The sequence below is a fragment of the Amblyomma mixtum genome, chromosome 3 (genome assembly GCF_055824585.1).
Source record: "Amblyomma mixtum isolate Tamu chromosome 3, ASM5582458v1, whole genome shotgun sequence".
Lineage (NCBI taxonomy): Eukaryota > Metazoa > Arthropoda > Arachnida > Ixodida > Ixodidae > Amblyomma > Amblyomma mixtum.
Window position 1 is genome coordinate 207,588,910 of NC_143014.1, and position 142,778 is coordinate 207,731,687.

Sequence of the window (142,778 nt, forward strand, 5' to 3'; positions counted from 1 at the left end):
AAAATATGGTTACACCCACACTCGATTTACCAATAATAACTCAGGGAGGGGTGTACTTTTCGACTTAAACTAAAAAAAAGAAAGGGATGAAAAGTACGCTGAATTCAATTTTTAAAATTCAGTTTTAACTGAAAAACGTAATTATTCTTGACATGCACTCGCCAGCCAACTGGCAGTTCGAGTAGGATTTGCACTCAGACAAAAGAGAGAAATGATGTGCAGAAGCCAGGGGTGTGGTGAGACTGTGCACTGTTTGATTAAGTAGAAAAGTTGTGCATTCAAGGAATCTCTCCGCTGCATAACAAGCATCTGCAGACTAGAGGGCTTCACACCACCGCAAAGTGTTTGAGAGCATTGAGCTGTTAACCATCATCCTCGCTTAGGACAGTTACTTGGATGCACATATGTGTCTCCATTGCATGTAGGGACGCTCGAAACCTTGCTCAGATGCCAAGAAAAAGTGTTTTGGCTACCATGACGGCTCAGCGGTAGTTTCATTGCTGCTGCCACCCCACAGATCACGTGATCGCTCAACAGCCCAACCAACCAACTATCCGACCGGTCGACAGACCTTCAAATTGTGTGTTTTTTCAATAGTTCTATCCTTTAACTTCTGTTAATTGTTTACCCGACGACAACATTTCCTTCTGAAATTAACCACTGCTGTGTTGACCAGTAATTAATGACAAGTATTGCATTAATTACTAGAAAACTGAATACCCTGGCTGACAAAAAAGTCAATAAACTCGACACTTTTGACTGCACAAGAATACCACAATATATCACTAAAAAAAAATATCGGCAATTCATGCACAAAAAATATTTGCCGGAGAAAAAAAATTAAACCTGTTCTGAAATAGGCACTGAAAAATGTCCATCAAATTTTCAAAAAAATAAAAATGGAACAGTTCAACCTGACCTAACCAACTACATATGGGCTTGCTTTAAAGGGAGACTGAAGCACTTTTTCTGAAAATCAGGCTGGCAGCGGCGTCCTGTAGTTTTTCATGCTGCATACTGGAATATCGCATCCAAATAAGGCAAAAACAAGCGCGAATTGCCTTTTTTAGCACAAATATGCGGCCTGTGCCGCGGGGCACAACGTGCGGCACGCCGCCGCCCGTGATTGGTCAAGAGAGGTCGTGACAACACTGAGGACTGGAGAAGCTGCCGATGTGGATCCGGCACTGCGTTGAGTGCAGATCGCAGTTTTCCGTGATGTTGTAAAAGCGAATATGGCGACTATTTTTTTATTGACCTCCGAAGAAAAGTATACTACAGTTCGTTCATTCCACGTATCAACTGAAACCAAAAAAGGCACAAGCGAAAAATTCGACTCCTAGCACAAGCATGCGCCAGCATGAAAGACACATATGCAGACCATGTGTAAAAGGTGCCTGTACAACCTCGGAAAGGAAGTGGTGCGAACAATACTCAAGTCAGTAGACCTTATGCAAAATTGCTGCCATCTATCGGAGAAAAGAAGAACCAGTGGAAAGCCGCCATGTTGGAGGATGACTGAAGCTCGATCCGCTTCTGCTCTCTGGATTTAAGCGTGCTCCTGCATTAGCTTCCTTAGTGCTGTGCTGGCTCGAAAATCTTATTTCCTGTCACTTGAGCCTGTAAACATGACTGAATGGTCACTCGACCTTTTTCTGCTGCCCAAGTTTCCAAGTGACTTCGCAGACACTTACTACGCGTCCAAAACAGACTTTCCGAACGCCACCGGGTACGGAGCTACAAGTTTTTCACGGAGTCCTACGTCAGTCTGCCGACGCTGAACACCAAGAAATGTACAAAGCAAGTGTAATTTTTGTTTACGGCTAAAAATGTGCGCATTTCAGTCTCGTTGGAGTCAGTTTTTATTTGGTCCGATACTTTTTGCAAACGGGCGTCCCGCTCGATTTGTTGTTGTTGGGGTAGCGTTTTCTGTGTGTTGCGACGGCGCCGAAAGCAAGTGATAGTAAATCTCACGCTCATGTTGGTAGTGTCGAAAAAAGTGGCCTGTCAACATGCGACGCTCTTCATTTTCCTTGAAAAGTTCATACAGCATTTGTTTGTTTGCCCTAGAGCTCTAGTGCCCTAAAGCCCCTACTTTGCCCTAGTGCCCTAGACAGAGAGAGAAAACACTTTATTATTATTACCGGGCACATAGACCCCTAGGTCCCCGCACGACCCCACAACACAAGTGTTTACCATTCTTGGACTATCGCCGTTAAAAACAGGTAGCCCGTGAATGCAGCAGTGTCTATGGTTTTACCACGACGAGCAAGCAGTTGTGCACTGAGATTTTTGGAGGATTCTACACGCATTATGCATTCCCGCTACTAGTTGGAACTATGGTACCGCTTGAGCGGCTTCTCTTACGCTCCTTTTTTTATTTGTTTACACTACACATGGCTTCGTGGAAACCGGCCGGTTAAGTGAAATCGCTACATTCATACAAGCCGTCACTCCACAAAATAGGCACAAGCTTTCCCTGGTCTAACAGACATGATTCACTGACTTGCAGAGCGCAAACGTTCTGTGCCACGGGCACTTGACCCTTGCTAGTGTTTCCGTCGAAACAAATATTCACACTAAAAACTAATGCGTATAACCGCTGCGGCAGATAACGCCGGGAGTGACGGTTCTCACAAAGCGCGACCCGCACCACTGAACAGCTGATCACGATTACTCTCTTGCGAGGCCGATAATCGCAACACTTCACGGCCAATCGCAGGAGAAAAACAGCTTTTGTGTGATATTTTCTTCGTACTTTCAAAGCTTATTTCTGATTTCATTAGCTACATGGCGATAACGAAATGTGTTGCGCGATGTCTCGACGTAGCGACGGCTCTGCAACATTTGTGCCGCGGATGTCGGGGATCGCAGTCCAAAAATAGAAATGCGCTCAAATCAAGTGCTCTTGCCTTTTTTCCCTGGGCATCTTTGTAACCCTGCTGCGTACAGCAAGGCACTAACCAATATGTGGGCATATTGAGGACGGTGAAACTCGAGCACACGCGACGAGCGTGCACCAGTACGTGCTGTGAATCCGGCGGCTATCCTCCAACATGGCGGATCGCACGCGGCGGCCGCTAGATGGCAGTGCATTTCGCAAAAGGCCTTTACCACCACCGGACGCCTCCTGGCTCGCCCGAAAGAGCGTCATCCTAAAAAAAAGGCCCAAAGCGCTGCGCAGAAAAAATCCTGTTCTCAGTACCCGGCGTTGTAGGCTGGGGCAAGAAAGTATAGGGAAGCGCACCTGAAGTTTGCTTCCACTGCACCAGCGCCACTTCTCCCCTGCCGGTCATTTTGGCGTTGCTGTCCGGGCACGTCGCCGGCGGAGCGCATTGAGCCAGCAGCCTGTCGGCTGGTACCCACGTGCTGCTCGCGCAGCTGGCACTCTCTCTTTCATTGTGAGCACGTGCCGTCCTGCTCGCGGGCGCACAAAAGTGGTGTTGCCGCTCGCTGTGAATTCCGCGACGTTCTAAGAGTGGAGAAACTGGTTGTGTGTGCGGCTGTCACAATAGTTCTCTGAACATCAACGGCCAAGGAATGCCCGTGTAAATCTACAGATTTCCTGGTGATGTCCTACATTCTTGGGAAAAAAATTTAATATTGGAAAATTGTAACGTACAGTAACGGAAATATTGAAGGTAATGGTCCACCCTTTCTATATGCAGCAAAATCTTAAATATTTTTCATCGCTCGTATCGAGCAGTTGACGATAGGAAAAACGTTAATACGAAAAAAAAATGCAAGCCTATCGATGGGAGATTGCGATAGTCAAATCTTCCAGTATATGAAAAAAAAATGCGGTCATACATTTTTTACTATTCAAAAATGTTTTTGTCCGGAATTGTTGCGTATGAAATGGATCAGAACGAGAAACGGCAGGCCTCATATAACTGCTATGGGCAGGGTGAAGTAAGCTTTTTCCTGTTACTAAACACGTTTGGTATGTCGCACGCGTAATATTATTTCTGCGCAGTTTTTGCTGTAATTCACTAAGCATGCAGTGTTTAGTAAAGCTCGCGCTAACGAAACTCATTTTTTTTACCGTTTTTTATTTTGGAGAGTGACTGCAGCTAGCGGCATTATGCAGACGCGTGTGAGGCAAGGTCAGTGATCGCCTGAATGTTCCGACTTGTGACGCCGGGCTCAATTTTCGAAGTTGCTTTACATGTAAAAAATTTCAAAAAATAAAAATAATCAAAATGTTTGCTTGCACATGAATGAGCGTTTGCATATGAGCGATGGCTCTGTAAATAATTGTTTTGGGAATGCGCGTGCGCTGTAATCGGAATTAAAATAAATATACGAACCGCTTATCTCCGTTGTAGCGATTGACAAACTAGAGCATTTTTTCTCTTTGCCGTATATAGCAAGCAGCTGGTAGGCGCATTTCGTGCGTGTTTTCGTTTTTCTCCTCAGCCTCGCGTGTCGCCTTAAGGCCACTTTATTTTAAGTTAAAATAAAAATTATTTCCATCATTATTCATCGAAACACGTAACAAAATCATTATTATTTGGCCAACAAACCTGCATGCACCGAAGTGTCAGTCACCCAACGAAATTAAGCATCTTGCGAAGATGGCCGTGCCAAAAAAAAAATGGTATTTACCTCGAATTCCACGTCTTAAATGATCTCGTCATTTACTTGCGATACACATTTCGCCGTTACGGTACCGGCTTTTTCGTCAACAATCTGCTTCACGTAGTGGGCCTGATCCACTAGCAGTTCTTTTTTCAAGTTCGCAGCGAAAAAAAAAAAATTCACTGTCCACTATTTCTTTTAACCTACATCTCAGAGCGTACTGCTGCGACCGAAAGAAGTGCGAACAGCGGAGTGCCTAGGCTCTCCGCTGTTGGAATTTATTTTCGTCACGCTTATACTTGGCTCGCAACACAAATACGCTAGAGACATCCGTGATACAATAATGTACCACTCTAGCGTCTTTTTGTTACTACCGAGATAAAAACGCATTGAAGATAAATTCCGACTGCGCAGCGCGTGGGCGCCGTGCTGTTCGCATTTCTTTTCTAGCGCCCCTGTACATTTTGCTAATCCTCTGAAGCTCGCCAGCGTTCAAGCACGAGGGAAAAAGCTCGGGACTGCACATGCACGCTGGCCAACACGTGCAAAGTACGTGCAGAACTGGCTTTTTTTCAGGGGAAAGCGCGCTGCTCGCGCAGCTACTCAATGGGAGGGGTGACCGGTTTGCCCGGACAAAAATACGGAGTCGGTCGGAGAGGGCGCTTTTCACTGGCGTCCGCAGCGCCCCCCTGCGAAGCTACGGTCCCCTATTTCAAGGAAACGATGAAGCAGCACAAAGTTGATGTCAAAATGAGCGAAGCGCAGTGGCCAAGCACTGTGAGGCATGTGACCACAGGATAGTGACGCAATCATTGTGCGCTCAACCAAGCCAAATACTCGCACAAGGCTGCGGCTTCACTCATAGCGCGTTCAACAGATGCCAGAAAATACTAATCGCTCCTTGGAAACGTTCACCCTTCCTAGATTTGCAGTTTAGATTCAATGAAGTGGTGGCCAAGTATGTGTGTGTTTAAAAGCCAAGCTAGCTGCAACTCGCCCGCTGCCACAATTTGACGAAGATACCGAATAAGGTTGCGAAACATGGTTTTTTTTTTTGCAGAAACTTGGTTGACATTCATTTCTCTCTTAAATTTGCATCTGAAATCAGAACGTCAAATGCTTTCATTTTAATCGCTTAGCTACGATTAAACGAGATGCAGCATATGAAGAGCTTCGATGCTTGCTTTGCTTTATTGTGCTTTGCTTGCTTGCTTGGACACGTCGAATCGAGTATAAAATCACTAACCGAGCCTTGCTGAGCACGCCTCAGGTGGTCTAGTATGGCTATATATAGTGAAATTTTACCAGCTGCTGCTGCTTGCTGGTTGTTAGACTTGAGTCAAACTGCTTAAGTTCATACAGGGACTCAAAAGGCTGCAGAATGAGGTCAGGCTTCTGCTGGTCATCTTCAAGAAGCCTTCAGTTCATGAGAACATTCATTTGATCCACTATATGATCTACACAAATCTGCAAAATGTGGAGAATGCGAAGCACATCTTTTCGAAAGACTGAAAGAAATATAGCAAACGTAAATTACATGAACAAGTTTACAGAGCTAAAGTCTAGTACTGTTAACAATGAAATGAGCCCATAATGCCGAATGTTAAAAGAGGGGTGCCCCAGTGATCCATGCTTTCCTTTTATGTGCACGATTGCATACGCCAGTACTTGCATGATGACTGGGACTAGAAAATGGGATTCAAGCTGCAGTGCGTTATTCAAGGAAGACGAGAAAATTTGCTGCCTCATATAAAAAAAATTTCCTTCAAGTCGAGAAATGCAGCATGCATAACACAACGTAACAACTTTTCCACATGTGCCATGTGTGCTCCATAACATTGCCCTTACATGCAGAAAGGTTTACATTGGCCAAACGGGCCAGCACATCAATGAAAGGTGGCGAGAATACTGCTTCTTTAGTTTTCCACTGCAAGAGCAGATCTACCTCACCACCGCTGACAGTGTGGACGCCATGACCACTGTTCAGCAATGTTGGCATTCTAGGAAGAGGTAAGGGCATCGAGAATGCAAACATCTAGAGTCCTATTGCATCAGAATGCAGTGCAGTAACTGTAGCAGTATGTTGCCACTCTGCCTGTTAAAAAAGGAGTTTCCTTTCTTCCAGACGGTTGGCGACAGACTTGCTGTATGCTTTTTCCTACCCCCGTTTCAACGTTAATTTGGCTGTTATTGGTTGCTCTGCACGTGGCACCTGTTCGCGTTGCTCGGGAATGCATTCTGCAATAAAGCACAGTTCTTAACCAATCTCACTGTGTGTGCCTCCCTTTTCTGATCCATATTTTTTTTAGTGGAATTCCCTACAAGAAATGGGTGCACACAGATATAGGTTTGAACTAATGCAAAACATTGTTACGTGACGGCAAGCTGATGATTGAGATGAGATGACAGATGGCTACTGAATGTTTTGTAATGATGAACGGCCCAGCGCGAGCCCTCCTGTCTGCGCCACTGCACAGTTCGTCTTCTTCAACTCCGGCAGACTACCCGAGAAGGAGGTGAAGGGCTTGCCGCCATGGTGGATGAGACAATCGGCGAATGAGTCCCGGTCCACAAAGCATCCGGGTAGTAGGGTGGTCGTGGTAGTAGTTGATGTCGTGGTCGACGTTGTAGCCTCGACCAAGTGTAAGCGCCGAACCACGCGCTTCGGGGCTTACATGTTGGTGATGTGGGTGTCGTTGTACGTGGTCGATGTCGTGATCGTTGTTGGAGTCGTTGTTCGCAGTGTGCACGTCTTCGTTGTCGTCGTACTCATTGTCCACGGCTTGCAAGTTGTAGTGGTACTCATAGTCGTTTTTGGTTTGCATGTTGTCGATCGCTTACACGTTGTTGTGGTTGGCTTACGCGTAGTTGGATTGGGGGTGGTTGTTTTGGGCACCTCACACGTACACGTACCCTCTGGCAGGGGCGACGCTCGGCTCCGCCTGCGCAGTTGGAGGTAGAGGTGTGCAAAACGGCTCACTTCAGTGAGCGGCTCCGAACGGCTCAGCTCATTAACCGGCTCATTTGAGCGGCTCACCGGCTAACTTAAATCTGCAACAGTGAGCTGCGATTCTTTTGGAGAGAGGAAGCCGGCTCTCTCTCTTTCACACTGAGTTGTGCCCGTGGACGGTGGACGTCCCAAACCGTTGCATCGGAGCGAGAAAGCAACTGCTCTCCCGCCCTTCCTGGCAAGAGTTGCAACCACCCCCTCACTTTCGGCTGTCTTTTGAACCGGTCTTTTTAGAGAACAAGTGAGACGTGGCGGCGTGGTTCAGTAAAAGTGAGCGGCGGTTCTTCTGAAGAGCCGGCTCTCTCTCGTTCAGTGAGCCGTACCGAACGTTCCTTTCAGTCTTCTCGCAAAGCATTCGCAAAGAATGGCACTGTTCGTTGACCCCTGCTGTTTGAATGCTGTCTCACAACTCTCACCGATCTTGCATCGTGTGTTGATGCAACACTTTGAAGTCATTCTTCTTCGAAGAAATTAGTGAAAATACCTATCGTTATAATTGGCTATAATTAATTAACTAAACACTCTACAGTCATCAAACTTGGTGTCGGGGTTACATTTTGTCCCCTCTAGGCTCTATCTGATGCTACCATGCGTTTCCTTCTACCCTGAATAGTTGCCGCATTATTCGTGGAAGACAGCGTTGCACCGGACGTTACCTTGGCCGCGAGTATCAGCCATAAAAGGCTTTCACCTTAAAAACGCGGGCGCAAGCAGCGGTGCACCCGCGGAGACATCCGAAGGCAAGGGGGTGGTTGCGAAGGGTGGGCACGGCCGGTCTCGACGCGCTCGCTTGAGAGAGCGCGCGCGTCGAGACCGGCTGTGGGGTGGAAATGCAGTTGCTTTCTCGCACTGCTAAATAGATGGCGCGCAAATCGCACCGTGCATTAATCGTGCAGAAGCCCCGGCTCTGTACGGTTTGGCACGGTCAGCACGGCTCACTGAATGAGAGAGAACCGGCTCTCCAAAAATCCGCCTCTCACTTTATTGCGCCACGGCTCACTCGCTCTCTCTCTAAAAAAGAGCGGCTTAAAAGATCCGGCTCGCTCCTGAGCGACCCATCTCTAGTTGGAGGCGCCAGCTGTCCTTCGGCGGCTCTCGCGTTGGGCGCGGGCCCGCAGGCGATCCAAGAACCAATCCTCGTAGTAGCGGTGCTTTCGGAAGGGTACTTCTCGCCTTCCAGAGCTGGTTCCTCGGCCAAGTGCTCCCATACGACAGCACGCTTGCCGCGGCGCCGCGGCTCTAGCGGGTGAGCCTCGACGGTGGCAGCCAGCAGAAGGCCAACGACGATGAAGAAGACGATGATGAGAATGTGAATTCACAACTTTTCCTTCTCCGTATTTTTTGTTTTGTAAAATTCTAGCTCTGCGTTCCAAAATTTTAAAAATACTCCATTCCCTGTATATGAGTGCGTTTGTGTCCGCTATGCACCCTGGCCGATCCCCCGCCGTGGGTATGTTCCATTAAGCCCGAGGACATCACCATCCTCATCATCAGCGGAGGAAAAATAACCCGGTTCCAAAGCCAGACTTCAGACCGTGGTAGGAAACAGCCTGACAGTGGTGCCATCGGTGGAAGCAATTTAGGCAGCAATTTAGCAATTGCTGGTGGAAGCAATTTAGGTGCAGAGTAGCGCGGGGTGAACTCGGCGCTTGTTCGGGAGTTCCAGAAAAGGACGAAGGCCGTGAACAGCACAAGGCGGAACGCATGTCACCAATCGCAAAGAATAACAGAAAGGGACCACGAAGAACGTCTGTGGAGCCATCACCGGGACAACCTCCCTTCAATGCAAGCCAGATTCAGTTTTTGCAGGACCTCGAAAGGTATCTGCTTCAAAACGAGGCAATGCCACGCGAGAAACAGCACCATGCTGCACTTGGCATACCCTTTGGTCCCTTGCCAACGAATCGGTTCGATGGCTGCGATGCGTCCAATCATCAGCTGGAATTGTTCAAGCAGCACAGGATTCTGCCTTTGAAAAAGAGATCCAAGCGTTTTCCAAGATCCCACTTCTACTGTCACCTCTGTCATCAGCATTTCGATGATGTGTGGTACGTTGAAGAGCACTTGGACCAAGATCAACACACCAGCAAGAAGCTTGTCAGTGACATGCGGGTGGCCATCAAGAACCTTCCCCATTCAGTCGACCTTGTGTGTGACGCGATTGGCGCTGTCATCGAGAAGATTGTCGAGGAGCACCGCCTGAGTGCGGAGGAGGTTGAGCTGCGGAAGAGAACGGCTGCTGATCTGGAGATGTACATCAGAGAAACACTGCCGGATGTCAGGTTCCACCTCCTTGGCTCCTCTGTCAAAGGGTTTGGCTTGAAGACAAGCAATGTCAGTGTGGAGTTGTCTTCAGCTGGAAAAGCGGACTGTGCCGAGCTGTTTGTTGGCACGGGCATCCTCCTTCAAGGATGCCCCAAGTATGAACAAGTCACAAAGAACTACTTGTCCAAAGTGCCATGCATATGTTTCAAAGAGGTCAGCAGCAAGCTCTCTTGTGAAATCAGCCTCAACAGCTGCAACTCGCAAAAGACTTCGAGACTGCTTGACAACTATGCCTCGCTGGACCCACGAGTTAAAACTCTGGCCGTTGCTTTCCGACTGTTTGCCAAGCGCTGTGGCTTGGACCAGCAAGACCGAGGCACTCTACCCGGACATGCATTTATTATCATGACTGTGTTTTTCCTACAACAGTGCAAGCCTGCTGTACTTCCTGTTCTGCATGAGATGAAAGGTGCTAAGGAGTCAGAGTCATACCTGAAACCTAAAGACCTGGAGGGTCAGTGGAGCTGTAAGAATGACCACAGCGTGGGTCAGCTGTGGGTGGATCTTCTGCTCTTCTATTCTGCCGAGTTCAAACTCAACAAGCGGGTGATCTGCATCAGACGATCCTGGCCCCTTTTCATTACCGAAAAGAAGTGGAGCAGGCTCCACATTGCCATTGAAGACCCTTACTCACAGAAGCGCAACCTGGCACGCTCCATCCCCAGCGAATGGATGCACCTGTTTATGAAGTGCTGCCTCTGCACCTCAGCCATCTACATCCTGCAGCCGCAGCTGCACACCGCCGAAGTAACAAAAGACGAGCTGGGTGAGGCCAAATAAAATTCTCGGCAACACCATGCCCAAATCTTGTAGAAATCTAGTTGTAGATGTCATCTAGCTGTGGAAAGCCTGAAGCCTTTCTGTAGCTGTGCTAACATGATGCTAAAAGTTGGCTAAAAAACATCTTGCAAGAACATTTCAAGCCTTCCCTTAGAATTAGTTTTTTTGCTAAATCTACCACTGATCACTGCAGTAAGCTATGCATACACCATTTGGTGCACTCCTGCAGCCAAGCAAGGTTTGATCCTGGCCATATTGGCCATTCAGGCATATGACTAAAATTTAGTCACGCGTACAGCCACCCAAATTTTTAACTAACGTGCACAATGGCCATTTTCCTTGCCCTAGCAGCAACTTTGCGTGGATCAAACTTGTGGATAGGTCAAGATTAGGCAAGGGCTTGGTGAGCCTCTGCTTAGTCTTGATCTCTTCACAGGTTAACTGTTTTGTAATGCGCAGGAGCGCAGAAAAGTGGCCGTCACACTAGCTAGTTAAATATTCGGGTGGCTGTACAATATCGGCACTTGTTAAAAATCCCAATTAAAATCATTTTGCATAAGAGCCTTTCAATATGCTACCCTGAAAAATACCTAATGTTGTCACAAGGGCTTCTGCCAAAGGCAGCAGAATGACTTTAGTTGCAACTGATGTGGACATGCAAAGTAACTGTCAACTTTAACCAATACATGGCAACATGATGACTTGACCTGTACAACCAGTGGAGCCATTGCTCTATGTGTGACTGAGTGTAAGAAAACTAACACATCGCATTTACATTTGTGAACAAAGATTTTATTGCCTAAAAGACTATAGGCAAGAAGGAGAAGTTCACACTTTTAATTAAAAGCACTGATGTAGAAATAGCAAGCCTGAACAAAAATAGATGCAGACTTCCACTTCATGTGAGATGCTCGTATCCTGGGCACCCCAGCAGCCCACGATGCAACAGACTTGCACTGGAGGCTTGCACTGCATGGTCCTAAGCAGGCAGTGCCTTAGAAGAATCGGAATACATGCATTAAAAAAATGGCCATGATAGTCATAGACAGCAGTCACACAGTAACGAGGTCAGTAACGAGGTGCAACCAAAACAGATGCAACAAAAAGCTAAAACAGGAATTCACTGATGGAATCTACCCGTCCTCCTCCAGCTCCACTGATTGAAAATCAACCACCAGCTCCTATCGCACATGCACAGTTTATGTTAGACAGGCGTATCCAACAAATGACAACTGTCAAGCACACTCATGCCACTCAGGTGCAGTAGGCACCTCGTGGAACCAAATCGCGGCTTCTTCCCCCACGTGCGTTTGTTCTCAACCCCTACCAGACGAATTTTCGCCACATTCCAGAGGGTGCCACATCTTGTGAAAAAGGCAGATTGATCTATGCCTACTCCCTTGGCCTTTGTCTGTCTTCTTGAAGAACATGAAGCTTGCTTCTGTTTTATCTCTACCATCCATCTATTTTCTACAATCCCTTCTGAATACATAGTATCTAAGCCTAATACCGGTTAAAAGGCCCAATTCTTTTTCTTCAACTCTTTCCAAAACAACCTCAAATTGAACTTTAAGAATAATGAGAGTAATTGGCATGGTCCTCAAGCCGATGGCATTAAAGTTCAAACTGCCAGTCCCTTTCAGTAACATGTAAAACGAGGTACCATAAATTACAGGAATGTTTTTTACTTTCACTTCAGTACGAAGACCGCGGACTATGCAACCAAGTTTTATGACAACGAAAAAGCACCATTACAAAATAAACGAAACCGACAAGCACCATTCCAAAAAACCTTAAAACACCACATGGAAAACCATCTGTTGTTGAGAGAGCAGAAAAATCACTTTTAGCAAGTATATGCATACTGTATGCTTAAAAAGCACTCCGGAACAGCCACTATGCTACTCAAACAAATATTTATACACAGCAAATATCAAAGTGGCAAAAGAGAACCGTTTTGATTATCGTTTTGTGCATTCACTGCTGGATCGTTATAAAATGCTCATTAGAATTAGCAGACAGCACTCATTACAGCTGTACGATGGTGGAGGCCACTATTAGCCACACGGAAATGAAGGCACAGAGCCGAATACACAACCCGATGCCTGCCTAGATGCGGAAGAGTGTGAATAAATAAAAATGAAATGCATTTAAACCAGCTTATTGGGAAAACAATGAACGTGATTGCGATTCTGTGCTCCGGCCTTGAGCAGGAGACAACTGTCACCAAGATGGCTGCACAAATATAAAGAGAATATGAGGTAATAACAGAGCTAATTAATGCGCAAGTTGCTTTGCCAGACGTAAACAAAAGTGAAGCCCACCTGCTGCCCAGCTGCAATTATCCAGTATATGTTAGAGTATGATAAATTGCAATCACACTACTTGTGCAAACGATGACGCTGCTTTCTTGCAGCACATCTTTGTCGGGCACCTATTCATCCCCTTGGGAACTGGAAGTGCAAACGATGACGCCGCTTCCTTGCAGCACATCTTTGTCGGGCACCTATTCATCCCCTTGGGAACTGGAAGTGCAAACAATGACGCTGCTTCCTTGCAGCACAACTTTGTCGGGCACCTATTCATCCCCTGGGGAACTGGAAGTGCAAATGATGACGCTGCTTCCTTGCAGCACATCTTTGTCGGGCACCTATTCATCCCCTTGGGAACTGGAAGTGCAAACGATGACGCTGCTTCCTTGCAGCACATCTTTGTCGGGCACCTATCCCCTTGGGAACTGGAAGTGCAAACGATGACGCTGCTTCCTTGCAGCACATCTTTGTCGGGCACCTATTTATCCCCTTGGGAACTGGAAGTGCAAACAATGACGCTGCTTCCTTGCAGCACATCTTTGTCGGGCACCTATTCATCCCCTTGGGAACTGGAAGTGCAAACAATGACGCTGCTTCCTTGCAGCACAACCTTGTCGGGCACCTATTCATCCCCTGGGGAACTGGAAGTGCAAACGATGACGCTGCTTCCTTGCAGCACATCTTTGTAGGCAACCTATTCATCCCCTTGGGAACTGGAAGTGCAAACGATGACGCTGCTTCCTTGCAGCACATCTTGGTCGGGCACCTATTCATCCCCTTGGGAACTGGAAGTGCAAACGATGACACTGCTTCCTGGCAGCACACCTTTGTCGGCCACCTATTCATCTCCTTGGGAACTGGAAGTGCAAACGATGACGCTGCTTCCTTGCAGCACATCTTTGTCGGCAACCTATTCATCCCCTTGGGAACTGGAAGTGCAAACGATGACGCTGCTTCCTTGCAGCGCATCTTTGTCGGTAACCTATTCATCCCCTTGGGAACTGGAAGTGCAAACGATGACGCTGCTTCCTTGCAGCGCATCTTTGTCGGCAACCTATTCATCCCCTTGGGAACTGGAAGTGCAAACGATGACGCTGCTTCCTTGCAGCACATCTTTGTCGGCAACCTATTCATCCCCTTGGGAACTGGAAGTGCAAACGATGACGCTGCTGCCTTGCAGCACATCCTTTTTGAGCACCTATTCATCCCCTTGGAAACTGGAAGTCCTAAAGCAAATAAAAATAAACTGTGAAAAATCCCAAAGAACACCACATTTGCTAAATACCAAACTAGACCGACATGTTTTTTTTTGTGTGGAACGTGAAAAACTTTCCTTGTTTTTATGTCCCTAGGAAGGCAACTTGCACGCATTTCAATCAAGCGATGCTTCGTATGCACAGTCTACAAACAGATGCTACAAAGCAGCAGGCATCACAGGTAGCCAGGTCTTGACTATTGCTAATTATAAGTGCACAAACTGCCCTCTGCTGTTAATTGAAACTCGAGACAAGCATCTTGCTTTGCTGACACCCTGTTTAAATGGCTGACATGACTCCACTGAATGTAATATATTTTTTATTTTATTTTCATTTTACACTGAGCAATTCTTTTAGATATTTCTTTTCTTCAAGTCAGCAATACCTAAAATGAACAAAGCCAGGGCACTTTTTTAATTCTCTTCAATAAACTCTCACTATACCAAAATAAAAAAGAAACATCTTTGAAGAAGCAAACCTGCCTTTTGTTCTACTTCATCGGAATGTAGTGCAGCACACAACTGGAGTGACGCAGAGCTATCGGAAGTCAACAGTTTATCTGAAAAGTTTTTTGAAAAAATCTTAAATTGCCGAAAACAGTATTAACCCAGTTCTTATGCAGTAACAGATGGTAGTTTAACTGTACTCTGTGGTATTATACCTTCTCATTATTTTTTTTCTCCATTTAGAACAAAGAAAATAAATGCCTGTTTTGCTTATGACTATGCACATGAGCTATGTTTGATTAATTACCCCTTTTTAGCCATGTAATATTTGCTTTAAATATTTTTTCCAAGCACAGTAAAAGAGTAGAATTGGCTCACTAATGACAAAATTTTACAGCTATCTCTGGCGTCACTGACTAGAAGTCCAAGTTTTGCTAACTACTTCGTTGCTGTATTACGTTATATTTTTTTCATTTGGTTTGAAATGCATTTGTTACTGACTGGTTGAAGTAGCTATAGTATGTTTCCTTATATTGTGCTCGGCTGCTGACCCGAAAGACGCGGTTTCGATCCCGGCTGCGGCGGTCGAATTTCTATGGAAGAGAAATTCTAGAGGCCCGTGTACTGTGCAATGTCAGTGCACGTTAAAGAACCCCAGGTGGTCGAAATTTCCGGAGCCCTTCCCTACAGCGTCCCTCATAGCCTGAGTTGCTTTGGGACGCTAAACCCCATAAACCAACCAACCTATTCTCTTTGTTTACTGCCACTGAGTGGTTGTTTATTATTGTTACTTGTGATTATTGCCTGAACTTTTGAAACCTGTACATTTATTTTTTTTTGCCCTGTATTCCTGTGCCCAGCCTACAAAAATTGCTTGTGGGATTGCAGCAATTACAAAGAATAAATTATCTAGATATCCCAGACTTTGAGAAGTGCGCAATATTGTGAACAGGTTGTGGGGTTGAAATGGGGGAGATAAACATGTTCTCCCCGCTTAAGCGCGGCTGACACAGTTCAAAACCGCGCTGACCCCCACCCCGTGGTCGCGTACGCTACCGAGCGCACGCCGACCACGGCGGGCCTTGCTCTGCGGGAACAAAGGAACGACACACTGGCTGACACAAACAAGGCATTTATTGCTGTAACAACAATAACGCCAGCTAGCAACAAAATACACTGAGGAATCTAGGATGTCCGACTCACCAGCACGGCTACGAGCGAACGTCCGCCCACGGTAGGGCAAAGGGATAAACTCCGAGGTCGAGCGGAACGGGCTCGGCGGGAGTAAGTTCCGACCAAGAGGCGCCCGTCGACGAAGAGCGAAGCTTTGCGCGTGAACGTCCACACGCTATCCTGTCCCAGGGAGAAGAGACCTAGCCTTCCCCCGCGCGCGAGCGGCCAAACACGCCATCCGTGGCGCTGCTGTCGCTGCGACGCGAGCGCCCTCCCCTGTTAGCTAGAGTAACCAAACTAAAGGGAGTGCTTTTCGGGGGCAGCTAACAACAGTGGGGTGCAGAGCGGGAAAGTGAACGCAGGGGACGAAGGCGTCCCCACATCCCCCCAACCTTAAATAGACCCACGCGCCTGCAAGTTACATGCTATGGAGGAGTCTCCTGGTCTTCATGCACTTGAGGCAGGTCGTGCAGCGGAGGTCACGCCGACAGAGTGCACGCAGTCTTCCGCGGTATTCCGAAGGCGGCGTGAAGGTCTCCGCTGGGACGACTCGCATGGCCCGCGGACTACGTGTCCGCAGGCCCGCAAAGAGTAGGGCCGGTTGACCACTGCAGGGCAGGATTCCGCAGTAGTCGCCAGGGCAACAGCAGCCAGACGTGGCTGCTGTCTGGTCTCGCCACGGCTGCCCCGGATGGATGCGGCGAACAGGATACAGGCCGCTCCGTCGCAGCAGGCGGCAGCGAGACGATGTGCACAGGACAGCAAGCCGCAGTGGCTCCGCTGGATCTGAAAGATTGCCAAAACACACTCCGCATGCCTTTAACGTAGGTCACGGGAGGGGAAACGGCGTACACAAAGGCCTGGTGGCTCAATGCTCAACTCGCTAGCAAAACGTGTCGGGCGGCTGTGCAACGCAAAGTTCGAGTGAACAAAGCCCTTTCTTGAGTTGAACGAGAATGCTCGGTTCATGCGAGGTTAAAAAAAAACAGGCGGCCAGCAAAGTGCGCCCCCTCTCAACACCACGGTCCGGTGGTCGTGTCACTTTTGACATGGCGCAGGCAGCTATAATAGCCTTAGGCCTCACTACCATAGTGGCGGTCGATGACCCCCAACAAAAGAAAGACCCGAAACGGGTTTCGTGCGCGCAGCCGCGAGGAGACATCAGCGTTGTGGGGTGGTCCTCCCCGCTCACTGCACAAAGCAGCTTTTGAGCGATCGGCGCCCACCGTATCGGACGGTGTCGGAACGCCCGGTGCCGAGCTGCAATACCAGCGAGCTCGTAATGGCACCCGTGGCCCCAGGCCACCCGGCTCCCAGAGCCGCGACTCCCAGAGTCGAAAAAGAGACAGCGAGAAAATATATACAGAAAACTCGGACCACCCACGCGGCTTCCGTACTCACTCGCTTCGGGCTCGGCAACTCCGCGGGCGCTAGGCCTCGCGCTCCCTCGATGCGGACCAAGTGGTTCTTGAAGAAACTCCAGGAAGAAAACTTCACAAAAAAACATGCTGAGCATGTCGAAAAGTTCAAACATGCTGCAGCGCAATACACCTCGCACTCAAGAAAGCATGCCGCAGGTCCTAGCGATCAAAATTCACTCTAGGCCTAGCACTTGTCAAGTCCGGACAAAGAGCGTTCCTCGAACCGAACAGACTGTCGTCCAATGTTCCAAGAGCAGGCCCCACGTTGGGCGCCAGATGTGGGGTTGAAATGGGGGAGATAAACACGTTCTCCCCGCTTAAGCGCGGCTGACACAGTTCAAAACCGCGCTGACCCCCACCCCGTGGTCGCGTACGCTACCGAGCGCACGCCGACCACGGCGGGCCTTGCTCTGCGGGAACAAAGGAACGACACACTGGCTGACACAAACAAGGCATTTATTGCTATAACAACAATAACGCCAGCTAGCAACAAAATACACTGAGGAATCTAGGATGTCCGACTCACCAGCACGGCTACGAGCGAACGTCCGCCCACGGTAGGGCAAAGGGATAAACTCCGAGGTCGAGCGGAACGGGCTCGGCGGGAGTAAGTTCCGACCAAGAGGCGCCCGTCGACGAAGAGCGAAGCTTTGCGCGTGAACGTCCACACGCTATCCTGTCCCAGGGAGAAGAGACCTAGCCTTCCCCCGCGCGCGAGCGGCCAAACACGCCATCCGTGGCGCTGCTGTCGCTGCGACGCGAGCGCCCTCCCCTGTTAGCTAGAGTAACCAAACTAAAGGGAGTGCTTTTCGGGGGCAGCTAACAACAGTGGGGTGCAGTGCGGGAAAGTGAACGCAGGGGACGAAGGCGTCCCCACAAGGTTTACCCTGCACACTTGTAAATGCAGGCTGGGCTAGACAAATCCCCATAAAATGGACAGATGACCACCACATTATCATACACAGAAATAGTTACCTCTTTGCTATGGTGTTAATACGTGCCTGGCAGTTTTTGAGCCAAGCCATAACTGCAGAACGTCCTTCCATGCCTGACACTGAATGCGGGTTGGGATTTTTCCAGAAAGACTCTACAACAGGTACGTCACATTATTAGCTGAAACATATCTTCATATTGCCTTAAGAAAGGCAAAACAAACATGAAAAACCAATCATATAGGCAGATTACTCTCATAACATACTAATCCCACAGTAAGAATGAATGCTTATACAAAATGCCTGTTGTCATCTCTGGCCCCTACGTTTGACAAATAGCTTTCATCAGGCAAAATATAGATTGCATGCAGCTGTCATGAATTGTATCTCAGCTCTGCTGTGCTTTTCCATATCTATGTCTAAGCCCACTGTTCACCTTCACTACACAAGTGACAGACAAAAGGAATACTAGCTTGGCCTGCTACACTCTTCTTGCATCTGTAGTGATGAAACCTCGCAGTCAAAAAAAACCATTGGAACCAATTGGATTTCCAATGGGTTCCAACTGGACGAATTCAGTTCCCAATTGGTTCCTATTGGAATGGTGTTCCAATTGGATGGTCCAAATGGACTATACAATTGGACCATTTGGGTTTCCAATTGGTTCCAATTGGATGGTCCAAATGGACTATCCAATTGGACCATTTGGGTTTACAATTGGTGAGCCCAATTGGTCTTACCCATTGCATCCAATTGGTCTGCCGAACTGCACCCAATTTATACAATGAATGTTTGCATGTTTGACGAAAAAGGTAGAACTAATATGGTACTTACAATAAGAGCTATCAGCAGCTTAGCCTAATAAATTGTACTCATCACCTACACCACCACCGGAGCTGAAATTAAATTAAATATCTGCGCTAAGTGGGCAAGCGCCACCGGCCCCAGCATGAGAGCCTAATAAATTGGGTATATAAGTTGGAGGAGAAGTGTGTTCTCTGGATGTACGTATTGAGCTAATGTATGCTACTAGTGCCTGAATGTGCAGTGTTGCTTGTGTGTGATGCATGTGTGTCTGTTGGCTTTGATTTCCATAAAAGCATGCTAATTTCAATTCCGTAGAAAAATGTTGATTGGCACGGCAGAGTGTTTCCCCGCAGTCCTCATAAATCAGTTTTCCTTTTGCACATTACAATGTGTTAAGTTGTACAAATATTCATCCAAGATCCTAGAGCATATTATTCCAACAATTAGCTACCTTTCTCAATGAACGTAACATATTTTGTGAATATTTTCTGGGTCAAATAACTGCCTGGCCTAATGGGTCCAATTGGCTAGTCCAGTTGGATCCAATTGGTCAGGGGCTAAAAACACAACTGGAACCAATTGGTTCCAATTGGAAAATCCAATTGGAAGCAATGGGAATGTCCATTTAGTTCCAACTGGATTGTCCAATTGGTTCCAATGGTTTTTTTGACTGGGCTGTCTGTGAAAAGAAGAATCCGTAGAAATGATTAACAAGCGCTCCTCACCTATTCATTCTCACTCTGCAGTAGTCAGATATTGCAGAGGTAATTGGCATACTTCAGCCTAGATTAGTTACCCTGCTGATTTTTTTTTTACTAAATCAGGTTACAAGAAAGTAGGGCTCCCATCCTTAAAATGCATTATACCACCCAAAGTGAACATGTTATTATGGATATTAAGCAATATCCATAAAATAACATGTTGCTTTCTATGAGCAGCTGTCGAGGTAAATAACTCAATTTCACAGATACACATATCCTACAAGAAGCCTCTCAAAAATATTTGTGCACAAAGCTAAAATGTAATGTGCACTTGTCAGAAAGTTTTTTAGGCACTTGTGTTCTGTTTGTTCCCTGCAGCATACTGCCTTATTACTATCCGCTACACGAGATGTGACCAGGGATGTCTTAACAAATCATGGTAGTGCGTGCCAATTTCTATGTTTAGTATAATGACTCTTGTTTCAGATAGACACTCTCTTTAAACTGAGCATGTGTGAAACTGACTTTCTGTTCTTGATTCACACTAAGTGCACTTGCAGCTATTGACCTTTGACCCGTTCCTCTCAGGAAGCGTTGTGCTATTTTTATACCAGCTCGACAGTTATCACCAACTATGCGACACAATAACAGGGACTACAAGCAGCTCTGCATGGCTCTGAAGCACCGACTAAAACAATATCCACTGGTTGATGTATAGTTAAAGGTCAACAAAAAGGAGTAAAATCACTACCACTATCTAAAGCTGCACTGAAGACAAATGCTCCTAATTGCTCTCAACTCTAAAAGTGCAGATTTAATGAACACTCACTAACAATAACCTTGAAGAGCTCTATGTTCACTAAAGCCTTCTTCCCCTTCTGTCCGTACTAAGTGTAGTTAACACCTACGTAGTCATGGAGAAGAAGCTTCAGCATATTGGCTGTAGTATTGTGTGCAGTGGTACCACCGACATGTGAGAGAACCTTGCGCTGTTGCAAAATAGCCAAGCATTACCTTGTGCAATCTTAAAGAATCCATGCCCTGCTTACCAGTTGCTTGCGAGCTGCCTCAGAGTTCTTCAGGCTCTTCTCCACCTCCTCCACATCATTTACAGTCATCAAAGGGTAACTGTGCCGTGCAGGCTCCTCAACATAAACCTCACCCTGACCAAATAATGAAATTATGACCTCATTCTGTGCTTTTAGAAATCCAATTTCTTTTAAAATTGTATGTGCTGCCACTGAAAAAGAAAAATTGAAATACAAATAAAACATACCAAAACTTTTAGGCTACAATTTCTTTTTACTCAACTACACGAATAATTTTGATGAAAGCTTTGTATGCACTAGTATGACCTACCGACAGCTATTTGTACTTTTTCACATCAACGAAATTTACTAATTTCATCATGTAAGTTATGCCTCACTGATATCAAAATCAAATCAGCCCAAAAAAACAGTGATACAGCCATTAGATAATTTGCTTGAAGTGGTTAAAAAAATTGCCAGGAGGAAATTACTGACAGTTTTGAGCTTTACAGCAGATCCATAGTATATTAAACATTTTAAACAAGGCCTATCAAGCTCCTAAACTGGTAACTGAATTTACTAAGAGTGAAACCATTAAAGTCACACTATCAACTATTAGCAAAAAAAAATCTTACACAGGCCACTTAAATGAACTGCTTGAATAGAGCAGGGAACATGCACTGAAGAAAAGCCCTCACGTGATATTTCAGTTTTGATCACAGCTGCCCAGCTTTCGTGATCATATCCTGAAAGTATAAGAAATGGGCAGAAAGCAAGCAGATTATTACCATTTTGAACATAGAAAGTAATGCAATATCAAAGAAGATTGATATATGCTAAAAAGTAACAGTTGACTTTCTGCGGTGACTCCTTTTGGCTTAGCCAGCTAAATTTAATGGCAACGGTGTCAGCGATCAAATACTTCAGCATCCGCATGACCATGGATGGTACATTTCCCCCACCAAACCTTGCAAGCCCTGCAACCTATTAAAATAAATGGGACGAACGTAAACAAGGAAGTTAGCTTCAAAATTTCTAGTATAAAACAAGAATTCTAGAACACTTTACCTCAGTATATCATGCATGATAAATGCACTCTAAATAATCAAGGCTGATTAATAAATTTTATCATTTTACAAAATTTTGTTTCCTACAGCTAAAAATCCTTTGAGATATCATAAGCTCAATATTTTCTGATCTCTATTCTAATGCATTTCCAAGTCAAGTCAGGTTCAAAGACAAAGAAGACCACACAGAATATAAGATATTGAAATGAACCAGCACATGTGTAAGTTATGGTCTAACACTAGCCAGACCTTTCATCAGTAAAATATTGTTACACCCACACTCGATTTACCAATAATAACTCAGGCAGGGGGTGGACTTTTCGATTTAAACTAAAAAAGAAAGAAAGCGATTAAAAGTACGCTGAATTAAATTTTAAAAATTTGGGTTTTAACTGAAAAAAGATGATTATTCTTGACATGCAGTCTGCAGCCAACAGGCAGTTCGAGTAGGACACTCAGACACAAGAGAGAAATAACGTGCGAAAGCCAGGGGTGCGATGAGACTGTGTACCGTTTGATTTGGTTGTGGTTTGGTTTATACGGGTTTAATGTCCCAAAGCAACTTGGGCTATAAGGGCGCCATGGTGAAGGTCTCCAGAAATTTCAACCACCTGAGGTTCTTTAACATGCACTGACATCGCACAGTACACGGGCCTCTAGGATTTCACCTCCATCGAAATTCGACCACCGCAGCCAGGCCAGCAGCTGAGCACCATAACCACTGAGCCACCGTGGCGGCTGTGCACTGTTTGATTAAGTAGCAAAGTTGTACATTCAAGGAATCACTCCGCTGCATAACAAGCATCTGCAGACTAGAGGGCTTCACACTGCTGTAAAGTGTCTGCAAGAGCATAGAGCTGTTAACCATCATCCCCGCTTAGGACAGTTACTTGGTCACACATGTGTCTCCATTGCACGTAGGGACACTCGAAACCATGCTGAGATGCCAAGAAAAAGTGTTTTAGCTACCATGACGGCTCAGCGGTAGTTTCATTGCTGCTGTCACCCCACAGATCCCGTGATGCCTACACTCTTGCTCAACAGCCCAACCAACCGACTATCCGACCGGTCGACAGACCTTCAAATTGTGTGTTTGTTCAATAGTTCTATCCTTTAACTTCTGTTCATCTTTTACCCGACGACAACATTTCCTTCTGAAATTAACCACTGCTGTGATGACCAGTAATTAATGACAAGTATTGCATTAATTACTAGAAAACTGAATACCCTGGCTGACAAAAAGTCAATAAACTTGACACTTTTGACTGCACAAGAATACCACAATATATCACTGAAAAAAAAATATCAGCAATTCATGGACAAAAAATAATATTTGCCAGAGAAAAACAATTAAACCTGTTCTGAAATAGGCACTGAAAAATGTCCATCAAATTTTAAAGAAAATAAAAATGGAACAGTTCAGCCAACTACACATGGGCTTGCTTTAAGCAGGCATGTTTCCCTTCCACACAGATTCAGTTACACTGTTGATAAACATCTGTATGCCCATCCTTCCCGCTAGTATGGCTATATATAGTGCAATTTTACCAGCTGCTGCTGCTTGCTGGTTGTTAGACTTGAGTCAAACTGCTTAAGTTCATACAGGGACTCAAAAGGCTGCAGAATGAGGTCAGGCTTCCGCTGGTCATCTTCAAGAAGCCTTTAGTTCATGAGAACATTCATTTGATCCACTATATGATCTACACAAATCTGCAAAATGTGGAGAATGCGAAGCACATCTTTTCGGAAGACTGAAAGAAATATAGCAAACGTAAATTACATGAACAAGTTTACAGAGCTAAAGTCTAGTACTGTTAACAATGAAATGAGCCCATAATGCCGAATGTTAAAAGAGGGGTGCCCCAGTGATCCATGCTTTCCTTTTATGTGCACGATTGCATATGCCAGTACTTGCATGATGACTGGGACTAGAAAATGGGATTCAAGCTGCAGTGCGTTATTCAAGGAAGACAAGAAAATTTGCTGCCTCATATAGAAAAAATTTCCTTCAAGTCGAGAAATGCAGCATGCATAACACAACGTAACAACTTTTCCACATGTGCCATGTGTGCTCCATAACATTGCCCTTACATGCAGAAAGGTTTACATTGGCCAAACGGGCCAGCACATCAATGAAAGGTGGCGAGAATACTGCTTCTTTAGTTTTCCACTGCAAGAGCAGATCTACCTCACCACCGCTGACAGTGTGGACGCCATGGCCACTGTTCAGCAATGTTGGCATTCTAGGAAGAGGTAAGGGCATCGAGAATGCAAACATCTAGAGTCCTATTGCATCAGAATGCAGTGCAGTAACTGTAGCAGTATGTTGCCACTCTGCCTGTTAAAAAAGGAGTTTCCTTTCTTCCAGACGGTTGGCGACAGACTTGCTGTATGCTTTTTCCCACCCCCGTTTCAACGTTATTTTGGCTGTTATTGCTTGCTCTGCACGTGGCACCTGTTCGCGTTGCTCGGGAATGCATTCTGCAATAAAGCACAGTTCTTAACCAATCTCACTGTGTGTGCCTCCCTTTTCTGATCCATATTTTTTTTAGTGGTATTCCCTACAAGAATTGGCTGCACACAGATATAGGTTTGAACTAATTCAAAATATTAAGCAAGTCATAGTATCATGAATGCACAATACATTGTTGTTAGTTACTGCGATAAGAAAAGAACCTTGAATACCACAGATGAAGCAGTAAAAGTGCAGAGAAAGTATATGCAGTTCATTACTGCAAAGGCCTGATTTCGTTAAAGCACAAGCAGCCACTTGTGCTTATATGTGTGTTGATTGCCAGATTACACTGGTTGCAGTGAAATTAAAACAAATCAAGCAACATGTGGATCACAGAAGTGCAACAGTAACAAATACATGAAGTGATTCCCATGTTCTCTGTACACCGCTTTTACATTGAAAAACAGTGCAAAAATTCAGAAGCTACAATTTCTTTCAATGAAGTGTTCAAGCACCCCTCCCAAAAAATGAGTATGTCAGCAAGTAGTGGCAGCTTACCATTTTCTTGTATCTCCTGTTCGCTTGCTGCAAAAACAACACACATTTTTTCCTTGCGTCAAGACATTTAAAATATACAAAGAATCACATTTGTTTCTGCAATTTGTGAACCCAAACCTCAAATGCTGTAGAGTAAAAATGTAAAGCAAATACATGCTCTGCTGCTAAGCTTAATCTCTCTGAAAAATTCAGATATCTCGTCAGATGGTTCGAGGTCGGCGCATTGTTGGTCAGCGAGGCAGGAGGCGCTGATAGCACTCAGTAAGATGTGCATTCACCGTGCATTACACCAAATAAATATTTCACTACAATAAATATGCAGATTTATGCAAACTGAATCCTAGTTAAAGGCACAACACCCACTATACCTATAGCATGAACACGTAACATCAGTGGCCAACATCTTGCCTCTTTACATCAATCCTTTGAATTGTTAAGAGCAATGGCAAACAACCACAAACCACCTGTAACTGCCCATCCATACCTGACTCTGACAAAGCTGGCGGAGACCGTTGATCCAAGAAACTAACAAAGGAAGCCTCCAAAGAAGTGCCTAGAAAAGTGGGCAACAACTGCAATTTCAGAAAATTACAATTGAGAATTTACAGCTTGTCTACAAGCTACATTAAACAAAAACAATAGATGTCATCTTCACAATTTTTTTTTGATACACAGCAAAGTTTTCAGAAGTATTCCTCCATCATTGCCATCCTATGGTCCTTCAAGCCCTTGGTTTAGCTCAAAGAAGAAATAAAGTCATGAAATTTTACCAACTACCAATTTAAGTTTAAGTAAGAGCATAAATTACACAAAATCACTTCATAACCAGCCACTCTTTTAAAACTCAGTGTATTACAACAATACTGCAAGATTAAATACACTGTCTGTATGTGTAAAAGAAACTAACAATGACACAATGCCCAACTTTCTGCCTCAACAATAACTGTCATGCCTACTCTATACTGTTCTAATACTTATGCTCCCTTAATAACAGCCACATAAAGGAAACTCAAAACATTATAAACTGTGATATACAATGGCTTTACTTTTCGTTTTGTTGTGCTTTGTATTCCATCTGCCTTATAGTTTTTGTTTTTCGGCATAGATGCAAACTGACTAACTCAACTGTCATTCAATGTGAAGATACAAGTTGTGTTTCTGATTCTGTGTTTGTGAACTATTATTCCATTTTCCACTGTTTTTGTCATCTTTGTAATGCCAAGTGGAGGTTTAAGTGGCCACATCAAGCTGGCCAGAGCAGATTTTAGCCCTGAAAGCCTTCCAGTGCTATCTGGAAAATAAAAATTCAATTCATTTGTAATATTGCCTTGCAACCCAGCTTAGACCTGCACAAAAGTTTTAACCCTCAGTGAAAATTTCTGTAAATTTTCTCTGGTGGTTAAATGTTTAGGGGAATCCCCCAAGCTGGAGTAGGTTTGTATAATAACAGAGTAATTACTCATTGGCATCCGTCCAAGCGCAGCCATACGGCTACAAAGGAAAGCTATACAGCTTTCTCAGAAACTTCGTAGTTAAAGAAAAATTCGTCCTTCTCGGGACCAGAACAAATTTTTCTTTAACTACGAAGTTTCTGAAAAGCGCTTCCTTTGCAGCCGTATGGCTACACTTGAAAATTTTCTCTTATCTGCAATTTATGGAATGGCATTTCTTCAAAACTTTTGCACATCAAATTTTCCATACAAATATATATATTTGTATACTTGGGACAATGAAATTTCATACACACATGACAAGCATGCTCAAGATTACTTAGGTGGCAGTATTATATTGTACTGAAGATGATTGGACAACAACACAAACAAAGATGACTACGCACCTCTCACATGGCAGACCTCAAGCTGATCTAATTCAAACAAAAGTTATTGTTACATCTCTGAAGATAACTGCTGCACACAAACCCTGCCTTACAATATGAGTTCAAATACATAAAGCACCCAAGCAGTTTGATCTTCACTGGAAACAACAGAACCAAGAACAAAATATATTTGAATTCATGCATGCAGAAATATTCTGACATACGTGTCACTGATTGTGAACAGTTATGAGACTGTGGCATCCTTGAGTGATTTCCATGAAATGATGGCTCACGGTGTCCCACTTGCAGCAGCCTCCTGTTGTCATGCTGCTGAGATGCAGATGCTTAATCCAAAGCTTCTTGGCAGCTCAGACACACTGTCTGCAATATTATAAATCTTGTACAAGAAGTTAGCAAGGGCTAAACTGACGTAATTTCAGTAAGGCATATGGAAAGCAATCTAATCAAAATATATGCCCTTGCTTTTCCCGAAATTACTGAGAAGAAATGTGATCTGTACTGCTAAAAGGCATGAGTTTGTAAACAATCAATTTCAAGTGGTGTAAACATGCTCCAAAGTTGTAATCTGCCGTCTTGGGAAAAATATTCCTACTGATGGTTTTGCACTGCACTGTTCTTAAAATAACAGAACACGGAATTTTAAGGATCCAATCTTTTTATCAGTACAATGGAAAGCTTGCTCGCTGAGGTGCTGTATTCCGCAACGGTTTTATTGGAAACGCAGGTAATTTTTACTGAGAATTTTTAAATCAATGCATAAGCCTGTTTTCAAATATCCTGATGCTAGAAACCATGATTAGCGAGCGCGATGGTGACTGCACATCGGCAAAAGTGCTGTAGCAAAAACTAATGCAAATCTCACCCACCAGACAGTAAGAAGATATTTTTAGTATATGGAGTAGCGTCCATTTCAGTTTCTGTACCCAAAATTGTTATGGCACAGTGATCCATGTCTCGTCGATGAAAGTTTTAGTCGACCGCGGTTGCTGCTCGATCCAAGCAATTTAAAACACTGCGGCGCTATCTAGTTACAAAAGCTAAAAGCGCAAGGTCGACAATGCTAAGGGCACGCTGGAAGGAGTGTAAAGTACAATAAAACAAGAACACTCCTGAATGAGAAAAAAAAAAACTCACACTTAAAACAAATAGGTGATATTTTACCAACATGCGGACACGTGGTGGACTACAGTGATAATGGCGGGTTTCACCGCAAGATGGCTTTTTATGAAATTTTCAGTGCCATATTAGATATAAATCCTCATTTCTTTGATATTGCAGTGCTCAGTTGTTAGTCTGAGGCATGATATTTTCATTTCTGCCATAATCTCATGACACGTTTGGCCAGTGTTCTGTCCCTTTGAGAAAACAATGATATGAATGAATTTTCATTTCATTTCATTTTAAACAGCTTTGACGAATGTGGATGGGCATGAGATGGTAGCGATGTCATTGGAGAGGTCGTTCCAGCGTACAGAAACACAGTGAAAAAAAGAAGCGGCACAGGTAACAGTACGGGCACGTGGGCGAAACACTTGGAAAGGATGACGAATGTGGTGGGATATGCCGGCTGGCGGGCAATGTAGGGAGCGCAGCGCAGCGAACTGTGGAAAAATTTATGGTGTAGGCAGAGGCTAGAAATACGACAACGAAGTGAAAGGGGCACTAAACTGGATTCCACTTTTAAAGATGTCACACTGATGTCGTGCGAATAGGAGGAATGAATGAATCTGGCTGCTCTGTTTTGAAGTGACTCGAGCGCATTGATAAGGTAAACTTGATGAGGATTCCAAACTGGCGATGCATGATCTAACTTTGATCTGACACGAGATTTATATGCTAGTAATTTTACCTGCTGTGGGGCGTGGCGAAGATGACGTCGTAAGAATCCGAGAGTTTTATTAGCCGAGGAAATGATGTTAGTAACGTGTGTGACCCATGATAAGTTGTTACACAGCGTGACGCCTAAGTATTTGTATGATGAAACGGACTGCAGGTGAACGTTAGCACTACATATGGGAAATCAAGCGGGTTACGGCGGTGGTGGAAGGACAAACATTTACATTTATGCGGGTTCAGTTCCATTAGCCAACGGTCGCACCCTTCCTGTATGTGGTTTAGGTCATCTTGAAGGTATGTTGGGTCGGAGGCGTTAGTAACTGTGCGATAAACAACGCAGTCGTCAGCAAACATGCGAATGTTAGAGCACACATTGGTCGGTAAGTCATTAATACAAATTAGGAATAGAAGCAGGCCTAGTACAGAACCTTAAGGGACTCCTGATGTTACTGGTAGCGAATTGGAATCTTGATTGTTAACAACGACAAACTGTGACCGATTAGTCAGAAATTCTTCTATCCATTTTACTGTGTCGGGGGGCAAGTTCAAATGGGAAAGTTTTAGGATTAAGCATTTATGAGGTACCTTGTCAAATGCTTTTGCAAAATCCAGAAAAATGGCGTCGGTCTGTAGGCTAGAATCAAGATTAGCATGTAAATCATGAATGAATAGGGCTAGCTGCGTTTCACAAGAAAGAACTTTCCGAAAACCGTGTTGAGACGAATGGAAAAAATTGTTCGTGTCGAGGAAGTTTATGATATGTGTATAGATGACGTGTTTCATTAGTTTGCAGGGTACGCTAGTAGGGGAAATGGGTTGGTAATTTAACGGCGAATCTTTGTTACCTGATTTGTAGACTGGAACGACCTTTCCAGTTTTCCAATCGTCCTCTTGAGAGTGACTGGGTAAAAAGTAAGCATAAGAACTCGGCACAAATATCACTAGTGTTCTTTAGAAGTTTCGAGTTAATATTGACTACACCAGATGAAGATGAAATTTTCATGTTTTTAATTAAGGACGCAATACCCAGTGAGGAAAATGCGACTACCGGCATAGCATGCTCAAAGAGTAAATTAGATGTATGAAGTTGTGTTTCGGTTTCATTAGTAAAGACAGATGAGAACGCTGCATTGAATAAAGTAGCGCACTCAGAGTCGGTCATAGTCGCACCTGATTCATCTTTGAGGGTAATCGCGTGTTCATGATGAGAGTTAACGGCTTGCCAGAACTTCCTGGGGTTATCGCTGAGCATATTAGGAAGGTCTTGATGAAAAAAGTTGTGCTTGGCGTCATGGATAGCAGTTTGATATGATTTTTCCTCAGCGCGGTACTTCGCCCATGCGCTTTGCGTTCCATGGGCTCTTGCTGAGCGGAACAGGCGCTTCTTTTTATTTTCCAACCTTTTAAGAGTTTTAGTAAACCATGGTTTGTGTGGATTAGCGTGGAAAGTTATTTGGGGAATGAATGCATTGACTAGGGCATCAAGTTTATTCTAAAATGCTAGCCAGTTCTCATGAATACTTCGTGAATGAAAACTTGAGAAAAAATTTCCAAAAAACGCTGTCAGTTCAGCATTCATTATATCATAATTACCTTTGTTGTAAAGGCGGATGGTTTTATTGTATTTTGGGCTCCTGATTGCTTTAAAGTCGATGTTGACATGCATAGTTTTGTGATCACTAATCTCAGGGAGGTACGTAATGGGCTGAACGCTATCTGGGCAATTAGTCAGTAATAGGTCTAAAATGTTCGCACAGTTTTGTGTTACGCGCGTAGGTTTCGATATTACTTGAGTAAGGTTAAAATTGCAGCAGAAATCTAGAAATTCCCTTGCTTCAACCATTATTAGTTGTCGGTGCAGGCTGGTGCTGCCAATCAATATTAGGAAAATTAAAGTCGCCAAAGAGGAAGATGTGTGCGTTAGGGTGCTTCGTGATAAGTTTACTTACGGAATTATTAAGCTGACAGGAAAAATCACGACAGTTATGTGGAGCCCTATAACAGACACCGAGTAAAATCGTGTGTGGTACAGCATGGCAGTGGAGCCATAAAATTTCCAGATCGGACGAGTCATCAATTATCGACAATGATAACTGCTGGCTCACCGCTATCAGTACTCTCCCTCCTCGTGAGTCCTTGCGGTCTTTCCGAAAGACTTGGAAGTCTGGCAAGTCAGTTAGTACTTCGCTATCTGTGACGGCACCGTTCAACCAGGTTTCGGTTAGTATCAGTAGATTGCTGCTAGATGACAAGACAATATTGGAAATAAGTTCGCACTTGGAAAGGAAACTGCGTATGTTGGTGAACACAGCGGACAGGGGAACATTTTTGGGGCGGGTTTTTAGTTGGTTGCGGCGAAATGATTGCTAATTTGATTGCAGCGTACCGATTGTTATTTATTTCACAGTTTGCGAGGTCTCATCAAAAACGTAGCGCCTGGGACCGATATGCAAGGTTTTGTAGCGTAGGGCAAATTTGTCGGAATTAACTTTAGCAAAGGTGACTAGCTGCTTGCGGACGTTACGAACTCTGTGGGAGAAGTCTTCGCCGACGCTAAAATTCGTTCCTTTAAATTTGCGGCTGTTAGAGAGTATTGTGTCTTTGATTTTGTATGAAATAAATTCGACTATTATTGGTCGAGAGCGGTTGGGTTCATGGCGGCTGAGTCGGTGGGCACATTCTACTTCCTCAGGATGAATGGTTAAGCTCAAGTGTTGAGCGCAGTGACGAATGACCTCTCCCTCAGAGTCCGCAAACGTTTCGGAGGGGTTAGAATCGGGAATTCCATAAAATATGAGGTTGTTACGGCAGGATCTATTTTCACTGTCGTCAATGCGGGCCTCGAGGGTTTCAATCTGATGAGCTCGCCGAGTATTTTCAGATTTTATAATTTCTAACTCGGACTTTATGGCTGTGATGGCTTCCAAATGTGTCTCAAGATCGGTCATGCGCTTACTTAAACCAGCTATAGCACCGTCAGTGGATATAAGCTGGTTTTTAAGACCTTGCACTTCGGAGATTAGTTGAGTTTGACCGGCGGATAAGTTTTTTAGTTCTGTGAATACAGCCTCGAAATTGTTAGGTCCTGGGTTAGTTTCAATATCGCCTGCCAAGATCAGCAAGCAGCGAACAACATGAGCACATTCAAACACAAGAAAGATGCAGCATTGCGGGCTCGGCAGATGCACTAAGAAACAATTGCTACTTTTTTAGCATACAAGGAATGCGGATAACTAACCTGCATGATGTACACAAACGGATTAGTGGTCTGCAGGCTTGCACAGCCACCGAACCCACAGAGCGGTGAAGGTGGTCGATGGTCTCTTATATTTCCCGTGGCTGATGTTGCTGGTGATGAGGCTTTCCAGGATGGGCCGGGGAAATAGTATCCAGGGGGAGGCGCTGCCAGGCATGATGAAGTGATGACGTCGAGTTGGGGCCATGTGAAGATGAGATCGTCACTGCAGTAAACTGCAGTGGATGACGTGGTTGCTGGGGAAAGGGCCAACAATGCCGGAAGCAGGGCATTAGCGATGAAGGCGAACACCTGCATGATGTACACAAACGGATTAGTGGTCTGCACGCTTGCACAGCCACCGAGCCCACCTTTTTTCGAGCCACCGAGCCCAATTTTTTCTTACCTTCATCCAAAAAATTATGTGGCCTGCTCACGATGCATGCCTCCACAGCATGAAAGTCATTTGGCTCATCTGCAAATACGTACATCAATGTAGAAAAATAATTTTACTGTTCTGGAAATTAACTGCATTGCTTTTCATAAAAAGAGATTATGAGTGTCACAATTTGTAATAAAAAAAAACTGACATTTTTTCACCCTATACTTATCTTGACACTGACACAAAAACGTTGTGTACCTGAAATCGACTCGACAGCTGATATGGGTCAAGAGTTCGTTGCGACCTCAGCCACATTTTCAGGTGAACCTCAATTGCAGATACAGGTTTAGACCATGCACGTGGATAGCCAACCTTGAACTTCAAACCAAAATGTGCAGTGTGGGAAAGAGCGTTTACGAATCTTAGTGGTGAAGTTCCTTGGTGGTGGCTCAGCATAGTGATCATCGGTGTCAGAGGCATACACATGCCTTCAGTAAATTTTCCCGTGCTTTCTGCGCCTTCATTAGTTTCATTTTCTGTATTCAAAATTGATGTGTACTGGGCCATGTGCAACTTCTTTCTAGCATTGTTGTAGCAGGCTGAAAATAAAATGGGAAGTGAATAATGGAAGAAAGAAGCAAGGCCTTAGCTGTTAACAGCAAGCATTTACATTTCATGAGGTATTATGAAGAGCCCCAGTTTTCGTAACAGATATGCCTTTGACTTCGATGGCATGCCTTTGCCAAGAGAGATCAGGGTCAGTGTTCCTACCGGCCATTTGTGCAGCGGTGTCTCCACTTCCTGGAGGCCAAGCATATGTTTCTTCTTCAATCCGTTTGCATGGTACGACTGCCCCCGAGTTTGACTCAAGAAAATGAACAACGGCAAACACCATCTGTAAAATACAAACACAAAAACCAAACAGTGCATTACTTCTAATTATCGTTATAGCATTCTAAACTGTGGGCTGGTGGTACCTTATTGTAAGTTTAATGCAAAACTACCTGAACTTTGTCTTGCATGCTTTGATTGCTACACTTTTGGTGTATAGAAGAAATGATACTCAGTATAGTTTTCATAAAATTCCTTCATTAATCATTTGTTTTTTCTGAACTTTAACCTTCAAATAATATTTTTTTCAGTACCAGGGATGCAGAATGCAATAATTACAAGCTCAAGAAAGCTCCTTTATGATATATCCTCAAATTAAGTATGCAATAATTAATTTGCAGATCAAAACCGCATTTTCAATGTCTCCACTAGCTAGACTACATTAAGAATGGTAGGCTAAATTTATTTTCATTATGAAGTTACTTTTTCTTTTCCTTTTAGAATGAAAACAAAAGCCAACATGTGTGATGAAAAAACCATTACATATGGTGGTTTTGTGCATGAAGGCACAGAAAAGCACTCAAAATTCCTAACACATCCTGTGCTATGTCTACAACAATTCTCATACTGCTGCCCCCTTTTACATAGTTTGAAAGTAAAATGACTGTCTTGTAGTATACTCTACCTGCATCAAACAAGCCGGTGTAATAATGTTTCAGTGAGGCAATCTCCATTCTTACAAAGGACTACTGGTTTAAATTCATTTTCGGCATTTTGCCCCGTTGACTGCCCATTGCTCTTAGCATCCTGATCTTCCATTCTGGCTGTCTGCTGCCCTTTCCTCACCGCCATTTCTTTGTCGCCTGAATCTTCGCCGAGTTCTTGCAGTTGGTTTCATCTCTTGCTATTGCATGGCCAAGTATATCCTCTTCAACTTGCACAGATGAAAAACACCTTGTGTCGTGGTGCTCTTTTGCCAAAGATGCCCTTCAACCATTAAAATTCATCATCATGAAATGGTCATGTGTCATCCATGTTCCTTTCTCAAATATTTATAGAGTCTGGTATAATCTTGGTTCTGCAGAGGGCTTTTGATATCCAAAAGTAGTCTCTATGCATCCAGTTGGCCACAACAATAAGGCTTTCTGTTTATTTGGGGTCTATCCATGCTTCAAAATTGGCAGTACATTACTGCTCATGCCACATGTCGCAGAGGCAACATGACATACTGCTCAAAGTATCTTACTGGCCCTTGGTGCACTGGTAACCTAACCAGCTTTCTCACATTTTTGAGTGGCCAGCACTTTAATGGTGACAAGCACGAAACCTTGTGAGAGAACTAAAAGGCTTGGTAAAAAGATGTTCTGTATTGCAGTACTGTTGCCCAGTTATGCATGGCTGATCATCATTCCTCTGAAAAGCAAAGTTCAGCCCTACTACTATGCAGTCATCAACAAGACATAAACAGCCTTTCTTATCAACTGCCAGAGTAAATGCAGGAAACTTTGCCTCCCAGTACTGTGATGGTCTGCAATCTTCAGGCAGTGTCCCATTACTGTGTTCATCACAAAAGGCACTTTCAGTGTGCGGACGGAAAGTGCGAGCAGCAAGGAACAGTTGCTCATGCACCCGATTGCAGATTTGCTGCAGATGTTGGTTGCGCTTCCGGAGCATTTTTTTCAAGTGCTGAAAGTTGTTTTGAAATGTAAAGGCACTGAGCGAATCCAATGCTCCATGAATTTCCACATCCTTAGACAAGTGGATGAGGCAGTGAACGTTGTCTGATGCATGTTCAGGCCCATACAAATCACAAAAGGTTCTCACAAAGTACACAAGTAGCTCGTGTGCATACTGTGACTGACTGCAGCTCAGTTCCTCGTCTACAAGTATGGAAATGTCACAATGCAGGGTAAGAAAGTTGATATACTGAGGGTAAGGTAAAATACCACTCAGTAGCCTCGGTCCTGTGTACAGGAAAAACAGCCGCAGCTCAACAGCTTTCCAAGTCTTCCAAGTCTTCAAGTCCAAGTCTTCGAGGCCTCTGGGCTTTCGAGAAAATTCTCTAGGAATGTAGCTTTTCAAAGTTAGTCTGAGAGATGATATCAACTCTCTGTCTTTCAAAGCAATGCGAGTATCTGGAGGCTCACTAATCCAAAGACCGAGGAGCTTCTTCATTACGCCCAGGCATAGTAGATGCGTATAGTCTAAGGGCACATTTTTTATGACATCAGATAGGAGCTGCTATAGCAGAGATGTTCCATGGGGGTGCTCCAAGTCGCACTGTGCTCGAAATGACTCATCTGTGCGGAGTGGTGCATCAAGGTCCTGCCATTTATGTACTCGCCTTGCACTGTACATTTTGGGCAGCTGCAACAGCCTGCATGCCCTTTTGTGATGAACACGAAGGATCGTGCAGGAGCATCACAAACATTCTGATCAAGAGAGACACAAAGTCTGCATTTGTTTAGAATGATACCTTTTTCAGTGAGCTCTTTTACTTCATTCACAAATTTTCTGAGGAAGTCATTAGCAGGATCCAGCTTTGAAAGGCACACATAGGCTCCAACAACAAATGGTGAAATTTTGTTCCTTGTGTTTCTTACAACACTGAATGGCCCAAATTTGAGTAGTGGAGCTCTTAGATACCGGTAGACCATCTACATTAACTGCTAATTTCAACACCTCAGGAAGATCTTCAGTTGTTCTCAGTGCTGTCTGGAGTCCATACTCTAAACCAATGTGAAAGTACTGGCCTGGATGCATGTCTATGATCGTGAGTTGCCCTCTTGCTGAATGCGGGGTCTGCAGGAGAGAGCACGCCCTTTGGGCAATTCAGAATAGCAAGGATGTTGTCTCAGCAATTTCAAAAGGTCACTAAGGGCAACATGGGTGATGCTGTTCTTGAGGGGCCCAGTTCCTGAGACCTGTTTGTAGGCTGACTTCATTTTCTTCCTCCTTGGAGCCAGATGGCTGTTCAGATATCATCCGAGGAGTGCTCTTGTGTAGGACAATGCAGTGGGTCATATTCATGACATGGACTTGCGACACCACAGATTTCAGGCAGAAGAAGGGCTTCTTGTGAACCATCTGTTTCCATGTCACTACTGTGTGCCCTTAAGTCATCACCTATAACAGGAAGTGCCCTTTCACATGAATTGCTCTTAATAAGAAGGCTCTTGTGAACATTCTGCTTCTGCACAGCTTCTGGATGAACTCTGAGAAACATGGACACAACAAGATGAACCAGTGGATGCCTCATTGCACTGGCTACTGTGTCCTGCTCTCAAGAGCCAGGATACTTGTTTGTAAGCTGCGCTTGGGTGCTTTGAGTTCATTGCTGCAGATAGTCCTATGTATTAATCATAATTCCAGGGTCTCAATTTCAAACATCACTTGCATCTTCAGAATCGTTATTGAGAATTGAAGACATGCAATGGGTACAACTGGATGAGTGCTGCACAGAAAAAAAAGAAAAGAGAAATGGTAATCTAAAAGTTTGTTCAATACATGCTGACTTTATTATGCCCTTAACATAAGTGTAGAAATCAAAAATAAAGCAAGAAAAATTTTTGTACCAGCTGAAGAAGAGAACAGGCTTTCTTGAATCATTAAGTCAAGACTGTATCTAGCAGTGTTCAGGTCGCCGAGCTGTGGGTAGTATGCATTTTACGCCAGGGCTAGTTCCCAGCAGGATGCCTGAAGCTGCTTTGTCAAGAACAATAAAAGCTCATTTGTGCGCTAATCAGTTCTCCTATTGAAAATTCAAATTATGTGTCTTATGAAGGGGTCTACTCATATCCAAAATGGACTTATACACGACAATATACAGCAGTAAGAAGTGGAGTTTTTGTGCTGCTTTGTCTAAGTTTCCGTTCAAACTGCTCTCATGCATGCGCACAGTCCACTATGTAAACTTGCACTACATTCACAAAGCTACGATGGGAAGCTTGAAGGAGTTACTTGTTTAGGACAGAGGTATCCAGCTAACCATAAGCAGGCTGAAACTATCAATATGAGCACTATATATCTAGGGCCCTTTGTTTTCAGGTTTTATTTCTTGCAGAATTTTGGGGTAACAATTTGGCCCTATATTTTTAGCTCAAGTTGCGTACATATCCAGTTATTCAGTAAAATTTTCCGTAATTAAAGATTTTTAGGGACCTTTTTTTGCACCAAAAGACAATTTACTATAAGCTCTTGTTTTTGTCCAGAACACATTATGTCCTTTTTCTTGTTCAATATTTCACAAACATGGAAATGGCAAGTTGCACTGAAAAACTGTTTACTAAATCAATTTTTTTTTGTCACCCGTTACAATTATTTTTTTGTGTACACTAACAATCTCCTACACAGCACATTGTACACAGCGAAAACAGTCATTCAACATCACAGTGGCCATTTTAACATTCAAGTGCCCTGAAGCAGGCCCTCGTTAACCTGAACAGCAATTGATAAAATTATGCACATTAAATGCCTGGTCAATACTCTTGTTTTGGCCTATCACTGCTAAAAAAGTGGGTCTCAAATGCATCTCTCAAATTAAGCCACGTCATGAATAACAAGCATCGAATGAGGTATCAATAACCAGTTGAATAAAAACATTCCTCTGAAATAACCACAGGATATCTGCTACTTTTCATACGGTGCCTTCAGCTCTGCGTAGAAAAACATACATTATTGACATGTTCTTTCTTTTCAGTACATATCATAGCGAGAACATGATTTCCTTGCCATTGTGTATTTTCTAAAAGGACTATTTTCGGGCAGAAAACACATTTAACCCAACTCTTAAGAAATATGTTTGGGGTGCAAGAATGGGAAAAATTGTGCTTTAATCAAAAACGAAAGAGTATACACATCTAATGGTCATCCAGCTCTTCACAATACCCATATTTATAACACACCACAACAGTTTCACGGAATTAGTGATATGCAGAGTTGTATTCATTTTCTTTATGATGACCAGGGCCAACACAAATTGTGGGGATCTAAAGAAATATGCAGGTGGCATAATTACCTAGAATATAGATTCCAGCTGTATTTCCTCCCATCCAGTTAACTCTGCAGAGCATTTTGTAACAGTAGCAAAGCAAGTCGTGATGGCAGATCCTTTTTCTTGTTTTGATAGCTATATATTGCGGTAGGCTTGACCGAGAACAATCAAATCAGAAGTATCTGCCCTCCCGGCTTCTATGAAAATTATTCCACATTTACCTCCTCCACCCCTTCCCCTTCATCAATCCCAAATGGAATATAAGCTGCATTCGGCTCTAGGCTGTTGTGTCATGTTGTATGCTCTGCAGTGAGGATATGTGGCATGCGTACTTACTGTCAACACTCTTGTAACCCTCTTCTGCTTGGGCAGCGCTGCTATCTGCGGTATCTGAAAATAAATAAATAAATGGAGCCAGATAGGGTCGCCTTTCAGCAGAAGCACTGATGTTTGGGCCAGTTGGTGTTGATACATAATAGTAGAATTTCTCAGCACTTACAAGACTAAGATAGTAAACAAGCACGACAGGACGAATGCTACGCTTCCAACCGATACCTTACTGAAAAAAACCAACGCTGAAACGTGCACTAAAGAAGATTCTGACCTCTTCTTTTTATCACGGGAACTTTATCTATGTGCCCTGAGCATTTTTAGAAACTTCAAATTATTTCCTGTGCGGCCGATTTCCCTGTTAAATCAGATTAAACGTTCCGGCTCCCACCATTTTTTTTAACTGACCTCCGAGAGCAGGAGTCAACCAACGTGTGGAGTTCCTTTCAGGCAGTCGCGTGGCGGCTTCGCTTTCGCTTTTATTAAGGCGAAAGTCTTTAAGTGCTCATACTCGCAGCCATGACACTGTCCGTCCGTCCGTTACATCTGAAGTGAAAGTTGTAACTAGCCATTACTAGTCACAAGTCATGACTGACTTAACCAGTCACGACTAGCTAGTCATCAACTAATTTGTCATTACTAACTAGTCATTAACCAATTATATGACTAGTTAGTCATTAACTAATTAATCATTAATAACTATTCATTTGCTAGTCACAAACTAATTAGTGATAATTAGTCATGACCGTAGCCACTTCGTGTGTGCCTATGGCCGTCGTCTCGTTGGTGGCAAGCATAGTCATTCGCCTCGCGCACTTTAGATCGCCAAAGTGCCCCCTGAATTTATTAAGCATTAAATGCTTTTAGCTCCCGCTGTCGGCAGTGTGGTGACGTCACGCCGAGACCGAGAGCCAGCATCCGGGCACTGAATTCCACTCATCCGGGCACTGAAACGAGATCATCCGGGCACTGAAACGAGAGCATCCGGGCACCGTACGAGATTTAACGAGACTCTACGAGAGAGGGCCGTGGGGGGCCGCTTCCGCGCCGTCCCCAAGGATGGAGCTGCGGTCCCACACTCGCGCATGTAAAAGACCGGCCGCTGGGCCTTCAGCTCATGACGCTTGCCCCTTTGGCAGGCAGATACAATCGCGAAGTATTAGAACGCGCTGCTTATACATTCTTGTCAGGCCTGCGTCTCGTCGTGTCCGCGTGTCCGGGGAGGGAGTAAGCGTCTTAAGCGATTGCTTTGCGAGTGATACGCCATAGCAGAAGACTGCTCGCCGCTGCCGACAACGCCATGATTATGCGGCCGCTCCCAAAAGCGACCAGGCCACCACGGTTCGCGGCTGCCTACCTAAGCCCGCAATTGCAGGCGATCGCTTCGACGCAACAAGAGCGTGGTGTGGTGAACACTAGACCCATTTCAAGATTTTGACTAGTACCATCTACAACCAATATGTGTTATGCCCGTAAACATTTCATGCTTACTCTACTCTCTATTACGGGAGAGGCAGATTTTTTTTATTTTTCTTAGGTATCATGAATAAATAGTTTCAGTCGCAGATAACCGCCGTATATTAGCCCACGGAAATAAAAATACGCGCGGACTCTGCTTTCGAAGACCACTCCGCGTATCAATTAGTGCACGTGTTAACTCCGCCGAATGGCAGAGCAGAGCAGCAAGCCGTTACGCGACTAGCTGAGAGGCACGTCCACGCGTTCTCCTCCTGCTCTCGGAGGTCAGTTCAAAAAGAAAAAAAATAGTGCGGGAGCAGGGACGTCCAATCGGCCGCACAGGACAATTATTCGAGGTTTCTTGGAGCGTGTAGGTCGAGCTCCTATGGTAGAAAGGCGAGCTCAGAATCCTCTTTAGTGCACCTTTAAGTACGGTCCTGCAATTCATCTCGAGGAAATCAATCTCAGTTTTCCATAAATGCCATTTCATTATATCATTCGCAGCACTAAGCTAGCTGACACACTGACTTCCTGCTAGTCTCCCAAGAAATTTGGTTTTTCGAAACAGGGGCTCTAGAAATGACCGCAAGCCTCGTTTGTAATCGGTGTGTGGTGCATATATGCGCGACTGCAATAGAAAAAAGTGAATAGTTTTCATTCGACGCCAGCCCTTCTATCCATTCGCCATGGCGGCATAGGGCCAATGTAAGTGATGCTGACATACTCATTAATGTATACTTTCGTTCCACAATTGAAAAGAAAAGGTAACATTAATTCCCAATAGCCCGCGGTCCAAAGGCCAGCTATTCCCAAAAGCCAGATATTTGGCGTGATTCACAGACACCGAAATAATTAAGAGACTACGACTCAACATCAACACCACGAACAGTTACAAAAGTAGCGCGCGTACTAGCTGTAAAAATACTGTTCTTTGAACGATAACTGTGGTTTGTCGCCAAAGGCAACAGCCGCGCGGCAATCCCAGCTTGCCGTATCTTGAAAACCAGGAATTTGACATAAGCATCATACCAGGCACCTCACCGAAAGCGCGCCACGAGACGTACATGAGTCTCGCATCGACCGCGGTAAGTGCCGCTTCGCGCCAAAATGAACCCCGGCGAGCTGCGCCGACTGCCGGCTCGAGGATGTCACGTTTGCACCACTTTGCAAGATATTATGCCTAGAAAAAGCAGCACTTGCGGGGCTGTCCTGACGGCTAAAAACCGAATACCACGCACCAGGCAACCAAACGCCCCGAGGAGGACTGCACATGCATACACGCCAGGTCCTAAACTTCAAAAAGGGTAAAAAAAATAACAAAAGTAGCCAACGCGTCGCCGAAGTTCCGAAGTAGCCGAAGTGTCAAAAGTAGCCAAAGAAGCGCCTAAGTAAAAAAAACTATAGTAGGATACAACTTAAAAAAACAGCAGTTGCTAACACTGGGCTGCGGTCCGCGGCGTCCTGTATTACTCCCCTGGCCAATCGCAACATTGAACGAAATCAGCCTTTTAATGCTTCACTATATCAAACAATCCACGTATAAAAATTATAAAGCTCAGAGTCTTTTTCTTGTGATAAGCTTCTTGTTTAGGGAACTAGAAACGTTTAAGTAGCAGACTAATTTTTTGTCGTGGAGGAATTCTGTGCGCAGAGGCTGAATGTGGGCGGAGCTTGTGGCGCTGCAGTCGCTAGCGGGCTCGCGGTAGGCAAGAGGCCAGGGAGTGGCATCGAGTTCGTGTGGTGCAGCGCCGGTTTTCAAGGCTTGTAGGCGCGTTTTGAGTTTCTGAGAATCATAGCAGGGGTTGATGCTTTCAACTAAGTATTCCTCGAAGTACACAGGGTCGCGTTGGTCATGTACGGCGTATTTCGCCACAGTGTGTATTGTATTATGGCTAGAAAGGTTTTTGGCCGTTGGTTTCTACCCTCGGGATTGAATAAAATAATAAGTTTTTGACACTGCACTAGGCAGAATGATTTTACCTCGGGGCAGTGGTGAGGGAAGCACTGTCGTTTTTTTTTCGGCACAGCCGACGTGCGCTCACCGTCTGTTGACACGTGTCGCGCAGTGCGAAAAGTGGGGACAGCGTCGATCGTGTCCCGATTTCATCTGTCTCGCGCTGTTTCTAGCCGTCAGATCAGGCACCAGCCAGGCCGACTTCTCCCCTTCTTAGACTGGTTGAATTGGTGAAAAGTTTGGATTCCTGAAATTATATTCTTTCCTATCTATCCCTGGGTCTTCTGTTTGGTGACGAAAAATTACAGCAAAATATTCAGTAGAAATTCATAAAATTACGGTTTTTCGATCTGCGGTCGTCAAAAATTGTGAGGTAAGTGGGTTTCTGATGGTCCTGGCACGTCGTAAACTCTGCAGGTTTCCGACGACGGAGCACCACAATGGTAGCATCACTACGAAGAAGAGGGATCAGAGGTTTCGTTGATTTCAGTGCCGCATTTCTTTGACCAAAGCGAAAGCGAAGAGGCCATAAACGAGGGAATAAACTTGAAGGTTTGTTTTGTGATCTACCACATTTTCTGCGATTGGCATCACACACCCCTTCGTAAATTTGTAACGAATGAAAATAGAATGGCTCTATTGGTCGCGAACGATTCCAGAGACGTTGAGGAGTGCAATAAATCTCTCGATTTTTCTCCTACATGAGCAGTAGTATGTTAGTTATTTTTATAAGAAAAGTTTTCGTGTGACTATAAATCTACGAGTACTGAGAATATATAAATAAAAAGAAGTAATTCCGCCATCATAGAGCACAGGGGTTTGGGAACATGCTGGCATAAAAAATTTCCGCACTTTCTAATTAATTATTCAAGACCCGGGGTGACTTGACGAGCGTGTTGATTATAAGTACCCAAGAACTGTACCAGGTATAACTGAAAATAAAAGGAATTACTAAAATTAGCAGAGGAGTTTTATATTTGCACCAAATTTGGTTACATACCTCATGCATCAATAAAGAAAACACTTTTCATTGACTCATCCCCTGTCAATCTTGCTACGTGCCTCTGTTGGTAACCCGCCTGCGGTTGCTTCTTTCCAAACAGGCTTCTCGATCATGTACTCCTTCATGAAGCAGCTTATGACACATGCATGATGCAATGAAAAGCATGTGGCTTTAAGCACACTTAAAGTACGCTGTTCGAAGCATGCAAACGTGACCGCACAACTTACCAGAGCTCTTTGTACTAGAATCACATAATTATGTCGCTCCTGTTAAGAAATAGATTCAAGTACATAATAAATGCGCTAAAACGCGCCATTATACGTTCATATAACTTCTAAACACGTTAAAACATGCTGTGCTATCAACAAAATAACGCACTCCTTGGTGGTGAGTGACCCTGCCGCCGCCCGTGCACACCAGCTCAGGGTGATAAATACTTGCGCAGCTACATACATGCTTTTTTTCCTTGCGCAATTTTAAGCGTACCATGTCGTTGTTCAGGTTAATGAGCACAGCAATTTCCCTGCTATGAAGTATGTTGACTGGCAGCGCCGGTACACATCCAGACTTCGCGCTTTTACTACGGTGGCCCATTTCCTAATGCGGTATTTATTTGAGAGAAACCTATTAAGGCTAATCTACTTTTCCGTTTTAAGATACTACGCGGATCCAGCAGTGACGCAGCTGGTCAGTACATGCTGCTTCTGCAGTGCGCAGTCATGATGCAGCCGCCGGTAGCTGCGGCAGCTGCGGTAGACACGTGCAGGCGGAACTTGCCTACTGCGCAAAAGTCGCTACGGACATCAGCGCCACCGCATCCTCGTGACGTCGCGGGGTGAAGGAGGTCTATAGGAGGGAGCATGATGTCATAATCTTAAAGCCTAGTCAAAAAAAATAAAAAATATAATAGAAAGCATCATGGGAAATAGGTCCTCACGTGACAAGGCAGCGGTTGCTCTTAGCCGGATTTCGGTTTCGGTTTCGCTCTCTCGCTGTGTTGTGTCAAGAACGCCGTCCTGGGGGCCTCATCACAATCACAAACGAAAAACTCTTGCTACTGTCACTAATGGCAGCGCCTGTAAGGTCGCAGTAACGAAAGCTGCATTATTCTATAGGACGGTATCTGCCGTCGTCTTTCGACAAGGGCAGCCACTTCCCGAGCAACGGCGTGAGCCCACAGCACCGCGACAACTCCGAGCATCAGCTCCGAAACCGACAAACAAGCTAACGCCGAGGGCCGGGAGACCCGCGCAGGGGCAGACGTAAAGCCGCCGGCACTCTCCCTCGACAGCGAGAGAGATAAATACTTTAATGGTGCATTTCACGTCGGAACCGCGTATGTGTGCGAGCGTATTCGGCGCGATTGTGCCTCGAGAATAGCGGAGAATGGCGGGCCCATGGGCGGGCCGAAGTCCGCCTGCCCGAGAAATAGCATCTTGCGCAGCGCGCCGGAGCGCTCGTTAAACACGCCCGTCAGCATATAGCACACAGCGACGTTAGTTCAAATGCGCAGTGCCCACCGACGAACCCTTTGATGAAAAGTTTACCGGCAGTTCTCTACAGTGCACCCAAAAACTCAAGAGTGTAATCAGCAGAAGTGTTGAGACGCGGAGCCTTCAGACAACCTCGAGCTCGGTACGTGTTCCGCCAAAGCCTGCAAGACAGGCGCTGCGCTTCTGCGCTACATCGGAGCACGGACGTTCTCTAAAAAGCACCGCGATCCAAGCTGGTTGGCACTCTGGTAACTGTGGAGGGCCTATTTCCCAAGAGTCAGTGCGCAAAAGGGCCCTCGGCAGCGGCGTCAGAGGAGGATGGCTTGCAGAGGCTGAGCGCGTGACGTCATGCTCCCTCCTAGTTTTTTTTTTTTCCTCCATGCCTAAGTTGCAGAAACGCGGCACCAGAAGAATAAAAGTCGCAATAAATTTATAAATCTTGCAGGATGCAGGTTAACAGTGGATGCGAATCCCTTTGAAGTAAAAAAAAAATCGCTAATCAGATGAAAGGAAATACCTGAACTAGCCACCACACCCCAAGCAACCAGCGATATCCATCGGCCGGCCGTTGGCCGTCCGTTTCGGACGTTCCGGACAGCCGACGGACGTCCGCGAACAGCCGGTGGACGTCCGTCGGCCGTCCTATAGGCGTCCAAAGGGACATGTTTGTCCGGCCAACGGACATCGATTTCGGACGTCCGTTCCCGGATCTTTCTCGGATGTTTGCATATATGGCACATGCATACTTTCTTCGTGTCCGCGGGGCAATAAAATGAAAAAGCAACTGAAAGTACAGTGAGAATATTTTATTGTGACTGTACATCAGCACAGGACTGAGTTCTCAATAAGACGTAAAACTTCGAGTGCACACCCATCTTCCTACTTCCATGATGAAGCGGAAGCGAACAGCTTTCTGCAAAAAATGAAAAGAAAAAGGTTAGTACTCAAGCCCACACCAAATCTAAGACCATGACAAATTCAAAAAATGCTTGGCAACTTTGTTATTATTCACGTTAATGAAGCCCAAAATAACACAGCGGTGACAGACGCACCGACATAGTCATCATCCTTGACACCAGAAGGTATTCTATGCCTGCAAGAGGCCAAGAGCTAGGAAATTGAGCATTTTTCATGATGGCACCCGCCCTACAACCCACCTGTTCAATGCAGTCTCTAATTTCAGAGTTCTGCCCTCCTTTCCCTAGACTCAAGCAAAAACCAGTGTCAGGACTGCTGACAAAAAGATTATGCCTGCGCCACATTGCAAGAGATCATGATAAGTAACACAAGTCTCAACCCATCTGTAGCCCACACCATAGTATAGCCATAACATAACTCCAACTCTCCCGCGAGAGAATGTTACAGATCCTGCTCCATTGTCATAAAAGTAATTCCCAAGCAGTGTACTGTACTTACCTCCGTAGGCCATGCCGTAGGCAATCACACTAGGCCTTCTTTCATCCGAAGTCGGTGTAGTACGATATTCCAACGTTCCAGGAGGGCTTCAGGCGCTTGCCGCATCCTTCGAATTGTTCAAGTTACACACCACTTTCGTCCGCAGACTAAAAAAAGCCACACATTCTAGTAACAGAGCTCAACAGAGCTCAAAAGGGTCACCACGCTTCGCAGGAAACTGACAACGCCGCCATTAAGCCGCTGCACTCTGTGGCTGATGGATTGGATTGGGCTGACTACAAGTTGCATTTATGATGATGATGATAGCGGAGTTCGGCGCGAGTTTTGAATTTACAAGTGGTTTCAATCGCGTTTGACCACGGCGGACACGATGTCGCTACTGATTTTTAGATGTTTTTAGATGTAAATTAGTAAGTGATTTACTGTAAAATTGTGCAGCACTCGCTCCTACCCTTAAATAAATTTAGTTCAGCAGTGGCCCTTGCACTGCAAGTATAGGACTAGGGAATTGCGCGAATTTACAAAAGTCCTCAAGTCAAACCCTGCAGCTCATAGAAATAATTTCTCCAAAGCAGATATGCAGATATTGACGCAATTTCGCACACATTAGCCAATAAAACTGACAAAATTTCTTTCGCGAATAAAATTTTCTAGGTTAAAAAAGCGAACTCTACAGTATACATACTCGAACGGCGCGAATTTTCTGTGTGAAAAATTAGAAAAAAACTCTATACTCATATCCTGAGAATATACTCCACCGTACATCCCTCGGACGTACACCTTGTCTCTAATGCGGATATACAAAAGCGGATACTGTCCGTACGTCCGGCGGATGTACGAATACGGATATCCGAAATCGGATTGTGTTCGTACGTCCGATGGACGTCCGATCTCGGCAAAGGACGTTCGGATCTAGCTCGTACGTCCGACGGATATCTGTGGTTGCTTGGGACCTGAACTTCATGGGATAGGAGCACGGAAACGCGCGAAGAATTTCTGAAGGGAGTGAAGCTGTGGGAAAAGTAAACAGAAGAGTTTTTCTTCTCTGCAGAGAAGAAATAATTTGAGTTCCTAAGCCACTGCTATAGCAATTTGAATTCCCATATAAATATGGCATGCGTGGCATTGTTTTTTGCACGAAGTTTCTGCTTTGCTCTGTAAACAATGGGCATGATTTCATGCGTATTTCTTTTTCCGTTTTTCTCCAGTGATCTTTTTTTTCCAGCTTTCTATCGTGCAGTTCATTCGAACAGAAGGAATTGAAGGCAATGCACTGCTTTGGCCAAAGCATTTCAGGCGACACTCCTTTCAGCTACTTATGACTCCCTTGAAGCTCGAGATCTATATCGCTGTACGATACGAAGATCCTTCCTCATCACGTTTCAAAGCTTTTCGGTCTTCGACGTTCCCCACTAGTCGGCTAAAAAGAAACCATGTGCCCTGAAAATTTTAACCAGCACTGTGTGGGCTGGCATATGCGGCCGATCAATGCGCTTTGGACCCGTAGTCAACTGAGGACACAAGGTACTACATCAGCTAAGTAGCAAGCCACTTCCGTGTTTACCTGAGACGCATTCAGTGAATGGAGATAGGACATTTCTTATTGCTAGTTCTAGCTAAATATCAGTATTGCATAGCGCAGGCGGAGTTTCGGAATCTCGGCTGGGAGAACACCGGGGCGAGAAGTATTAAGGCGACAGCCTTTTATGGCTCATACTCGCGGTGTCCGTCCGTAAGCTGGAATCGTGCCAAGTGGGGCTTCTCCTCAACGCAGCGGCGCAACCTCCTCCCCTCCTTAGCAACCGGCGCGCCGGTGGGGGCGCAGCTGTGCATAGCAACCTATAGCAACCGTGACATCACACAGTAGCGGTAGAACGAGCGCGCGCGCGTCGGCGGTGCACCTTCGCGGACGTCTCGCTGCAGTCGAGTGAGTGAGACGCATGGTTCCGAAGCGGTCCAGTGATTCCGCGCCAAGCGGTTCGGGGAAGCGGCAGCAGACGACGGATTCCCCCAACACCAAACGCCAGAATAACAAGGAGCGAATGCGCATGCGACGACTCAACATGACACCAGATGCGAACCACAAGGCTTTCGCCAAGCACACTTTAGAATTTCCAGAGTGCCTTCGGTATTTTTTTTTTGAAGTCTAGGACACGATTGCAGGTAAATTTTCAACAAAAGGGCAGGCACCTTAGAATAATAGTGTTCACATGTGGCATTCTAACGCACTCAGGCAAAGATGCACTCGGATCATTGGCAAAAAATTAGGTCCAATATTAAGTCCTAACTTCGAATTCAACTGTAGCCAAAAAGTAGCCATGAAGCCAGGTTCAAATTTTTATCGCCAAGAGGTCCTAGCTAATTTGCCATAAAGTAGCCAAACCTGGCAACCCTGGTCTATTGTGCCCAAGCGCAGCACCGCTCACCTAAACGTTTGAAACTACTGCTGTTTTTAATCAATTAAAGTTGGTAATATATTTTAGGTTATTAAATAACATACGTTTAGTGAGCTGTAAATCAAAATAATTGTGCCAATTTTATTTTCGATATATTAAAACTAATTAAGCACTAACTATTAAGGCTTAACCGAACTTTTACAAATGTCGGCCACTATGGGGCTTCTTTTGCGTCACAGGGCGTTTGCTTCGTTTTTCTTGAAAAGTATTGGTCCCGTACATCGCCTTTTTGGGACTAATATGACCTGTTTTTTTTTATTAGCGTATTTACTCACAACATTCAGTCCAAGAGCGACATTTCTAGAACATTGCTGGGCACTAACTTGGTTTTATTTGTCAATGTATGTCCCGCTATGATTCCTGAAAAACATCGCTTGCCTGACACTATGGGACCTGGACATTCCATCCTTCTTTGGAGTTTGTGAGGAGGTACGTTGTTTGCTGGGAATGTTGAGAAGGACGATGATGACAGCTAACCCATAACTAAACCATAACAGGCGCATCACACGCGAGGCACTCGACATAATAGACATAGCGAGGTGATTCACTAGCTCACAACACGAGTAAAATGCTGTGAAATCTCTACGGGCACAGAAACGACAGTAACGCCAATGACGACAACGAAGAACGCACACAAGTAGTAGACCAATTTAAATGCAAACTAAGGTGTTTCCTACGAGTGAGCTCCAATAGGATGTAGCGACATTTTAATGTAAAAAAGTAAAGCGAGGATTTTACTCACCTCATTATATCGAGGCTTAATTGTAGTAGCACTGTCTGTTTTCTTCCTTCCTGCTTTCCACGTGTGCTTTTGTCGCGATGCGCTATGAAAATATAAAGATTCTATAGCAGAGCACATAAGCTTAAGTGCAAATAGTTACGTTTGTCGTTGGGCATTTTACTGTACAAAGAGCGTTCACATGAAACTCACAAAAGAAAGACAACTACATGTGAGGCTTGAAGCACCTACAGTAACAACAGGAGGCCTTTCCTTGTCATACTTAAATCCTTATGTGCAGCACACAAGTTATGCAGAAGTCGTACATCAGGCGGAATTTAATAATATAGTCTTTGTTCACAGGAACTGCGAGTCGGTTTGCTCACAGCAGACACAATTAATCAAAATGAAATTCACCATTCCACTGCTTTATTACGAAAATCAAAATGCTCATATACCACATACAGATTTGTTTTCAAATACAGATGCCGACCGATTTTTCGGACTCAGTGGGACCCGAAAAATGGTCCTAATAATCGAACAGTCCGAAAAATTCAAGAAATTTTTTAAAACTTTTCTGCGAAAAACCACCTTTCAAAATCGCAAAAATTGCCGCTCCACATGTTCCGCCTACAAGCGATGTCTGAGTCATAACCATGTTTTCGTCATGTCCGCAAACTATCACATCATGATACCAGACAGTGCGACGCGGTCGCAGTCATGCCGCGCGGATGAATGCACTCGCTGCGTGAAGCAAGAACAGTCAGTTTGCATGGGCTGATGGCGTTCGCGAAGACCGAGAGGTAACCCATGGATAACCCACGGGAAGACGCGAGCGGAAGCGAGTGCCTCCGAATGCAGTCCCCCTCCAGTGGCACGCAGCAGCTGTCCCACTGTCCCGTTCTACTGTTTTCAAAGCGATCGCGCGTTCTTTGTAGACAATCTCGATGGCAACGGAGGGCATCCCATTACCTCGGATGGCAATGATGGAGAACAAATAGCCAAACCTATCCAAGCCAGTCCGATTGCGCCCGCCGATTTCGTTTAAATTCAAGATGGCGCTTTTCACGGTGGCGGGGAACGGGTTGGTTGTGACAGCGATGCCCGCTCGCGTATATATTATGCCGGAATAACCAACTTTCGGTTGAACAATGATCTCCAAAATATTGTTAGCGTACGAAAATTCGAACTTTTAGGCTCCACAAAGTCCGAAATATGGGTTCTGGATATGTACTTTCCTATGACGTGCGCCACAATTCCTCAGCGCAGTCCGAAACAATGCTCAAGTCCAAGTTATTGGAGTTCGAATATATAAGAGCCTGCATTTACATATATCTCACTTCACACTCCGAGCTAAGCACCGCATCATCGCTTCGCTGGTGGTGATGGTTTCCTGTTTCGATGTGGTTTTAATGCTCCAAAGCTGCACACAGCCTGTGAGGGATAGTGCAGTGGAGGGCTCCGGATTAATTTCAACCACTCGGCATTCACCATGCATTGAAAAAGCACAGCACACAGGTGTTTTTGTAATTCTGCCTCCATCGAAATGTGGCTACTGGGGTCGGAGTTCAATCCCATGGTATTGCGCTCAGCAGCCGTCACAAAAGACATTGCGCCAAGTGCTTAACTGAAAGGGAACCATTAATTGACATTCTTGACATGCAGTCCTGATCAGTGCTGTTCGATCCCCACAAGCCAAATGGCATAATGTTATGTCTTACAGGTCACTAACTATGAAAGTAATCAAAATGAGACAGCTAGGTGCACCAGTTTCATTTTACAAACTGTGCTCTGGGGCTGCTGAAATATGCAGTTTGTTAGTGTCACCATTCACTGCCATCGTTTAAGCACTGCTGAAAATAAAGGTCCATGTTTTCTCCATCAATGCATTAAATGCACTGTGCTGTGGCGAATACTCCATTATTAATGCTATGTGATCACTGCTTTGAGAAGCAGGAACAATAACACATGCAGAGCTACAATTACTCCACAAACACTGACATGTGGATCGTACGTGGTCACATGAATGAAGGAACAAGCACCCCTGTCACCTAGCATGTTCTTCGCAACTGATAATTTCACACTGCTACCCAGTGGTAAAACTTCTCAAGCACTACCTTCAATGTGCCCAGCTGTTAACCTCTTCAATGTAACTGGCATACAAGTATGATTTTCACTGCTCTGCGTTCAAAAATGCGCGTCAGAACACAAAGCTAACGTGCTTGGGGTGGTGCCATCATCTGTAGTATATATTTAGAAGCTTGTGTTACCATTTCTTCACTGGGAGTGTCAATTCAAGGTTGCAGATGCGCCAACCACTCCTCTCAGGGGGTTGTGGTCGCTCGGCGCTAGAGCCACACGCTCAACTTACGAAAAGGGTGTAGGCTTTTCTGTATGCAAGCATTCCTACGCTTGCAATTCTTCATTCAAACAATCGTAATAATGGTTCTGCCGTATGCTGTAACTTTGTAGAAGTTTTTTTTTTTATCACTCTTTCGCTGTGTCTGCGAAAAGGTGGCCGTCGTGCGCAATAGCTAAAGATTTAGCTGGCTATGCACCCACTGTCAAAAGGTTATGGAATGCGGCCTTCGTGAAAAAATTTCGTTCTTTTTGCACCTGCAACATACTGATTCTATCATTTGCATCCAAAACAGTCTGGCTAGCCCCTCAGTACAAGCCCCAGCATTCTGATCTGCCACAGTACTCACCCAAGCATTGAACAGCATCTAGGGCCAGTTGTGTTCCCTTCTCTGCGCAGAACAGGATGACACCAGCACAGTCCTGTACGTGCACAAAAAAAAGAATGAGAAAAAAAATAAACGCGACTGAAGCAACAACACGTAGCATAGTTTCCAGGGTCTGCAAAAGTGGAAATAAGGAGACAAGGGGTTGTGGATGAAGCAAAAGATGGCATTTCATGATACTGCAAGTTCACATCTTACTAGAGGTGTGTGAATATTCGAAATGTCAGATACAAATCGAACATATTTGTTATTCGGTTCATATTTGATTAAAGAAATCGATATTCGAGAATTTCCGAGTATTTAGAAGCGACTGAATACTATGCCAACTTTGATAAAGCCAACAGTTTCAAAACCACAGTATCGGGGCAAATTATCTGGTGAGCGAGATTAAAGTGTCAGCAAAATAGTAGAAAAGTCTTCTTCGCTTTCTTCGTCGTTTATCACGTTGGCTTCCGTTCCCAGTGTATTTTCGAATGCTATTCGGCTTGGACTTCCCCTGAAATTCTGCAAGTGGGATATATAGACGAGTTTATTGATTGCAAGCGCAGAGAGGTTGGCTGGAGAGATGAATATATGGCCAGCCACTTTGCAATGGGGAAGAGGATACGTTTGGGACTTTATTTATGTTCTTTCTTCATTCACTGAGAGGATGTCCGCTCAGCGTAGCGGAGAAACATCGAGAAAAATGACACGTGCTCATCAACGGTTGGCAGCAACTCTTTCCTTGTCGTCGTCTAGGTGCTTGGGTCGTGCTCCCAATACAGCACACTGATTAGTAAAGTCTCCAGATGGGTATACGTTTGGGACTTTATTGATGTTCTTTCTTCATTCACTGAGAGGATGTCAGCTCAGCGCAGCGGACAAACATTGAGAAAAATAACAGGTGTACATCAACGGTCAGCTGCAACTCTTTCCTCGTTGCCGTCGTCTCGCTCCTTGGCTAGTGCTCCGAAAATAGCATAAGTGATTAGTTGAAAAAAAACTTGTTTTATTGACGCATAGCTCATATTTTTTACAGGGAACATCCGTGCAAAGGGCACTGGTGAACGTTATTCAAAAAGCACCGGAGTAATCTCATTTCATTTCGAATTTCACTGGCAGGTCTCGAGGGGTGTGCAACGCGTCAAAACGCACCACAACCCGCAGTCTTGCACGACCTGCAGAAATAAATATTGTTTTCACGACAGTTTCTCTGGAATAGTGGCACAGCCACAGCGCAGCCTGAGCCCTACACGTTGTCCTGTTCTAAACTCTCTTTCTTCGTCTTCGAGGGCGATCATGCCGCTGTTGCGTATGTCCGCATTCTGAGTGCTGTTTCAAGGGCTCACTTTCTCTTCCATTTGCACAGCATCCATGTCGAGCTTTTCAGGATGCGATACCTGGTACATGTTCACGAACCGTCCTCGAGACGATTAAGTCTAGCTCGCTCAGCCATGCCTAAACAAATGAAAACAGTGAAATACGATTTCTTCGGCAACCACTGAAGCGATTTCTACAAAATTTGTTGCATATGAAGGGAAGGATCAAACTCACCTTCTTGTTGGGTGCATTGACTAACTGATTGCGAAATCACATCGCAGTGTGATGTATGTAATGGCACAGATAGCTCAACGTAAGCACCGATAGCTCAACGTAACACATAATAATGGAGGATAGACTATAGCTGTTCCCCTGTTCCTAAGCGACGCGTTTTATGTGCCATATATGTGCGAACCTATCAGGACGAAGTCAGACAGCCCGTGTAAAGCTCTCAGCATGAAATGCTTCGCAGCCCTGCGAGTGTTTTGAGAGGGGCCGCCTCGAACACAAATAAATTTCTTTTCTTGAGAGATTTTCAGATCTTCCATGCAAACCTTCCGCGTCGGTGTTTTCTGCCAAAAATCTCGTATAGGCAATAATAATACTTATTTTAATCAATGAAGAAGCAACGAAGAAGTTGGGACGAATCCTGCACCGACACGTGTCATTGTTCTCGATCCTTCATGGAACGTAGACGAGAAAAACGAAGTGAGCATTACTCCGCGCTGCGATAACTTCTGCCAGTACGCGGCGCTGGCATCTATAAAAACAAAAATAAAAAATCTACGAGCTGAAAAGTAGTGCCTGCCCGGCCCGTATGCGGAAATCGCATTATGCTCTCCACAGCTTTGGTGACTCGTAAGGAACAATTCAAGCCACTCAGCGTGCGAACACATCCTTCGAGACGCGAAAACGTCGTTGATGAGCCTTCATCGCCAGCAGCGGAGGAGGCGACGATGACGAGGAAGCTGAAGCGCACCGCCTAACGCCTGCAGGCCCGGAACGCAGACGCGGCATTCCAAGCCTGGGTGGTGGTGGTGACGGTCGCACCTCCTCCTGCTGCAGCTGCCGTTCGGCCCGGCGCCATGGCGCCGCGGCGCGCCTCGGGTCCCCGGCATCGGCTACAAGGGCACGCTGAAGACCGAGGCGCTGGTCAACCCCATCGAGAGCCTGCAGGCGACCACCGCGCTCGTCCTGGACGGCGCATGCCGGTCTTCGCCTCCTCCGGGCGCCAACACCAGGAGGCTTAAGCGTGACGACGAGGAAGAACGCAGCCACCCCGCATCCAGAGGACCAGGTTGGCGGACCAGCAGAGCGGCGACAGCGCTCTCCCCCCAAGCGCCTGCCGACGCCCGCTTGTCGCGGCCACGACGGCCCTGGTGCTAGCGTCCTCGGGCGTGAGTAGGGTGTGCAGGAGGGCAAGGCAGAAGCGACTTCGCCGTAAGCCTGGCTGCCAGCGAGGCGTTCTCTGCGGCGGCAGTGCAGGAGTTACCAGAAGCCAAGCAAGCAGCCGTGAGCCGGGTGCCCCGAGATGGTTCATGGTGATGGCGAGTGGGGAGCTGCAGAGGCCGCAGCTGCCGGTAAACGTGCTGCGACTGTGCATTCCACGGAGAGGTGTTATGCCTCATAGAGCGGTTTCAGCGAGACTGCCGAAACCAGGCTGTTTTTCTCATCATCGACGCAATGTAGCGCAGAGCGGCTTCAACGAAGCTGCCAGAACCAGAGCGGATCTCATCATCATCATCGATGGAACGAGGCGGCGGGTTTTCATTCTGCCGGAGGGGAACAATTTTCGAGAGCAGGCATGGAGCGAGGACTGCGCCTAGTGCGCCTGACACCGAGAGAGAGAGAGAGCTTTTCTTTTTTTTTCTATGACCTTGGACACTACTGAGTGCCAGGATTACGGGATGGTGAGGAACCGCGATCAGGGATGTGCAGAGACACACATGGCAAGAGAGAGAGAGAAACTTTACTGACTGATTAGAGCGACTCCAGTACCCAGGCGGCCAATGGGCTGGTGTCGACATGAATAGCGGCTGTGAGGAGGGAGCCTAAAATTGAGAGGACAATTCGGCAAGGCTCCTTCACAGCGTATTATCTTTTCTATCTACTTTTTCTTTTGTTTTCGACATTTTCGCGTTTAGCAGCAGACCATTTCGTGCTCGCTTTTTCTTTTGCTTTCTATATTTTTGCGCTCACTTTTTCTTTTACTTTCTATCTTTTCACCCTCACTTTTTCTTTTTGTTTCTATTTTTTCGCGCTCACTTTTGCTTTTTGTTTCTATTTTTTCGCGCTCACTTTTGCTTTCTATCTTTCTCGCATTTAGCAGCACACCTTCATTTCGTGCTTGCATTTTCGTTTGCTTTCTACCTTTTCGCGAAAACTTTTTCTTTTGCTTTCTATCTTTTCCCGTTTACCAGCACACACCTTAATTTTCTGAGTGACCAGTAACGCTTTTGTGTGTGCTTTTTTTGTAACTTCCGTGTGCTGTGTCAATAAAGGTAAAAAAGAAAAATTAAGTGTATCTCGTACTCCAGCAGGTGAGAGTATGAAATGATTTACAAGGCGTGACACATTTCCGGGTCGAGTCACAGGTGCTACTAGCCGTATACTATGAATCTGTGTCTCTCAGGATATGTTAGTTTTTTAGAAGGCAAACGCCCGCTTTTGTTTGGACTCGGCCACGCGTGGCCCATTTTCTCGCTCTCGCCCGTAGGCGTGTAAAGCCACGTTGGTTGTGACGTCAACTTTGCTGCCATTTTGGATTCGAATGAGAGAAATGCTTAGCCCATCCTAAGATGGCTCAAAGATTGCGGTAACCGTCACTCGAGTCTTGAGGAGCTACCGTGATCAGCCACTATTTTTGGCTGCACGATGCGCTCGACTTGGTTCGCCATTTTCGGTATGTAGGGACCCGCTTGACCAGCACCGATAACATGCCGAGGAAGAAGAGGTGGCACCAGAACGCTAGAATGCGCCATTAACATTTGCGGGTGCCACCGCTCCGTTCCGTCGCCCTCATCTATTGCACATCCTGGCACCACTTCCTCTTCTACTGCACGTGGCCTGCAATGGTCGCGAGTGTCGATACATACGCTTTAAATGCCGGCGCGTTCATTTCTGCTCTTTTTCGTACTGGTCAGCTAGTTCAACGCCTCTAGCTGCATTCGCAACGCCCCTTTCGCTGTTTGAAGAGCCGCTTTCGGCCGTTCTTCAGCGGCCTTGGCGAACATTCGCGGCGCAGAATGAGCGGACGAAAGATGATGAAGACGACAAGATCTGACGCATAGCGCAAGAGGCTACCAGTCAAAGCACGCAGCACGAGAGGTTGCCGCGATGGCCGAGTGGCGTATTGGCGTACTCCAATTGGCGACCCGATGGAGCAAAGGGTCTAGGGAGCCTAAAGACCTTACCGTCGAGGTCCAAGCAAAAGTTTTTACCTCAGTTTAAATCGCCCATTTAAACACGTTCTTCGGTTTCGTAGAGCAATAGCCGATAGGAATACGCTATAAGGCATCGGCAAACAAAGCTGCTTTGGTCGCCCCCCATCTGGTTCGAAGCGGCTGGTATTTCGAGACGTGAAGGGACGAACGGTGGTCGACAACGATGAGTCAAAATTTCCTTTTCGTTGTTCTTCGAGACCGCCTTCGCAGACCGCAATGTCACCCTTGTCTCGCGACGTGCACCGCACGGCGTGCCGGAACCGGCAACTGATGCTTCCGAGCAGTTGGCGAAACAAGTGCAGCTCAAATAGTCCAGTTTTACCTGGAGTTCTGTAAATTTTTTCTTAAGGATCCATCTAATATGCTACATACATTTCTTTGTTCTTTTAATTTGTTTTACTATTCGCACTGCGTGCTCTCGCATACCTACAGGACTACGCCCCTGATCACACCGCCCGCGAAGCCAAGGCGTTACCTCACCATCGGGTCCTACCTGCGGCAAGTGAAGGAGCCCTACTTGACCACCACGAAGATGCCCGTCGACAGCCTCAACAATCCCGATGCACTCGCCAAGGTTAGAGCACTTTCGGCTACTAATCAAAACACCAGTCTCCAACTCCCAGATGTTACAAATGGCGAGCGCTCCCTTTCAAACGGCCCTGCTTACTCTCGGCAAGTGTTACGGGGCTGTGCTGACGTGTCGCACGGGCTCCCGCCTCGAAGCCACTTTTCGGCGGAAAGAGTCGGCCTTCGGGCTCGAATATATAGGACGACATCCGGACCATCGTCCAGTGCCTGCTGAAGCCGGATTTTTCCAATCTACGGACACCTAGGCATTTTGCCGGCCGACTGCCGGCCTAGCTCGTCACCTCTCCGCGGGGAACTGAGCGCCCAGGCACTCGCAAAGATGGAGTACGCCGTGGAAGGCGAGAAAATATCATCGTCGGAGCTCGCGAACGGAAAATGGGAAACCATTCTTCGGTACTGCGGCCGACAATGACGCCTGAAGAATAAAGGGCCCGCATCAACCGACGACGAGCCTGCGCAGGGGCACGGCCAAGGCAAGTCCAACTCCAATTTTCCATCGCGAAAGAACGGGAAAAAGCTACTTGCACTCAGCAAGAAAGCTCTTCTCCCGCGCTTACCGACCGATGATTACAAAATCGTCTGCCGACCACAAGGCTGGAATCTGAGGGACTTTGCGCCCGGACTGCTACTCTTCTGCGCCTGCGAGGTGGCCAGGCTGCCGTAAGATACAGTGAAAAATGAAGACATTATCAGAGTCAATTCGGCCAAGAACACCTTCTCTCTATGCACGCCCGATCGTCAACGGGCGACTGCATACGCCAAGATTGAAAAACTACATCTCCAAGTTCAAACCTACAACGTGACGTCGTAAGTGTCGGCGCCCGAAGACTCGGTCAAAGGGGTCATTTACAACGCCTACGCGGAAGACTCGCCCGAAGCGGTTCGCCAAGGGTTCGGAAACAGAATCGAAGAAATAGAAGTTGTGGATGCCCGAAGAATCGGACAATCCAGAAGAATACAAATCACTTTTTTGGAAAGAAGCTACCCAGCCAAGCAATCTAACAATGCGCCGTCTTTCGGGTCCACCCCTTCAGGGAGCAACATGAAGTATGCTACAACTGCAGGAGGGTAGGACACCGGGACGATGTCTGCTACAAACCTGCAACGCACCTCTGGCGCCGCTGCGGAAAAAATTATTCATCCCCACCTGAGGGAGAACAGCCAACCTGCCAACCCGTATGCATCGTCTGCAACGGGGGCCACAACACAGGCAGCCGGAACTGCAAATTCAGGCTGATCAACAAGAACAAACAAGGAATGCCCCATGACAACCAGACACCCAAGCAAGGGGACAACCACTCACCACTACACGGACACCAGTCAAGGCCCAGGAAGAAGGAACAGGGTGCTACCGGAAAAGGAAGCAGCCACAGCCGGAACAACTCCAGCTCCTTCCCGCCCCTGGGGAACCTTGCAGGGAACGAGAAGCGAAACTCGAGCCGCGGACGCAGCGATAGCCGATCCAACAAAAAGGTGAGCTGGCCAGCAGAGGCCTCCCAATCTATTGACGCTCGAGAGAAGGAATTTCAGATCCAATTACAATCCCGAGACAGAAATTTCCAGCCTTAAAAAAGAGTTGGCTGAAATTAAACGCCTGTTACAAGCGCATCAGGTACAGACAGCCACTCCGGCTAGAACGCCACCCACCGATTCCGAGGCTTCGACCAATAACGCGATGGAAACAGACGCCATTTCCCCCCTCCCTCCATCGCGTCCCAGTCTTCGGCCCATAACGCGACGGACACAGACGCCAGAATAGCAACTAAGAGACCGCTTCCTACAAAAGAAGGCGGGGAATCGAAAAGAAAGGCCGAGGCTTCGGAAGCCGACACCCCGCAACCGTTGAAAGCGCCTACTAAAATCAGGGCAGACATCAATACTCTGTCAGAGAGAACTAGCGCTATATCAACAGAACAAGCAAGCTTCCAAGGCCTCGTTACCACCAAATTTGCAGAGATAGATATTCGCTTTGCAACACTAGAGGGACCGGTATCCCAAATAGCCACCTGCATGCAGCAAAATTCAAGGAGGCGCTTTGTTGACCTAAAGCGCAGAGAGGCGAAAGCCTTAAGCGCGGTGTTGCTGCTTGTGTCACTGATGTGTGGTTACGACGTTAAGCTTCGCCTCTGAGTGGAACGCGATAGCGTCTTGCAGCGCTGCCAGGGAGTCCACAGAACGCCATCGCCCGTTCGGCTCTACGTCTTGCTTGTCGGTAAATTAGTTTTTGAGTAAAGGAAATGTATCTGTCTCGCATATCTCGGTGGACACCCGAACTTTGCCTTAAGAGAAGGGAGGAAGATGGGAGTGAACGAAGACACCGTATTCACTAGACGCGCCTTTGTTCACACCAAGCCATCGAGCTGGCATGGCGGAGTAGTTACCGTGCTCGTCTCGCACTCCGGAGACCCTGGTTCGATACCCGAACTTGACCAAATTCCTTCTCGGTTTTATTTATTTATCAGGTCTGACTGGAAAGCTTAATTGGGCTAATCGGTTAATTAAGCAATGAACTAAACTCAGTCCCACTTATTTGGAGCATCGCTATACGATCCCTTTAATTGGTTGCATGGTAACTAGCCAAAGTACAATTGGCCCCGTTTGAAATTCGCGCACATGTGACGTCATGACCATTTCGACCAATTGAAAAGCGTGACATTTCTGTCGACAACTCCTGCTTACAACGATGAGGCCTTAAAGGCTTCCGCCTTAATAATGGATAGGCTTACAGTCATCGAGGCCCACCTACCCCCATCTTGGATCTGTCCACGACGCCACAACCATCTATAACCCAACATGGCACCACGCCAAAAATTTGAAATTTGGCAACGGAACTGCAGAAGCTTCCGCCGTAAGCGGGCCCACTTGCAGCTCCATATGCAACAAATACCGTCTGTTACAACCCCAGACGTGATTGCATTGCAAGAAGCCAGCGGCAGGGCTACATTGCCAGGCTATAAAGAATATCTGCCATCCCATTGACACTAGTAACATAGCCGGCTCCTTTAGAGCCATGCTGGTGCATAGAAATATCACCGCGATTCAACATTTTATAAACGATTCGGAAGAAGATTACGCCCTACTTGAAATAGTACCAATACAAAAACGAGACCCAAATCTCTTCATCCTCAATGTACACAACCCGCCCAGAAACAAACGCAGTTGACTCCCACACTTATTCATAAACACAATAAAGCTGGCTGCTAGGGCTCACAACGCTAACCAACCCGAGCGACCACACACGCATGGGTAACAGTATATGTGTAGACACATCTCCAGACTTATCCCTCTCTAAAAACGTCAAGGACGCAAAGTGGGTCAACACCGGGCACAATCTTGGTAGTGAGCACTTCATCCTTAGCATCACCTTCCCCACGACAAAACTCAAAAACAAACCTAAAGAAATACGAACCACGGATTGGGACAATTTCAGGCAACATCGCAACAAAACAGCTCCAAAGGAAATCTCTAACCTTAGCGGCTGGGTTATTTTCCTGAATGAGGATGTTAGCTCCACTAGCGTTGTGGTGCCAGTTGAGAAAGAGGAGCAGATTGCAGACTCAAAACTCTTACACCTGTGGCAGGCGCAAAAAGGCCTCCAAAAACGCTGGAAGAAGCAAAAACACAACAGGCGACTGCGCAATAAGATCGCTGAAATCGAGAGGCGAATCGAAGAACATACGCTTACTCTCCAAACACAACAATGGAACCAAATATGCTAAAGCGTCAACGGACAGCTCGGAAATAAGAAGACATGGCATCTTCTAAGACACCTGCTTGACCCAGAACAAACACGTCCTGTGCAACAAAGTGAACTGTACAGACTCATACATAAATATGAGGGTACAACTGAAGACCTAATCAAAGAGCTAACAGAACGTTATCTAAACACGGATGGTGGTACCATACAACCAGACTACCAGGGAACTCCTAATCCAAATTTAGACGCAGACATGACAGACGCAGAGATCTGGTACGCAATTGGAAAACTGCGGACATCTGCGGCAGGACCAGACAAAGTAACAAATAAGACCCTCAGGAACTTAGACACAACGTCGGTCGCGGCGGTTACAGACCTTATGAACAAATACTGGCATGCAGGAAACATACCACAAGAGTGGAAACACGCGAAAATCACTTTCATTCCTAAAGCGGGTAAGAAACTCAGCACTGAGAATCTACGCCCAATTTCATTAACATCATGCATAGGCAAACTCATGGAGCATGTCATCCTCAACAGGCTCCAAAACTATGCAGAGGACATGAACCTCCTACCTGAAACAATGTTAGGATTCAGGGCCCAACTATCTACCCAGGACATACTCTTGCAGCTTCAAAAGGACATAATTGAAGCTGACGAGAGAATAGGAACGAAAGCAATATTGGGTTTAGACCTTATTAAAGCATTCGACAACGTCACCCACAAAGCCATTTTGACAAACTTGCCAGAATTCAACCCCGGAGAAAGGACGTACAACTACATCCGATCCTTCCTCACTAACAGAACAGCAGTGATAACGGTTGGAACAATAGAGTCTGCCCCAATCACACTAGGAAGTAAAGGAACACCACAGGGCTCCGTCCTATCCCCTTTCCTTTTTAACCTCTCCCTCCCCCCAAATTGGCACAAATACCAGACCTACATCACACGTTCTACGCAGATGACATCACACTTTGGGTAACCAAAGGATGCAAAGGGCATATATAGAAGACACAATCCAAGCAGCAGTGGACGTCACTGAGGCATGCGCATGGGAATTCGGCCTCACTTGTTCAGAGCAAAAATCTGAACTCTTCGTGATCCGTCATAAACAAAGAGGTCGGCGTGCTACGACCTTCCCCCCGCAAATAAACGTCTATGTTAATGGACGGTCTGTCAAAGAGGTACAAACCATGAGAATACTGGGGTTGTTTGTAATTTACAAACAAATGGAAAAATACTGACACGCTCACTAAGCTAAAACGCACGGTAGAAGCGACGGCGCGATTAATTCGCCGCATAGCTAATCGAAGACAAGTGCTTATAAAAGAGATTTATGCCGACTAGTGCAGGCCTTTGCGCTAAGCAGGATACTCTATGCCACCACTTATCTCAAATTTGTGAAAGCAGAAAAAGACAAGCTGGATAGTATGATACGGCAGGCTTGCAAAGCCGCGTTAGGACTCCCACTAAATGCCTCAACCGAAAGCCTTATGAGGTTAGGAATATATAACACCTACAATGGACTGAAAGAAGCCCATTTAATGGCTCAAACAGCGAGATTAGCCAATTCAAGAGCTGGCAGTATTCTTACCAGGCTTGGAATTAACTTTCAACCTACGAATAAAGATGCTAAAGTAGACTTACCCCGCGACTATAGGACGGCCCTACTAATCAAACCACTCCCCAGAAACATGCACCCCTTACACCATGAGGGTAGAAGACAAGCACGAGCCAAAGCCTTACATAATAAATACAAACAGTGCGCTGGAACACTTTATGTAGATGCGGCAGAATACAAACATACCAATGCCTTTGCAATTGTGGCTTGAACGAGAATGGTGACCACATCGTCTCAGCAACAATCAAAACGAAATCCTCTGAAACGGCAGAAGAGGCGGCTATAGCCCTCGCCCTATAGCGCATACCCAAGAGAGCAACATCCTCAGTGACTCCAAAATGGGTATCAATAATTTCGCAAAAGGGCAAATTACAAACACCTCCCTTAGAATCCTGAACGCAACCAAATTCTCACCAAATTATTCCGAATTGATATGGGTCCCACCCCATTCGGGGAATCCGGGGAACGAGGCAGCCCACAATAAAGCCCTAGGTTTCGTCGACCGGGCAGTGGATCAGACTGGCTCCCTGAATTTCATTTTAAACTAGAGAGGAGAATTTTCCCCCCTCCGGACAAAAGCCTGACAAAAGAACAAGAGGTTACGTGGCGTCGTCTACAGACGAGATCGATACGCACCCATCACTCTTCGCGCACATTTATCCAGACCTTTACAACACAAACTGTAAACACTGTGGCCAACGAGCCACCTACGATCATATCCTGTGGGACTGCAAAATAGAGCCACCTCCGGGTGATCTAGTTACCGCTCCTTCTCTCGAGCGGTGGGAGACCGTGTTGGCTAGCTCTGACCCCAGAACACAAGTTTTGCCGGTGGAGTGGGCGGACAAAGTCGTCGAGGGCTGCGTACTCTCGACCACTTAACGCGACCTCTTACCAAGCTCTTTCCGGCGAATAAAATGTTTTACAATCAATCAAGTGTTACTGGCGCAGTAACAGCGGCAAGTATATATCCGTAGGAAAAACAGCAGCGGCGCCTGACGTCTTGTCCGCTGTGATGTCCCTTTGTTTTTACCTTAGCAAGAAATCATGTAAACGGAAAGCTCGAACCGAAGACAGGCGAGCTCATGAATAAGCGCGAGAAAATAGCTCGTCAGGACATGCAGCTCAAGACTTTATAGCGCGCACCGCACTTGAGGAGGCTTTATGCGAAGCACGGTGCACAAAATTGACGGGCTGCGTTAGGTAACACGCGAATGGTGTGTGTTGCTTTGAAAAAGAAGCACCCTTCGGCCTTTATTGTAGAACTCTCAAGAAATAAAATAACAAAAAAATGTGAGAGGAAGCCCGCACCACACCAGAGGTTATCGCAGGCGAACCAATTGAAAATGAAAGAAAAGGGGCCAACACGCGGGCTGCTAGAGCAGCAGTAGGCTCAGATTATCCGCAGTTGGCGTTGACACCTTAAGAAGATGCTCGCAGTGTGCACTCGGATCACCCATGTCTTACCGGGCGCCTGCAGAAGGTGCAAGAGACGGTGAACCAGATGGCGTCCGGCAGCAACTCGCAGTGCTTCGGCCTGCCGGCGTCGGTGGCTGTCAGCGGACGTAGCGGCGGTCGCAGCACACCGTGAGCTGATGGGCACAACTGTTGTGCACAACGTGTACAACCCGCCCATCCACCTCTACCCGATCCAAAACATCGCCGACATTCTGGCCGCGCAGGCAGGCGTCAAGCTCGGCCAGGGCAGCCTCCAGCCGTAAGTACGCGGCCCAGTGGTGGGAAACGCGACCGTCACCTTGATAAACACATACTGGGCCAAAGACGCTTCTTTTCGACTCGACTTCTAAAGAATGTACCGAGGTCGAAGCAAATGGCGTGTCCCGCTGCCCAATCAGCTGCGAGAAGCTTTAGTTCGTGCTCGCCATTTACAATAACGTATAAAAGGCACAAAAAGGGTCGTGTCAAGATAGGCTGTTTCAGCCAACTCGAGGCCGCTCGTCCGCCATGACTAGACTAGACTAGACGGTGTATTCTTAGGTGTCACGCAGTGACATATCGACATATATGGGTGCGTTTGGGTGTGCTCTTGTATGTTAGGGAGTTAGAGCAGTGCTGGTAATATGAGGAAGGCTCCAGGGAAAAGCACTAAGGAGAGCTCATAAGGAGCACTTTCTGCCTGACAGGCAATGCAAAGCGTCCTTTTCATGCCCACCATTGCTCCCTGTTCACTTAAGCAGAGCTACTCCCCGGAGTCTAGCGTTACCCCTCTCGCCTCCGTTGCCTCTGTCTTGGCAAATGAAAGCACTGATGCCGCTGAAGACTCCGTTTAGCCAGCTTGACCATGGAATCAAGCATCCATGAAGGCATAAATATGCCACGATCATAAATCATTTGGTGGTCATAAATTAGCGGGGGTTAATTTGCACAGTGCTTGTCGACAGGCCAAACGAAAATATGAGAAGTGATGTTAATTTTTGTAACTTAGTTATTTGCTCGAGCCGTATATCCACTAGGAAGGATTCGCATTAGCAACCCTTCATTTCCAATTCGAAGCTTTATGATATCGATATTGATTGGAAACCAAAACGAGCCGTGTCATATTAGTTCCATGAGAATGACCAATGCATAAAAGATATTGCATTTTTGCAATCCTTCTTTGAGTGCTTTTGCTTTGTAGAGTGGTGCTTTTATGCTATGTTTGTGCAAACACTGCATTATGCCTGGCTTTTGATGTGCTGCATTGGGTGTGCTTATTAGACGGTTGCGTAGAGAGAGATATACGTTGCCTGTGGGATGTAGATGGGCACTCAAGTGACTGAAGCAACCTGAAACGGTTGTTCCCGTTGCAAAACTAGCCAAGCTGTTTCAACTCAGTACGAAGTGAAGGTGTAAAAAGGAAACTGCTGCATTAAGGTATGCTTCAAATGATTCTAGCTATACTTTTCCACCCTTAAATTTTCATGTTTCGTCACACGTGACTATCAGAAGTGAAAGCGTCCAACGAAGAAACCACTTGAAATCCAAACACAACGCAAATAAAGCTGGCCAAACTGCATCCGACGTAAGGCGTGAAACAACTGCGAAGACTGCAACTACAAGACAACTTAGCCGCGATAGAGCGAAAGAAGTTTGCCTGAGCCGTCGCTGGAATCTGTTCCGGTGCAGAAAGTACAGTGACAACACAACATGGTACACAACTTCTGCTCACACAATCAAACTTCCGTGCGAGGAGAATTCTGTTGTGGGAAAAGCATAAGCACATATATGCAACTAATACGTAAACAGGTCAGCAAGTCTGGTACAGACATTTCTGGATAAGGTTCAGCCGAAAGTGCCGCTTTTAGTTTTCAGCGGTCCGAAGACGATGGGTTGGTCAATAATACCGAGTTCAGAGCATTTGCTTTTGAGCTCGTACTCAGGCAGTTGTGGCGCCTATAAAGCTACCAAGGTCAGCAGGGGTATGAATGAGGCCTCTATTCGCCCTCTATAGATTATGAGGTTCGGGGCTGCCGCAAAAAGCCCTATAGGAAGGTTCAAAAGCAGATCCTGTGGACTGGGGACTTTCGACCAAGCCTGTACATCTGGAGTAAGCACATACGGTCTTGAACAATGCAATGTGATTGACGGAACCGCTCAGTGGAGCAACCTAAAAGCGTCAAACTTTACGCCCAGACCCTAAACCTCAGCCGAAACGGCTGGAAAAGTTATTTCATAATCCATCGAATAGCCCGTTTCAGTTGGCTCCGTTTGCGCACAATGATATACACGGCGCAGCGAACATTTTGGGTTCTCATAAGATCAACGCAGCGTGTAGATCCAGTAGCGAAAGGACCTTCCCACGTGTCAAGATGCAGGGCAGCAGCAGAGTCGTATTCAGGGGTAAGTTTCATCGATGGACAGTTTCATGGATTAGCAGCGAGACCATGCCCGGCATACTTCTTTGCAGTACCTGTAACGTGGGCAACCGTTGCGAGATATGCGAGATTCGCTGTGCCCGATTTCCACCCAGCCAAAATTGCACTCATTAGAGTGACTGCAAACGATCGCGATTAACTGAAGTTAGATTCAGAGCAGCCATATCTAGCAGCAGTCACAAGTAAGGTATAAAATCTTCTCCCGCAGTTTAGTCAATCTCTCCGATCAATGGAGCTGCGGCTTCGGAGAAAATACAGGTGGACTGGTTTCGATGGAACCAACACTTCTAAATATGAAATGAAAGAAAAACGCTTGCACAAAGTGATAACATGCAGCCTAGATGCATAGCAGTCGTTTTGAAGCGATTTTCACTTTTCATCAATCCGCAGATCATTGCAGCTGCAAAGCTAATTGAGAATTTTAGAATCTTAAACTTTCAGCCAAATAACTGTACAAAGAGTGAAGCCGCATGACCAGCAGCTCTAGGCATAGGCACTAGTGCACTGCACGGGCTCGGGCCGGCCCGAAAGCCCGTGCCCGGCCCGGCCCGGCCCGCGGGCCGGGACATGATCTGTTTTCCCGGGCCTGGGCCGGGCTTAAAGCTGCGGACCCGAGCCGGGCTTGGGTCCGTACAGAAACGGCTGGTGTCCGACTATTCATTCACTATTGCAGAGTGAAGTACACAACTGCGGTACTGGAGCTGCGACACGGATGAGATATGGGTTATAGTACGCGCAGAGAAAAATCTAAGCTTTATTCATTGACTTATTTCCTTATTTCCACGCCGCGGTGGCTTAGTGGTCAAGGCACTTGATTACTGAGCCGGGGAACCAGGGTTTGCTGCTAGCCTCGGCGGCCGCACTTCTATTCAGGCGGCAAGCATGACAGCCATGTACTTTGTAGTATCATTGCTCGTTGAAGAAACCCAGGTGGTCGAAATGATCCGGAGCCCACTGCTTCGGTGTCTCTCTCAGCCTGACTCCCCTTGGGCCCTTAAGCTCCAAAAACATCGCTTTTAATTATTAGCTATATTTTTCTCATGTGAGAAAGTTCACAAACTAAAGCGCGTTAGGTTTTCTTTTTGATCAGCTGACCGGAACGTCTCGTAAATGAAATAGCCACAAAAGCCCGCGAGAGTTTGTAAATCTCATGTCATAACACATCTATTCTATCCCTCCTCGCTTCTTCAGCCTGGTTGTCATGACAAGTGTTTTTCCCTGTAAGTTATCACGTGGTTCGCGCGTTATCTTCTGCTCCATCAGTAAGAGTAAAATTCAGCCCGTCTTAATTGGCCATTGATCGTTTGTCATCCCAAAACATACCTATATACACTATTAGAAATGCATTCGGGAAGAACATATTAGTTTAGCGCGCTTATAGTCTTCAAACACACACCGTGAAATACTCAAGCTTTTTAGCTTTTCGTTTCTGCTGAAAGGCGACCACTACGGCTATGAGTTCAACCTGTGAGATCGCGTTCACTAAAAAAATGTCATCCCACTGCTTGCTAGGCACCTTTAATGTTTATACTTCGCGGGCAGCAAAATATAACTGATTCAAATCATGAGGAGATGCAAAGGAGTCTGGTTTGGTTTGGTTTATGGGGTTTAACGTCCCAAAGCGACTAAGGCTATGAGAGACGCCGTAGTGGAGGGCTCCGGAAATTTCGACCACCTGGGGTTCTTTAACGTGCACTGACATCGCACAGTACACGGGCCTCTAGAATTTCTCCTCCAAAGAAATTCAACCGCCGCGGCCGGGATCGAACCCGCGTCTTTCGGGTCAGCAGCCGAGGCAAAGGAGTCTATTACGCGCGTATGCAGCCCTATTACGCGCGTATGCAGCCCTTTTTATTTGGCTCTCGGAACTTCCTAGTTTATCTGTGCGCACCTACACGAGATCACAGTCCAAAAGACGGGCCTGGCGAGCACTGCTCTTAATCACTTCCTTCTGGGTTAAAAAGAACCAACTTTCTGCAAGCCAAACTGTGGTTTCAGAACCTTTGTCGGCCAGTTTCTTATCGGTCTAGTAGCAGTCTACTTGCTCAGAGTGAGCAGCATACCTCAAGCGTTTCAGTGAAACGGGCCGGGCCCGGCCTGGGCTTCACTCCGGGATTCACGGGCCGGGCCGGGCTCGCTAGAGCGATAATTTAGCGGGCCTGGGCCGAGCCCGGGCTAGAAGCCGTGGGCCTGGGCCGGGCTTCAGGTATCGGGCCCGGGCCGGGCTTGGGCCTCAGATTGAGGCCCGTGCAGTGCTCTAATAGGCACAACCAGATAAAAACAGAGGACGCACATGTGCGCTCTTTAAAACTCTTACTAGATCCACTGGAAGCTCAGATTTATAACAAGTTTGCACGACCCTCCGTGTCCACCGGCTAGCGCAGTTTAATTTCCTTTGAATTTCTTTTTTTTTGCACCAGTCGGTCACAAGCGTACACTGTTACACTGTCTCAGGTCTGTTCGTTTTGTGACCACCAGGCAAACTAGCCTTGCCAGTATTCTGAAGGAAACGATATTAACTGCAAGCACAAAATTAGGTCTGTACTCGCTCCCAGCGCAGTATTGCCTGCAAGTCATTCATCATGCTTGCACTTAATACGCACACCTTTGTGCAAGTCTCGGCATGTCCATTGACACCCATATGTGTCATGTTTGCCTGCTTGTAAACAAAACATAAAAGATCCTTCAAGCTTCGAAATTCTGTCGGATAACAGCCACCCCACCGTAAAGCTTGCAAGACGCTGTTCTCTCACGAAACAAATAACACTCAGACATATCCACATCGGAAAAGGTTCCTCAAAAGCTTACTGTGTACAAAACTCGTGCAAATTCAAATTCACTGAGCGAAGCCACTAGCTCAAACCTTTCGCAGCTCTCGCAGTACTGAAATCAATCTTATGTTGAATTAGTACCACAGAAAAGATGCATCTGTCTACTACTGGCGTCCACGCTTCAGTTTCACGCCTGGAATATTACAGTTTATCATTTCTTTTTAAGCTTGGCTATGTGGGCCACCCTGTTCTAAAAGCACCTTCATTGAATGAACCCTCAGTTAAAAGTCCGACATGCTTTCCATTCCACCCTTCGTCTTCTACTCGTTGTTCAGGCTAGGAATTGCACAACCGCCCGCCTTACAGGTTTCTACAAGTTACTAGAAGGCCATTTTCTTTGGCATGATACGCGTTTGTGTGCGCCACGCCCACGATTTGCATTACAGTGTTCTCAGACAGTTATTAACAAGCATTCTGTACGGCACCGTCGTGACTGTGTGCATCAAAGTTACAGCTTCCGGCGCGAAGAAAATGCAGAACCATCCTGACCATTTAGAGAGAGGTATTGCGCAGCAGCAGAGCAGGAAGCTGACGTCTTGGGACGTTCGTCCCGCACACTACGGCGCTTCGTTTCGGAGTATGACTGAAAGCGGCTCAGTAGCCATCAACCACCGAGCCTCAACGGCGACATTAGAAGCAACGTCAGGTGCATAATGCAGACGCTTGAGAAACTTTTCGGAAATGAAGACTGCCTTTGTTTATTTTCGCCCAAACCAGGTGGTTGCACTACTGGCTAATGTGAGGGTCACACGATAATGCAAGCCCGCACTCCATGAACCTGTACAGCCGGAGCCTATGCGTCTGCCGGAACCGCCGCACGGCAGTTAACGCGACCAGAGGTGCGAGGGCGGCACCGGTGAAAACTTGGGAGCGTTTTCGTTTTGTTCTCTATTCACACATTTGAAAAACATTTACTGCACGTTTTCTTGAACCTCCTCTTATTTTATGAGAAATGTTGCAACTATGCAGCGTTTTATTTCGGCGCAGATAAAGTTTAGAGCTTTACATCCGGCCCTTTCTTGACCCGTGCTGCGTGAAGGCTTTTCTTTTGCTGCTGCGCCTGCTTTCAGAGGATTACAAACGAACCATGGCATACAGGAGGCGCTGACCATGGCAAACCCGGCTGCTAATCCCCGTCGTGCGTGGGGGGAGGTGTTGGCTGGGGTGGTTCCGCATAGAGCACTGCACGGGCCCCCGAGCCCGGCCCAGGCCCGCGGCTTCAAGCCCGGGCCCGGCCCGGGCCCGCTAAATTATCGCTCTAGCGAGCCCGGCCCGGCCCGTGAATCCCGGAGTGAAGCCCAGCCCGGGCCCGGCCCGTTTCACAGTAACGCTCGAAATATACTGCTCACTCTGAGAAAGTAGACTGCTACAACAACGATAAGGAACTGCCGACAAAGGTTCTGAAATCGCAATTTGGCTTCCAGAAAGTTTGTTCTATTTAACCCAGAAGGAAATGATTAAGAGTAGTGCTCGCCATGCCTGTCTTTTGGAGAGTGATCTCGTGTGCGTGGGCAACAATAAACTCGGAAGTTCGGAGTGCTAAATAAAAAGGGCTGCATACACGCGTAGTAGTCCACTTTGCGTCCCCCCATGATTTTAATCAGTTATACTCTGCCGCCCGCGAAGTATAAATATTAAAGCTGCCTAGCAAGCAGTAGGATGGCATTTTTTTAGTGAGTGCTATCTCACAGGTTGAGCTCATAGCCACTGGTCGCCTTTCAGCAGAAACAAGCTAAAAGGCTTGATTGAGTATTTCACGGTGTGTGTTTGAAGACTATAAGCGTCCTAAACTAATATGTTCTTCCCGAATACATTTCTAATAGTGTATAGGTATGTTTTGTGGTGACGAACGATCAATGGCCAATTAAGGCCGATTGAATGTTACTCTTACTGCCCCGCGGTGTGGAAATAAGGAAATAAAGAAGCCAATAAATAAAGCTTAGTTTTTTTCTCAGCGCGCACTATAACTCATAGCTCATCCGTGTCGCTGCTTCAATGCCGCAGTTGCGCACTTCACTCTGCAATAGTGAATGAAAATGTCGGACACCAGCCGTTTCTGTACGTACCCAAGCAAGGCTCTGGCCCGCAGCTTTAAGCCCGAGCCCGGCCCGGGCCCGCAACTTCAGGCCCGGACCCGGCCCAGGCCCGGCAAAACAAATCATGTCTCGGCCCGACCCGGCCCGGGCTTTCGGGCTGGCCCGAGCCCGTGCAGTGCACTAGTTCCGCATGCTTCTTTCTCTGCCTGCCCCTTGGCAAAGCCAAAGAGAGTGGGGCTTCCTTTATTCGGTCTATGGTTCCGGAAGGGTGAAGGGAAAAGAGGGTACCGTCTTTGTCCAAACGGCGTCAGAGGTGGGGTGATCCTTGTTCGGGATAAGGATGCCCAGCACGGGAACAGAGGACCGTTTCCTTCCCTCTCTTGTTTAGCCTTGGCTGAGTAGCCACAGAAAGCTGTACCGTCGATGTTACTATCTGGAGGGCCTCCTTTGAGGGAATGTGCCGTTTCGTTCTTGAGTTTTACCCGACTACAGACTTTACTGTTTTCAATGTCGTGACATATATTAGTGGGAGCAAAGAAAAAGAAAAAGAATAATGCTGCCCAGCCCGCATCGCAAAAGGCACAACGTCGATACAGTGGAAACTTGGGAGAGTTAGTGATAATTGTCGACATAATTGCACAGCGCAAATTACTAAGCGAAAAGAGAAAGCGGACGCCAAAAATAAGGAAGGTGTGATATAAAGCAAATTATTTATGTTTATGTCCCATGTATATATTTCTAGCGTTTTTTTTTTTTTCAATGAACCTTATAGTTGAAATCGGTGCCTTTCTTGTGTCCTTCCTTCTGCCCTCGTCTTTTGCGCGTGCAATCACTTCGTCAGTGTTGATGCATAGTAATATCAGTAGTAGTCGGAACGCTCCTGGTCTAGAGTGTAACCTGCAAACTCTAGCGCTGAAAAAAATATATTTTTTTATCAAATGATATTGCATCTATGATAAGAAAACTATAACAGACAGCTATACAATTTAGTCAACGCTCAGCGGATGCCTGTCCAACCTTATAAACTATGGTTGGTAAAGAAAAAGGCAGAGAGAAGTGGGCAATTGTCAATTTCTGTTTACCCTTGAGATGAATCGACATTGCGCAAGAGACGTGAAATTGCTATTGAGAGGGTTAGCACCGCAGGGTGTCGGAATGTGTTTACCTCAGAAGCAAATATTCGTCGTACATGCGGCGGCACCTTGGAACCAATTCCGATCAACTTAGACGGAATTTTGCCAATGTTCACAAAAATGCAGTATACAGGTGCATACCATTCACGAGACGGACTCGAGACTTTTTTTATAGACATTGTACGAAGAAGGGGGGGGGGGGACGAGGTTTGCAGGAACGCTGCCAAAAAAAAAGGGGTCGGCTACAAAGCGATAGTTCTTTAGGCACTTAGGGCAACCCCCTCCCCTCTCTCGTTTGGACCCTCAACTGCGTACTCTTATTCATTTTAGACGTACGTCTTTCTTGCATCCAGTTTGCATCATTAGGTTGCTTATTCCCTCCAGAATTTTCCATCGCGTGCTGAAATGTATATCTTTCTTGCCTTGCGTCGATTTGGTTGGATCAAAGATTGAAAAAGTGCGCCCGTGTATGTGTGTGTGTATGCGTGCGTGTCCACGCGCGCGTACCTGGAAACTGAAGGAACAGCTGCTATTTTCACACCGTCTATTGTCAGGCAACTATAGCCTCGTGTACATGAACCCGACTTCGGCGGGTCGAGCCAGGAGATCGAGTTGAGCAAGGTCAGCCCAACTTGACTGCATGTTTACATGAACTCGATTTTAGCGAGTCGCGACCGGTTCAACAGCAGCGGCACCAAGCGTCGAGCGGCGCAGCGGGAAAGGGCAGTGGCAGCCTGGAAGATTGCGGCATGCACGGCTGCCTCGAAGGCGCTACGGCGCAAGCGAATAACAGGTTCGCATTTATCACCTCCCCTTCCACTAACCCGACTCCGACCGGTTTACGTGCTATCTGCTGTTGGGGTCGAGTGAGTCAACCCACCCCCTGCAGCGGAGTTGACTGGACTCGCTCCCTCGACTCCCGGAGGCGTTTACATGAACCCAGTAACCGGTTTTCAGCTCAAATCCTCAACTCAACCCGTCATGTAAAGACCGCTTATAACGTGCTTGTAATCATTTTCCGTGAATTCCTTTTCCTGGGCGCTAGTCTACCCCGCCTGCAGGAGGGGCGCGCAGCAAGGGGAGGGGGCGGCCTTTTGTGCCAGTTCCCGAAAAGGGGACTTCTCAGCACTATAGTCGGTTACAACTAAAGAACGAAGCGGCACACGCAACTCAGAGTGAGCTCTCCAGCCAATCACGTCGATTTGTGTGGCTGTGCATGCAGCCAAGCCTGCGAAAGAGAGCGAAGGAGTCGGCGCTTTGTCCCCGTGTCGCCGAGGGTGGATGTCCTTTGTTCGGAATAAGGCTAAAAGAATAATAACGCAAAAAGAAAGGAAAAGATTTTGCTGCCCTGGCATCTGCCATCGTCTCTAGGAGCACCCGAGCTGGAACAGTGGAAAAGACAGGGAGAAAGGCGAAGGTACTAGTAGGTGTGGTGCCCCCGTTTATTGTCTCAGCTGCACTGGCTACTAAAGGGGGAGGGGGAGAGGGCTGGGGTGCTCACCAGCCTCACCTTTCGCATATGTCCGCGCGAGAGCGTCTTTTGCGCAAAAGCGCTGAATGTTACAGGTGGGGTCATATTCGGCAAGACACGGTTGTGGTGGCGGCTTCAGTCTCCACCGGTGCTGTCGCGGCGCACCTGTGGAGACCGAACAGAAAACTGTTCGGTCGACGCACTTGGCTGGGCGGTCTCCTTTGATGGGCATGTGCTGCTTCGTTCTTGAGTTGTACCCGACTTATATACCACATGGATGATAGCCTCAGTTGCTTATGCGCCATAAAACCCAACACTCATTTCAGTGGTGGAACATGGCGCCCTCTGAACCACGGCATTCGTTTGAAAGAAGTGCGAGTCTAGTTCAGGAAAACTGTATCTGCTCCATGGTTAGTGCTGAAATAGTGAAGCTGCAGCCGCCATGGAAGCAGATGATAGTTTGCGGGTTGTGATAAACGGCGGAGACTCAAGTAACTTTCACTCGTCGACAAGCTAGAACGCTGCTCGAGTTCTCCAAAGAAACGGATCGAGGCTGGTTCATGGCAACATGTTATTGTGATGTGCTGTTTGCACATTTCTTCATGAGATACGAGATGTTGGCTGCCGCTGATGTAGGCTGTAAACTGGCTGCAATGCATTGGCATCGCAAAGGCTAGGCCTGCACTCGACCATCCGTTTTGGAAGCAGACAGTGCCAAACTGCGCTCAAAGTGCCGGAACTAGCGCTACACACCCGCCGCACCGCCGCTGCCGCAGAACATTGCCGAACTTGTGCAGTGAGTGCAGGCGAATCGAGCGCTCTCCAGCTTCCCCTCCACAGCGCTAGCCGGAACAACGAACAACCGGCAGCACGAAGCGAAAGTCTGTCTCTTTCCCTTTCCTGTCGCTTTAGCAACGCCAAAGCTGTCCTCGAAAAATAATACGACGCCCAGAATGCGTTTCGTAGCGTCAGGTGAAAAAAATTGGCAGTGGCTTAGCTCTGCTATGCCTGCATATACGTAGCGTAAAGCGCTCCGGTGTTTCGGCCGCACGTTTCGCTTTGGCTGCTCGACGGCGAACTGCCAGGCGACAACCTCGGGATCGGAAGAATTTACATTTTCCAGTCTTCTGCGCCGTTTGGCAGCGGCTCGACTCTCCTTAGCTTACCAGAACTCACATGTTGAGAGCGACCGTCATTTCTCCGCGCACCCTCCTCGCGCATGCGCAGTAGCGCGCGGCGCAACTGTCGTAAACACGAGGTCACTGCGACGCGCCTGCGGACCTGCGCCTCTCGTGACGTCACGCGGTTCTCGCGCATGCGCAGAACAGGCGGCGCACACTCGCACAAAACTCGGCTCTGACCCGCGTAGTGTGGCTTTACTAGCTTTACGCTACAAAACAATCCAGCAAAGCAATATGGCGGAAATCTGCTTGGAAGTTCGACACACACTACATAGGGCAAAATCGAGGGAAACGTGCAAACATCGTAGAGATATCGTTCCCTCTCGTGAACACCTCCTGATTGTAAATGTTTAGCAGCGCCACACTCGTTATTTTCTTGAACTGTGATTATTTAGTACACGTGCATATGTGTAGATGGCGCTACTCACTACATTTATCTACATTTATCGCATGTCGCTGCGTTATTGCTATTATTGTTTGTATTCTGTGGACTTTGTTGTTGGCAATTGTTACAAGTTGATTAAAAGAATGAGAGACCGACATTTTAAGAGTATATTTGGCAGAAAAAAAGAAGGCGCGGAACGTTTCAAGAGCATGTGCCCTTCATAAGGAGAACAAAAAATGTAGCTAAAATCAACTAGACATTGCGCATTCCCCAAAAGCCGTAGAGCAAAGGCGATGCTTAGCCGCGTAGAACGAAGTATTAAGTTTCTTCACGCAAAATCTCAGAACTGCCACATACTGGTTACCTGAACAGTATTGCATTCCGTTTTTAACTATTTCGAAAAAACGCTAACTTTGATCAGGAATAACTTTTAAACTAAACAAGGCAGATGGATGAAATTTTCAGAATGGAAGAGCGATTAGACGATCTCAAACTGTACAAAAAAGTCGCCGCAGTGCAATGCATATCCCAAAAGTTATTGCAGATTACATTGTTCTGTTCTCTATGCTTTTCAAACATGCGTGGCTAATAAACTAATCTATACACGTACTTCTAAATGTTTAAATATGCTCACTAGCATCAGATCTCAAAGTATCTCGAAAGATATTTCTCTAGGTGCAAGAGGTATCCGACTTTGTTTTTTTTTTTTGCGAACACCTGATGGATATGAAACAAGCGCGCTTACAGCAGCCGACCTTGAACCTTGGTGCGCATGCACGAATTTTTTCCCGCCTGCCGAAAGCGTCATTAGCTGGGACGCAGCGTCTGAGTGAGGCAGTGCGCAGTGCTCTCGTCGGTTTTTTATTGCAAGGCAAATTCGATCCCGGCCGCGGCGGTTGAATTTCTTTGGAGGAGAAATTCTAGAGGCCCGTGTACTGTGCGATGTCAGTGCACGTTAAAGAACCCCAGGTGGTCGAAATTTCCGGTGCCCACCACTACGGCGTCTCTCATAGCCTTATTGGGACGTTAAACCCCATAAACCAACCAACCATATACATATATATATATAGGAAAGGGGAATGAGGGGCTCGTTATAAATATGAGAGAAGCCAACAACCACAGAAACCAAGGGGCAGAGGGGATTTTAATTAATTTATTTTGTGCTGTTGTTCGATTTAGGAGAAGCTTGCAGGCAAAGCAACCTCTCCAGTGAACCTAACTCATCGAAATAGCCAAAATTTGTTGGGCCACAGCGCCGAGGATAATCGCGTTCTCGAGATTCTAAAAACGGATATGGACATTACTTACGGTGGGCTACATGCCTCTCAATAATTAAGGAGCTCAACGGTAATAGTTTAAAAGTGAACTATTAAATATTGGTTAACAAGCCCGCTAGTTAGCACGTCTTAGCTGCATTATGATGTACTACACCACTGACAATGCTATGCCAGAAAAAGCGCGCATCTAATTCAAATAGCTTATTTTTAAAAATTGCAGAAAGTCTTAGGTGAAACACCCTGTATATATATATATATATATAGAGAGAGAGAGATTCCCAGGAAACATATGGTTACTAAATAAAAATGTCCTAATATCCGCCGTTGTTCTTTATTCCTGCTAGCTCGACACCCCGCGTTCATCTATAACATTTAAACCCAAACTACACGAGCAGGTGCGCCCCGTGCAAGCCTGAGGTAGTTGCGGTACCAATATAAGTCAGACATCGGCGTTCCGCACCCGTCACCGCTCGCAAATGCTAAGACGGGCAGGCACACGGTGAACCCGCTAATTGGGCAGGGACTAACCGGCACAGCTCGCCCACACCGTGGCGCTCTCCTGCCAAACACGCTAGCGAAAGAAGAAGACTGCTTTACAGGCCACTTTGCCCCCACCAGTAGATGAGGACTCCAAATGCCAGTGCACCGCTCGCGTCTACACGCGCCACCAGCCGCTCGCCGCTGGTGGCGCGGCTGCTCGGCCTCGCTTAGCCTTACGAAGAGGTTGTGGCCATGAGCTGAGGAAAGGCGCAGTAAATGCCGCGCGGAGCGCAAAAACAGCGCACTTTTGGGCACTCGTGCATAGAGAAATAATGACACGAGCTCGGTCATACTTACCACTGCAAAGAGAGCAAAAACACATACATTCTAGCATACTTCCAGTAGCCTCTTCCAGCATTCACGGAAACTGCGATTTTTTCTATTCCAACACTCAGGGCCATGAACAGACAAAAGGGGGTAAGAACAGCAGCTGGTGACCGTCCGCAGTTTACACAGATCAAGGGGGCGTCTCCTATTTTCCGTCTCGAAGAATGACTGCGACAGCGCCATCAGTGAATGAGGTTTCTTGGCCAAAAAAAAAAAAAAAAACTTTGCGGAGAAGTCAACGTCTGTAAATGGTCTCTTCCTAAACTTCGCTGTGTTAATCAAATGGCAATTTATGCAGCTGGCACGACTAGCCAAAGCTTTGGCGTGAATCACTATAAAAAAAACAAGAAAGGAATCATATGCACACTCCATAGAAAAATCAGTTCTCATTTCCGTACTCTTGGTCACCATCAAATAATTAGCCCCTTCCCTAAAGGCAATGTATTCGGAATGAGTAGAAGCAGGGCTTGGTGTGTAGTACAGGTCCGTTTCATGCTTACAACCATCTGTGCTTTGTGTGTGGGCACCGAGCACACGCGAAACCAAACTGCGCTGTGTTCGCAATGCTCCGCTGCAATAATTATGTTAAGAGTGTGGCCCAAGTTTCGGACTTGTTTAGCTAAAGCACCGTGGCCAAAGCGTCGAGGATGTCACGATCGTCATTTTGTCTACGGCTGTCAGCATGCTCTGCTGACATCGCAGCGGAGTTCACGAAGCACGCGTGACCGGTCTTAAGCACAACACAGGTCCTGCTTGCCTGCCTGCCAAGCCTGCTGTGCCCCAGGATGTCCCAAGCAACTAACCAATCGCGAAGCGTTTTTAGCGACCTGTCCCTCCTGGGCCAGAAACACCACTAGCTCGGGGAGCGTCAGCCCTCAGCAGCAGCAGCAGCACTCACCACACAGCGTGGGCAGCGCCGGTAGCGGCGTGGGAATGACCCAGCCCGGCACCAAACTGCCATTGTTGCCGACATCACCTTGCCGCCCACCTACCAGATGATTCACGGCGAGGAGTGGCGCAACATTCGCAAGAGCGACCTCCAGGAGCACCGGGCCGCCAAAAACCAGCTTTATGCCGTGCAGCCAGACTACGGCAATGCCAACGTGTTTGGCGCCCCGAAGGATGCATCCAGCAGTCAAACAGTTTCAAGACTATCACGTCCACTGTCATGATACCAAAGCTGCTCTAGAGACCCTTCTCACGAATGCAGAAATAAGCACTTGTAGGCAAACTTGTGTTTGTGAGGCTTAAGAAAATGTGAGTAGTCGAATGCAGCCAGTTAAATGCGCTTCATCCCAGAATGCATTGTGTAATTAAGGCGACTGTTTACAAATGTGAGTTTGCCTATAGAATTTCCTCGTCTCTGATGACGCTGTCTCTAAATCTCTGTAACCATACAAAAAAATAGCGACGCCTCAAGAATACAAGTTTGTGATGTGCCACCCCTTGGCACCCACACTGGTGCTAACGTCACTTACTGCCAGAGGAAGGCTGTCTACATGAATGATGTGCAAGTCTACTCAACCAACAGAGGTAGCACATGTCATTCATTTCCGACCCATATTCAAAGCTACCAAAAGGAGATACTTGTGACCTATGGTCCTGAGAACAAAATGTTCGCAATTTGCACCTTTGCGACATATTGTGCCATGAAAAGCAAACTTTTTTTCTGTGCACAAATGAATAAATATGAATAAACTACATTATTCTGGACACCCTGAATCCCCATAAAACATAACATAACAAAAGGAGTGCCATGACAACTGCCTCAATATTTTGCAGAACTGATAGTTCTTTCTGAACATGACAATTCGAAAAAAATGGCAGACAAAAGGTATGGCAATGGCCAGAACTTGTGACTCACACCAGAATGCAGCTTTTCTTAATACATATATCCGTGAGACCCTGTCTGGCAAGAAAACATTTAAGAAATGCCAAATCCAGGCACTGTGATGCTCTATGCTGCCAAAAAATGGGACTCATGTGCTTTTGGAAGACATAGCACATCTTGTGGCCCACAGCGTGTGACCCGCAATATGTACAATCATAACAGCAGAGCCCAAGGATACAGTTTATGTAATACACGAAGGCTTGAAGCTTGAAAGGTGAATGACCACCTATTTGCTGTATTGCTTCAATCACTTGAACCTCGCTCCCAAACAGTTGTGCTTGTTGGTGACTGTGGATGTATTAGCGCTTTCCGCCTTTTGAAGAGGTGCCATATGAAGAGTTCAGTGCTTTTGTCTTCCTCTGGGTGTCTGATAGCTGGGCAGATTACAAAGAGATGCTTTTCTTCACTTTTTTCAACTTTTTTTTCGAATCCACATAAAGACTTTCTAAGAATGGAATTGCTGTAACCTACGGTTCCTTGACACAATCTGTTCAGCAGTAAAAAATATCAGACAAACAAATCGTTCAGTGCATAGCAAGGCATGTATACATAATACATTGTTGAGAGAAAAAAGGAAGTGTGATATGAATGCTGCTGAGGTTTGACATACTGCTTCTACTGAAAGAAAACCAAGAAAGCTATTTATTAGCCATGGAACTGTCCAGTAGTACCTTAAGTACACACAGCAACGAAATGTTCAGCTGTATGCAGGTTTATTTGTCGCCGTGCAGTAACTTATTGAAATAAATCTCCTATAAACATAGAATGTCTCACTGTTGTGCTTTTGCGAAAGGTACGCAGTGCCTTTGCAACCAGGCTTTTCCCTTAACTTGCGCAACAAAGTAACACTTCCCGATTTAGATCTGGTCTGTCCATTAAACAACGACACTAACCCTGTGACTCATTTACACACAACAATTCCAGTGTTCCGATGCTTATCATTTTGAATATACCAGCCATTCACACTCATGCAATGACGCAGTCTTGTTTATCATTCTCCATAATGAAAGGAGTGGAGGAAATACATTTCTCTCAGCTGTTGACTGCATTTATTTGAGTCTACGCCAACACTTTTTCTATGAATACGAGGTACGAAATTCTTCAGTAGGCTTAGGTTAGAGGATCTATGAATAAACTACAAAACACGACAAAAACTCATTCAAACGCGAAATGTGCCATGCAAGCACCACCACCACAAGCCTTCATCAGAAGGCAGCACTGTAGCCATTACTGTCTGTAGACGAAGACAACGGAAGTGCAGGAGACTGGCTGCATTCTGACCAAGTTTACCATTTGTATGATGTCTAGCTTAAGGAGCATGAGGACATTCAGCGATTGTCCAAGTTTTCTGCCGAACAAGCACCAACATAATGGCACCAAGCAGACAGTGCTGCCTTTGTCCAAACCGGGTGAGACTTTGGCGAGAATGAAAAGAATGTTTTTCATTGGAGGGGGCAGCGTGACCAGCTTTTTGCATGCACTCCAATGAGAAGGGCCTTCTCGTTCTAAATTTTTTTTTTCAGCCGGCTTACGTTCAAGAAAGTTTTTTTTTTCTCTTTGGCCTTTAGCATACGGTGTTGGCTCACAATCGAGGCCAGCCCAGATTTGAGTAAACATGGTACATGCAATTGCCATTTTCTGTACTATATAAAGCAATTCAAAATATGTTCCTTTAAGGAACAGTTTCCCTTAGAGAAAAGAGAACAAAATCTAGTAATTACCAATGTTGTTCAAGTATAGCAAATGCACTTGTTAACAAAAAACTGCTTCACAGAATGTGTTGCATTCCACATTTTGTTTAGCTTTTGAAATGAAATATAGTCTAGTGCAATGACTGTATTCACACTTTCAAGCTCGTCCCTCAATCTTTCATGCCACTCAGGCAGTCTTCGCAACTTTAAGCCTCAATACGAATTTGAAAAGGTTCGGCCGGAGCATTATTCATCACCTCCTCAGAGGTGCTGGACAACCGCGGCGAAGCCGCGGGTGTGTGGGTTTCAGGCCTCCCCCGACGGGGGGAAGTCCTGCGGGATGCCGACCCATGAGCTGGCACTCCCTGGCTTGGGGTTGGCAGAGCAGCCTTCGCTGTCCCTGCCTGGGGCATGGATGGCCCTGCCACAGGCACGGTGGAAGTGGCCTCGGCAGGTGCCGGAGTGCTGTGTGGTGCTACACCCCTGCGCACTACATCAGCGAAGTTTGGTTTCGCTGTGAAGGAGAATGTATTTGTAAGTGCAAAACGCCTTCGGGCTTCTTTAAATGAAATGTTTTCTTTGGTCTTTATGGTGATGATTTCTTTCTCCTTTTTCCAGGACGGACACGCCCTGGAGTACGCAGCGTGGTCTCCTTCGCAGTTTGCGCAGCGTAGTGCTGCGTCACATTTCTCAGACTGGTGGTCCTTTGAAGCGCATTTCGCGCAGGTTTTACGGCCGCGGCAGCTCTGTGAGCCGTGGCCAAACTTCTGGCAATTGAAACAGCGACGGGGATTTGGTATGTAGTGCCTGACGTTGACTTTCAAGTATCCTACTTCGATTGTTTCGAGCAAGCTGCTGGTTTTAAATGTAAGGACCATGTGTTTAGTGTCTATTACCTTGTTATCCTTGCGGATTTTGATCCTGTGGACGTCAATTACATTTTGGTCGGAGAGTCCTTGAAGCATTTCGGTTTCTGTTAGGTGGATAAAGTCAGCCTCTGAGATGACGCCTTTGACTGAGTTGAGGGATCGGTGGGGAGACACAGAGACAGAGATGTCCCCTATAGAAGCAATGTTTGCGAGTTTCGAGCACTGGATGCTCTCGCGTAGTTCAAGGAGTAGGTCGCCGCTGGACATTTTGGATACCTTGTAGCCAGGCCCTAAGGTATCTGTTAAGCATTTGGTGACAAGAAATGGGGATATGATTCGGGCATGCTTTTCTTCACAGTTACGTGTATTACATGAAACTTTGTGAAAGTTGGTTTCTTTTTCGTGAAAAAGTCTGCTGCTTCGTTCCGCCCTCTTTTGAGAGAGCGATCAGGTTTGGAAAGGGGGGAAGCCATAAAAAATTTAGTTTCTTCGGTCATGGTGCCAGCCACCCACCATAGAGTCCAACAAGGGGACGCGACAGGAACTTGAAAGCAAGTCCTGCCTATGCCAGCTGTACACCTTAACTATAACCAAATATGACGCAACTCAGGTTAGTTGGCCACACAAGGTTAACCCTCGCCGCCAGGAAAAAAAGGAAAACCAAGAAGGGAGGAGGATACAGGAAAGTTGTAAGAAAGAAGACAGGACAGTGAAAGATGGAAAGGAGAACAGGAAAAGGCAACTACCGATTTCCCCTGGTTGGGTCAGGCCGGAGGTGCCGTCTACAGGAAGCTGGGGCCAAAGTGGTGTGTTGCCTCCGCCGAGGGGCCTTAAGGGTTCAAACGCTCGGCATTGGCTCAACCACCAGGATCCCCTTTTCCCCGGACATGGGCGATGCCACGCACGGCTAAGCGCGGATGCTCGGGTCCGTGGTGACACATTGCTCACCATCATCCCCCTGCGGGGAAGTCCCTGCCGATGCTCGGGATACCCCGTGGTGTCGCCACTCACCAACGTCTGCATGCTGCAGACGCCCCCCTGCGGGGAGGAGCGAATTTGTCCAGCAGCAACAATCTTCTTACACATCTAGCAGCAGAACATAAACTAACATGCTAACCAATCTTTAAAGACGTTAATGAAATAGATTATGAATGCAAATTTTTGCCTCTTTGCACAACCCTCTGCCTACTGCATATACATGCTTTGACAAAGTCAGTGCTAAATTCCAGCCTCACTGTCATTGCATGCCATTTACCAAAAAGCTACAATGGCTAAAAGAAAGGAAAATTTTTGCATACTGCAACTAAAAGACTGTACTCTTATCAACAAAAGTTTGTGGGCCATGCAAGCATCAACAAATTTGAACTCCTGCATCACAAGCTGGTGCATCCATTTCGCGTTTCAACGAATATTCATCCGACAGCATCTGCTTAACGTTCTCCCCCTCTATAGGTTTCTAGCAAGAGGCAAAGCATAAAACTACTATAGCAATGATCAAGAGGCTCGCATACTCCAAAACATTCACAGCTCTTCTAAAATTTTCACAACGGCTTTTGCTTTCGGATAAAAACATTTCTTTTTCTTTCGCTACTAGAAAGCCACTGTAGTTTGCCACAGTGTGGCTCTCTATGTCAAACTCTGAGAATGCCAGTGCACAACACAAAACGTTAAATGTTAAGGAAATGGGCGCCATGTGCAAATGGGCGCCATGTGCAATCTTGAGAGCAGAATGCCAGGCCATCAGGTGATGCAGCAATAAAATTTGGCAGGTGCTCACGTGGTTTCCAAACTTTTCTCCCTGACAGCATCTAGTTCCCTTCACCACAAGGAAATCACAATATCACATTTACAAAGCTCAAAGAATTACCAGCACATTATGGATAAAACCTCCAGTGAGTGTATTGTGGAAAACCATTACATAGTTGTGTACTTCAAATACAAGTGCAGGTGAACACATGCACACAAAAAAGTGAACACTGTTCTAAAATGCACCCAGGAAAAAATTCTCATATCAGGTCTGAAGAGTTAAATGCAATGTGTAGATTAAAGACCCACATACTAAAATGCTACAAGTATGATTAACTTTAGCTTTACAAGACACCAAATTCCTTTCAAAACTTAATGAGCAAGCATAACTGGGATGCTCAAATACATGAACAAATATAAACACGGATCATAACATAATGACCAATGTTTTCTGTTCATGCTTATCATGAAATCAATGAGGCAGCAAAACATTGACATCTGCTGTATACTCATGAGCAATTGCACCACCGTTGGACACCAGGAATCCAAGAAAATGGCATCAGTTTTTGTGTAAGCCATCGATGGATGCACTCCAGGGTACGGTTTGCAATGATGAGACCAGGGTGATTCATGCAGTCAGAACAAGACTACATGTGCCAGGGACAGCCTGGTACAAAAAGGGCTGCACAGTACTTTTGTTTCGCACTGACATAAATCAGAACAAGTTGGTGGAGGTAATGCTGTAGAATAACTTGCATACATGAGAAATGCAGTGATATTTAATGTAAATTCTGTTAAATTTTGAATGAACAGCTTCCAAAAGAAAAACAAACCCAGAGCATTAGTACAGGGCAACACTGATGCTATGCAGCACTTCAATGGCCCACACATTATAATCTCAACTGCTGATACCCAAACAAAGAAAATAGACTAAGACAGCATTCACATAAAATGTGCCGAAACAAAAAGCAGTGTTTGAAAAGCATAATCATTGCCTTGGAAACTCAACATGCAAAGCACAATGTCAAATGAACACTGGTAGTATTGGCCAAACACAAGACTGCACAATGAGAAGTCTTGTTTGCACCATGCACACACTAGTGCTCATAAATTATTTTCTAAACCTGCATGCCAAACAAGTCACATCGACAGGCAAGCAATGAATTTTAAAAAAGTGGCCCATCAAAAGCTTAAATTGCTTTAAAATCTGCATTACAAAAGCAAATCAAGACGTGAAAAAAAAGAAATCTCAGATATATACACATACTTCCACTATCTGCTCATTTCCATCAGTAACGACTGTGGAAGGCTATAAGAGTGCTCTCAGTTACCTCAACATGACACACTAGAAGTATTTGAGACATCAAGGTGAACAAGACAGGGGGAAACAGACCTCACTTGTACTCCTGGTTGATGGTACGCCCAATAATGAGTCAACGAATTCCACTAGTTCCAGCACCGATCTCATAGAGCTTAGCATCTCGCAGAAGCCGGCCAGTTGGGTAGTCATTGATGTAGCTGTTGTCCCCTGTGGAAAAATCATAAAATAAACCAAAGGTTCTTTTTCTACAAGTGCGGAGACAACAGAAAATGGGTTGCTCTAACAGAAAAATAAGTAACGAGTTCCTTGCACACATACAACTAATGGGAGCAGACGCTCCTGACAGACAGTAGTGGGATCCTGTGAAACACCTGGTGAAACCTGACTGCAATTCCTTAGAGTCAACTCTGAAGTCAACTGCTTACTTTAAAGGGAAGGTAAAGTACTTTTTGATCGACAAGATCCACTGCTTCAAAAGTAGGAAGGTTCTAGGTAAAGTATGGCAAGTAGTTTAGCGCTAGCATTTAAAATCGTGATGTAATCGTCGATTAAATCTCGGACGTTTCCTCACAACGTCGAAGAAGTGTTAAGAATCTTGGTGATGACATCTTTGTTGCCGAAATTTGAGATTTGTGTCGCCCTCGCCCAAATGCTGCTGTGCGTCGTCCGATGCCACCAAACAACGTGTTACAAGCTTCACTTGCGGTAACTATGGTCTTCTTTGTTTGAGCAACCTTTTCTTCGCTGGAAACGTAGCACCGCCGAGCATGATGTCATCGTTGCCACCTCTGCCAGGCACACTGCACTGCAGAGAAGCCTAATTGCCGACATGACTTTGTACACAGATTAAGTCACCATTTCAAATGCTAGCAAAGGAAGACTTCAAATGCTTTACCTGCAAGCCTCACACATTCAAACACCTTAAGCTCATCAAATTCTAAAACCTCTTCTGTTGCCCTTTAAGCAAGTGCTGTCAAATAGAACGAAAAGGCTTGTTAATTAGATGATCTTGCAGGGCACTTACACAATATATTAACCGTGTGAAACCTAATTTACTACACTGCACTTTACTGCACTTACTACACTAAACTCGAAGGAAACATGCAATGGCTGAGTCATGTTTACCAGCAGTTAGAACTGAGCCACTTATCAGATGCCCAGAGATTTTTGCCTTCATGCATCCCAGACTGACAATGTAATGAACCATACAATTCAAGAGAACATGGTGCAATTGAACAATTGAAGTGAAATGTAAACATCAAGAGCAGCACAAGAAATGTGCTGCACAGGCACTGACACCCATAAGTGGCAAAACTGGAAGGACTAGGCATCTAAGAAAATATGTTTGCTGATAAGCATCGTGAATTGAATGCAGCAGTTACTGCAAAATGTCACTGAATCAGTCTGCAAAGCTATAGTTCCACATGCTACATAAAAAGGCCAACTGCGGTGCATATGCATATGATCACGCATCCAAAAATGCTGTCCTTGACCATTTCAAACTTACTTTTTGGCCACGTCTTCTGTCATACACAACTGCTTTATCAAAAATTGAAGACAAAGATGTTATTCACTTGTCTCAACAGCTCATTTCCCCTTTAGCTATAGACCTTTTCCCAAATGAGGCAGAACACTGCTATATATTCAATATCTGACTACGGGCGGCACCGACCAACACCTGCTCATAGAGCTGAAGAGAGCTTAGGTAAGAAGCTTCTGCAGGCACTCCCCACAATCCAAACATCAGGTAGCTGTGAACAGGCCTACATGATAATTGCGACTATGGTGCATAAGCTGGAGTCTGCAGCATCATTTCTACTCAGGCAGTAGCACAAAGGTGAAGCGTGTAGTGTGTTGCAGGCAGCATTCCAGGTCCTGCCACTAAATCCATCATGGGGCAATTTTAGGGCATACTGCCCTGAATAGAACACAACGAAGGTTCTACATGCGCACTATGTCACACAAGCCTATAATGGTTCACAATAGGCAGTGATCAACACAAGGCAGACATGTACGTATCAGACTGAAGACAATTTTATTAAAGGGACACTGAGGAGAAATTGAAGTTGGCTTGTATCGACAGAGTACCAGCTCCTGATTACAAAAACACCACTCATACTGACAACAAAGCTCTTGTAACGTAGGAAAGAGCAAGAACCAAAATACAGGCATCGCCGCCACAGGCCAAACTCGCAAGTACAAGCGTGATGACGTCATAGGACAAAACAGTGTTGCTAGAACCAATAGTTTAGCAACACTATAGACACGAAAAGCCACGAATCACTAAAGTGCAGCCAATGCATGCGCAAATCTCCTTGACGTCGCCAGATGGCGCCACGTACCCGGCAGCTACGTGCGCGCCTGCAGCATCGGGACCAATCAGCGCCTGCTGACCGGCGGTAGGCAGGCTCCCAGTATTCCGCTAGCGGTAACAAGGTACACGGTATGCTAAAGGTGTCTATTTGCGAGAACTTCGTTGACGACTTCGAGAACGGGATCCTTCCTAACGCTGGCAAAACGCCGGTGCAAACGTATACGAAGCGACGGCCGCAATAGCCGATAGATGCCTTCAACGTGCGGCCAGTGGTAGCTTTCTTTTCGGCTGCTGCAAGGCCGCACTGCTGGCCGCTAGAAATCACGGAGTCTGCGTTACGTCATGTGCACGTCATGTTTCACGTCACTTAGTCCTGTGTCATCATAAGAGAATCCCAAGTTTGAATCGGAGCGGTGGGAAAAACTTTCTCAACTTCGAATCCAAATTTCTTAGAAATAAATGCATCTTTCGCTGCCGGCCAAGAGGCAACAAAGCCGTGAAATGCCGAACTATCGGATTTTGCATTAAAAAAAAATATTAATGGTGCTCTCCTCACTGTCCCTTTAATGACATTAAAGCTGCTTTCAGTCTTCAAGAGGAATTCTCCAAGCTGGACATACTGGCAGAAGTTTCATACAATAGGAAGGGTTACTGTGAACAGGCAGTACTCACATGCTTGAACTTGGTATTCCAAAAAGAGATGCTCTGAAAAACAAACCTAAACACAAATATAATACTGTTACTGAAAGGTTAAGCAAATTTCTCAAGTGCGAGGTATTGTCAGTAAAAACGTTAATGAAAGACAATATCAAGAGAATTTCATAATTTTAACCCATAGTTTATCCTGCCTTGCTGCCACATACAAATGCAACTCTGTGACGAGATAAGAGGTACAGAAGTGTTTACGATGCATATAACACACAAAACAAAATTGAGCTAGTAATCTACAATGTCAAAGTGCCAACGAGAGCTTGCAGAGGTATGTTACCTTCGGGCTGCAAAGGTGTGAAAAAAGACACAAAATTGCGAGCAGGCAATTTTTTTTGACCGGTTCCATGAGAAAAGATAACAATACACTTATGTTTCCCTATATATTACTGAAATAGTAATAATAAAGATATATTTTCAAATGACACGCAATGAAAGATTAAAAAAAAAACTCTTGTAAAGAGACAAACAAAATCGGCACAGGACAATTTGCAATCAGGGGTATTAGGGCTGGAAGAATTTAAAAATAGCCAGTTTAACAGCTTTTCACGTATTAAGCAAGAACAGTTCATTAGGAAGCTTGTTAAGAATTAGTGGAACATAACAGGTTGGTATGTTCCCTACATCTAATATGAACTGTTGGCACTGTAGTAGGATGCAACCTTAGAATGCAGCAAATGCCCATTAACGGAGGCCCTCCAGCCAATGGCGTTGACTGGTATTCATGACATGGCGGTTAATCACATTTCATGGAGGTACATGCCAGACACCTGCGATTTCACGTTACCGAAATAACCACGACATCTGAGAACTGGTCAATGTCACTCGCTGGAAGGCCTCATTTGAGGGGAATTCACCACTGCATTCTTGAGTTGTATCAAACTATGAAGGCGTTCATGTATTCAGAGGTGATGGGCAGGTGTGTAAGGTGTGCAGTGTTTCTTAGACTGCACATATATTTCATTACAATGGTTTCTGCAATGAACAGTTCAAGGTTATGCATCTGTAGCTACAAGAGCAAGTATACATATTGAACAACTCTTAAGCAGTAACCAATGGAGGTGAAAATATTTCTTGAAATGCAATATATTTTGCTTAAAAACAGTACAAAAAGAAAAGGCAAGATATCCACTGGAAACAGTTTTGTGCCAATGCATGAAAAATGTGTTTACAGTGCAAGATGCTACAACTACTCCCACAGGAAATCACATGCATACTGAAGGCATAAAAATTCAATTGTGAGAGTAGGAATCCTTACCACACAGCTGCAAGCTACCTGAATACTCAGTGGTAGGGCACAAGGCTCAGACATAGAGAAAAGTTTGCGGGATGGGGATTTCCAGAAAAATATTTGTTTTTGCACTGCCTCGCTCGGCAGTCAGCTGAAACCTGTTGAATAGGTTCGAGCATCCATTTCGTCTAATGATTCTAGTAATGATTAAACTGCTTTGGCTAACAGCACAGTACAGAAAGAAATTTTTCCCAAGAACTCGCATCCCACAAACTTTTATCCATCACTGTACATGTACAGTCAGGCCGGAATGAAACGCGAACAGCGCATGTCAAGAAAACAAAATATTTTACCTGCCTACTCTCAGCTGTACTGTGCAGCTAGCCTGATTCATGTGTCTGGATAAAGGGTCTGCCGAAGGGTATAATCGTAAATAGGATGTAAAGGAATAGTTCGCTGCAAAGCAGAAATGTATGACATATGCGTGTTCGCGTTTCATTCCGGCCTGACTGTACACCCTTCCACTTTTTTAACCTGAACGCGCGAGCGTCGACTGCCCAGTGCAGCGGTGCCGAGGCGAAGCAGAGCGAAAACAGGGAGAGGGAACGAGCATGCGGGCTGATCATGCCTCTGTAGCTAGCGTCATCTGCTTGGCTGTTCTGCTTCGTTCGAAGCAAGCCCTGCGAAGCAAGTGTTGTGGCAGAGTTCTGCGATTTTGTTTCGTGTTCTATCTGCTGTGTGTTTGTGGCTCTGGGCTGGTGGAAACGCGTAGCGTTCCAAGCACGACTCCAGGCACTGGTTCCATTTGCCAGTAGTGCATCGAGAGCGTTTGCTTTAGCGAAATTAACGCGGCTGTAGCTAGGATCTGTTTTAGTCAGTTTTTTGTATGTAACGATTGCAACTGGTTTCTTGGGCATGCTAGGCTGTCTCCAAACGTAAGCTCTTTTCAGAATCACCCACGCTATAGGCAGCGGTTAAAAACAATTGCTCTCCGCTTCTTGGGGCGCTGATGCTTAACAGCCGATGATGGGCAGGGGTTGCTTCACACTAATCAGAATAGCCTAGCAGATGACCTTTAGTCCAGCAGCACGAATTGTGGGCGTGCCGTTGCCCTCGCTCGCTTTCTCCTCTCCTTCTTCTTCCGGCACCGCAGCGCTGGGCAGTCGACGCTCGCGCGTTCAGGTTAAAAAAGTGGAAGGGTGTACACTGCACTACAGCCAGATACCCTCCATTGCACACAGCAAAGAAAAAGAAAGTACAGATTATATGAGAGGAAGAAACTTGCACTGTAGTACAAACTTACCTGTAGGCTGCTGCTGTTTTCCCAGGTCAGTCATATACATACTGCATGGCCAAGGAAATAAAATATGAGAGAGCAACCTGTACTGCACATTGTCAACATAACATTAGACGTCATGATGCAGCAAAACATGGCCTTTCTCGAAACAACTCAGCTCACAAGGTTCCCTGATGAAGCCCACAGCCGGCACTAACAACATATTTGATGATCTACAGCTCCACAGGAGTAACGGATAGAGGTCTGCTCACAATCCAGGGACATGTATCTCTAAGGGTGCCACATATGAGCCTGCTACCTTGCTCAGCACTGAGCCTTGTGGGCATAACCATGTTTGACAAAGCTGCACCAATGCACTGCATGGTCTCATTGCAGTCAGTAAGCAGCGATAGGAAAACCGGTCAATAATGTGTAAACTTAGTAAAACACGTTGCGGGGCTAGTTGGTTATGCATTTTCTTACGTTAAAATTTAAGCAGCGCTAACTTTTAGGACGAATACACAGAGGACATGACAGGACGGGCGACATGACAGCGCCCGTCCTGTCATGTCCTCTGTGTATTCGTCCTAAAAGTTAGCGCTGCTTAAATTTTAACGAAAGATAATGTGTAAAGTTCACAAATTCAACACAACACTTCAGCTTTCCAAACAATGCTACTGCACAGGGCAACTTACTGTGCAATAGATGGTTGGAAACATCCATTTAGCAGGCCTAACATTGAAACAAATAGATAAGCTGTGAAGGTAGACAAATTTCACATTAATTACAACCTACCTGCGCTTTCCATGACATGGCATAATTTAGGCATCAACATACTCTGCAGGCGGGCTACATCCACACTGAAAAGGCAGCAACAAAATAATAAAAAATCAGTCGCAAATCGCTGCGAACACATACAGCCCTGACATTATCCTTTTCGTGCGTTCTGTTTTATCGCAATTATGAACCTACGTACAACTAACTGCCTTAAATTCACACCATACATGTACACCTCGTCTCAACTTTTTTCATAGCGTAGAGCAAGAGACAGGCGCGCTGCACTGGCTTATGGAGCTTCGTGATAGGTTCGCGAACGCGGGCAAGAGCGTTTGCGGCACCTACCGCATCGTACTGATAACCTCCAATCCAGTGCAAACAAGTTGTGCAAGAGTATAAATAATATGTTACAGCGCTTTGCTCATCCCACAGCAACACCCTCAAAGTAATCTTCAAGCACAGTTACTTACTTGAAAGTTATAACACCAGGCCGCTTGTTTCATCCGAAGCAACAAAGCGTCGGCATCTCAGCAAGGAGTCAGGTTCAACACGACACCGGAGCTTTTTCACAAGAGTTTCAGGTGCAGAAGAAGGCCTTGTTGAGCGCACAGTTGATACATCACATTTATAGCACAGCCCAGCAACCATAGAACAAACAAATCGCATACTGTAGCAAAAATAATGGTCGAAAGAAGCACGACGCGACAAAAAAACTACGCAAACACCGCGCCGGAACTGGTGGCTGACGGATTGGATTGGATGGATTTTTAGGCCTGTCGCTCTGCCGCGTCCCCTGGTAGGAGTTTTGTTTTCATGGAAGGCAGCATGCCTCGGTTTCCTCGGCGGATTGCTGGAGGAGAAACCGGCTCTGGTGCCAGAAATTCACGCAATTAGTTTAATTCAGTTTCTTTCATATCAGCACCATAATCGAGTTATTTTAAGGGATTAATCCTAATATTGAACTAATTACTGGAATAGAAATCTGTTCGGCTGAATTTTGCCGCTTGGAAAAAAGAATTTCTTTGAATTTTTTTGTGTGGAAAAGCAAAATATGTATATGATGTCGTAAGTTCATCTCCCTATAGGGATATTCACGGATACCCGTCGGACATCCATCCGCGGCATAGAGTTTCTTACTATTACCTAGAGGGAAAGCTGGCGGCGCTGCACTTCAGCCACCATCATGGAGGAAGAAAAACTAGGAGGGACCATGACGTCACAATCTTGAAGCCTAGTCATAAAAAATATAATGGAAAGCATCATGAGAAATAGGCCCTCACGTGACAAGGCAGTGGTAGCTCTTAGCTGGATTTCGGTTTCGGTTTCGCTCTCTCGCTGCACGAGCAACTAGGCGACCATCTGTTTGCGTTCACTGACGGCTCCGTGGTGAGCGCAAACTGCTCGCTCGCCGCAGCGGCCACCATCCCCGAGCGACGCGTGCGCTGACTGCGGCGCAGTGGAGACACTTGGAGCACATGCTCCTTCGCTGTGCCGCTTCTGCAGTGCCGCGTCGCGAGATTCTCGCGGCCTGCAGGGCGCTGGGAATCATCCCGGACAGTCTCCAAGCGCTCCTGTGGCCGCGCGGCACTGCGCGCACCCGTGATATTCTAGCCTCTATACCCGTGACAGAACAGTGGTGAGCCTCTGTGCGTTCATCGAAAAGGCGGGCTTGACTTCCCGCTCGCTCTTCGCAGGTAGTGCACGCGTGACACGAACGCTCCGTGGGTGCTACCTCCGACGGTATACGCGGCCGGGCGCCCCACCCCGACCGCTAGTGCAGTATGCCGCGCGCGCGATTAGTCCGAGACAGGACGCTACGAGCGCGCGGCTATGTATACATCCAGTTTACTTCTTTTTGTAATGGTGTCTTCGGCTGACACGCACTGCCTCCGTGCCGGTGCGCAGGAAGTGATGTCAAATACTACACGAGTGGCACGTCTCCTCCCAGGAAACCAATGTCGGCTACTAGACAGCTTGACTCAGCTTGACCCATCTCAACTCGACTATGGCTTCTTCCAGCCACAGAATAGACGTCTACAGGCCATCTCAAGTTTGATGCCTTGTAGACGTTTGATTAAGGACGTATCTTAGACAATGTATATTATATGACTGCATGACACATAATATTCTAAAAAATTTTCTTACAGACATTAAGCCTGAAATATGGACATCCTTACTTTACTAATGTGGTGTGCTGCAAGCGTCAAGCAATACTAAAAAAAAGAAACGTGGATCACGAATGTACGTGGCGCTTAAGAAATCTTGCAGGGAAGGGTAAATTAAGGCAATTGTGACGTGCGGCTTGCACTTATATAGAAACGCTGATGCTTTCTATGCGTACTTTGCGTAGTGCGAGAGTCACACGTTTTCCCGCCATCTTTTCAAAAATTGCAGGAGCGCCATCATACCTACGTTTATTGCTCTTGAAGTATATAGCTGCATAAAGATAATAAGTAAATCTTGTTATTATATTTTTAGAAGTAAAAATTTTGCTACACAAAATTTTGAGCATGTGCGTTTTAATAAACGGATGGCATTGAAAACATGTGTAGAGCCGGCGCTGGCGGCGCTGCGAGCGACCCCACGCTTCCCGCCAAAATCTGTCGAGAAGCGAGCGAAGCATGGCCATTGGCTCCGTTGGAAGGTTCGCTGTGCTTTTGTTTGCGGTGGCTCGTCAAGACTGCGAGTGCAAAAGGTAGAGTTTTCAACTTTTTCTTATGTCTTCGAGGCGCACTAAAGGCTTCGATGAACTGTCTCGCTGGCAGAAGCGTCGGCGCCTACGTTCGATGGCCGAACCGTCGTTCGAGGAATCGGTTTCGGCGAACCTTTCCCAGCAAGGGTCGGTGCCGAGATGTTCACAGTCCCAAGCTATCAGTGCGAATGTGTTTTCTGTGTCAAGTGACCCATCCACAGTTAATCAAGAACGAGGAGACAGTTCCAGTCCCGATTCCGACTGTCTGGAGATATGCGAAACAGAAGTGTCTGCCGTGCCTGACATTGTTCACAGTGAAGATTGTCCTGGCAGTTCTGGTGTTGTCTGCTCAGATGAGAAAGGTCACGAAAGCATGAAGGACTTTTTGACAAGGTGGGCAGTACGAAATGGGGTGGGACACAAGGCTGTCAGTGACCTCTTAAAGAAACTGAAAACGCACGACTGTTGTCCATGCTTTGCTAGTTTGCCTTCGGATGCCAGGGCGTTGCTCGGAACACCCAGAAAACATAATATTATTTCTGTGTCACCAGGGAGTTATGTACATATAGGAGTAGAAACCAGTCTGACGACTCTGCTTAAGGCACTTGTGGACATTTCAGCGGCACCATCATGTCTCAAGCTTACATTTTTCATTGATGGAATTCCTTTAACAAAAAGCTCTACGAGTCAGTTCTGGCCTATCTTATGTCGTGCAGAGGGAGTTTCAAACAACAACGTATTTGTTGTTGGCTGCTACCACGGTGAGTCAAAGCCAGAGTCAGCAGACACCTTTCTGACTCCATTTGTTGATGAAATGTACAGTCTGTATCAGAATGGACTTTGTGTAAAGGGAAGAAAATTCACGATAGAAATTAGAGCTTTTGTATGCGATGCCCCTGCGCGAGCCTTTGTGCTATATGTGAAGACTCACTCTGGTTATTTCAGCTGCACTAAGTGCACTGAAAAAGGAGAATTTGTAGATCAGAGGGTTGTTTTTGCTAGCACAAATGCACCCCTTCGCACAGATGACGACTTTGCTCGCAAAACTCAGAAAGAGCACCATGTTGGCAGCACTGTCCTTGAGAAGCTTCCCATTGGATTAATCTCAACTTTTCCTTTGGACTATATGCACCTGGTATGCATAGGAGTCACCAAAAAGTTTCTGTTGTTGTGGGTAAGAGGTGAGCTGCCCCATCGCCTGTCAGCTTCTGCTGTTGCACAGCTTTCAGAGTCCTTGCTGGCTCTGAAAAGTTGCTGGTGCCTGGAGTTTGCTCGCCCACTGCGGTCTTTAAAACACCTTGATCGCTGGAAAGCAACTGAGTTGCGTACTTTTCTTCTCTATGCAGGCCCCATTGTTCTGAAGCTTGTTTTACCTCGTAAGAGTTATGAGCATTTTATTGTTCTCCATGTTGCTGTACGAATATTGGCTAGCCCTTCTTTATGCATCTCCCTGAACAGATTCGCAAAAGACTTATTGTGTTACTTTGTAAATTATGTGCACAGATTGTATGGCCACCGTCACATGAGCTATAACGTTCATGGGCTGATTCATCTGGCAGATGATGTCCTGTTGCATGGTTGCCTAGACACATACAGTGCTTTTGCTGGAGAAAGTTTTCTTCATAGTTTGAAAAGGCTAGTCCGAAGTGGAAAAAAACCCCTTGAGGAAGTTGCTAATCGAATTCACGAAAAAATGAGCAATGGTGAACTCTTTGCAGCAAAAGGAACTGCGTCCTTTTCTGGTGTGGTCTTAAAGGAACCACATGCTGATGGCCCACTGCTGCCAACATTCAAAGGTCCTCAACATCGTGCTGCAGTATTTGAAACGTTCACTCTAAAAGGCAGCTTTGGTGACAATTGTTGTATGCTTTCGGACAGCAGTGTAGTACTTGCCTCTAACTTTGCATTTGACAGTGATGGTCAAGAAGTTGTAATAGGCCAAAAGTTTCAGTCCTCAGATCCTATGTTTTCAAGGCTATTATTTCTTCTGAACTGGGCATCCTTGTCGTTCAGAACCTATCTCATGTTATGGCGTGGCACCTAACTGACGTAAAATGCAAATGTGTCCTTTTTCCCCATCAGAGCGAGCCTAATACTTATGTTGTGCTACCACTTCTTCATTCAGAAACCCATTTTTAGCTTTTGGACTGTAGTACCATTAGGAGATATCACTGTTTCAACGTGTGTTGGACAACTTGTTTGATTTTTTACAATAGATACTATTAATTTTTCATAATCTGTGCAATGTTTAGATTTCAGTTTAAGTTTACAAGGTGCCATGTTTTAGCTTCACCCAATACTCTGTGTGCTCTAGATGGACCTCGTGTATTTGAAGAGTGAACACTTATGTTCTGTACATATTGTAAAACAAAGTGAAATGTTTTTTAATGCATGTTCAGAAACTATACTTTGATGTTAATGCTCCCAAAAGCATGATCCTAAGTGAAAGCCTGTGGGTGGCACTAACGACTTTCATCAACAGATGTATGCAGTGGTGCGATTTGCCAGTGATGACACAGTTGCTGTTGTACCCACAAACTGGGTTGATGGAGAGGACTGCTTGTGGCCTAGCCATGCAAACTCCAAAACCATAAGCAAAGCTGCTGAGCGCATGCAGACTCCGGATGCATCATATTCTCGCCACAAGATTATTGTCCTTCGTCTGGAGTGTAAGTTGCTTGCTTCCCATTTTTTTTCTAACCTGCTCATTTGCATTCCCACTGTTGTTGATGTGACTGCAACACAAGTGATGTTATTCTAAGGGAAAATGATTGAAAAGAGGCCAGAGTTCACGTAACACTGTCTTGATGAAATTTTTGGATTGGTCTCCCAGATTAAAATGGCCGTTGAAACAAGATGGTCGACCTTCACTTATTAGTTTGCAACTGCATCCAACAGCTTCCTAACAGGACTGCTGCTGTGGCTTAGTGGCATTGACTCTGAACTGTAATGGGGTTGGTCTAAGCCATAATTACCATAAGTATCAGTTAAGGCATTAGAAACAACTATTGATGGGCAATGACAGCACCTTGCAGAGGCTGATTCAATGAAACAGCACCATAGTTTAAGTTAGAGCAGAACTTTGTACTTTGTGTAATACCGGCTAATTAAGCAAGCAATGTTTTTGTCTGTATTCTAGCTACATACAAGACTGCGCGTGCACTCCTGGCTCGGGCTGAAGCCACTGATGATATTCAAACATCTGCAGATGAAGGTAGGATTAAAAAATTATATGCAGTGTGTTCTTTAAGCACTGCATCAGACATTTTGTCTTTTATATTAATGTGTGTTTAAGCACAGATTATGGTAACAAAAACACCCGATGGTATTTTAGGTCTTCAAAGCGTTGAGAGAATGTAAGTGTTTGTGCCTCTAAAGAACTGTATAATGCTTGCTTGAAAGAAATGGAATACTTTACAAGATGGTAATGCTAGAAATATCTTGTTTTATCTTTGTTTTTAAGGGTTACACCTATAATTTGTCAGTTGTAGTTTTCAAGAAAGGCTGGAATGTTTACTCCCATGCTGTGGGTTATTGTTTGTTATTAGGTATTGATGGTTGGCGTAAATCTTAGTGGCAGCATCTTGTAAGCATTGTTAATTTAATATTCAAACCCCTTCTCGTGCACCTCATGGCTGCCTAAGCAAATAGTTCTCACCTTTCAGACAGAGGACGTGGCAAGCGACGAAAAGTTCTCAGAGTTTTGTCAAGCAGTGAAGAAGATGAAAGTGAGCTTGAAGGAATGCCTTGCAAGCCGCCAAGGTGAATCTCTTTGTGATGATCACATTGCTTAAGTTTTGATGCTCTTGTCATTTGAAAGAAAATGCATTTTTGCAATTTTTTGTATTTATTGCTAACTAGCAGAACTGGATTGCTGACTTCCTGATTTTTGCACATTGTCATGGTTTGCAGCCCCAAAAGATGTGCCCCTGTGCATGGTCCCATGGTGTTTGCAAAGAAAAGTACCCACAGTCCAAAAACACGCGCCCGTTATGCTTCAGGCTTTGAAGAAACCATGGCTGAAAGGCCAAGCAGTGAAAGTTGTTCTAAAGGTAGGTACAGCTCATGCTCTCTAGTTAGGGTTACCTTACATTCACATGCTCACTAAATTCTTATGATGGGCGGATTCAAGCATAGTTAACATTGTGAAGTGTACATTGAAAGGTGTTTCTTTTTCAGATGCAACATACATCCTGCTAAAGGAAATTCAACACATCAAACAGCAAAACGAAAAGATCCTCAAATTGCTTACAAACACAAAAGATGACAACAGTGATGGCCTTCGTTTAGAGTTGCCTCTAAAAAACGAAGATGATGTAAATGATCTGGAGTCCCAGATTGCTAACGACAAGGCAACAAGAATCAGCTTGGTAAGCGAACGTGACACTTTCTATGGCTGACTGAGTGAGAGCTTTTGGAATGCACAAAATACATTTGCTATTGTAATGCATTACCCAATGTGTCATGTAAGGGCTGGATTTATCACTTCATAGTGAGAAACGCAGAGTTTCACAATTCATATTAAGCCAGTTCTCGCAATCTGGATTGAACTAACAAAGCTCAGTATCCTTGGCATGCATGCCACGGCTGGAAAGTGTTCATGAGAAGGAAAACTTTGAAAAGCAAAGGACAACAAAGTGCTGAAGTGGTATGAAATGGTATGTTGGTGGCACCACTGGACCAAGCAGTGCAGTGCAAGAACCAATTCGTCACCCTCTGAGGCTCATCAGAGCTCACACTGATTGACAGCTGCACTGCTGCAAGAATGGTAGCAACAGTGACTTTTTTTTTCTTTGAAAAATCCTTACACTTATACATGGCTGCTGGCAGTACTGTATATCATAGTTGATGAAAGTTATTTTGTGAAATTTACGGAAGGAAAAATATTTTTATGGGGTTAGGCCATGGCCATAAAATGCTGTATATAATTTAAGGGAATGCTAAGAGAACCAATAACAGATGCAGTGGAAAGCTGCCATCATCTGAGATATGCTTTTTCAATTTTCAAATATAAATTTAAACTGGGTTCAGCCTTCACTGCATTGAGGCAAGCACTACATGGCCAAAGCAATGGTTCACTCATTTATATGGAAAGATATGCTCTCAAACTATATATTAATAGTGTTTTTTTTTTGTTTTACTCTGTGGAATATCATTCAATATATTTGTTGCAGGCACGGAGGCTTTCACTAATAGGTGGAAAGAACATAAGAACGCTGACTGCAAACATCTTGCGCACAGTTTTCACTGACGAAGTGGGGAGGATGTTCAGCGTTTTCGGACAGCGGGGCAAAAGAAGCTTGAAGGACCTGCTTGTCTTTGGCGTGATTGAAGGTGTGTATTTGGTAGGCTTTTACAAATGGTGCATGAATACTAGTTCCTTCCTATTAGTATGCCAGTAAGGCCTGCACAATTACCTTGAATTTGAAAAATTAACATAAAATGAGTGATTGTTATATTCTTATTGCCAAAACAGTGTTACTATTTAGTCACACTGGAGTTCATATCGTAGCATGAGCCACTAAGGCTTTTCATATAACCTGTTCAACCGTGCCCGCACAGTTTTCTTCCAGTAAAGTGTTTATTTCCAGAATCGATACGAATGGACAGGCGCTATGTCTCCGCCGATTCCCATATGATACAGCAAGCAGCAGCCGGGTGGCTGAAGAACTGCACACTGAGGGTGATGGCAGCTTCTAGAAGGTAATTTGTCCATTCATAATTCTGTTTAAGGATGCAGTGTAACATACAGTTATGATAATCACATTTGTGTGTGTGTGTGTGCCTTTGTATGAACCAATGGTGTAAGCGAGATTTTGAAAATTGTTGGTTACTTTACATGAATATGGCTCTCTACATCACTGGTTTGGGTAGAACTAAAAACAAGTTTTCAATTGGTGCATTTTTGTTCAGGCAGCATTGTGATGCAACAAGTGTCCAGCTGGAAGAACCAGTAACATTGGGAGGGCAATCAGGTGAGTGCTTCCTGCTACGAAGCTGTCAACTGCATGTATAATGAATGTGGTACTATCGGCCAAAAGTTTCATATTAGCACAAATAAAATCTGGCTTATGGCGTTGAAGCGATAATTCAGTGGACCTGATCACAGTTTTGCAGTGATGTCTATTTGACAATGATTGTGATTAAGCCGAATAAATAGTAAAACTAATATTTTTTTATGGCCACTGGTACCATGGAGCTCACTGTAAACTTCTCTTTGTGGCTCCAGAGTGCTGTTTCTCGCTGTTGCGGGAGCACCTTGACAGCATTGGTTAGTAATATTTACTGGTGCAGGAAGACCTTAGTAACACTTGAGTGCGCTTTGATGAATAAGCTTAATTGCAAACTTTATATCTTACACATCTAGCGTCTGTTCAGCATTTTCATCTCCATAGTTTTTTCAGTCAGTAATGAATCAAGTTAATGGCTCAAAAAAGTTAAGCATTGCATTTCATTTGAAAGGGGCATAGGCTTTTTATTTTGTTATTTCATGCTAGACACAGCCATAATTTTTTAATATGTATTTCAGAGTAACAGCTTCTGAGCCAGCTGCACAGCTCACAAAAATCTGGCGATATCCAAAGATGGTGTGCTCGACTCGTGTGTCCTCCATTCTACTCATTCAGCGGGTCTCTCAAAGTTGCAGTGACAATTTTATAACTTTGCATTTAAATTTTAATTCAGTTTGTTTTGTATCATCTATTGACTGAATGTTTTGGTGACTTTTAGATGTGTATATTTATTTGTAATTCTGCAGTTCATAAGCAGTTTTCTGTTTGTGAATTTTGGAGAACTTCATCATTATCTTGTAGCCATTGAAAGTTCCGTGGACAATTTTACACCAGTTGTATTAATGTTTGACCATCTTTAGTAATTTTAAGATAAATATTTGTGCACTCTAGTCTTTGAATGTTTTGGTGACAGCAACATCATTCGTCTTTGTTTGTAGTTTTGATGCTATGCCACATTGAAGTGGTTTTTAATGTGTAAAGTTTGAACTGCTCAAATTTTTTGTATCCTGGTTATGGACATTTCTGGCAACAGTCTTCTAGTCGCTGAACGTTCCCATGACAGTTACACCTGTGTTTATTTGTAATTTAGCAATCTAACTAATTCTCTGTGTGTTCATTCTCAACTTGATTTGTTTTGCATTTTTTTAGTGAAAGTACTGGTCACATAATGAGACCTGCTGGATTTGTAATTTTGCAGTTCATAAACAGTTTTCTAGTTCTGAATTTTGGAGAACTTCATTATTATCTTGTAGCCATTGAAAGTTCCGTGGACAATTTTACACCAGTTGTATTAATGTTTGACCATCTTTAGTAATTTTAGGATAAATTTTTGTGCACTCTAGTCTTTGAATGTTTTGGTGACAGCAACATCATTCGTCTTTGTTTGTAGTTTTGATGCTATGTCATATTGAAGTGGTTTTTAATGTGTAAAGTTTGAACTGCTCAAATTTTGTGTACCCTTGTTATTGAAATTTCTGGCGACAAGTCTTCTAGTCACTGAAAGTTCCTGTGACAGTGACGCCAGTGTTTATTTGTAATTTAGCAGTTTTTAACTAGTTCTATATTTGTTCATTTTCAACTATTTGTTTTGCATCATTAGGTGAAAGTACTGGTCACATATTGAAACTTGCTGTATTTATTTGTAATTTTGCAATGCCTGAGCAGTTCTATATTTTTGAATTTAGGAGAACTTGATCATTATTTGTTGCCATTGAGTTATGTGAACAATTCCACACCAGTTGTATGTATTTGTGTTTGGTCATCTATATAATTTGCAACTAAATTTTTGCACTTTCTAGTCATTGAATGTTCTGGTGGCAGTACCATCGTTTGTCGTTGTTTATGGCTTTGATGCTATATCATATTGAAGTGGTTTTTTTGTGTGTTAAGAGTGAACAGGTCATTTTTTTGTATCCTGGTTATGGAAATTTCTGGTGACAAGTCTTCTAGTGACAGTAAGGCCTGTGTGTTTATTTTTAATGTAGCTGTTTTAACTAGTTGTGCATTTGTTTGTTTTCAACTCTATTTGTTGGTCACATATTGAAACCTGCTGTATTATTTGTAATTTTGCAATGTCTGAGCAGTTCTATAGTTTTGAATTTTGAACTACCTGACCATTTTGTTTTTCTATGTTCACTGAAAGTCCAAGTGAAAAATTTACACCTTTTGTATTTGTGAATTTCAATAAATATATTACTGGTCTTAACATTGGTTGACATGCTTTTAAGCGTGACATTCACCATATGCTCAACTGATGAGACGATTCTGCAGCATGGTTAAAACCAGTACATTGATTCCACCCGAAACTCAGAATTCCTAATAATTCAGTATTTCTGCATGGATGGCCTGCAAAATAATATTCCAGTAAGCGCTACGAATCAGGCAGGCATTGAATAAGGCCATTTGAGTGCAGGTCTGCAATACCTACTGATATTCTTGGCCGAAGCTTACTGAGACGTCTTCAAGACCATATTGGAGGGAGCGTTAGCACAAAAAAAGCCGAGCTTGAAGCCGGCTAATAGCAGCTAATGGCTTGAAGATGATGGCTTGTAGCCAGCCTGCTTGGCTAAACTAGCCAAGAACTAGATGTCTTGAAGATGACTTTGCGTTTCCTGGGCTTGCACATCAGCTGAACTTGCGAAACACTCGCAGAGTGCCGTTGCTCTTCCTGCCGTCTGTTAACCGAGGCCTCCGAGACCCTCGATAATCTCAGAGGCTATTCCTATGAGCGGCCGACGCCAACGAGCGCAGTCAACAGTTTGTACAATTAGCAACAGCCTCTTCAGAACAATGCAGTACCGCGCTTGAAACAGGCGTTAATTGATAGAATCGGCGGGAAACGCGGGACCCACGAGCCTGCTCGTGAGATACTCGATTAATCATCGGGGCGCAACTTTGTAAGACACCACACCAAGGCGTTATACTTGCCGGTTTCGATGCATACGCCTTTAGAGCTTCAGATAGAGTAACTTTCGAAAATATCAGCAGGTGATTCTCAATCCGCTAGCGCCCCACATTGTCGCTTTATTGATATCCTTTAACCTGCGCATACGTTGGCAAATAGTTCGATGTTATAAAGTGCAGGCATGCCGGATGAACAGCATATGCCGTTCGCTGCAAGAGCCAAGGCAGAACTTGCAAGACTAAAAATGTTGACAAACCTTTAATTTCCTCATAACGGAAGGCACATGGCTTTGCCGGCCGGTGGCTGCGTGATTTCAGCGCGAATAAATGCATTGCAGCTGCTGTAATATTCAACATTTTTTAAAAATGTGCCTACTTGTAATTCTTCGTCCGTTTTTCCTCTTCGTCGATTCTGCGTCAACCAACGAGCGTGAACAGCGTCGTCTGCTAGCGCACGCTGCACGACGAGATTGCACCGCGCTCCACCGTCGGTCTCCACGGTGGCGCGGTGGCACGCACGCGTGTCGTGCTCGTCCCACCCGAATGTACGGCAGTGCACCAGTGGCATCCAGCCGAACGTGGGGTACCGCACGAGTGCGTAGAAAACTCCACGAGTGCCGTCAGCCGAAGACACCATAAGTGATTGTGCGCAGTGGCCGGGAGACCCCGCGCAGGGGCAGACGTAAAGCCGCCGGCACTCTCTCTCGACAGCGAGAGAGAGAGAAATACTTCACTGCTGAATTTCACGTCGGAACCGCCTATGTGCGCGCGCGTATTCGGCACGACTTGTGCCTTGAGAATAGCGGAGAACGGAGGGCCCATGGGCGAGCCGAAGTCCGCCTGCCCGAGAAATAGAATCTTGCGCAGCGCGCCGGAGCGCTCGTTCAACACGTCCGTCCGCCGTGAGCGCTCTGGAAGCCGCTGCGCCCTTTTTTAGAGGCTCGTTTCTTCGCCTACTCTCGAGTTCTCCGCTCATAGCATGCGCTGAAATAAACGCTCCGTATGTGTGTATAACGACGAAAGGAATTCCTCTCCATTCTCTTTATGAACCACAGTTGAACAGTGACGAGGTCGCGGCCGCACCCTTTGATGAAAAGTTTACCCGCAGTTTTCTACAGTGCACCCAAAAACTCAAGAGTGTAATCAACAGAGACGCGGAGCCTGCAGACAACCTCGAGCTCGGTACGCATTCCGCCAAAGCGCTGCGCTGCGCTACTTCGGAGCACGGACGTTCACTAAAAAGCACCGCTGGCTGGCAGTCTGGTAACTGTGGAGGAGGGCCTATTTCCCATGAGTCAGTGCGCAAAAGGGCCCTCGGCAGCGGCGTCAGAGGAGGATGGCTTGCAGACATGGAGGTAAAGACATGGAGGTAGGAGCGCACTCCCTCCTAGTTTTTTTACCTCCATGGCCACCATGGACGCTCAAAGCATCATGGGGCGGTGAGCTACTTGTTGCGAGACAGTCGTAGTTTTTCAGGAACACGGAGTGTCATTACTAAGATGTTTCATTCCAAAAACGCTGTTCGTCTGTGCGCAGACGACTTTGGCGCGAACGCAGTGTGCAAAAACCATAGTAGAGAAACCGCAATAGCACACGACGCCAATAAAAGGTTTCACTTTTTCGAAATGCCACTAAAAACCCTTTTATAGTGTTTAAGCAACAACATTTTTTTTAAAACATATTTACTTTTAAAAGTGCACCTGTTAATTACAAAATATTAGTTTTTATAGTGTTCAACACTCGGCCAATAGGAGAGCGAGTCGTCTCTTATTTTGGGCAAACTTTGCACTTAAATGCTTTTCTGCTCGTTTGTTGCAATCATTAGACAAGATATTGAATGTTAGGACGTTTGTAGTTATCAAACAGCTTTATTTTTTTATTATTTTTTGGCCAAAAGTTGCAGTTCCGCAACAAGTAGCTCACCGCCCCATGATGCTTTGAGCCCCCATGGTGGCTGAAGTGGTCTCGAGGGGTCGCCATGCAAACTTTCATAGACGGTCCGCCAGCTTTCCCTCTAGGTAATAGTAAGAAACTCTATGCATAGAGTTTCTTACTACTACCTAGAGGGAAAGCTGGCGGCGCTGCACTTCAGCCAACATGGACGCTCAAAGCATCATGGGGCGGTGAGCTACTTGTTGCGGCACAGTCGTAGTTTTTCGGGAACACAGAGTGGCAGTACTAAGGCATTTAATTCCGAAAACGTAGTTCGTGTGTGCGCAGACGACTTTCGCGCGAACGCAGTGTGCAAAAGCCATAGTAGTGAAGACGCGACGACACACGACGCCAATAAAAGGTTTTACTCTTCCGAAATGCCATTAAAAAACCTCTTAAAGTATCTAAACAACAACATTTTTTTTTAAAACATATTTACTTTTAAAAGTGCGCCTGTTAATTACGAAATATTAGTTTTTTTAGTGTTCATCATTTGGCCAATAGGAAAGCTAGTCATGTCTTGTTTTAGGCAAACTTTGCACTTAAATGCTTTTCTGCTCGTTTGTTGCAATCATTAGACAAGATATTGAATGTTAGGACGTTTGTAGCTATCAAACAGCTTTATTTTTTTATTATTTTTTGGCCAAAAGTTACAGTTCCGCAACAAGTAGCTCACCGCCCCATGATGCTTTGAGCGCCCATGGTGGCTGAGGTGGTCACGTGGGGTCTCCATGCAAACTCCCATAGACGGCTTGCCAGCTTTCCCTCTAGGTAATAGTAAGAAACTCTATGACTCTATGATCCGCGGATATCCCCCAGCAATCCGATAACGAATGTCCCTCGGACCGTAGGGATGGCCTACGGACATCCCGCCTGGCACTGGAGATTCGGATCTTAATCGTACGTACTACGGATATCCGTGGTTGCCTGGGTGCCAACTTTCACAAGCCCAACAGTTGCAAAATCACAATATCAGGGCAAACTATCTGGTGATCTAGTTTAAAGGGGCCCAGAAACACAATCTTAGTTAACTGTTTTGCCTGTTGATTGCATACGGTGAGTTATAATGGTGCTATTAGCGTCGGTAATGCCGCGTATATTCCGTTTATTAATATTTTAGTGTCCTCCCAAAAACAAATTCATGGCTCTGATGGTGTCGCCACACAGTGGCGGGTTTTTATCAGCGGATATGACATCACCTGGCGCGAGCTTGATGATCGGACAAACAGTAAATATACTGCAAATTGTGTGAATAAATAGAGACACATTTTGTCACCTGTCTGCGTTTTATATTAGATCAACAAAAACAACTTGTTTGTCTTAGATAAAAGCCCTGCAAAGCAAGTAAAATAAAAATACGCCACCAGGGGCACTCTGGCAGCAAGAACGAGTTACAGAGAGCAGGTAACCATGGAGTACAAACTTCCGCGACGTGCTCTGGCTGGCTGTTTTGATTGGCTGCGCCAGGTTCCGTCATTGGGAGAGCGAAATAGGAGTGGGAAGCCCCGCCAAAATCGAGTTGAGGGCAGCGTTTTGTTTGCTTGTATTTTGAAATTTCTTCACTGAATAACTCCCGTTCCTGTGCATCGATTCCTGTAATTCTTTTTAAGTCAGCATCTGTGTGACATAAAGAACCCACCTGAAGTATAGCCGGTATCCCCCAAGCAGTGTTTCACGGCCCCTTTAAGGTGTCAGCAAATATAGCACAAAAGAACTTCTTCGCTTTCTTCGTCGCTTATCACATTGACTTATTTTCGTTCCGAGTGTATTTTCTAATGCTGCTAGGCTTGGACCTCGCGTGAAATTCTGCAAATGGGATATATAGAAGAGTTTATTGATTGCAAGGGCAGCGAGGTTGGCTGAAAAGAATATCTGGCCAGCTACTCCGCAATCGGGAGGAAGGAGAGGAGAAGAAAGAGGTTTCGTCGTCTAGGTGCTTCGGTCGTGATTCCAATACAGCACATTGATTAGTAAAGTCTCTAGATGGGTATACGTTTGGGACTTTATTGATGTTTCTTATTCATTATGTGAGAGGATGTCAGCGCAGCGGAGAAATATTGAGAAAAATGGCACGTTACGTCAACGGTGGGCTGCAACTCTTTCCTCGTTGTCGTCGTCTCACTCCTTGGCTCAGGCTCCGAAAATATCATTAGCGATTAGTTGAACAAAAATTGTTGTATTGACGCGCGTAGCTCATGTTCTTTGCGGAGAGCGACCGCGCAAAGGGCACTGGTGAACGTTATTGAAAACAAATTGCTGGGGCTTAGCTTTGGTTAAGCCTAGGTAATTGAGAAAGCAATATCCCCTTGGCTACGCTATGTGTTTCGCTTATGGGTGGTGCACATTGCTAATGTCCGCGTGTGCCCATGAAGGTGGGTTCAGACGAGCGGACCGGATCGCGGATGGTCCGCGCGCGTCAGCGCGGTTATCGTGACGTGTGACCAAGCTCCGGGAGACGGTCCGGACGTCGAGAATTCACACGAGCGCAGCGGAAAATCCGCGCGTCCTCTCGCCCACGGCGTGCTTGCGCTGTTTGCGTGGCTTCGAAAACTCAGCTGCCGAGAGTTTCAACATGAACGCCAAGATAAAACGTCGTCTCGCCGCACTGGCTGTAGCCATTGAAGCGTCTGAGGACGAGGAGGAAGCTTTCGTGGCTAAAAACTGTTATGTTGGGCAAAGTAATGGTTGGAAAAAAAGTGCTTGGGCATGCAGGACCTGCTGTACGAGGACCTACTTGAATGCGACCCGAAGAGTACAAACGCTTGCTGCGGCTGAGTCGAGAGCAGTTTTACCAGATACTGGCTCACTGAGTGCCTTCTTTCCAAATTCACTCAAATTAGAAGAAACAACAAAGCAAAGCGGGCATTTACGCACACGCTCAAATACACAGTACGACGCAGTGCAGCATACGCGGAGTGAACAGCGCAGTGAGCGAAACACGAAAAGCAGGACACACAGTGCCGCGCAGGAGCTGCAAATTGGGCGAAAAGCGCGCTAAAACGAAATGCGCCGGCACGGAGCAAAGCTGACTTCATTCAGGATAGCTAGCCAGGCGAGCGCACCTAGAAGCAAAAAAGAGCAAAAACAATCCCAGTCTGCGCGGACTGAAAAAGGCGCTCGTCTTTTTCACTCGGTCCGCGATCCGGGCCCGAAAAAGTCTGCGCCGCCCGCTCAAGGTCGCTCAGAGCCGTGACGTTCCCGTCACGTGGCGCGCGGAGAGCGCTGACGCGCGCGGACCATCCGCGATCCGGTCCGCTCGTCTGAACCCACCTTGAACAGGGCCGGATTACGAAAAATGGGGGCCCTGGGCTAATGCGCATGTAGGCCCCTCTCCCTTTCCCTTTACTGACCCCCCGCCCCCTGCTACACTACTGGAATATACCCAAGTTTTCAGTTTAATTCTACCAAATTTTAAAAAGCGAAGTGCGATAAACGGGATTCATGGAACAGTAACGCATTAGCATTAGTTTTACAGCTCGCAAAACGCAACGCGATTCTTGGACGCTCGACACGTGTCGGTCCGTGGCCGAGCGCCGAACGCCATGGAAGGCCACGTGTGCCGACCGACAACTTGCGGGGCTGCATTGAAGCGCGCGTCTTCTCCTCTCCTCTTTCAGTGACGCCGTACACAAGCCGACAGACAGGTTTTCGTTTGCAGCACTGTTTTACTGCTAACGCATAAAAAAAAGCAGGCTGAGCAGCTTCCTTGCTTCCTACAGCTGATCTGGGTACCCCGGCAGCGACTAAGAAATAGAAACACTCGTTAATTAGTGACCCGAGAGAGTAATATTAAAAGTTATTAAAATTATTCTGATTACACGATGAACTTTTCACTGCCCTCGTGGGTTACGTTTGAGTAGCAGAAATTAAGTCCTGGCTCAGTGGTTAGCGTGCTTGGCTGCTGAGCCAAGTACTGGAGTTCAAACCCAGCCCAACGGTGGCTGCGTTTTCATGGAGGCGAAATGCGAAAAGGCGCCCACGTGCTGTGCGATGTCGGAGCTGGTTAAAGATCCCCAGGTGGTAGAAATTATTCCGGAGGCCTCCGCTACGGCACCTCATTCTCCCCTTTCATTCACACCTTGCTCGCTCAACTCAAGACGCGGTTGAGTTGACCGCCTAGAAGTGAGGCACCTTTAATTTCCACAAAAATTAAAAATTTTCACCTGGCTCTACGAGACCAATCCCAAGAAAAAAGTAAGAACAAAATAACTGCCCTGGTCGCGGCTATCGCATTTCGCTGGAGGCGAAATACTAAGGTGTCCCGCATAGCCGGACTTGATTTGGGACGTTAAAGCCCATAAACCTAAACATAAACCCATAAACAAGTGTTTCACGTTCCTAGTGGCTGCGGGAGGACGAAGTGAAACTGGGGGACTTCCAAGAAGCTAGCACTGCCTGACTTGCTTTTGAACTGAAAGCTAAAGAAAAAAACCCGATGTTGCATAAAAAAAATTTTGACGGCCAAATGCCATACCTGTGCGAAACTTGAACTCGAACAATCCACCGGTGTAGCTGAGAGGATCATTCTACTGCGCACGTTTATTAACTCAACCATCTGCATATGATACTCTCACACGTAGACGCCGCTTCAAACGCCGCTGCACATTCTGGTTTCGTTTTTCCTACCCCGCTGCGACACAAAACGGTTGCATTTCCTGCCATGCAAAGGTCTGAGAGCAAGTACTTTTCACATCAAGCACCACATTGCATATTAGCAGATATATTTGTGGCTTTAAAAGTACTGGATTTTTAGCGCATTAAGAAAGCAACTCTAACGGAATGCTTGGCGCCGAGGTGGGAATTCCGCCTCGCCGCTCTGTAAAAGCGGATGTTATGCCGACGCCAGGATTCTCTAGTACACTACACCTTCAACACTACACCTTCAGACGCCAGTGGACGGGCGGATTGACAGGAAACCACGAAAACCCCTCCACAATCCGTAAACGAACGCACATCGTTTCGTAAGCAAAAGGGGCCCTAGCGGGGTGGCGGGGGATTCCTATTTTTGCAGCTCGACAAGCTGTCCCCGACCGATTTGGCTAAACGAAGTTACATCAGGTGGGGGCTCGTCTCCTCGTTCTGGTTTTCTCGCTTCATATGTGGCGCTCGAAGTTCCATTGTCCGTGGTTCCTATACTAAGCAGGTTAGAATAAATGGCCCCCCTCTCCTACTGCCGCAGGTGAGGCCCTGGGCTGCAGCCTCCTCAGACCCCCCCTTAATCCAGCGCAGCCCATGACATGAAACGCCACAACACAAGAATCTTGACTCGCGTCCGAAGTCTTCCATAGCTATACCGAAGAACCGGCAAGCAGGCGCTACTTTTCTCTACACCCGATAGCGCCTGGATGTCTGTGGATGACGTCATACCACACGCTGCAACACACATCCATCACCGCAGCAAGGCCTGCAAGCTCTTGCAACTTGTATGACGTCAATCAATTGCCGCCGTTCGCAGGTGGTCGACCGGCCGCGAAATTCTAGCCACGGCGCCCTGAAGAGCCGACTTGGTGCCCCATCTCTCGCTCTGGTATGACGTCAGTAGTCACATGACCGACCACCGACCGTGAAGGGCAGGCTGCGGTACCGCGAAGAGGCGACACCTGGCGTAGTACTGCTTTCGCAATAAAAGAACCGGAGCAGTCTCATTTCATTTAGAATTTCCCTGGCAGTACTCGAGGGGTGTGCTACGTCTCAAAGCACCTCCCAACCCGCAGTCTTGCACGCCGGTGTCTGTCTAAAGCCTCTTAGGTACCTGCAGAAATAAATATTGTCTCGACGAGTTTTTCTGGTATAGTGGAACAGCCATAGCGCAGCCTGAGCACTATACGTTGTCTTATTCTACACTCTCTTTTTTCGTCTTCGAGGGCGATCATTCCGCTGTTTCGCATGCCCGCATTCTCACTGCTGTTCTTCTCCACAGTAAACATGGCACATACCCATGCGGAGGGATTGGACAAGGTACGGTTTGAATGCCAACGAGGTATATGTGCGGAAAAAACAAAACCAAAGTATAATAGTAGATTGACTAAAATTAGAAAATATACTGATTGTTGAAATTTTTAAATAAATTAATCAGATAAGATATTTCAGGAATAAAATAAAATAGCTTTTTGGATATGCAATGGAATTTTATATGGAGTTAACAGGGTAAGCTACCAGTTGCAATAATGTGATCATGATGGTAGCCGCAAACAGTGTTTAACGAGAATCCTGTGGCGCTCGCACCAAACGAGAGCAGAACTGGTAGAGACAAAGGGAGTCCTAACCCCGATAGAGGGACCACCAAATACTGTTTTCTCTGAAATGCGAACCGCTGGCAAAAGAGGAGAAAATGGTCTGTTGTTTCAACTTCGCTGCATGAGGTACAAATGTTTGTCGTAGTGAACTCGCATCTGCGTAAGTACAAGTTTAGGTGGGGGATTCTGCATCCCAAAACCGTCATGGTCACTTCACACAGCCTTGCCTTACACCATCGGACATTCCAGGGGAACTTTAAATGTTGAAAATACACAGTATTCAGCAATGGATCACGCAAGCTGGCTGATATATGTTGGAACCGCTGGAAACCGGAGGTCTCCAGCAGAATGAGGTGATGTACGGGATAGATTACAGAGGCAGTGAGAGCTGACCTTGCCAATAAATCATCCACCTCGTTGAAATAGATACCCGAATGACCAGTTACCCAGCCACCCAGCCAAAGCAGACCTCCCTTACTGTGCACGGCTCAATAGAGAGGTGCCGGAAGATTGGAAAGAGACTAAAACTGAAAGGCAATCTCCAAGGGTAAGTTCCCGTGCTACATGCCTCGGAATTTTAAGAAGAGCCGAACAGAAAGCCAAAAACTGTGCAAAGAATACAGGAGTATAATCAGGGATACGAACGGAATAGCTGAAAGCCAGATCCTGTGAATATATCCCAATCGCCGCCTTCTCACAGCTCCCGGAAGCATCAGTGGAGAGAACAGCATGATGAGGAAAATGCTGTAAGCGTCCAGCAAGAAGACCATTTAGGATTTTTGCGGGCATGTGTTTTACATGGGACGGAAAGATATGGTCGTAATAGAAGACGGGATCAGCCTGCGTGTCAGCAACTCGTTGCAAGCAGGTCTGATCGACCTGAAGCGGGGCCAACGGGGGACTGCTGTTTCAAGCGCGCACTTTATCTTCCACTTGTTCAGCATCCATTTCGAGGCTTTCAGGATGCGATACATGGCGCATGTTCATGAACCCTCTTCGAAACGAATATGTCTAGCTCCGGCAGCCATGCCTAAAAAAATGAAAACAGAAAAATACATTTCCTTCTTAAACCGTTGAAGCGATTTCTACAAAATTTGTTGCATCTGAAAGGAAGGAACAAATTCACCTTCGTGGTGGGTGCATTGACTGGATGGTTGCGAATTCACATCGCTCTGTGTTGTATGTAGTCGCATATCTTTAGCATACATAGCTCAAGCCGCCGCGGTGGCTCAGTGGTTATGGTGCTCGGCCGCTGACCCGAAAGACGCGGGTTCGATCCCGGCCGCGGCGGTTGAATTTCTTTGGAGGAGAAATTCTAGAGGCCCGTGTACTGTGCGATGTCAGTGCACGTTAAAGAACCCCAGGTGGTTGAAATTTCCGGAGCCCTCCACTACGGCGTCTCTCATAGCCTTAGTCGCTTTGTGACGTTAAACCCCATAAACCGAACCAAACCATACATAGCTCAACGTAACAAATAAAAATGGAGGATAGATGGTATTCACCGCCTATTTACAGGGTGCATTGAGAGACCTGGAATGGGAACCGTCGGAGATACTTGTTAAAGGAGAATACCTTAGTAATCTGCGGTAAGGTAAATTTGTAAACTCTTTAAACAAGAATCTATGTGTGCCTTGAAGTCGCGTTTCACAGTGCAGTAAAATTTTTGTGCTAGTGACGGGCTCGCGGCGTCCTGGCCAGCGCACTGATGTCTTGCTCCTGCTTTCTTCTCACAGGGAGCCTCGCCTTCGCGCTGCGTTGTCGCGAAGGTACACATAGGTCAGGAAACACTGGGGGAAGCGACCAACCTGTAACTTTCGTAATGTATGTAAAGGCCAAAAGAAACTGTTCACAGACACTGAAGAGACCGAAAGAAAAGAAGTGTCCAATGAGTGGTTTGATATGGAGCGAGCAGATTATTGCCTCGCAATGGTCTTTTGCGTGCAGGAACAAGAGGCAGCAAATGTATGAAAGGAAAATGTGAAAAAGAAAAAAAAATGTCCGGAAATTGACGGGCACTTACACCATTGGTATGACGAGTGATCAGCGCTAGCTGGTTTGCGAAATGATTACCGAAACTATTATGCATAACGAGTTTGAGGTTGAAATTTGTGACGACGATGATTGGTCAAGGTTAGATATTGACGAGAATGCCTCAGAACGTTTAAGCTCTGCGCCATATCCGTGGCCTACATACAAATTACGGCTTCATGGGCAGCGATACGCGTGCACATGGGCGAAATCGCTTTTCGCTGGCCTCCTCAACTCGTGTTTCGTGATGTTCTCGACTACGTTGGGTTCACTTAGAGAGCGAAGTCCCCGATGCAGCGTCGACCACAGACTGCTTGCGCCTCATGACGTCGCAGAGATCGACGGGCGAAGTGTGATGGAAACTGGCGAGAGAGGACGACGAAGTCTAGAATGCTTTCCCGAGTAGGGTTTCGGGGCGCCTCGCTGCATTTTGTTGTGCTGCGCGCTCCACCCGATGACGACGAAGGTAGCCCGAGGCACGGGCTGCGTGCGCGGTGTTGTCACCTGCACAAGGGCGAGCCGAGACTGCGCGTGTGCACAGTACGCCGACGAATAAGCGAAGCCGGGCATCTAATCTGATTCAGCAAGCCTAAGAAACAGAGCCACACTGTAGCGATTACAAAACGAAACACGACATCAATGGGGGCCGAACTCTTAGTCGAAGCAAGCATGTCGCGTGGGGTGATAATAAAAGCCGATACCATTCTGCTTCCTCTCAAGAGCTAGCATTGCGCTCCTATTTATTTTTCATTTGATCGCAAACAGTTTGCATTTATTACGTTGAGGTTATCCAGCTCGCCTATGCCAAATGCGATGGGAAGCGGGACTCCCCTTGACATCCTGGTTATGGGCCTTGCCGTCTTGTGGAGTGTCCTTGGAAGGTGCGCTGGTTTTACAGTGGACAGGTGTGGTCGTCGGTGCGGGGGCGACCGTGTGCAGAGTGCGGTCGGTGGACATCGTGGCGGTCAACCCGCTGCCGTCGTACATACCGCCACAGGGTCCGTTGGCTGTGTCGGATGCCCGGATGGCCGCCGTCACTGTGGCGAAGGTACCGCAGCACGGAGGAGGCTTCGCACAGGCCAACCTGCTGGAGTGCCGCCTGGACATCCTGGCGTCGAGATGGCGGAAGGTAGCGTCGATGGAGTTAACCAGGCGGCTCCAGCTGGTCCGTTGCCAAGTGAAGAAAAACGAGGCCAACGCAAGGTTGGCTTCGGAGGACGCCGCCATGGGAAACACGTCCTTCCACTTCGGAGGCAAGGCTTCTTCTTCGGCGGAGCCAGTACGTGGCGGCGCGTGTGAAGGGGCTCAAGAGCGAGCGCACAGGCGCCCCCTGGAGTCGAGAAAGGAGTGAGATGGCCTGCATCGACGAAAAATATGCCGATTAATGGCGAGGCGATCACTCGCTGTTAACGACCTGAAGCACAGGTCTGAAGTGAAAATCTTTTGGCAGTGTGCGCGTGGCGTTGATGTGTTGAAAGTTGAAAAATAACTGTCAGGGGAACAGCAGGGTTGGTAACAGAGAAGAGAGAGAAGACGAACAACTGAATGTCCATAGAGACGATAAGATCAGGAAAGGAACACATGTCCACATATACCAGAAACAAAAACTTTATTTATAGCGGACGGGGCTCCTTTCTCTGTGCTCCTACACAACACCCTAGTGTTCCTGTGTGGCTTTTAGCGTCGACAGCACGGTGACGGTTGTGCTCCGAAGGGGACCCAGCGGATCATGGTGACGCCGGGGTTGCTGCGCGGACAGAACCGCGACAAGCAGCCGACCCACGGTCGGTGGCTTTAAGGGATGACCCGTTTTCCGATGAGCAGCCAGGACTGCAGATAGGGGTACAGTCATAAGTGGGAGCCGATTGCTGCGAGACTGCCGTTCTCGCATATCCAAGCGCACAGCCGGCAAATGACGTACAGTGATTAGGTGCCCACCATGGGGACCAGTTACCGCGGAAAGCAGTGGGGTCTCGAGGGAGCAGCCCTTCGCCAATTTGTGTGCGACGAGCGGATAGCGCAACGCGGACGTTGTCGCAAGGAGGATGAGCGCCGTCGTCAGGAGGACGAGCTTGACAAAGCGAGTTCGTCGCGCAGGGTGCTGGAGATGCAGAGATAAACTGAGGCTCTCCGAGCACGAGCAGAGGCTAGCAGGAGCGGAGGCTCTGATTCCGCTTCAAAGGGAAGCGAAGTGAAATGTGAAACAGCACAGAAGGTGCTTGAGGCCGGCGAACAGGATTACCGGCAAAGCGACCGCAGGGCGGACGCAGAAGTGGCATCGGCAGCAGATCCGGCGCGTTTACCGACAACTCCCAAGCACAGGGAGCTCACGTCTCAAGGGAAAGAGATTAGCATCGTCAAGGGACGACGCGGTGGTTTCGGCTTTGCGATCGGGGTACAGGTCAGTCCGGAAACACCTGAAGCGAATACGCTAGAAGAGCGGTTCAGCCGAGTGCCGGCACCGCTGTCAGACGTCACAATGGCGGCGACAGCACAGCGACACTTATGCCGCGAAGGGGAGCAGCGGATCATGGTGATGACGCAGTTCCCGCGCGGACAGAACTGCGGCAAGCAGCCGATACAGGGTCGCCCGATGCAGGGTCGGAATGGTCCGAGAACCGACGCCCCATTACCATTTAGAGCCGCAAAAGCAGTAAAAAAGTAGTGAGTTTTTTCTTTGCACATGCGATGGCGATGCATGTGCGAACAAGGTGATCTGTGGGGAGACAGTGCATACGCGTCAAGAGAGTGAGTTGAAGACGATGCAACTGACTGCGGCCAATCTTTGCGGCCCATCTTTGGGCCAGCCCGGTGTGCTGCGACCGCCGCTGCCTCCGCTGACAGCCACCGACGCCGGCAGGCCGAATCACGGCGAGTTGCTGCCGGACCCCACCTGGTTCACCGTGTCTCGCACCTTCTGCAGTCATGGGTGATCCGGGTGCACACTGCGAGTATCTTTTTAAGCTGTCAACGCCAACTGCGGATAATCTGAGCCTACTGCTCCTCTAGCAGCCCGCGCGTTGGCCCCTTTTCTTTTATTTTCAGTTGGTTCGCCTTCGATAACCTCTGGTTGGGTGCGGGCTTCCTCTCATATTTTTTATGTTATTTTATTTCTTGAGAGTTCTACAATAAAGGCCGAAGGGTGCTTCTTTTTCAAAGCAACATACACCATTCGCGTGTTTCCTAACGCAGCCCGTCAATTTTGTGCATGCACCGTGCTTCGCATAAAGCGTCCTCAAGAGCGGTGCGCGCTATAAAGTCTTGAGCTCAGCTGCATGTCCTGTCGCGCTATTTTCTCGCGCTTATTCTTCAGCTCGAATGTCTTCGGCTCGAGCTTTCCGTTTACATGATTTCTCACTAAGGTAAAAACAAAGGGACAACACAGCGGACAAGACGTCCGGCGCCACTGCTGCTTCTCCTCGGTGGACAGTTATCAACGATCCGTATACCTACAGATATATGCCTGCAGCTCGTACCGCGCCAGCAACACTTGCCGTGGGTAAGCAGGGCTGTTTCAAAGGGAGCGCTCGCTATTTGAAAGATGTGGGAGTTGGAGACTGGTGTTTTGATTAGTAGCCGAAAGGGCTCTAACCTTGGCGACTGCATCGGGATTATTGAGGCTGTCGACGGGCATCTTCATGGTGGTGAAGTAGGGCTCCTTCACGTGCCGCAGGTACGACCCGATGGTGACGTCACGCCTTGGTTTCGCAGAGGGTGTGATCAAGAGCGTAGTCCTGTAGGTATGCGAGGGCACGGAGTGCGAAAAGAAAAACAAAATAAAAGAACAAAGAAATGTATGTAGCATATTAGATGGGGCCTTAAGAAAAATTTTACAGAACTCATGATAAAACTGGACTATCTGACCCGCACCAGTTTCGCCAACTGCTCGGAAGCATCAGTCACCGCACGTCCCGAGACAAGGGTGACATTGCGGTCTGCGAAGGCGGTCTCGAAGACCGACGAAAAGGAAATTTTGACTCTCATTGTTGTCGACGACCGTTCGTCCCTTCACGTCTGGAAATACCAGAAGCTTCGAACCAAATGGGGGGCGACCAAAGCAGCTTTGTTTGCCGATGCCTTATAGCGTATTCCTATCGGCTATTGCTCAACGAAACCGAAGAACGTGTTTCAATAGGCGATTTAAACTAAGGTAAAAAAGTTTTGCTTGGACCTCGACGGTAAGGTCTTTAAGCACCCTGGACCCCTTGCTCCATCGGGTCGCCGATTGGAGTACTCCAATACGCCTCTCGGCCGTCGCGGCAACCTCTCGTGCTGCGTGCTTGGACTGGTAACTTTTTGCGATGATGATGATGATGATGATGTCCTCAGGCTGAATGGCACATACCCACGGCGGGGGATTGGCCAGGGTGCATAGCGGATACAAACGCACTCATGTACAGGGAATGGAGTATCTTTAATATTTTGGGACGCAGAGCTAGAATTTGTACAAAACAAACTTGGCGCTTGCCCCGAAGTATAAGAGAATCGGAATAGATAGAGGAAGCCCAATCCGAGCGAGGGGGATCTCCAAGTAAATTCTACGGAGAGCAGCGAGCCGCCGGCAGGAGAGGAAAAAATGTTCTATAGACTCAATTTCGCCACAAGACTCACAAAGGTTGGCTGTCGAAACCCCCGATCGGCATAAATAAAGATTTAGCCGCGGTATCCTGCAGCGCAAAAGGGTCATGGACACCTCACATTGCCTGGAACTGCACATCGGCACACTCCAAGGAAATGCCAGGTGTTGAAAATCCGCTGCAGCGAGGAGAGGCTCACGGCTCAAGGTGTGGAAACGCTGGAAACGCTGAAAGCGCGATGCGTCAGATCTTGTCGTCTTCATCATCTTTCATCCGTTCGTTCTGCGCCGCGAATGCTTGCCAAGGCCGCTGAAGAACGGCCGAAAGCTATGGCTCTTCAAACAGCGAAAGGGACGTTGTGAATGCAGTGAGAGGCGTTGAACTAGCTGATCAGTACGAAAAAGAGGAGTAATGAACGTGCCGGCATTTAAAGCGTCTGTAGCGACGCTCGCGACCATTGCCGGCCACGTGCAGTAAAGAGGAAGTGGTGCCAGGATGTGCAATAGGTGAGGGCGACGGAACGGAGCGGCGTCGTTGTTGTTGTTGTCCTCTAGATAATGGCGCGTGTCCACTGCGGGGGATTGGCCAAGACACAGGCGGCAACTGATAGGTGCACAAAATGTTAAACAAGAAAATAATGATGGGGAAAAATAAAATAATTATGATAATAATAGCAATTAGGAAATAAATGAAAGAAACTCAGGTCACCCGCGAATGTTAATGGCGCATTCTAGCGTTCTGGTGCCACCTAGTCTTCCTCGGCACGTTATCGGTGCTGGTCACGCGGGTCCCTACATACCGAAAGTGGCGAACCAAGTCGAGCGCATCGTGCAGCTAAAAGTAGTGGCTGATCACGGAAGCTCCTCAAGACTCGAGTGGCAGCTACCGCAATCTTTGAGCCATCTTAGGATGCGTCATGCATTTCTCTCATTCGGATCCAAAATGGCAGCAAAGTTGACGTCAAAACCAACGTGGCTTTACACGGCTACGTGACAAAGCTAGGAAGTGGGCCATGCGTCACTGAGTCTAAAGAAAAACGTTCGTTCGACTTCTAAACAATTAACACATCCTGACAGACAGACTCATAGAGTACGGCTAGTAGCACCTGTGACTCGACCCGGCAATGTGTCACGCCTTGTAAATCATTTCATACTCTCAACTGCTGGAGTATGATCGAGATACACTTAATTTTTCTTTTTTACCTTTATTGACACAGCACACGGAAGTTACAAAAAAGCACACACAAAAGCGTTACTGGTCACTCAAAAAATGAAGGTGTGCTGGTAAACGGGAAAAGACAGAAAGCAAAAGAAAAAGTTTTCGCGAAAAGGTAGAAAGCAAACGAAAATGCAAGCACGAAATGAAGGTGTGCTGCTAAATGCGAGAAAGATAGAAAGCAAAAGTGAGCGCGAAAAAATTGAAACAAAAAGAAAAAGTGACGGAGAAAAGATAGAAAGCGAAAGAAAAAGCGAGTGCAAAAAGATAGAAAGCAAAAGAAAAAGCGCGCGAGCGCGAAAAGATTGAAAGCAAAAGAAAAAGTGAGCGCAAAAAGATAGAAAGCAAAAGAAAAAGCGAGCACGAAATGTTGTGCTGCTAAACGCGAAAAGGTCGCAAACAAAAGAAAACAGTAGAAATAGAAAAGTTAATATGCTGTGAAGGAGCCTTGCCGAATTGTCCTCTCAATTGTAGGCTCGCTCCTCACAGGCGCAATTCATGTCGACACCAGCCCATTGGCCGCCTGGGTACTGGAGTCGCTCTATCAGTCAGTAATGTTTCTCTCTCTCTCTCTCTTGCCATGTGTGTCTCTGCGCATTCCTGATCGCGGTTCCACACAATCCCGTAATCCTGGCACTCAGTAGTGTCCAAGGTCATAGAAAAAAAAAGGAAAGCTCTCTCTCTCTCTCGGTGTCAGGCGCACTAGGCGCAGTCCTCGCTCCATGCCTTCTCTCGAAAAATGTTCCCCTCCGGCAGAATGAAAACCCGCCGCCTTCCATCGATGATGATGAGATCCCCTCTGGTTCTGGCAGCTTCGCTGAAGTCGCACTGCGCTGCATTCCGTCGGTGATGAGATAAACACCTTGGTTTCGGCAGTCTCGCTGAAACCGCTCTGCGGGGCATTACTTCTCTCCGTGGAGGGCACAGTCGCAGCACCTTTAGTGGCAGCTGCGGCCTCTGCAGCCCCCCACACGCCACCACCATGAACCACTTCAAGGCACCCGGCTCGTGGCTGCTTCCTCGGCTTCTGGTAACTCCTGCATTGCCGCCGTAGAGAACGCCTCGCTGGCAGCCAGGATTACGGCGAAGTCGCTTCTCCCTTGCCCTCCTGCACACCCGTCTACTCACGCCCGAGGACGCTAACCATTGCCGTCGTGGTCTGGACGAGCGGGCGTCGGCAGGCGCTTGGGGGGAGAGCGCTGCCGCCGCTCTGCTGGTCCGCCAACCTGGTCCTCTGGATGCGGGGTGGCTGCGTTCTTCCTCGTCGTCACGCTTAAGCCTCCTGGTGTTGGCGCCCGGAGGAGGCGAAGACCGGCATGCGCCGTCCAGGACGAGTGCGATGGTCGCCTGCAGGCTCTCGATGGGGTTGACCTGCGCCTCGGTCTTCAGCGTGCCCTTGTCGCCGATGCCGGGGACCCGAGGCGCGCCGCGGCGCCATGGCGCCGGGCCGAACGGCAGCTGCAGCAGGAGGTGCGCGACCGTCACCACCACCACCCAGGCCTGGAATGTCGCGTCAGCGTTCCGGGCCTGGAGGCGTTAGGCGGTGCGCGGGCCCTCCATCTGCTTCAGCTTCCTCGTCATCGTCGCCTCTTGCACTGCTGGCGATGAAGGCCCATCAACGGCATTTTCGCGTCTGGAAGGATGTGTTCGCACACTGTGTGGCTTGATGTGTTCCTTACGAGTCACCAAAGCTGTGGAGAGCAGAATGCGATTTCCGCATGCGGGCCGGGGAGGCACTACTTTTCAGCTCGTAGATTATTTTTTTTTTCACAGATGCCAGCGCCGCGTACTGGCAGAAGTTATCTAAGCGCGGAGTAATACTCACTTCGTTTTTCTCGTCTACGCTCCATGAAGGATCGAGAACAATGACACGTGTCCGTGCAGGATTCGTCCCAACTTCTTCGTTGCTTCTTCTTTGATTCAAATAAGCATTATTATTGCGTGTACGAGACTTTTGGCAGAAAACACTTACGCGGAAGGCTTGCATGGAAGAATTGAAAATCTCCCAAGAAAAGGAATTTCTTTGCGTTCGAGGCGGCCCCTCCCAAATCACTCGCACAGCTGCGAAGCATTTCACTCTCAGAACGTTACGAGACTTCCCTGACTTCGTCCTGGTAGGTTCGCACATATATTGCACATATATGTGCGACGCTTAGGAACAGGGGAAGAGCTATAGTCTATCCTCCATTTTTAAGTGTTACGTTGAGCTATCTGTGCTAAAGGTATACCACTACATACATCACATAGTGATGTGATTTCGCAATCAGCCAGTCAATGTATCCACCACGAAGGTGAGTTTGATCCTACTTTACATATGCAACAAATTTTATAGAAATCGCTTCAGCGGTTGCCGAAGAAAATATATTTCGCTGTTTTCATTTGTTTAGGCATGGCTGCCCGAGCTAGACTTATTCGTCTCGAGGACGGTTGGTGAACATGTACCAGGTATCGCATCCTGAAAACATCGACATGGACGCTGAGCAAAGTGGAAGACAAAGTGCGCCCTTGAAGCAGCAGTCAGAATGCGGACATACGCAACAGCGGCATGATCGCCTTCGAAGGCGAAGAAAGAGAGTGTAGAACAGGACAACGTGTAGTGCTCAGGCTGCGCTGTGGCTGTTCCAGTATACAAGAAAAACTGTCGTCGTGACAATATTTATTTCTGCAGGTATCTAAGAGGCTCTAGGCAGGCACCGTCGTGCAAGACTACGGGTTGGGGGGCGCTTCGATGCGCTGCACACCCCTCGACACCTGCCAGTTAAATTCGAAGTGAAATGATATTATTCCGGTGCTTTTTGAATACAGTTCACCACTGCCCTTATGCGGACGTTCCCTGCAAATAACATGAGCTATGCGTCAATAAAACAATTTTTATTCAACTAATCACTAATGCTCTTTTCGGAGCACGAGCCAAGGAGCGAGACGACGACAAAGAGGAAAGAGTTGCAGCCAACCGTTGACGTACACCTGTTATTCTTCTCAATGTTTGTCCGCTACGCTGAGGTGACATGACATCCTCTCGGTTAATGAAGAAGAAACATTAATAAAGTCCATAGGGTATACCCATCTAGAGACTTTGCTAATCAATGTGCTGTATTGGAATCACGGCCCAAGCACCTAGACGAGGAAACCTCTTTCTTCTCCTCTTCCCCATTGCGGAGTAGCTGGCCAGATATTCGTCTTTTCAGCCAACCTATCCGCCCTTGTAAGCAATAAACTCGTCTATATTTCCCCCTTGCAGAATTTCACGCGGGGTCCAAGCCTAGCAGCATTCGAAAATACACTCGGCACGAAAATCAGTCAACGTGATAAACGACGAAGAAAGCGGAGAAGACCTGTTGCACTATTTTGCTGACCATTGAAATTCGATCACCATATAATTTGCCCCGGAAATAGTGTCTTTCGAGACACGTGTCCGGAACTCTCGATACTTCGGCACGCTAAAGATTACGAATGGCAGAATACAGAAGAAACTCTCGGCAGTGACCACTGCACCCTACACATCGCACTAGAATCAAATAAATTACAGAAAAGGAGGGGAGAGACTTGCCTGACCGATTGTACTAAGTTCAGGGAAGTGGAAACCGCGGCACTGTTCGTCGACACGGCAAGCTATGAGGATTGGGCCAAAGCGCTAACTGAAACCAACGTTCGCTTCACGAGCAAATTTCAGACCAACGACGGCACCCCGGCAGTAGACAACCACCTCTTACACTTATGGGAAGCCAGGAGATATCTAACTAAGATATGGAAAAAACATTTAACAGTAAACTTAAAATTAGAATTGCCGAGCTAACCAAACAAGCGGGAGAGAACGCGTGGTCTCTAGCCAAAACCAACTGTATATCTAAATGCGATTCCCTGCACGAAAGGTACATGGAGCTTCCTCAGGTTCCTCATTAAGCCTAATAAAACCAAAGGCGAACAGAGCAGAAAACTAAAGAGGGCACTCCACGACTTTCAAGGCACAGACGAACAACTCACCCACAAACTGAGAGCATGGTACTTATAATTATGTACGGCTGTAGATGATGATGAGGAGATAAGGACATACTCTGGAGAGGAAAATTCAGTTGGACGCAAAATTTACCGTCGAAAAAATCAAAGCCGCACTGATGAAGATGAGCCAAATCAAAGCCGCACTGATGAAGATGAGCCAAGGGACGGCACCGAGATATGACAAGATAACGGTCGGCCTTCTGGATAATCTCAACGATCTAGCTCTAGAAGATTTTACGCACTGCATCAACGAATGCTGGAACTTGGGAGATATACCGAACGACTGAAAAACATTCGCGGTGACGTTCATTCCCTATCAAGGTAAAAAGAAATACATAGAAAATTTGAGACCAATATCTCTCACGTCCTGCGCCGGTAAGCTCATGGAGGCGGCTGTGAGGCAAAGGCTATCCAATTATTTCGAACAGCATGAGCTGCTGCCGCCCTCCGTGTTCTGCTTCCGGCCAGATTTATCAGCGCAGGACGTGCTGCGCCAAATCAATAGGGAAGTCATCGACCCCCCATTCGGCAATCCGGCGGACAGGGCTATTTTGGCCCTGGACCTAAAGGGGGCTTGTGACAACGGTAAACATAGCAAAATTCTTGAGAATTTGAACGCCACCAATTGCGGCGAGAAAACATTCAGATATACAGAAAACTTGTTAGAAAATAGGAAAGCTTATATCAGACATGGCAATGAAAAATTCAGGCGCATCAATATGGGAACCCGAGCGACGCCTCAAGGAGGAGTTATCTCTCCTCTGCTTTATAACGTTGCCCTCATGGGCCTCCCCGAGAGGCTCAATGCCGTGGATGGCTTAAGCCACGCCATCTACGCAGACGACATTACTATTTAGTCGTCCCTGGGCAGCGTGGGGCAGATGGAGGGGCCCTCCAAGAGGCCGCCTCGGTAGTGCAAGATTACGCTCGGGAGTGTGGTGTGTAATGCGCTCCGAACAAATCAGAACTCCTACACATTAAAAGGGATAAAAATTTAGGTTAGAACATGCAAATTTACATTAACGACACCCAGATGCCAGTGGTGGAGACGCTTCGGGTATTGGGAGTACAAAGTAATAACCGAGGTAACAATGCGACGGCCTTGAAAAAAATAAAGTCCACCTGGGAAAATATATTAGTAGGATAATTGGTCGGATATCCGGCAAGCATGGTGGACTTCTCGAAAAAGAAACCATTCGCCTGGTTCAGGCGCTCATCGTCAGTCGCGTGGTGTGTGCGGCACCCTACCTCAAGCTGAGGAAGAGCGACCGCGGGAACCTCAACGCGATGATTCTGGCGGCGGTTAAAAAGGCGCCAGTGCTCCCTGCCAAAGCGTCCACTGAGCGCCTGATCCAACTTGGTGTCCACAACTCGGTGGAGGCGCTGATTAAGGCCCACCGAACAAGCCAAATTGCCAGGCTGTCGGTGTCCAGCGCCGGCGGACAGTCCTTTGGGACCTCAATCTCGCGCTGCTCCCCACCAGCGAACGAAGAGTCGACATCCAGAAGGCATGGAAAAATAATTTGTCTGTTAAGCCGCTCCCCGAGAATATCAACTGAGAGTATAATCAGAGGCGGCGTGAAGCCAGGGCAAAATTTATTCAAAATTATTACGGGAATAAGACAGGCGTATACTACGTGGGTGAAGCGAGTCCAACCGAGGAGGGCATTTGCACCAATGCGATGGTGCACGAGGGAAAGCAGGTGAACGGGCTCAAGGTGAAAAGTAGCGACGCGCTAATGTTGGAGGAAGTAGCGAATGCACTGGGCGCCACCCACTCTGACGCAGCGGACATAATGTTGGACTCGCAGCAGGCCTGCCGAAATTACGTGCGGGGTAGGACAGCGCCACTCGCCGGCATTAGTATCGGAAGTGTCGGTGATAAAACCGGAGTATGCACACGAGCGCTATTTCCTTCCAGTGAAACTGCGACTTTCTACTGCGGCACTCTAGCTAGTCTACTGCGTTCAAGTTTGCGCGCTTCTTGCACAGACAAGTATGTTCTTTGCGCCAACGTCGGCGGCGAAGCTTACGTTTAGCGACGTCTTCATGCACACGTCACACGCGTTACCACGCCCGTCCGCGTCTCTACAATACGTTCTTGGCTGAACAACTCGACGCTTACGTTGCGCAGCGTCGCCAGACAATGGCGGTCGAAAGATTCGAGCAGTATCGTGTCGATTTAGTCGCTATCGATAGCTGCTCACATGTTTTCTATCTTTTTTTTTTATTTGGGCGCAAAAATGCATCGCTCCCGAAGACTGAGGTAGGCCTTGTAGACTGCCTTCATATAGCAATACACACCTCGAATGTGCTGAGAATGAAAATTCAGCGGAGCAACGCGTCAGCGACTGTCCACGCGATTTTCTTCCTCAGGACGCGGCGTGCGGCTGGTGGTGCGTGTAGACGCGAGCCCGGCACTGGCATTTGGAGTCCGCATCTACTGGTGGGGAGAAAGCGGCCTGTGAAGCAGTCTTCTTCTTTAGCATGCGTGTATGGCAGGAGAGTGCCGCCCGACCCATCTGGAGCGGTTTTCTCGCGGAAAACCTGCGTACGGCCGCAGCGTACGGCTGCGTACGGTTCGCCGCCGACCAAGCAGTGCTAGATACGTTCGCCCGGCGGTCAGCCGCTCACCGGAAGCGGCGAATGCGGGCTGTCAGCGCGGACCAATGAGGGCGCTCTTCCCGCATCTAGCTTCCGCCCGCGCGCGGCGACAAACATGGCGGCGCCTTTCGAAGCCGGACCCCTCGCTTTGGACTGAATTCTCGTTGTTGCTGCCTTTTTCACTGCGTTCACTGGCCGTAAATGGAGCACCGGTTTTTCGCTTCGTCTCGCCTTGCCTATAATAAAGCTTATAAGTGATAAATTTGCCTTATTTTTTTATTTAGAGTGACGATTCTCCCACGTCTAGGCTTAAGAGGAGAGCCGGTTAGTTTACAATAATGGTTCCTGTCCCGAGAACCAGATGGCGCTACTATAGGCTGAGTCAATTTTTGCGTCTCTGCTAGCAGCAGCTGCCGGTGGCTCGGCGCGCTGGGTGAAACCGAGTGGGGGTGGAGTGGAGAGGGGAGATAGCATACGCTGAACTAAAAAGTGAGAATGCGCCCTCCAATAAACAATGGCTTTAGAGTAATCTTACAAATCTTTTTTTTTTTGTTTTTGTCGGCAGCGGTTTGGCGGCAGCCGCCCGTTTTCCGCCTCTTGTGGTGCGGCACAGCGGCGGTGCGTCCGCGTTCCGCCGCGCCGCTCAAAATCCGCAGCGCAAGTTCGCTCCATGTGGGTCGCCCTTTGGTGGGTGCACCCTGTGCCAGCCCGTCTTCGCATCTGGAGGCGGTGACGGGCGCGGAACGCCGATGTCCGACATATATCGCTACCGCAACCGCGTCAGCTTTAAATGTTATAGATGAACGCGGGATGTCTGGCTAGCAGGAATAAAGAACTCGGGCTGATAATCGAACATTTTTAGTTAGTAGCCATATGTTTCTTAGGACTCTCTCTCTCTCTGTTTATATATATATATATTCGGATGTTGTATTCTTGAAGACGCAGCGCCCATCGCGCCAGGCGGCCGGAAGGATCCTTTAGTGAGGAAAGCCAACAAAGGGCGTGGTGATCCGTAACGACGTCGAGAGGACGGCCGTACACGTAAAGACGAAACTTGCCTAAGGCCCACAGAATGGCGAGGCACTCTTTTTCAATCACAGAGTAGTGAGACTCAGCCTCGGTAAGTGTACGGCTGGCATAGGCAACGACATATTCGTCGAAGCCAGATTTGCGCTGGGCGAGCACTGCACCAAGACCAGTACCACTGGCATCCGTGTGGACTTCAGTGGGGGCCGCCGGGTCGAAATCGCGCAAGATTGGTGGTTCCGTGAGGAGACGACGCAAGGTGTTGTAGGCGTCGTCGCATGCGGGTGCCCAAGCCGAAAAATCAACATTGGTGCCGAGCAGCTGAGTCAAAGGGGCAGCAATTGAGGCAAAGTTGCGAATGAAACGCCTAAAATAAGAGCACATCACTAGGAAGCTGCGAAGTTCCTTAGTTGTGGAAGGTTTGGGAAACTCAGTCACGGCTCGAAGTTTCGCAGGGTCAGGGCGTACACCATCTTTCGACAAAACGTGACCTAAAATTGTCACTTCGCGGGCAGCAAAGGTGCATTTTTTTAAGTTCAGCTGCAGGCCTGCATTTCTGAGGCATGTCAAGTCATGCTTCAGGCGACATAGATGCGTTGGAAAGTCGGAAGAAAAGATAACTATATAGTCCAGGTAGCACACGCAAGTCTTCTACTTGAGGCCACGCAAAACGGTATCCATCATTCGCTCGAAAGTAGCAATAGCGTTACAGAGGCCGAAAGGCATGACGTTAAACTCGTAGAGGCCGTCAGGGGTCACAAACGCGGTTTTGGAGCGATCTGCAGCTGCCATTGGAACCTGCCAATAACCAGAGCGCAAATCAAGGGAAGAAAAGAGCTCCGCGCCTTGTAGACAGTCCAGAGCGTCATCAATACGGGGCAAAGGGTAGACGTCCTTGCGTGTGATCTTATTAATGCGGCGGTAATCGACGCAAAATCGAACGGAGCCATTCTTCTTCTTCACGAGGACAACCGATGAGGCCCAGGGGCTGGTGGAAGGCTGAATAACGCCGCTCTGAAGCATGGTGTCTACCTGTTCTTCAATAACTCGTCGTTCAGTGGCGGAAACACGATATGGGCGCTGTCGTAGAGGGGCATGGTCGCCGGTGTCAATGCGGTGCTCGACAATCGTCGTGCGCCCCAAAACACGTTGGAGGCAATCGAATGAGGAGCGAAACTCCTCAATAAGCGCAAGAAGCTGGGTTCGCTGCGTTGGCGGAAGAGTGGCGTCAATAGAGCGAAGGAATAGGTCGGTCGACAACGTGGCGGGCGCAGGAGTAGGTGAGCTGAGGGTGTCCATGGTGACCGGCGGTGGTTCTGTGGCAGCGTCGGTGTAGTTGAAAACAGAATCAAAGAGCTGCACGGTTCCGATGCATTCCCCGCGGCGCAGTGCGAAGAGGCTGGAAAACGGGTTCAAGACCCACAGTGCGGTGAGGCCGGCGGATAAAGTGAGCAGGGCATAAGGCAGCGGCAGACAATGGCGGCGTAGAAAAGTGGGAGACGGCGTGAAGATGACACTGGCATCGCGAACACAGTCACAGGAGAGAGGCACAATCACGGAAGAACAGGCAGGAATATCGGTATACTGTCGGCGACAAAAGCTTTGGCAGAAACAGTGGCACCACAGATTTCAGTCTCTGGCACGGGATTCGGCAGCGTAGAGAGCTCTACTTGAGCCCGAGCACAGTCGATGACGGCGTCGTGGAGCGATAGGAAGTCCCAGCCCAAGATGATCGAATGCGAACATGACGGCAGAACGATGAACTCGACCAAATATAAAATGTCTTCTGTGACTACTCTAGCAGTACACGCTGCTAACGGCTGGATGAGGTGCGCACTTGCAGTTCGTAACGACAGGCCAGAAAGGGGCGTCTTCACTTTCCTCAAAGAGCGGCAAAGCGCTGCATCCATGACAGAAACCGCAGCACCGGTGTCGACAAGCGCCATGACAGATACGCCCTCTACAAAAACTTCAATTAAATTAGCGGCAGACAAACGAGGCCTTTCAAATTTCGACGACTGCGAAGTTCTCGCCTCAGGAACTGCGGCACCTAGTTTTCCTCTTGAGTGGTCGAGGGACGCCGTCGCATTGGAGAGATGGAGCGCCGACGTGGAGAAGGCGAACGGCGTCCAGAGAAGGCGGTGCGCTCAGGAGAACGGCTTAGGGGCGGCTCAGCAGGAGGCGAATACTGTCGCTGGGACCAGTAATCGGAAACGTCAGGAGGTGGTCGTGAGGCATTCCTGCGTCGACGGCAAAGCCGCGCCAGATGACCTAGCAAGCCGCAGAAGTAGCAGATCGGGCGGTTGCCAGGCGTGCGCCAGGAGTTGCCCAGTTGAGCTGGCGGTCGAATGTTATCAGGCGTGCCCCAGGAGGTTCGCAGATGAGCAGGCGGTGGAATAAAAGCAGCAGGCTCTCAAACAGGACCAGGAGGCGGAGCATAGGTATACGTGGTCGAGGTCACGCAGCAACCTCCGCATACGTCAGTGGGACCGCGAAAGGTATGGGCTGAGGGGCTTGCGGGAGAGCCTCAGCGACCTGTTCTTGAATGATGTGCCTCAGATTCGGAGTTATGTTTGGTGATGGCTCTTGATGGCTTGAAATAAGCGAGAGCTGCCAAGCAAATTCTTCACGGATGAAGCTCTTGATGTGCGGCAGAAGCAATGACTGGTCTCTTGCATCATTCAGGCCAGCAAGCGAGTCGATGCTCGTGGTGTGTTCGGGGAGTAGCTTAGAGACGGCTCAAGTGAACAGGGAGCGGTGGGGGTCACGAAAAGGACGTTTTGCATTGCCTATCATGCAGAAAGTGGTCCTTATCAGCTCTCCTTAGTGTTTTCCCCTGGAGCCTTCCTCATATTACCAGCACTGCTCTAACTCGCTAACATACAAGAGCACTCCCAAACGCACGCAGATGTCGATACGTCACTGCGTGACGCCTAAGAAGACATCGTCTAGTCATTGTAGAACATGGCGGACGAGCGGCCTCGAGTTGGATGATAAAGCCTATCTTGACTCAGTGGCAATCCTAAGGGGGGGGGGGGGGGGGCGGTCGCCCCCCCCCCCCCCAAAAAAAAAAGTTTTTGCTCATCTTCCCGAACGTCCGTTTTCGGGCTCTCATAGGGCGAGATGTAATTTTTGACGTTGAACTGGAAAGCTTTTTCCTCCGTGATGCGTCAAGTAGTCCCCTACTTTGTACGTTCACCGTGTTAGCGGCTATCTTATTTCACACAATTCCACGTTCTACATGTTGGCAGTTGTACGAGTGCCAATCGTAGTGATTGTCGAGGTATCGTGGTCCTGCCGTGCCCCCGTTGTTTTGCAATGCCGCCTGCACGGCGACGACGGCGGTGCCATTCACCTGCGGCTGCGGTGGCCAGCAACCTCGTCGGGGCGGCAAAGAGCCACCCATTCATGCCTTTATCCCACCATGGGACACAGCGATGCCAGCGAGGGGATCATCCCTTTTTGGCTTGACAAGGAGGGCCAACCGCCGCCTTGTCGGAGGGGACTGAGGGCGGAACAAAGCCACTTCTGAGAACTGAGTAATGAAGGCCCTTAATCCCACTGGTGAAATGTCCCGGGCAGGTGCTTTGACCTTCCTGGACACGCCGTGGCGGGAGATCTAAGCCGTCGGCTTGCTTCCCCTGGTATCGACAATGAATATTGCTCGCGTAAACGTTAACATTCAAAGATTGAGTAATGGTATATTGTCTATAGCGTTCGCCATTTATTTTTCAACAACAAAGAGCACAGAATTTTTTGTCCAAATAAGATAAATAAAAAATAATTGTTTCTATTTTTTTTTCTTTTTTTAATATACGAAAATCTGCCCCTTCCCTCCCCCTCCCCCGCTCCCCCTAAAACCACGCTCTGGGAGCGCCACTGGTTTGACTTGAACCTTTTTGCGGCTTGTATACGTTATTGTAAATTGCCAGCATGAACTAAAGCTTCTCCTAGCTGATTGGGTGAGCGAAACAAGCCGTTTGTTTCGACCTCAGTACATTCTTTAGAAGTCGGGACGAAGAGAAGCGTCTTTGGCCCAGTATGTGTTTATCAAGGTGGCGGTCGCGTTTCCCACCACTGGGCCGCGTAATTACGGCTGGAGGTTGTCCTGATCGAGCTTGACGCCTGCCTACGCCGCCAGAGTGTCGGCGACGTTTTGGGTCGAGTAGAGGTGGATGGGCGGGTTGTACCCGTTGTGCACAATCTTTGGGCCATTAGCGCCCGGTGTGCTACGACCGCCGCTGCCTCCACTGACAGCTACCGACGTCGGTAGGCCGAAGCACGGCGAGTTGCTGCCGGACGCCACCTAGTTCGCTGTCTCTTGCACCTTCTGCAGGAGTGCGGTAAGACATGGATAATCTGAGCTTACTGCTGCTCACACAGCCCGCGGCTGCGCCGTCCTACGGCCGAAGGGTGCTTCTTTTTCAAAGCAACACAACACTCACATGTTTCCTAACGCAGCCCGTCACTTTTGTGCACCGTGTTTTGGATAAAGCGTCTTCAAGAGCGGTGCGCGCAATAAAGCCTAGAGTTGTGCGTCCTCCCGCGCTATTTTCTCGCGCTTATTCTTGAGCTCGCCTGTCTTCGGTTCGTGCTTTCCGTTTACATGATTTCTTGCTAAGGTAAGAACAAAGGGACATCACAGCGGACAAGACGTCCGGCGCCACTGCTGCTTTTCCTCGGTGGACAGTTATCAACGATCCGTATACCTACAGATATACACTTGCAGCTGGTACTGCGCCAGTAACACTTGCCGTAGGTAAGCAGGGCTGTTTCAAAGGGAGCGCTCGCTATTTGAAAGATCTGGGAGGTGGAGACTGGTGTTTTGATTAGTAGCCGGAAGTGCTCTAACCTAAGTGCTCTAACAGGATTGTTGAGGCTGTCGACGGGCATCTTCATGGTGGTGAAGTAGGGCTCCTTCACGTGCCGCAGGTACGATCCGATGGTGACGTCATGCCTTGGCTTCGCGGAGGGTTTGATCAGGGGCGTAGTCCTCTTGGTCTGCGAGAGCACGCAGTCCGAAAAGGAAAAAAAAAAACAAAGATATGTATGTAGTGTACTAGATAGTGCTTTAAGAAAAATATTAAAGGACTCCAAATAAAACTGGGCTATTTAACCTGCACTAGTTTCACCAACTGCTCGGAAGTATCAGTTGCTAGTTCCGGCACGCCGTGCGGCGCACGTCGCGAGACAATGGCGACAGTGTGGACTGCGAAGGCGGTCTCGAAGACCGACGAAAAGGAAAATTTTGACTTTCATCGTTGTCAACGACCGTTCGGCCCTTCACGTTTCGAAATACCAGCCGCTTCGAACCAAGTGGGGTCGACCAAAGCAGCTTTGTTTGCCGATGCCTTATAGCGTATTTTTATCGACTATTGCTCGACGAAACCGAAGAACGTGTTTCAATGGGCGATTTAAATTGCGGTGAGAAGTTTTGCTTGGACCTCGAGGGTAAGGTCTTTAGAGTCAGTGGACTCCTGGCTCCATCGGGTCGCCGATTGGAGTACGCCAATACGCCACTCGGCCGTCGCGGCAACCTCTCGTGCTGCGTGCTTTGACTGGTATCTTCTTGCGCTATGCGTCAGATCTTGTCGTCTTCATCATCTTTCGTCCGTTCGTTCTGTGCCTCGAATGTTTGCCAAGGCCGCTGAAGAACGGCCGAAACCTATCGCTCTTCAAACAGCGAAACAGACGTTGAGAATGCAGTGAGAGGCGTTGAACTAGCTTATCAGTCCGAAAAAGAGCAAAAATCAACGCGCCGGCATTTAAAGCGTATGTAGGGACCCTCGCGACCAGTGCCGGCCACGTGCAGTAGAAGAGGAAGTGGGGCCGGAACGGAGCGGCGGCACCCGCGAATGTTAATGATGATGATGAAATACCCTCAGGATTAATGGCGCACTCTAGCGTTCTGTGTACCGCGTGCTGGTGCCACCTCTTCTTCCCCGGCACGTTATCGGTGCTGGTCACGCGGGTCCCTACATACCGAAAGTGGCGAACCAAGTCGAGCGCATTGTGCAGCCAGAAATAGTGGCTGATCACGGAAGCTCCTCAAGACTCGAGTGACAGCTACCGCAATCTTTGAGCCATCTTAGGATGCGCCATGCATTTCTCTCATTCGAATCCAAAATGGCATCAAAGTTGACGTCAAAACCAACGCGGCTTTATACGTACGCCTACGGGCGAAAGCGAGAAAGTGGGCCACGCGTCGCTGAGTCCAAAGAAAAGCGTTCGTTCGCCTTCTAAAAAATTTACATAACCTGACAGACAGATTCTATAGTGTAGGGCTAGTAGCACCTGTGATTCGACCCGGAAATGTGCCACGCCTTGTAAATCTTTTCATCCTCTCACCTGCTGTAGTACGAGATACAATTTTTCTTTTTTACCTTTATTGACACGGCACACGGAAGTTACAAAAAAGAACACACAAAAGCATTACTGTTCATTCAGTAAATGAAGGCATGCTGGTAAACGGGAAAAGATAGAAAGCAGAAGAAAAAGTGAGCGCGAAAAGATAGAAAGCAAAAGAAAAAGCTAGAGCAAAAAGATAGAAACGAAAAGAAAATGCCAGCGGGAAAAGGTAGAAAGCAAAAGAAAAAGCGAGAGCAAAAAGATAGAAAGCAAAAGAAAAAGAGAGAGCAAAAAGAAAGCAAAAGAAAAAGCGAGCGGGAAAAGATAGAAAGCAAAATAAAAGCGAGAGCAAAAATCTAGATAGCAAAAGAAAAAGCGAGCACGAAATGGTGTGCTGCTAAACGCCAAAAAGGTCGAAAACAAAAAAGCAGAAATACAAAAGTTAGTACGCTGTTAAGGAGCCTTGCCGCAGTGTCCTCTCAATTGTAGGCTCGCTCCTCACAGGCGCAATTCATGTCGGCACCAGCCCCTTCGCCCCCTTAGTACTGCAGTCGCTCTCATCAGTCGGTAAAGTTTCACTCTCTCTTGCCATGTGTGTCTCTGCACATCCCTGATCGCGGTTCCATACAATCCCGTAATCCTGGCACCCAGTAGTGTCCAAGGTCATAGAAAAAAAAAGGAAAGCTCTCTCTCTCTCTCTCGGTGTCAGGCGCACTAGGCGCAGTCCTCGCTCCATGCCTGCTCTCGAAAAATGTTCCCCTCCGGCAGAATGAAAACCCGCCGCCGCGTTCCATCGATGATGATGATGAGATCCGCTCTGGTTCTAGCAGCTTCGCTGAAGTCGCTCTGCACTGCAAACCGTCGATGATGAGAAAAACAGCTTGGTTTCAGCAGTCTCGCCGAAACCGCTTTGCGTGGCATTACTTCTCTCCGTGGAGTGCACAGTCGCAGCACTTTTTGTGGCAGCTGCGGTCTCTGCAGCCGCCCACACGCCACCACCATGAACCACTTCAAGGCATCCGGCTCGCGGCTGCTTCCTCGGCTTCTGGTAACTCCTCCATTGCTGCCGTTGAAAACGCCTCGCTGGCAGCCATGCCTACGGAGAAATCGCTCCTGCCTTGTCCTGGTCCTCCTGCACACCCCTCTATTCACGCCGAGGACGCTGGCACCAGGGCCGTCGTGGTCGCGACGAGCGGGCGTCGGCAGGCGCATGGGGGGAGAGCGCTGCCACCGCTCTGCTGGTCCGCCAACCTGGTCCTCTGGATGCGCGGTGGCTGCGTTCTTCCTCGTAGTCACGCTTAAGCCTCCTGGTGTTGGCGCCCGGAGGAGGCGAAGACCGGCATGCGCCGTCCAGGACGAGCGAGATGGTCGCCTGCAGGCTCTCGATGGGGTTGACCTGCGCCTTGGTCTTCAGCGTGCCCTTCTCGCCGATGCCGGGGACCCGAGGCGCGCCGCGGTGCCATGGCGCCCTGCCGAACGGCAGCTGCAGCAGGAGGTGCGAGCGTCACCACCACCACCTAGGCTTGGAATGCCGCGTCAGCGTTGCGGGCGTGCAGGGGTTAGGCGGTGCGCGGGCGCTCAATCTGCTTCAGCTTCGTCGTCGTCGTCGCCTCCTCTGCTGCTGGCGATGAAGGCCCAACAACGGAATTTTCATGTCTCGAAGGATGCTGTCCCACGCTGAGTGGCTTGAATTGTTCCTTACGAGTCACCAAAGCTGTGGAGACCATAATGCGATTTCCGCATACGGGTCGGGCAGGCACTACTTTTCAGCTCGTAGATTTTTTTTTTTCACAGATGCCAGCGCCGCGTACTGGCAGAAGTTATCGCAGCGCGGAGTAATACTTACCTCGTTTTTCTCGTCTCTGTTCCGGGAAGAATCGAGAACAATGACACGTGTCCGTGCACGATTCGTCCCAACTTCTTCGTTGCTTCTTCTTTCATTCAAATAAGCATTATTATTGCGTGCACGAGACCTTTGGCACAAAACACCTGCGCGGAAGGTTTGCATGGAAGAATTGAAAATCTCCCATGAAAAGGAATTTCTTTGCGTAAGAGGCGGCCCCTCCCAAATCACTCGCACAGCTGCGAAGCATTTCACTCTCAGAACATTACGAGACTTCTCTGACTTCTTCTTGATAGGTTCGCACATATGTTGCACATATAACGCGACGCTTAGGAACAGGAGAACAGCTATAGTCTATCCTCCATTCTTCATCTGGGTGTCGTTAAAGTAAATTTGCATGTTCTCACCTGAGTTTTTATCTGTTTTATGTGTAGGAGTTCTGATTTGTTCGGAGCGCATTCCAAACCCCACTCCCGAGTATAATCTTGCACCACCAAGGCGGCCTCTTCGAGGGCCCCTCCACCTGCCCCACGCTGCCCAGGGACGACTAGATAGTAATGTAGTCTGCGTAGAAGGCGTGGCGTACGCCATCCACGGCATTGAGCCTCTCGGGGAGGCCCATGAGGGCAACGTTATAAAGCAGCGAAGAAATAACAGCTCCTTGAGGCGTCCCTCGGGTTCCCATATTGATGGTACCGAATTTTTCATTGCCATGTCTGATATAAGCTTTCCTATTTTCTAATAAGTTTTGTATATATCTGAATGTTTTCTCGCCGCAATTGGTGGCGTCCAAATTCTCAGGAATTTTGCTATGTTTAAACTTGTCAAAAGCCCCCTTTAGGTCCAGGGCCAAAATGCCATGTCCGCCTGATTGCCGAAGGGGGGGGGGGGGCGTCGATGACTTGCCTATTGATTTGGAGCAGCACGTCCTGCGCTGATAAATGTCGCCGGAAGCAGAACGTGGAGGGCGGCAGCAGCTCATGCTATTCCAAATAATTGGAAAGCCTTTGCCTCACTGCCGCCTCCTTCAGGTTACCAGCGCAGAACGTCAGAGATATCGGTCTCAAATTTTCTATATCTTTTTACCGGGATAGGGGATGAACGTCACTACTGATGTTTTCCAGTCGTTCGGTAACTCCGCCAAGTCCCAGCATTCGTTGATGTAATACGTAAAATCTTCTAGATCTGGATCGTTGAGATTGGCCACAAGGCCGACCGTTATCTTGTCATATCCCGGTGCCGTCCCTCGCCTCATCTTCAGCAGTGTGGCTTTGATTTACTCGACGGTAAATTTTGCGTAAAACTGAATTTTACTCTCCATTGTATGTCCTTATCTCCGCATCATCGTCTACAGTCGTACATAAGTACCTTGCTCTCAGTTTGTCGGCGAGTTGTTCGCCTGTGCCTTGAAAGTCGTGGAGAGCCCTCCTTAAATTACTGCTCTGTTCCCCTTTGGTTTTATTAGGCTCAATGAGGAACCTGAGGAAGCTCCATGTACCTTTCGTGCTGAGGGTAGCTTGTAGGGAATCGCATTTAGATATCCAGTTGGTTTGGGCTAGAGACTACGCGTACTCTTCCGCTTGTTTGGTTAGCTGGACAATTCTAAATATAAGCTTAAGTTTATCCATCTCTTAGTTTGATATCTCCTGGCTTCCCACAAGTGTAAGAGATGGTTGTCGACTGCCGGGGTGCCGTCGGTGGTCTGAAATTTGCGCGTGAAGCGATTTTCGGTTTCAGTTAGCGTTTTGGCCCAATCCTCATAGCTTGCCGCGTCGACACCCAGTGCCGGAGATTCCACTTCCCTGAACTTGGTCCAATCGGTCAGGCAAGCCTCACCCCTCCTTTTCCGTAATTAATTTGATTCTATTGCGATTTGTAGGACGCACTGGTCACTACCGAGAGTTTCTTCTGTACTGTGCCATTCATAATCTTTTTTCGGACTAGCGAGAGGTCTGGACACGTGTCTCGAGAGACGCTATTTTCAGGGCAAATTATATGGTGATCGAATTTAAAGGGTCAGCAAAATAGTGCAACAAGTCTTCGCCGCTTTCTTCGTGGTTTATCACGTTGACTGATTTTCGTGCCGAGTGTATTTTCGAATGCTGCTAGGCTTGGACCCCGCGTGAAATTCTGCAAGTGGGATATGTAGACGAGTTTATTGATTACAAGAGCAGATAGGTTGGCTGAAAAGATGAATATCTGGCCAGCTACTCCGAAATGGGGAAGAGGAGAAGAAAGAGGTTTTGTCGTCTAGGTGCTTGGGCCGTGACTACAATACAGCACATTGATTAGCAAAGTCTCTAGATGGGTATACCTTATGGACTTTATTAATGTTTCTTCTTCATTTACTGAGAGGATGTCAGCTCAGCGTAGCGGACAAACATTGAGAAAAATAACAGGTGTACGTCAACGGTTGGCTGCAACTCTTTCCTCTTTCTCATCGTCTCGCTCCTTGGCCCGTGCTCCGAAAAGAGCATTAGTGATTAATTGAACAAAAATTGTTTTATTGACGCATAGCTCATGTTATTTGCAGGGAACGTCCGCATAAGGGCACTGGTGAACTTTATTCAAAAAGCACCGGAGTAATCTCATTTCACTTCGAATTTAACTGGCAGGTGTCGAGGGGTGTGCAACGCATCGAAGCGCCCCCCAACCCGCAGTCTTGCACGACGGTGCCTGACTAGAGCTTTTCAGATACCTGCAGAAATAAATATTGTTTTGACGACAGTTTTTCTGGCATAGTGGAAAAGCCACAGCGCAGCCTGAGCACTACACATTGTCCTGCTCTACCTTCTCTTTCTTCGTCTTCGAGGACAACCATGCCGTTGTTGCCGCTGTTGCGTATGTCCGCATTCTGACTGCTGCTTCAAGGGCTCACTTTCTCTTCCACTTGTTCAGCATCCATATCGACGTTTTCAGGATGCGATACCTGGTACATGTTCAAGAACCGTCCTCGAGAAGAATAAGTCTAGCTCGGGCAGTCATGCCTAAAGAAATGAAAACAGCGAAATACATTTTCTTCGGCAACCAGTGAAGCGATTTCTGCAAAATTTCTTGCATCTGAAAGGAAGGATCAAACTCACCTTCGTGGTGGGTGCATTGACTATGATTGCGAAATCACATCGCTCTGTGATGTATGTAGTGGCATACCTTTAGCACAGATAGCTCAACGTAACACTTAAAAATGGAGGATAGACTATAGCTCTTCCCGTGTTCTTAAGCGTCGCGTTTTATATGCAATATATGTGCGAACCTACCAGGACGAAGACAGAGAAGGCTCGTAACGTTCTATGAGTGAAATGCTTCGCAGCTGTGCGAGTGACTTTGGAGGGGCCATCTCGAACACAAAGAAATTCCTTTTCTTGGGAGATTTTCAAATCTTCCACGCAAACCTTCCGCGTAGGTGTTCTCTACCAAAAGTCTTGTACAAGCAATAGGTTTGGTTTGGTTTATGGGGTTTAACGTCCCAAAGCGACTAAGGCTATGAGAGACGCCGCAGTGGAGGGCTCCGGAAATTTCGACCACCTGGGGTTCTTTAACATGCACTGATATCGCACAGCACACGGGCCTCAAGAATTTCTCCTCCAAAGAAATTCAACCGCCGCGGCCGGGATCGAACCCGCGTCTTTCAGGTCAGCAGCCGAGCACCATAACCACTGAGCCACCGCGGCGGCATTGTACATGCAATAATAATGCTTATTTGAATCAAAGAAGAAGCAACGTAGAAGTTGCGACCAATCGTGTACGGACACGTGTCATTGTTCTCGATCCTTCACGAGAAAAACGATGTGAGTATTACTCCGCGCTCCGATAACTTCTGCAAGTACGCGGCGCTGGCATCTGTGAAAAAAAAAATCTACGAGCTGAAAAGTAGTGCCTGCCCGACCCGTATGCGGAAATCGCATTATGGTCTCCACAGCTTTGGTGATGCGCAAGGAAGAATTCAAGCCACTCAGCGTGGCACAGCGACCTTCGAGACGTGAAAATGCCGTTGTTGGGCCTTCATCGCCAGCAGCAGAAGAGGCGACGACGACGACGAAGCTAAAGCAGATGGAGGACCAGCGCACCGCCTAACGCCTGCAAGCGCGGAACGCTGACGCGGCATTCCAAGCCTGGGTGGTGGTGGTGGCGGTCGCACACCTCCTGCTGCAGCTGCCGTTCGGCCCGGCGCCATGGCGCCGCGGCGCGCCTCGGGTCCCCGGCATCGGCGAGAAGGACCGAGGCGCAGGTCAACCCCATCGAGAGCCTGCAGGCGACCATCGCGCTCGTCCTGGACGGCGCATGCCGGTCTTCGCCTCCTCCGGGCGCCAAAACCAGGAGGCTTAAGCGTGACGACGAGGAAGAACGCAGCCACCGCGCATCCAGAGGACCAGGTTGGCGGACCAGCAGAGCGGCGGCAGCGCTCTCCCCCAAGCGCCTGCCGACGCCCGCTCGTCGCGACCACGACGACCCTGGTGCAAGCGTCCTCGGGCGTGAGTAGAGGGGTGTGCAGGAGGACCAGGACAAGGCAGGAGCGACTTCTCCGTAGGCATGGCTGCCAGCGAGGCGTTCTCTACGGCAGCAATGGAGGAGTTACCAGAAGCCAAGCAAGCAGCCGCGAGCGGGATGCCCCGTTGTGGTTCATGGTGGTGGCGAGTGGGGAGCTGAAGAGGCCGCAGCTGCCGGTAAAGGTGCTGCGACTGTGCACTCCACGGAGAGGTGTAATGCCACACAGGGCGTTTTCAGCGAGACTAGAGAAACCAAAGTGTTTATGTCATCATCTACGGATTGCAACGCAGAGCGGCTTCAGCGAAGCTGCCAGAACCAGAGCGGATCTCATCATCAGCGATGGAACGCGGCGGCGGGTTTTCATTCTGCCGGAGGGGAACATTTTTGGAGAGCAGGCATGGAGCGAGGACTGCGCCTAGTGCGCCTGACACCGAGAGAGAGAGAGAGCTTTCCTTTTTTTTTCTATGACCTTGGACACTACTGAGTGCCAGGATTACGGGATAGAGTGGACTGCGACCAGGGATGGGCACATACACACATGGCGAGAGAGCGAGGAACTTCACTGACTGATGAGAGCGACTCCAGAACCCAGGAGGCCAATGGGCTGGTGTCGACATGAATAGCGTCTGTGAGGAGCGAGCCTACAATTGAGAGGACAATGCGGCAAGGCTCCTTCACAGCGCATTAACTTTTCTATTTCTGCTTTTTCTTTTCCTTTCAACCTTTTCGTGTTTAGCAGCACACCATTTCGTGCTCGTTTTTTTCTTTTGCTTTCTATCTTTTTCTCGTTTATCAGCATTTCGTGCTCGATTTTCTCTTGCTTTCTATGTTTTCGCGCTCGATTGTTTTGCCTTTCTATCTTTTCGCGCTCACTTTTTCTTTTGCTTTCTATCTTTTCGAGCTCACTTTCTCTTTTGCTTTCTATCTTCTCGTGTTTACCAGAACACCTTCATTTTGTTCAGTGAACAGCAACGCTTTTGTGTGTGCTTTTTGTAACTTCCGTGTGCTGTGTGAATAAAGGTAAAATAGAAATACGCCGTGTATCTCGTCCTACAGCAGGTGCGAGTATGAAATGATTGACAAGGCGTGCACATTTCCGGGTTGAGTCACAGATGCTACCAGCCGTACACTATGAATCTCTGTCAGGATATGTAAATTTTTAAGAAGGCGACCACCCGCTTTTCTTTCCGACTCAGCGACTCGTGGCCCTCTTTCTAGCTTTGGCACGTAGCCGTGTAAAGCCGCATTAGTTTTGACGTGAACATCGCCACCATTTTCGATTTGAATGAGAGAAATGCACAACGCATCCTAAGAAGGCTCAAAGATTGTGGTATATAGCTGCCATTCCAGTCTTGAGGCACTTTCGTGATCAGCCACTCTTTCTGACTGCACAATGCGCTCGACTTGGTTCGCCACTTTTATTGCACGTGGCCGACAATGTTTGCGAGGGTCGCTACAGACGCTTTAAATGCCGGCGCGTTCATTTCTGCTCTTTTTCGTACTGGTCAGCTAGTTCAACGGCTCTCACTGCATTCGTAACGTCCCTTTCGCTGTTTGAAGAGCCATAGCATTCGGCCGTTCTTCAGCGGTCTTGGCAAGCATTCGTGGCGTAGAAAGAATGGATTAAAGATGATCAAGACGACGACATCTGACGCATGGCGCAAGAAGTTTCCGAAACGTGGCATGTTTAGCCCCGTTCCCTCTTTCATTCACCGATCTCACAGTAATTTTTTAGTTTATTTCAATTTACAACCCTGAATTCCTTTCATTTATTTCTTTATTTTTTACTGTCATTGTTACTGTTATATTTTTATTTTTATTTATTTTATTGTTTATAATTTTGATTACCTGTCAGTCGCCGCCTGTGTCTCGGCCAATCCCCCGCAGTGGGTTGGTTTATGGTTTGGTTTATGGGGTTTAACGTCCCAAAGCGACTAAGGCTATGAGAGACGCCGTAGTGGAGGGCTCCGGAAATTTCGACCACCTGGGGTTCTTTAACGTGCACTGACATCGCACAGTACACGGGCCTCTAGAATTTCTCCTCCAAAGAAATTCAGCCGCCGCGGCCGGGATCGAACCCGCTTCTTTCGGGTCAGCAGCCGAGCACCATAACCGCTGAGCCACCGCGGCGGCACAGTGGATACGCACCAATATTTTGATGACAACAACAAAACATTTAGAGCACGCAGCACGAGAGGTTGATGCGATGGCCCAGTGGCGTACTCCAATCGGCGACCCGATGGAACAAGGAGTCTAGGGTGCCTAAAGACGTTACCGTCGAGGTCCAAGAAAAAACTTTTTACCTCAATTTAAATCGCCCATTGAAACACATTCTTCGGTTTCGTAGTGCAATCCCGATTGGAATACGCTATAAGGCATCAGCAAACAAAGCTGGTTTGGTCGCCCCCCATCTGGTTCGAAGCGGCTGGTATTTCGAGACGTGAAGGGCCGAACGGTCGTCGACAACGATGAGAGTGAAAATTTCCTTTTCGTCGGTCTTCGAGACCGCCTTCGGAGACCGCAATGTCGCCCTTGTCTCGCGACGTGCACCCCACGGCGTGCCGGAACCGGCAACTGATGCTTTCGAGCAGTTGGCGACACTGGTGGAGGTCAAATAGTCCAGTTTTATCTGGAGTTCAGTAAATTTTTTTCTTAAGGCCCCATCTAATATGACATACATTCTTTGTTCTTTTATTTTGTTTTTCTTTTCGCACTGCGTGCTCTCCATACCTACACGACTACACCCCTGATCACACCGCCCGTGAAGCCAAAGCGCGCCCTCACGTAAAGGAGCCCTACTTTACCACCATGAGGATGCCCGTCGACAGCCTCAACAATCCTGTTAGAGCACTTAGGTTAGAGCACTTTAGGCTACTAATCAAAACACCAGTCTCCAACTCGCAGATCTTTCAAATGGCGAGCACTCCCTTTCAAACGGCCCTGCTTACCCACGGCAAGTGTTACTGGCGCAGTACCAGCTGCAAGTATATATCTGTAGGTATACGGATCGTTGACAACTGTCCACCAAGGAAAAGCAGCAGTGGCGCCGGACGTCTTGTCCGCTATGATGTCCGTTTGTTTTTACCTTAGCAAGAAATCATGTAAACGGAAAATTCGAACGGAAGACAGGCGAGCTCATAATAAGCGCGAGAAAATAGCTCATCAGGACAAGCAGCTGAAGACTGTATAGCGCGCAGCGCTCTTGAGGACGCTTTATGCGAAGCACGGTGCACAAAATGGACGGGCTGCGTTAGGAAACACGCGAATGGTGTATGTTGCTTTAAAAAAGAAGCACCCTTCGGCCTTTATTGTAGAACTCTCAAGAAATAAAATAACATAAAAAAATGTGAGAGGAAGCCAACACCCAACCAGAGGTTATCGCAGGCGAACCAATTGAAAATAAAAGAAAAGGGGTCAACGGTAGGCTCAGATTACCGCAGTTGGCGTTGACAGCTTAAGAAAATGCTCGCAGTGTGCATCCGGATCACCCATGTCTTACCGGGCGCCTGCAGAAGGTGCAAGAGACGGTGAACCAGAAGAGACGAGGCTTGGGCATGTTGGTATGACATACTTAAGGGAAATAAATAGCGCACAAGAGAAGACGGGACAAGCGAGGAGACACAGACAAGCGCTAACTTTCAACAGACGGTTTATTGCAAAATCGGGAGCATATATACACATGTCCAGATAGGCAACAAAGAACAGGATCGAAGATAACATCAACAAGACACACACACCCTCGACAGCCATCTGCTTATCGTGCCAGATATGCAAGCTCTTTTTTCGACAAATTAACGGAAGGTTCGCTG

General features: G+C 47.0%; 5 protein-coding genes, 3 long non-coding RNA genes and 2 pseudogenes across 12 annotated transcripts in view; 4 read left to right on the plus strand and 6 right to left on the minus strand.

Annotated features, from left to right (window-relative positions):
• Positions 1-3,193, minus strand: part of LOC149353451 (uncharacterized) — a 14,356-nt gene extending 11,163 nt beyond the window's left edge. Inside the window, exon 1 of one of the 3 annotated variants that reach the window (XR_016290982.1) lies at positions 2,913-3,193. This is a non-coding gene — a long non-coding RNA (uncharacterized LOC149353451). The remainder of the gene's footprint in view (positions 1-2,912) is intronic. The other 2 variants (XR_016290984.1, XR_016290983.1) reach the window with 2 other exon arrangements.
• Positions 3,194-9,697: 6,504 nt separating this feature from the next.
• LOC149353452 (terminal uridylyltransferase 7-like) lies at positions 9,698-10,696 on the plus strand. Its single transcript, XM_089575822.1, has one exon. It carries the CDS (start codon positions 9,698-9,700, stop codon positions 10,694-10,696), a length of 999 nt encoding a protein of 332 aa, XP_089431948.1.
• Positions 10,697-12,365: 1,669 nt separating this feature from the next.
• LOC149353453 (uncharacterized) lies at positions 12,366-31,895 on the minus strand. 3 transcript variants are annotated; one of them, XM_089582576.1, is made up of 8 exons: positions 31,764-31,895; positions 26,893-27,049; positions 25,337-25,405; positions 24,853-24,879; positions 21,471-21,518; positions 20,794-20,984; positions 18,280-18,391; positions 12,366-14,823 (listed from the first exon to the last, which is right to left on the minus strand). In XM_089582576.1, exons 2-7 carry the CDS (start codon positions 26,927-26,929, stop codon positions 18,287-18,289), a joined length of 477 nt encoding a protein of 158 aa, XP_089438702.1. In that variant the 5' UTR covers positions 26,930-27,049; positions 31,764-31,895; the 3' UTR covers positions 12,366-14,823; positions 18,280-18,286. The 3 variants fall into 3 exon arrangements, 2 of the variants coding, with proteins under 2 accessions (XP_089438702.1, XP_089438703.1); XM_089582577.1 differs by lacking the exon at positions 25,337-25,405; XR_016290990.1 differs by lacking the exons at positions 12,366-14,823; positions 25,337-25,405; positions 26,893-27,049; positions 31,764-31,895 and having other exon boundaries at positions 18,189-20,984; positions 23,388-25,321.
• On the minus strand, positions 30,892-32,078 carry LOC149353454 (uncharacterized; annotated as a pseudogene).
• A 92-nt stretch (positions 32,079-32,170) lies between these two features.
• Positions 32,171-92,041, minus strand: LOC149353455 (uncharacterized). Its single transcript, XM_089582578.1, has 10 exons — positions 91,537-92,041; positions 91,085-91,149; positions 90,317-90,357; positions 87,747-87,792; positions 84,833-84,967; positions 82,642-82,731; positions 51,503-51,575; positions 38,303-38,356; positions 32,914-33,037; positions 32,171-32,235 (listed from the first exon to the last, which is right to left on the minus strand). The coding sequence occupies exons 5-9, from the start codon at positions 84,947-84,949 to the stop codon at positions 33,009-33,011; spliced, it is 363 nt and encodes a 120-aa protein (XP_089438704.1). The 5' UTR covers positions 84,950-84,967; positions 87,747-87,792; positions 90,317-90,357; positions 91,085-91,149; positions 91,537-92,041; the 3' UTR covers positions 32,171-32,235; positions 32,914-33,008.
• Positions 44,996-45,855, minus strand: LOC149353456 (uncharacterized). The gene is made up of 2 exons (XR_016289582.1): positions 45,621-45,855; positions 44,996-45,117 (listed from the first exon to the last, which is right to left on the minus strand). It is a non-coding gene; the product is annotated as an uncharacterized LOC149353456 (long non-coding RNA).
• On the plus strand, positions 52,909-78,431 carry LOC149353457 (uncharacterized; annotated as a pseudogene).
• On the minus strand, positions 78,267-84,839 carry LOC149353458 (uncharacterized). Its single transcript, XM_089582579.1, has 2 exons — positions 81,721-84,839; positions 78,267-79,507 (listed from the first exon to the last, which is right to left on the minus strand). Exons 1-2 carry the CDS (start codon positions 81,958-81,960, stop codon positions 79,433-79,435), a joined length of 315 nt encoding a protein of 104 aa, XP_089438705.1. The 5' UTR covers positions 81,961-84,839; the 3' UTR covers positions 78,267-79,432.
• A 1,632-nt stretch (positions 92,042-93,673) lies between the features above and the next one.
• On the plus strand, positions 93,674-98,158 carry LOC149353459 (uncharacterized). Its single transcript, XM_089575823.1, has 6 exons — positions 93,674-93,761; positions 96,241-96,427; positions 96,898-96,972; positions 97,424-97,520; positions 97,671-97,810; positions 97,938-98,158. Exons 2-6 carry the CDS (start codon positions 96,241-96,243, stop codon positions 98,156-98,158), a joined length of 720 nt encoding a protein of 239 aa, XP_089431949.1. The 5' UTR covers positions 93,674-93,761.
• On the plus strand, positions 97,810-102,022 carry LOC149353460 (uncharacterized). The gene is made up of 5 exons (XR_016289583.1): positions 97,810-98,128; positions 98,933-99,092; positions 99,350-99,461; positions 99,672-99,733; positions 100,288-102,022. It is a non-coding gene; the product is annotated as an uncharacterized LOC149353460 (long non-coding RNA).
• Positions 102,023-142,778: the final 40,756 nt, after the last annotated feature.

What these genes read in the sequence shown, in the direction of transcription:
- LOC149353452 (XM_089575822.1), top strand. Translation starts at nt 9,698, where the DNA reads ATGCGGGTGGCCATCAAGAACCTTCCCCATTCAGTCGACCTTGTGTGT.
- LOC149353453 (XM_089582576.1), bottom strand. Translation starts at nt 26,929, where the DNA reads ATGCCACAGTCTCATAACTGTTCACAATCAGTGACAC. An exon ending in CTGTTCACAATCAGTGACAC is followed by an intron (nt 25,406 to 26,892) that starts GTATGTCAGAAT and finishes CCACTTTTCTAG; the next exon opens with GCACTTCTTTGGAGGCTTCC. An exon ending in GATCAAAACTGAAATATCAC is followed by an intron (nt 20,985 to 21,470) that starts GTGAGGGCTTTT and finishes TTTCTTTTTCAG; the next exon opens with TGGCAGCACATACAATTTTA.
- LOC149353458 (XM_089582579.1), bottom strand. Translation starts at nt 81,960, where the DNA reads ATGTCCAGCGGCGACCTACTCCTTGAACTACGCGAGAGCATCCAGTGC. An exon ending in AAATCCGCAAGGATAACAAG is followed by an intron (nt 79,508 to 81,720) that starts GTAATAGACACT and finishes TAATCTGCCCAG; the next exon opens with CTATCAGACACCCAGAGGAA.
- LOC149353455 (XM_089582578.1), bottom strand. Translation starts at nt 84,949, where the DNA reads ATGACTACCCAACTGGCCGGCTTCTGCGAGATGCTAAGCTCTATGAGA. An exon ending in AGATGCTGTTCAATGCTTGG is followed by an intron (nt 38,357 to 51,502) that starts GTGAGTACTGTG and finishes ATTTATTTTCAG; the next exon opens with ATACCGCAGATAGCAGCGCT. An exon ending in GGGTTACAAGAGTGTTGACA is followed by an intron (nt 33,038 to 38,302) that starts GTAAGTACGCAT and finishes TGTATTTTACAG; the next exon opens with ATGGTGTTTGCCGTTGTTCA.
- LOC149353459 (XM_089575823.1), top strand. Translation starts at nt 96,241, where the DNA reads ATGTATGCAGTGGTGCGATTTGCCAGTGATGACACAGTTGCTGTTGTA. An exon ending in TATTGTCCTTCGTCTGGAGT is followed by an intron (nt 96,428 to 96,897) that starts GTAAGTTGCTTG and finishes TCTGTATTCTAG; the next exon opens with CTACATACAAGACTGCGCGT. An exon ending in TCAAACATCTGCAGATGAAG is followed by an intron (nt 96,973 to 97,423) that starts GTAGGATTAAAA and finishes CTCACCTTTCAG; the next exon opens with ACAGAGGACGTGGCAAGCGA.